Raw genomic sequence first — 126,244 nt, 5'->3', positions numbered from 1 at the left:
AAAAACCTCAAACTGCAATGTTATCCAATTTCAAAAAGTATTATGTTTTAACGACACAGTATGGTTAAATCCCACATCCAATAACAAGAAATCAGATATCCACCATCAAGCTCTAAGAAAAATTAAACCTATTTTGCTTTGTTATTGATGGTGTCCAATAGGAAGGAAGCCATAAAATCTAGGATAATCACTTTAAGACACATGAGAGTCATATATTAAGGGAAAAGATCAGCAGTTACATGTCTTCTCCTTAAACCACAAAATCCAGAAAAGTATGTCATGTACTTTTATGTAGAGAAAATATAATAAAGTAAAAAAAGTCATATATGTAAAGGGAAAAGATTGCAGTTACACTTCTTCCTCTTGAACCACAAAACCCAGAAAAGTATTACATGTATTTTATGAGAGAAAAGGAGCAGAAAACATAGTTTAAAGCTGAGAGCACTCAGACATATGTCAGACTCAAGCAACTATAAATATTTTGGTAGCATTTATACAAAAGTTCAATGTTCATCTGCACACTAGTTCAAGTAAACAGAATGTCATTCAAGTTCAGCACACTACTAAAGGTCAATTAAGAAGCCATGATACCTGAGTAAGATCTTGGAGAATTTCCTGATGACGAGTTAGGGTGTGAGAAACCATTTCAGATCCTCCAGACGAAACCCAATCTTGCATTTGAATGTTGACTTGTTGTAGCTGTTTTAGTAGTCTGTCTATCCCAGATTCAAGATCGTTCTCTCCTGTGTCAACTTTAGTAGAGACCTTAGTGGAAACAAGCTTTCGGTACGAATTCATCTGCTCATCCAACTGTGCTTCCAATTTTCTTGCCTGCAATTATAGATAAATCAATCATTTGCATAAAAGAAAAATAATAATGAGATTACTTTGGCAACAATCACTAAAGTATAAGTACATTAAAATGAGCAGACAATTAAAGTGAAGTTGTCCACCAATTCAAAACTAAGAGATGGGAACTAGGGCAGTCAAACAGGTTTAGAAACAACAGTTTTCACAAGAAATCTGCAAAGTTCTAATGATATACCTCTTCTCTAAGATTTGTGTTGTTGCATCCCCAAAGATAAACCAGCATCGCTTATTATTTTAACCAATCCAAGTTTGAAATATGCATCAGGAGGTATTTTAGATGAAATTAGGATAATAATTTCTCAAAATAAATTTTAAAGCAAGTTTAATGAATTACCCTTTTTCTAAGATTTGAGAGGTTTGTGCCTCTAAATTTAACAATGATATTATTTTCTGTTTCGAAGGTTATGACCACTGGAATAAGACAACTAATGTGCCTCTGTTATTTTTTCATAAGAAACTTTAGACAGACAATAAGCCTAAAAGTTAAATAAATTCTCATTTTCTATATTTGGTCAAGTAAGGGTCTTAGTCACTGGAATCAAACAACCAATGAAGGCCATTAAACTCCAGTTTTTCAACTATGGTTTTCAACTTTATAATAGTATTCATGCCATTCAACAAGCAGAAAACTCAAATTTCAGGAACTAAGGCAACATAGGCTAGGTATATGAATAAATCACAAGACAATTGTCATCAACAGACTCCCAAATGAAGTTCTTTAAGAATGACCCAACCCAAGGGTCTTCAAAATTGCAATTGAACCAGCAAGGGGATAAAGTATAGGTAAAACATGTGTATTCCATCAACAACCATTCAAGAACTGCACTCTTAATCAAGTTATGGAAGTTTCAGAATGACGTGGCAGCTAATAAACATCGTTTTAATTCTTCACATTGGGTTTATGTCCTCAAAAAGAATCAAGCTTGCCACCTAACAGATCAAAAAATAAATTCCGTTGATCTGAGTCCAGGGTACAAACCTACTAATGTTTACCTGGTCATTATCAATTTAAAAAGTAGAGTTTGAAAACCAAATTAACATTAATTACGTACACATCAATAATTTTTTCCCTATTCCAAGGAGCCGGTTAACTAATGTTTAATCATTTTATGCTCATCTGAGACAGTAAACGAAAATAGAATTCATGATTTGCTCAATGATAAGATTAATTAATCTCATTAAATGCAATACTTGTCTCTAGTTCCTATTGTTAGCAAATGCTATAACACACTCACACTGTATCATCAAATATAGCTTTTGATAATGACAATTAGTAAACAGCTCTAAGTGAAATGACCAAAAGGAGCATGGTCCTTTTACAGAGCAGCAAACTAGGAGATTGGTCCTCAGCACCTTTAGCCATGGGTAAGGGATTAAATTTCAAACTGTTTGTCAAATTATCCGGGGAAACCAAAATCAGAATTCACAATTAATGGGGACCAGAGAAGTCTTGTAATCCATTAGTGTTATGCCCAACTTCTCTCACATTCAATTCATACGAAAGGGTGATCGAAAGAAAGGATTACAGATGGAGTCTGTCTCCTTCTGGGCGTTTAATGTGTAGAAGTGAAGAGACTTTTGATCATGTACTCCTTAATTGTTCTTGTACCATCCTCAAAATGAGGAAAAACAAATACTGTCCTCATTCCATTTTCTTGTGAAGCACCATACAAGGAGAACAAGTGAAAAACCTTATTAGTAGAATAAGGTTCCATCCATCTTTTATCAACCACAGTGCTACATTAACAAATGCAATTTTGAGGAGACTCTTCCTGGTGGACAGGAGGCTGATTGCAACAAAGTAAATCACATAAAATCCCCCAAGGCAGACAGTTAAACATTTCAAATTAGTTGCTATCCAGAAAACAAGAAACATCTCCAATCAAAAGCCAATATATAATTGCAACAAGTTACATCAGCAACTTAGTACAATCCTTTTCATGACCAGGAAGGAGGGCTCTCCTTCATATACAACGGTAAGTTAATATACAAGAACTATCTGATTTTTAAACAACCTGGGAGCACATATGGTAACCAGAAACAGAAAAGATGGATAATCCAAAGAGTTGAGATTTGTGGTCCAAATCCCCTTGTGGCCCATGCTTAGGATATTCAATCCCAGAAGTTTCTGGCCACTAATGTTGTAGGGCCCAAAAGGTAGTCCCAATTTAGAACTCAAAGATGTGCTACAAATCCCCTCGCGGCCACCTGCTAGGATATTCATATCCCAGAAGTTTTCTGGCCACTAGTGTTTTAGGGCCCAAAAATAGTCCCAATTTAGACTGGAGAGCATGTAAAGAGGATTGTGGAATTTGGATATTAGGAAAAAGAAAAAAGAGATGTGTCTGATATTCTTTAATTCCTCACCCTTTACAGACAAACACCAATTATCATAATTAGTTAGCAATGTCACGGCAATCTAAATCATCCTTTCATTCTAAGGACAAAAAAATTATATTGGCACTTATTTACCAAAAAAAGAAGAATTATCTGTGTACATACTGTCCTGTATTTCGGCCAATGGATGCATGCTCTTTAAGGAGAGCTTGTTCTGCAGAACCAACACTCTTCGAAATCTAATCTAGTCCGATCAAACTCTCTAAAATCCTCAAGGAGTGAAGCATGTTCTTGCTTAGCTTTAAGGCTGGAGCGGAGACGATAAAATTCCTGCACTTCAATCATGTCTAACAGAAGTTGGTGCCCATTCGTGCAATCTAATGGTTCATAGCAAACAAAAGCAAAATTGACAAACCAAAAAACCAAAAACTAAGGCATTCATACATGCTGGCTTCAACTAGCTTTAAGTCCAAAAACTCTCCAGTAACAAATGAAGCGCTTAAAATGAACCTTAAAGGTATTTTTCATAATATCCCACATCTCAAGACTCAAAAATCTGAACTCTTGTCTATAAAGGGCATAAATACAACAATTACAACAACACCAAACCTGGAGAACTAGTTAATGGAAAGATTGTGCTAATTACCAAACTACAAGATGCATAGATGATATGAAATTCCAGAAACAAATGTGTGTGACAAGAGAGAGAGAGTAAGAAGACAACAATGAGTAATTCGAAAAACCTCAAACTGCAATGTTATCCAATTTCAAAAAGTATTATGTTTTAACGCACACAGTATGGTTAAATCCCACATCCAATAACAAGAAATCGATATCACCATCAAGCTCTAAGAAAAATTAAACCTATTTTGCTTTGTTATTGATGGTGTCCAATAGGAAGGAAGCCATAAAATCTAGGATAATCACTTTAAGAACATGAGAGTCATATATAAGGGAAAAGATCAGCAGTTACATGTCTTCTCCTTAAACCACAAAATCCAGAAAAGTATGTCCTGTACTTTTATGTGAGAGAAAATAATAAAGTAAAAAAAGTCATATATGTAAAGGGAAAGATTGCAGTTACATTTCCTCTTGAACCACAAAACCAGAAAAGTATTACATGTATTTTATGAGTAAAAAAAAAAAAATTCAAAATTTGAGAGTATAAATAAATAGTACAAAAGTTGCATTCAAGTTTAAACTTTAAAGTAGTCTATAAAATTCTCCCGTAAAAAAATTTCAAGAATAGATAACAACTTTCATCATTTTATCACTTAATAAAAATGGAATAACATTAATTATAAGTAAGAATATATATGAGTTTTAAGATAACCCAGTTAAAACGAGGAGAAAGTGGCATGAATGACAAATGAATATGAAAGTCCTCCACACCTTTGTACAAGAGAGTCCCAAAACCACTTACCAAAAAGAGTCCAAAACCAAAACATTATCATCAAAAATGGGCTGGGGTAGACATATCACTATGACGAAGAAACAATAAACTTTTGATCATGGCTATGACTGCTCACTTTTTTTACAACATTACAAAATTATTCAAGAGCATTGCCCCCGATTCAATCTGATGAGACATTACTTGGGAGCCTTTCAGTTGAAGAGGACCCCCCACATTCTTCGTCCTTCAATCTCTTTGCATCTTCTACACTGTTTTGCGTTGACTTATACTATTCTTGATAATTTATTTCCCCAGAAACATGGAACTAATATAATCTTTGCCGAAAACATTGGATTAGATATTATGATCTTTCATTGTGCAAGAATATAAAAAGATGCTTAATTGAACGAATCTCGATTTCCCAAGAATCAAATGAGAATTAAAATTGCGGCGATGGCTTTGAAAAGTAACATTTGTGTCTTACATTGAGCCTTTCACTTTCCTATGATACGTATGTCTATACATCTGTTGTTCTGAGCTTTGGTGTTACAGAGATGAAGAAAACACAATGGACTACCAACTGGAAACAATTTCACAATAGTATAACAAAAGAAAAGCAGCCTCCGTTAACCCACTATTAGAAAGCATCAAGATAAGGTATCATCACATTCTCACTTGGTCAACCAATAGATAAAAATCAGAAATGTGCATACGGATGCGACAAGGGAGAGAATGATTGTATCCATTGACTTTTTTCTCCTTATCGCTGAAAGAATGTTATTTACCTGCAATGGTTTGTCAAAGCAGTGCATCGATCAATACAAGGATACAAACAGTTCAATATTGCCAAAAACAAGTACAAACAAAAATCTATGCTAAGAGCAGCTTCGTGTTATGTGATCACTCCATTATGTTTTGTCTCTCCTTTAAATGATGTCAACTTGATTCACTGAACCATTCACAATTTCTTTCTTTCTTTCAGCATCATACAATGCACTTAAGTGTTAAAACGTCCTTTACTGTAGATTTTGTAATCTAGATTATATTTCTGTGTGACTAATCCTTTTCTCAAGCACCTTAACTCTTTCTAAGAGTCCACACATCATGGAAAGCAATAAGATTCAAATTCCAGTTCATGCATATGCTAAACGAGCTCTGAAAAAAATAATAAATTACTATTTGAGAAATGTATTAAACATGAATAACCACATTAAGAGATGTTCATACCGAGGGAAGGCGGCTGCTAACATTACTGAGCTTTGAGTTGATGCCCCCGAATGTTGAACGTTGAAGGACCAGCGTACCAAGTGTTGCTTGAGCTTGTGAAATCACAGAATCCATCTGCAGCACCAGAAAATAACAGGCAACTGCGATGAAATGCTATAGTTGAAATAAATATCAGTTCACTTTAGCAGTTTGATCTCCTTTCTTTTAATTATATTCCATATAATGTGCCTCTAGAGATTCTACAACTTTCCATCTTAATACATTAAAAAACAAATTCAATCAATAGTTTTATTTTTATTATTTCTATATCTTATTCATGTGCCCAGGCAATTGGCTTGGAGATGGAGATCAACCAACATGACAAAATGGAATTCTAAAAAATTGATGCATGAATCTGCTCTAAGTTCTCTTTGAATTTCTAGTTAAGGATTAAAAAAAATTGTTTATCTACAAAAGAAAGACCTCAATACCACAGACATTTTTTTTAATGAATGCAATAGAGATAAGAATTGTGAAGAAGCTAAATAAAAGCTTCATTGAGCCCGCTTCAAAATTATTAATTCTACAACTTATCTGTGAAATATGCTACTCTTTCAACCCATGACGTAATTCTCCACAGTCCACATTAAACCAAGCTTACCAGTAATTACACACATGTCAATGTTTAAAAAGCAGACTCAATATTACAGTATATTAGAATTTGACATTAATTCCGTCCACAAAAAGTTAACACTAAGAACCATTATCATATATTACCTTTCCAAACAAATTACCACATTTGCAGATTGGCAGCTACCTTTCTTTAAGTATATTATGTTTCAATGGAGGATAATGAATATACAGAAAATGAATATACATAATTTATTTAGCAACCCAAAATACAGTAAGATAATCCCAATTGGATGCAAAATACCCAAATCCACCTTATTTGGATCTAGAAATTCTGTTACAACTGGTTAGTGCACCTGCATATTAATCAAGACAGCTGAACAGAAACATACTATAGCTTAAGACAACCTGGGAGCACATATGGTAACCAGAAACAGAAAAGATGGATAATCCAAAGAGTTGAGATTTGTGGTCCAAATCCCCTTGTGGCCACCTGCTTAGGATATTCATATCCCAGAAGTTTTCTGGCCACTAATGTTGTAGGGCCCAAAAGTAGTCCCAATTTAGAACTCAAAGATTTGTAGTACAAATCCCCTTGCGGCCACCTGCTTAGGATATTCATATCCCAGAAGTTTTCTGGCCACTAATGTTTTAGGGCCCAAAAATAGTCCCAATTTAGAACTTGGAGAGCATGTAAAGAGGATTGTGGAATTTGGATATTAGGAAAAAAGAAAAAAGAGATTGTCTGATATTCTTTAATTCCTCACTCTTTACAGACAAACTAACCAATTATCATAATTAAGTTAGCAATGTCACGGCAATCTAAATCATCATTTCATTCTAAGGACAAAAAAATTATATTGGCACTTAATTTACCCAAAAAAAGAAGAATTATCTGTGTACATACCTGTCCTGTACTTCGGCCAATGGATACATGCTCTTTAAGGAGAGCTTGTTCTGCAGAACCAACACCTTCTTCCAAATCTAACCTAGTCCGATCAAACTCTCTAAAATCCTCAAGGAGTGAAGCATGTTCTTGCTTAGCTTTAAGGCTGGAGCGGAGACGATAAAATTCCTGCACTTCAATCATGTCTAACAAGAAGTTGGTGCCCATTCGTGCAATCTAATGGTTCATAGCAAACAAAAGCAAAATTGACAAACCAAAAAACCAAAAACTAAGGCATTCATACATGCTGGCTTCAACTAGCTTTAAGTCCAAAAACTCTCCAGTAACAAATGAAGCGCTTAAAATGAACCTTAAAGGTATATTTTTCATAATATCCCACATCTCAAGACTCAAAAATCTGAACTCTTGTCTTNTGTAGGGCCCAAAAATAGTCCCAATTTAGAACTTGGAGAGCATGTAAAGAGGATTGTGGAATTTGGATATTAGGAAAAAAGAAAAAAGAGATTGTCTGATATTCTTTAATTCCTCACTCTTTACAGACAAACTAACCAATTATCATAATTAAGTTAGCAATGTCACGGCAATCTAAATCATCATTTCATTCGAAGGACAAAAAAATTATATTGGCACTTAATTTACCCAAAAAAAGAAGAATTATCTGTGTACATACCTGTCCTGTATTTCGGCCAATGGATGCATGCTCTTTAAGGAGAGCTTGTTCTGCAGAACCAACACCTTCTTCGAAATCTAATCTAGTCCGATCAAACTCTCTAAAATCCTCAAGGAGTGAAGCATGTTCTTGCTTAGCTTTAAGGCTGGAGCGGAGACGATAAAATTCCTGCACTTCAATCATGTCTAACAAGAAGTTGGTGCCCATTCGTGCAATCTAATGGTTCATAGCAAACAAAAGCAAAATTGACAAACCAAATAACCAAAAACTAAGGTGTTCATACATGCTGGCTTCAACTAGCTTTAAGTCCAAAAACTCTCCAGTAACAAATGAAGAGCTTAAAATGAACCTTAAAGGTGTATTTTTCATAATATCCCACATCTCAAGACTCAAAAATCTGAACTCTTGTCTTTAAAGGGCATAAATACAACAATTAACAACACCAAACCTGGAGAACTTAGTTAATGGAAAGAATGTGCTAATTACCAAACTACAAGATGCATAGATGATATGAAATTCCAGAAACAAATGTGCGTGACAAAGAGAGAGAGAGAGAGAGAGAGAGAGAGAGAGAGAGGTAAGACATATAATGAGTAATTTGAAAAACCTCAAACTGCAATGTTATCCAATTTCAAAAAGTATTATGTTTTAACGACACAGTATGGTTAAATCCCACATCCAATAACAAGAAATCAGATATCCACCATCAAGCTCTAAGAAAAATTAAACCTATTTTGCTTTGTTATTGATGGTGTCCAATAGGAAGGAAGCCATAAAATCTAGTATAATCACTTTAAGATGCATGAGAGTCATATATTAAGGGAAAAGATCAGCAGTTACATGTCTTCTCCTTAAGCCACAAAATCCAGAAAAGTATGTCATGTACTTTTATGAAGAGAAAATATAATAAAGTAAAAAAAGTCATATATGTAAAGGGAAAAGATTGCAGTTACACTTCTTCCTCTTGAACCACAAAACCCAGAAAAGTATTACATGTATTTTATGAGAGAAAAGGAGCAGAAAACATAGTTTAAAGCTGAGAGCACTCAGACATATGTCAGACTCAAGCAACTATAAATATTTTGGTAGCATTTATACAAAAGTTCAATGTTCATCTGCACACTAGTTCAAGTAAACAGAATGTCATTCAAGTTCAGCACACTACTAAAGGTCAATTAAGAAGCCATGATACCTGAGTAAGATCTTGGAGAATTTCCTGATGACGAGTTAGGGTGTGAGAAACCATTTCAGATCCTCCAGACGAAACCCAATCTTGCATTTGAATGTTGACTTGTTGTAGCTGTTTTAGTAGTCTGTCTATCCCAGATTCAAGATCGTTCTCTCCTGTGTCAACTTTAGTAGAGACCTTAGTGGAAACAAGCTTTCGGTACGAATTCATCTGCTCATCCAACTGTGCTTCCAATTTTCTTGCCTGCAATTATAGATAAATCAATCATTTGCATAAAAGAAAAATAATAATGAGATTACTTTGGCAACAATCACTAAAGTATAAGTACATTAAAATGAGCAGACAATTAAAGTGAAGTTGTCCACCAATTCAAAACTAAGAGATGGGAACTAGGGCAGTCAAACAGGTTTAGAAACAACAGTTTTCACAAGAAATCTGCAAAGTTCTAATGATATACCTCTTCTCTAAGATTTGTGTTGTTGCATCCCCAAAGATAAACCAGCATCGCTTATTATTTTAACCAATCCAAGTTTGAAATATGCATCAGGAGGTATTTTAGATGAAATTAGGATAATAATTTCTCAAAATAAATTTTAAAGCAAGTTTAATGAATTACCCTTTTTCTAAGATTTGAGAGGTTTGTGCCTCTAAATTTAACAATGATATTATTTTCTGTTTCGAAGGTTATGACCACTGGAATAAGACAACTAATGTGCCTCTGTTATTTTTTCATAACAAACTTTAGACAGACAATAAGCCTAAAAGTTAAATAAATTCTCATTTTCTATATTTGGTCAAGTAAGGGTCTTAGTCACTGGAATCAAACAACCAATGAAGGCCATTAAACTCCAGTTTTTCAACTATGGTTTTCAACTTTATAACAGTATTCATGCCATTAGACAAGCAGAAAACTCAAATTTCAGGAACTAAGGCAACATACGCTAGGTATATGAATAAATCACAAGACAATTGTCATCAACAGACTCCAAAATGAAGTTCTTTAAGAATGACCAACCCAAGGGTCTTCAAAATTGCAATTGAACCAGCAAGGGGATAAAGTATAGGTAAAACATGTATATTCCATCAACAACCATTCAAGAACTGCACTCTTAATCAAGCTATGGAAGTTTCAGAATGATGTGGCAGCTAACAAACATTGTTTTAATTCTTCACGTTGGGTTTATGTCCTCAAAAAGAATCAAGCTTGCCACCTAAAAGATCAAAAAATAAATTCCGTTGATCTGAATCCAGGGTACGAACCTACTAATGTTTACCTGGTCATTATCAATTTAAAAAGTAGAGTTTGAAAACAAAATTAACATTAATTACGTACACATCAATAATTTTTTCCCTATTCCAAGGAGCCGGTTAACTAATGTTTAATCATTTTATGCTCATCTGAGACAGTAAACGAAAATAGAATTCATGATTTGCTCAATGATAAGATTAATTAATCTCATTAAATGCAATACTTGTCTCTAGTTCCTATTGTTAGCAAATGCTATAACACACTCACACTGTATCATCAAATATAGCTTTTGATAATGACAATTAGTAAACAGCTCTAAGTGAAATGACCAAAAGGAGCATGGTCCTTTTACTGAGCAGCAAACTAGGAGATTGGTCCTCAGCACCTTTAGCCATGGGTAAGGGATTAAATTTCAAACTGTTTGTCAAATTATCCGGGGAAACCAAAATCAGAATTCACAATTAATGGGGACCAGAGAAGTCTTGTAATCCATTAGTGTTATGCCCAACTTCTCTCACATTCAATTCATACGAAAGGGTGATCGAAAGAAAGGATTACAGATGGAGTCTGTCTCCTTCTGGGCGTTTAATGTGTAGAAGTGAAGAGACTTTTGATCATGTACTCCTTAATTGTTCTTGTACCATCCTCAAAATGAGGAAAAACAAATACTGTCCTCATTCCATTTTCTTGTGAAGCACCATACAAGGAGAACAAGTGAAAAACCTTATTAGTAGAATAAGGTTCCATCCATCTTTTATCAACCACAGTGCTACATTAACAAATGCAATTTTGAGGAGACTCTTCCTGGTGGACAGGAGGCTGATTGCAACAAAGTAAATCACATAAAATCCCCCAAGGCAGACAGTTAAACATTTCAAATTAGTTGCTATCCAGAAAACAAGAAACATCTCCAATCAAAAGCCAATATATAATTGCAACAAGTTACATCAGCAACTTAGTACAATCCTTTTCATGACCAGGAAGGAGGGCTCTCCTTCATATACAACGGTAAGTTAATATACAAGAACTATCTGATTTTTAAACCAAAAAAAAAAAAAAAATAGAAGCACTGACCAAACTATAGCCACAAGAAATTCCTAAGCGTTTGTCAGAAGAAAGCACAGTGCACATCAAGGAGGCAGAATACTAATTTCACTTCACACGAAACAAACTTCTAACCTTTTACTATCTGTTTGGATCTAATAAGTTAACAATCATCTGATTTTCCTTCCTGTCCTTCATTCTCTTCAGAATCAAACAGAGCTTTAAGGCACGCAACCTCCATAATTATGCATAATTCGAGGTCAATTCAATATTGAATTGTCAATGCCTTCAAAATAATCTCACCAATAACATCAGATCCATATAATTCTCATTCATAATCCCTAAACCTTTAATTCCTAAATCAGACACGCCTTCTAGAAAGCTTAAAGACTAGATTGATTCAGTACCAAACTATAACACAGATTAATCGAGTCAAATTATTAGCTATCCAATCCAATCCAATCAAAGAATCGTATGTAATTCCTCTAACATTAATCGCAATTCTCGACTTCATACCTCGTATCTTAAACAATTCCACAATTCAGTTCCGAAATTCTTTGCAACCAAATAGAACTCAACAAGAAATCTTAAAAAAAAAAAAAAATCAAAATCAAAAGAAAAGAAACTGAACCTGTTTGCGTAACGCGTCCCATGAGCTCGGTACTTCCATGGTTGAACAGCAATTCGATCTCTCAAAAATTCAAACTCCTCTGTTTGATTATTTAAAAAATAGATTTATTGCTTCTTGTTTGAATAAGAGAAATAGAAAGAAAGGTTTTGATTAAGGGGTTGTTTGGAGACGGAGACAGATTGTCTACTCAACGGCAGTATGGCCGATTGCGTAATCACTAATTCATTAACCGGCCCGGGATGAATAAGATCCTGTGTTATTGATTTTGGTGAAAAGGTCATAACCTATACTTTCTTTCCGAAAATGCCCCGTTGTTTTAAAGAGAGATTGTTTATATCGATTGAGGTACAATGCCGTTTGTAGGAAATGAAATTTGGTATTGCCGCGTATTCTAAACTCGTCAAGTTGGGTCGGCGGGTATTGTATTAAAGAATAAAGAATTCACGCTACAGTTAAAATTATTTTATCAAGAAATTAAGGATTAAATTATATTCCGATTGTTTCGAGTTGGACATTATCGTTAATATCTTTCAAATCATTTTAAACAAAGAAATAAAATAAAAATTTGTGAAATAATATAATTTTAATAAAGTACAGTATTTTGGTTTAGAAAACGACCAACCATATTAAATTAATTTTATTTTACTTTATTCGCCCATTTTGAGACGTTTCATTGCAGTTGCTTTTATTAATCTTCGTGAAAGGAAGACGTTTGATTCAAGGGATGTTATTAAACTGCCCAGTGCCCACCGTTTGGGCAACAATAAATTAGCGTTAATCATTTCAACGAGTACGCACTGATACGCCTGAAATGACCCGCCTGATGGGAGAGCGACTTAGACATAACTAAGTTTCCGTAATGAGAAGTTGAAGTTGGTACTCAAAAAGTTTGAGAAAGATAAAAGATATTTTCCGTCCTGTACCGTTATAAATTTTCGTTTTATAATAGTAAAAAAACTGAAATACCTTTTCAAGTTTGACATCTTAGTCTTTAATTAATTTATCACTAGTCTACTTATTCATAGTAACGGATCTAGGAATTTCTTTTAAGGTGGGCTAAAATAAAAATTTATTATACATTATTTTTTTTTATCCATTAATATTTTTGTTAGGGTGGACCAAAATATATAAATTATATATATTAATATTAAAAAAAAAATTCAAAAAGTGGCTGGATCTGCCACTGCTTATTCAATTACATAAATACCCACATCATTATGGTGAATTACATTATACCCTCATGTTATTATGAGTTAGTAAAATGACCATTTTATCCCTATGAGTTTATAAAAAGTGAGACACAGCAAGTGACCAATTTATCCTTGTTTTGGTAGAAGCAGTATCAATATACTCATTTGTGGCTGAAAATTGAAATTTTTCATAATTTAAAAGAAACCATTCATACAAAAGAATTGAGCAGTTTAAACAGAAACCATGAAAATTGAAATTTTTCGTAATTTAAAAGAAAGTATTCATAATTAACATCAATTCAGTACATGATATTCAATATCAATTAAGTCTTCATGGTTTAAATAGAAACCATGAATTCAGTACATGAAAATGTGATATACAACTGAAACTTCAAACTTCAAATCAGGTTTGAAAAACTGAGCAGTTTCAAGATGCACACCCATAGCTGCAAAAATAGGCACAAAATTGTCCTCGTCTCCATCCTCCAAATCCACAAATGCACACCCATAGCTGCAAAAACAAGCACAAAATTGTCAAAAGACACATTTTGAGGGGCGGACTAAGAACAATGATATTATTTATGACACCATTACCAAATATACTTTTCCAATGTAATAAACTGTAGATACATACTCTTGTCTGGTACAGACATCATCATTGCAAATCCACTACAATGGGAATGCATCGTGCAAACTGGATTCCTTAAAAAGAGACATGAGAACATTGAAAATTTTGTAAAGATAAAATCATGTTTCAGCATTCTACTATAGTTAAACCAGCGACAAGGGTCTGAATAAAGAGACTAATCCTTCCTTAGTTCCATGTATGCATGGAGAAGACCTTCTTGATTTAGGACAACAATTTCCAACAATTTATATTTTTTGAAAGAAATAGAAACTGAAAAAAAAATTCAGATGTGATACTCTTCTAATACTCAACCCCAAACAATGAAATAGTAGTAACCCTTTTAGACAAGAACCCACACAATAATAGCAATCAACAACCAATAAACCAGAGCAATCAGCCAAGAAACCCAGAAAAATATAGCAACCAACAACCAATAAATCACCCGACCAGCAAGCCAATACAAGGATAATAAATAACAAAATGCAACCCAACGACACAGATAAAGAGTAGCAAAGCTAAACTAAGACAAAAAGAGATAAAAACAATGCAAGACTTCGAATATCCTCCCCTATTTTCCACTCTTCACTTTTCTGAAAATCCTCCCCAATTCTCCCTGACTCCTTTTTATCCCATTCAGAATCTCTCCATGACAGAATTCCCACCTATCCCACATAATTCTTCCTTAACATTCACACGCCTAGGAACACTTTTGCCCAACTACAAATAATCATCTACTACCCATTCCAACACATTAGGTGTTTCATTAGATTCCCATAATTCAACTGCTAATAATCTTGCACATGAACATATCACATTATAGCTAAGTAATAATACACACCTATTCTTCTTAGTTGTTGTGTTAGAGCTCTAGGTGGCAAAAAAACATTTAGTTGACTAAGCAACATGTTCGAAACACTGAACAAAGTATAGAAACAATGGGTGGGTTAGAATAGGATAATCAAAGTACAAATAAAAAAAAAAAAAAATGTGATAGAAACAAAAACAACCTACTGCTACAGCAAACAAAAGAACTTCCCCATTGCATGATTGACTTGGTTGACCTATTAAGAAAAGTAAGAATAACATTAGCGAAGGTAAAAAGTAATTGACATAAATATTATATGGTTTAAAATAGTTGTAAGTACCCCTTGAACTTGAAGCTTGGGACAAGTTTGCTGCAACTCGAACTCCTAAAGAGGGTGCAGTCATTGTTGGCACAAAGGTTCGCTGCAAATAAAAAAATAGAAATCAGTATTATAGAAAAAATATGATGAAATTGACATTTTTTTTCTATTACCTTCCGCTTCTTCCTTTTATCGACATTTGTTGGATTTTTTTTTGCAGGACCTTTTGTTATGCCCCAAGATACTGTAGACACTACACCTAAGTGTAGAGATCCTTTTAGATTTTGGCTATTCATTTGGATCTCTCCTTCTTGATTTCAAAGGTCTGCCAACCTTAGGCTGCCTGTATGGTGGCCAAATATATTCATCACTGACCTCTGGCCAACTAGTCTTGTCGGGAATAGGGTGGACCATGTATGCATAAGTTTGCAGGTACATCGAAATTCTAAGATTCGGATCAACATAATGTTCATAGTTGGAAATGTTCTTGTGTAACAAACAGGCAATAGCATGAACACAAGGAATTCCCGATAGTTGCCATATCCCACAATTACACAGTTGCTTACCCAAAACTAGAACATGAGTTTTACATGGGTTTACATTCTCATCATCTACTTCAAACTCATCAGATCTAGGGTACCAGACTTTGACATTTCTAGCTGCCTCAATCATCTTGTCTATCTTTCTGTGAACTATTGGTGGAAGAGGTGTAATCCACTTTGTACTAGCTTTCAATCTACATTGTAACCGCTTCATTACCCTACTTCGTTAAAGTTCCAATAGACTTAGTATAGGAAGTTCCCTGTCTTCACCAAGCCATGAGTTGAAGCACTCACTCATGTTGTTAGTTATGTGATCTGACTTTGCTGTTCATGTCTGGACCATTGGTCTGGTTCATTTTCAAGCAACTATTTGTACGCACCCTTATCTACATCCTTGACACTTCCCATGGCCTTAACAAAATCTGGTCTGTTTGCAGCTTTACTCAGTGCCCAAAACAATTTCCTCATGTGAACCCTAGGAAATTTTTTTTTTGAAGTTTGCATACACATGCTGAGCACAAAATCGACTCTTTGCATTTGGCCAGTTTGCTTCTAGTGCATTTAGAATACCCTTTTACCTATCACTCATGACTGTAACATGCTCTAAATCACCCAAAAAATCATACAACAGTCCAAGGAAGAAGCCCTATGAGTCATTATTCTCCGCCTCATAAACACATATTGCCAAAGGGAATATCCCACTGTTTGCATCCATAGAGACTACCGATAGAAGTACCCCACCATAGTGACCTTTCAAATGATACCCATCAATTCCTATGAAATGCCTACACCCCTCCAAAAATCCTCTTTTTTGAACAGCAAAACTTACAAAAAATCTCTTGAATCTAGGACTTTGTGGGACTATTTCTCTAATTGTAAAATTGTCTGGGTCTTCTTCTCTAGCCAACCTAAGTTCTATCATGGATCCAAGGTTAGTGACCTGAAGAATGTGGTTGTAATTGAACAACCAGGCAAAAGACTCAACATGTTGTTTTTGGGTCATTCCGGTGGCCAACCTTCTAGCCCTATACAACTTCCTTTTATGTATCTCCAAAAAATGCACATTTCCTAATTCAGCATTTGGGCTTAACATAACTCCCCTGTGTGACTGAATGAATCCCTTCATCTTCTTAGCAATCCATGAGGCAGAGGCATCTGGGTTGTTATATATTCTAAGGCATGTGTGGTTGGTTTAATATTTCCTAATCTCCCACGATTGTTTGTCAACCATTAAGGTTGCAAATAGAAAGAATGGGCAGCCTTCTTCTTTACACACTGCTTTGATCCTCTGCTTGTCATTATGCACCCTCTCACTGCGAACCCTTTTTGAATTATGTAGTCCTCGAAAATTTCACTAAAATGGATTTTATTTCTAAAAACCTACCCCACCTCAAATTTAATTTTCCCATCTGCCCCATACTGAAACTCACTTGCCTTCATATGCCTACTCATCCTACTTACTGCATCCTCATCCTTACTAGTCCCCCCCATGAAATCGTCATTGTTTTTCTCGTAATCAAACAGATGCCCCCCAGTTTCAATCCCTATCTCTCCCTCATTATCACTAGTTTCAGCCCTTTCCTCTCTCCCATCATCTCCATCATTATCACCAGTCTCACCATCAACATTCCCAGCTACACCAGCAAATCCATTATTGCTTTCATCATCATTGGAGGCATCACTCTAATGGAAGTCATCCTCACAATATTCTTCGGGGGGAATTTCTATTTGAGTGTCATTAGGTTTAGTATGGTTGGGTTTTGGCAAAGGCTGCAATGGTTCCACACACTGTATAGGTAAAGCTTCGACATACAACCTAATGTCCTTTAACCCCTCGGACCTATATTGCTAGAAAAGGGATGCCACATCCTCATCACTATCGATTAAACATTTCTCCTCCGACAATGGTAAAGTAGATTCCACCCTAAACTTCTCATTAAGATTAAGTTGAACTGCCTCATTCTCTTATGCAACACATTTTTTCATATCCTTTATCAATACTATGTAGTTAAATTCATTAGGGTCCACATTCCGCATCTTACAATCAATACCGAACAACTGAAATTTTAAATTAAATAGTTGTGGCTCCATCCTGCAACCCAAAAATATATAAGACAGGCTATTCACACTCCCAATAATCAATTCAAGCAAACCAGCCCCACAGTTTGGCTGGATTTTATTCATTACACACTCCATCATATAATCAACTTTTTTAAGAATAAACCCTAAACCAAACAAATAAACAACAAACCTTAAAAACAACCATACATGTAAAACCAAGAACATTCATTACACACTGCTACATACAATGAGATTGGTACGTGGCGTTGTTAACCGGGTGGTCAACCCGTAAACTTACAGGCCTCTGCACATACAAAGTACTCTTTCCCGCCAATAGCAGTGTACACCCAGTTTTCCAGCCGATATACCATACCTCATTAACAAAATGTAGTATCAAACATCACAAATGAAGGACATCATATAATCAACTCTGTTAAAAAAAAAAAAAAAAATCTAGTTGTGGCTTCATCCTGCAACTCAAAAATATATAAGACAGGCTATTCACACTCGCAATAATCAATTCAAGCAAACCAGCCCCACCGTTTGGCTGGATTTTATTCATTACACATTCTAGCATATAATCAACTCTTTTAAGAACAAACCCTAAACCAAATAAACAAACAAAAAACCTTAAAAACAACCAAACATGCAAAACCAAGAACATTCATTACAATTTACACATTGTCGTCGACCTTAGTTCAGTCATCCTCCATCGTCATCATTACCCCACGACCCTAAACCAAACAAACAAACAAAAAACTTTAAAAACAACCAAACATGCAAGTAAGAAAAACCAAGAACAAATAAGAAAAAACCGAAGAACAAACAAGAAAACCAAGAAGAAACTTTTGGTTAACCCTTCAATTTTCGTTGTTCAGTCGTCGTCGATGATTTATACTGTTAATAACGCCGACCTTAGTTCAGTCGTCCTCCACCGTCGTCGTTACCACATGATTCTCTCCCTTAGACGTCGTGTATCATCTTCGTTTAGGATTTGTTACCGTTCAGTGAACTTACTCTGCCACTATCGTCGGTTTTAGCTCCTCTATTGTCGATGGTTTCCGTTTCACTGTCGTTGATGATGGTCTCCAAACAATGGTAGCAGTTTCGTTCAAAAGCTTCTTTCAGAGAGTTAGAGACAAATGAGAAGGAAACGAAGAGGCAAAAGTTTTGCTTTATTTGATTTTTTGCAAAGTTAATTTAACGTGACACGTGTCAATCTCTAAAGTGAATCTTCCAAAAGAAGTTTCGCTCTAGATATCGAGGTGATAATTTGAAAGTTAAAAGTTTGATGGCTGTACAAAATTATTGTATTACCCTTTATGAAATAGAAATCACTAGCAGTACAAAATGGAAAGTACTTATTTGTCGTTACTAAACCTTTTGGGTACCCATTTGTCTTTACGGCAAACCTTGGCTACTTGTAAGTGTTCGACCGCCATAATATTAACTTTTATAACTAATCTTCCTTAGCTTTTATTTTTTTTATTTTATCATGTGTTCAGACTAGTTTGTACGCACCTCAACTAATTCTTTGAGACCCTAAAGTTAACAATCGGATAAATCCTCTCAGTGGCCACCCCTATTAGTTACTCAGGTGGATCAAACTTAAGACATCTTGAGTAATTTATACAAGAGTCTTAGTTGACCGTTAGACCACTCAATGATAGTTCATTTTCTTTAGCTTTTCAAATTCACTGTTGCAGAATTTTTTTATTTTTTATTTTAAATAAGTATGCATAGATAGAAAGAGAGTCTACAAGAAGATCAGAATGAAAATGATCATCCTACCTCAGGACAAACTTTGGGTTAAGATCAATAGAATCAATTAGCTTACATACAAAGACTAAAGAAGGCAAAAAAACAAGAGAAGACAAACACTTGCCTCTCCTAACTTAGGATGCCCTTTCGAGTTAGGACGCAAAAATCAACAAGCCTATACCGGACTGAAAGAAAACAATAAAAGATCTATTCCTTAGGGGTGTGCAAAAATACCTACTATCCAAATCGATCATGCTAATCGAATTGAATCCAACCAAATTTTTGTGTACCCAAAAATCCATGTTGGGTTCAGATAATAGTAGCTCATGATGTATCCGAATTTTCGGTTTGGATACCAGATAATATCAAAAAATTAAACCGGGTACTCGAAACCCGGTTTAATTAAAAAAAAAAATTTTAATTTAAAACAGTCAAATAAAACTATTACACTAAAACACGATTCTTTTCTTCCTTATTTCTTTTCTTTGACTCATAACAAAAGCGCCAAAATCACTTTGACCTAAATCGTTAATTTCTCCTGTTCTCCACTCCATTCCAGTTCGCATTCCGTCGTTCTCGTTCCAGCCGGCAGCCGATCGTCGCCAGTCCTCTATCCTCAAGCTCTCACAACAGCCGGCAGCCACACGTGGACGTCTTCAGTCCTCTGTCCTTAAGGTATGTCAGTCTTATTCTCTGTTCTATTCTCTGTTTATTCTCGGTTAGACAGCTGCTTATTGCTTGATTGAGTTCCTCTTTAATCTTTATTAACTAATTTGAAGCTCATTTTGATTAAGCAGTTCAAAAGGTTTTTGTGCCTTGTCTGACTCCTATTTGGAAGCTTATAGATAGTGTGGTAGTAAGAAGCTAGGTACGGTTTTGGTTTATGAATGTTGAATGTGCTTACTGCTTACAGGCTGAATTTTATTTGGACTCAGTTTGGTTTATTAATTTTTTGCAATGGGAAATCTAGTGTTTATCAATTAATTAATGATGAAGCACTTTTAATTTGGTTTACAACTTACCTTACCCAGAATTGAATTTGTGTGAGTTTATCAATTTGGTTTACACAAATCTAGTTTGGTTTACAGACTGGTGAAGCACTTTTAATTTAGTTTATGCCTTACCCAGAATTGAATTTATGCGAGTTTTTAAGTTACTTTTAGGAATTACTTTCATTCATAAGCACTTATTATGCTATTTGACTAATAAATTGCCTCAGAAAATGTTATTTAGTAACATATAATATATAATTAGTATGATAATATCATTAATTGTGGCTATTTGTGCATTGAATTATTTGTAATGGATTGATTTGTTTTGGGGGTCCAAATTCAAATTGTTAATGTGTTAATTTTGAGTTTAAACCATAATTATCAAACTAACTTTATGGTTATTCTTTATATTATCTCATCCTTTCAGAACAACTATTTAATAAGAGGTAGAAGACGATATCTCAAGTTTTGAGAATCATCAAGGCGTTCATCATGCCGAAGAATCCCCTTCCACTCCAGACACTTTCTCACTACATCTCTGCAGAGTTCCTTTCCAGCGAAGAAAGTCAGATTAAGCGCTCAGTTTGTATTCTGTGCCTTTGTTTCCTGTTTATTTTGGCTCTACTCATACGACGTCAAGGTGATTGCTAAGTAATAAACACCTTTGAGGGGTTTAATGTCTTTGTGGTTTGCATCATGTTATCAATCACTGGAGTATATTGTGTGTTGCTGATCAGAAACCAGCCTGAGCTTGCAGTTCTTCGGAGATGTTATTTCATGCTGTCCGTTGTTTCAATGGCATCAGCTTTATCAATATTGGGATATGCCTTGTTTCTGGAAAGTTTCAGGTGGGTTTATGGAGGACTAGATTTTGGCAAGATGAATATCTCAGCTTTTCAGATTTGATGAAAAAAGTAAGCAAAAAAGAAATTTATCAGCCAAAGATTTCTCTTATGTTCCTTTTTTAATGTTGAATTTGATAAACATAAAACTCTGCTATTTTCCTTGTGTTTTAGAATAGAGTAACTCTAAATTAGATCCAAAATATGTTATTTATATGGGTTGCGAGTTTGTTTCTAGATTGTTTATATGTTATTTGCTGATTATGACCAGAGTTCTTTTATTTGTGTGCTTCATTGAAATATATAAGATTCATGCATATTTGGGGATTTGGTTTCAATGCCTTTCACCAGAGCACAATGTTTATTTGAAGAATTTGGGGGTATGAAGGTCTTTATGATTAAAGCTTCATTGTTAGTCTGGTTCTTGGATTTGGAAGAAACCTCAACAGTTTGAAGAAGAGACTATGTTTAAATTCATTTTGAATTATTATCAAGTAAACAAGCCTCAGATTTATTGTCATTTGGTGGAGGTTTAATTGATTGAATTTCCCAATCTTCAGTATCTCCTTCTGATTCTTTGAAATGACCAATTCAAGTTCTAATCAATATTGAGTTAGAAATGTTTTGATTCGCAACCGGTAAAGATTATTTTCTTGACATTGCTAGCATGAATTGAAACATAAATTTGCATCTCCTTACTACAACAGGAACAGAAATACAGTGGTTAACTTTTGTATTGAGAAATTCAGGCCTCTGCATGTCTCCTAATCTTCTTCTTTAGTTTATTTCTTCAAGTTCTTTTCTCTTCTCCTCTGCTTTAACCTTTCGTTTCTTCACCTGCAAAAGCACATCCCCCTGATCGAATAGGTAATATTAGAAAATCAATGCTTGAAAATAATAGCTTTCCAGATTTGATGTAAAATTAGGAAAAAAGAATTATCAGTCATGTTTTTGAAGATTGCTCTTGTGTTTCTTGAATCCATGTTTGTTATTGCACTTTCCTGTAAAATTATTAATCTTCTGAACTCCATTTTGAATGTTGAATTTGACAAACATATAACTATGACATTTGCCTTCCCTTTTGGAATAGAGTAACTCTAAATTAAATCCAAAATATGTTATTTATATGGGTTGCGAGTTTGTTTCTAGATTGTTTAAATGTTATTACTGATTATGACCAGAGTTCTTGTATTTGTGTGCTTCATTGAAATATATAACATTCATGCATATTTGGGGATTTGGTTTTAATGCCTTTCACCAGAGCACAATGTTTATTTGGAGAATTTGTCTATATGCAGGTCTTTATGATTACAAGCTTCATTGTTTTGCCGGTCTGGTTCTTGGATTCGGAGAAAATCTGCATAGTTTGAAGAGACTCTACATCTCAGATTTGTGGTAATTTGTCGGAGATTTAAAGAATGTTCTTTTTGAGCTTTTGCATTTCCTAATCATCTGTATTAGCTAGCTGTTTTAATCTACAATTGATCACATATGTGAAGCTAGTTAAATGATTGCCTTTTGAAACACCCAATTCAAATTGACATGTTTTGATTCACCAGTATAGAAAACTCTTTTGGTATCATTATCGAAACTGAAATATGAAAGAAATTCTTTTATGGGTATTCAACACCTGAAAATTTTCATGAAACACTAATTATAGCAAATAGTAAAGGATATATGGGAAAAGAAATAAATATCTCAAAACTAATGGAGGAGAGGTCTGTTTTCATCAGAATCAAAGGAAGTTCTATCTTTATTCTTCAAAGTTGGGAAGCTCCAATCATTGTTTTAAAAGCCGGACTGGACCGGCCGATCCAATCGGTTGGACCGTGAACTGGCCATGTGTCCGGTTCGGTTCAATATTAAAACTGTTATAATATAATAGACCGTTTTAAACCGTTTGAAAATCGGATATTTGTAGCGAACCGCCAGTCCAACCGGACCGACGGATAAACTGGCCCAAATCTAAAAATCCCTGATACGCGAAAACCCTTTTCATCGCGTTTAGTTCTTCTCTTTCACTCCTTCTCAGCTTCTTAAGAAAATGTTCTCAAGTTTCTTATGAAAATTTTCTCAGTTTCTTACGAAATTTTCTCAGCTTCTTCTCTCTTCTCTGCGAAAATTTATCAGCTTCGTCTGTGTGTGTTGTCTGTTCTCTGCAAAAATTTATCTCTGAAATCCCACCCAAATCGCATCTGAGCTCTCTGAAATCGACGACGACGTCTTCCTCCCTCGCCGGAAATCGATGACGCTTTCCTCTCTCGTCGGAAATCGACGACGTCTTCCTCCCTCGCCAGAATCGGCGACGAAAACTCTGTTCCTCGCTGGAAATCGACAGCGACAGCTCCATTCGTTGACGACAGCTTCGTTCCTCGATCCAGGTAGCCATTCTTCGATCACATAGTTGACTTTTTTGAGAGGGTTTTAATGGTTTTAGAAGAGGATAGAATCACAGAAATGGGGAAGGAGATGAAGAGAGTGAGGCCATTGTTGTGAGTGGTTCTTGGTTGTGTCTGTGTATGGATAATTTCGTGATTCATAGCTTGTGGTTTTTGGATAAGCATTTGGTAAATGCAGTAAAACCTTTTGATAATGATGCAAACTTAAGCTGGAGCAATAATCAATGCGGCATGGCTTTAGTCATTTGTTCTTCATAAAACTTTTGACTGTAATTGTAGTATTCTGTGTAGGCTTGGCTGTGGCTGGATATGGAACTTTTGACTGTAATCGTAGTATTCTATGTAGGCTTGGCTGTGGCTAGATATGGAACTTTTGAATTTTGATTGTAATCGCAAAATCTTTGATTATTTCTACTAATTAATTGATGTCTAAATGGTGATTAGTTGGGTTGAAGATGACATGTGCCGAATAGGAAATAGATCCTTTATGAACAATTAATTGTTAGGAGATTGATCTCTTTTCTTAAGATAGCAAAGCAGTTGGTTTACATGAGCACCCAACCACTTTTCATTGCTTAGTGCATGTTTAGTACGTGTTTTTCAAGTTTCAGATAGATGGCGTAATTTTTTTAGATTGAAAGTCCTGGAAACCTAATCATATTGTAAACGTTTCATTTGTTCGATTATAACTTAGCGATCTTATAAACCTTTTTAAGTTAGCTATAGTATTTATAATGTTAGTACTTAGTACTGTATTATAATTTATATATATAGTTATATACTAAATGAATGAGAGGAAAAAAATGGAAATTATATACATACTATACATATCAGTCCTATATTTTAGGTGGGATTTACTTCTTAAAATATTTTTGAAGAGAGAAATACTATAATATACAACAAAAGAAGAGAAAAACTTGCAGATACTAGGAGCTAGCTTTGTTGTTTAATGTATATATCATAATGTGTGATGACATCATCGGTCTAACCGAGCGGGTTGTCCTCCGGTCCAGTTTTTAAAACAATGGCTCCAATAGCTTTATTAGAAAGGGGTTCTAGATTTCTAGGCTAAGGTTTTGTTTGTTATTGTATTAGATAATTCTTTAAGATTATATTTAATATTAATTATTATTATGCTTAAGATTATAATTATATATGTATCGAGAAAAATCAATTCAATACAAAATAATTTCAAATAAATAGAACATTTTCCTTGGATAAACATTTTTGTAGTCCTGTCCTGACTGGACAAAGAACTGATCCCAATCATGAAATTGTTGGTATTATCGTGTGTTGGACCTATATGGTTACAAACAACACCACAAAATTGTACAACTCCTGAGAATTGCTGGAGACTGGAGTACATTATAAACGTTATTGAAGGGGGCAGGGAGGCTTATCATTTACGAACAAAACAAAACAAAAACAATAAAAATGGTAAACTCAATTTTTTTTTTTTTTTTTTAATCATATCAATCACAATAAGAAAAAAGAGAAGTGTTAATGAAACAATATGAGAAGTGCCTTTTTAATATTGACAGTAAGGAATATTGATTCGTCATTTACATTTAATTTAAGCTTGAAAGAAATAATATGGGGAGATTGATAGATTTGAATGGAGAAGGATGAAACATGTTAAATTAAAGCACGATTAATTGTGTTTTCAAGTTAAAATGTATTAATTTAAGGTCGGTACCCTGTTTAATCAATTAATTTTCTTAATTACAAAAATAGTTAAATAAAAACGGATAAGATCCGATTTGGGCCCAACACAAACCCGGTCCATACCCGTTGCACGCATGCTATCAAAAACTCCAAACAAAACCCTAACTTTGTGTTTTAATCGTGGTGAAGGTGCTTTGAAATTGAATTATTTTTATAGTTTGATAGTGAAACCACTTGTATAATGTGAATTTTCGTTTGAAGGTTTGATTTTTAAGGCTTATATACTGAATCTCTGGCGTTTTCAGCTTAAAGTTTTGTCATTTGAGTTGGCATATTGCGTTTTAAATTGATTATATGGCACATTGCGTTGGTTGTGTGAGAGAAATTAATGGAAAAAGCCCGTTGTTGCGGTCTCATAGTAGCTCTTCTCTGAGAATTTGATAAGTATTTATCAGGATTGAAGAATTCTGAGTGTCTCACAATATTACCTTTTTATTTTATTTTATTTTATTTGCAATTAATGACTTGCTTATTTTTTTTGTTTGCCCATTTTCCTTAATGTTTGTGGTTTAGTGTAAACATGGTCTGATATTAACAATTACTAACCTGTGTCTCTATATAGGAACTGGACCTTATCCGAATGAAACAGAGAGGGAAAAGGGCGAAATCAGCTCTTGTGAAGCCAGAATCTAAGCTGCTTTTTATCATACGCATACAAGGGTTGGTTGCATTCTTTGGTGATTTGCCTGAAGTTTTTTGCTTTATATTGTTTTGGGTTCTGATATCTCACTATCATTTTATTCAGGCAAAATGACATGCACCCAAAAACTAGGAAGATCTTGTACAAACTAAGATTGATAAAAATCTTTAGCGGTGTCTTTGCCATGGCTAGTGAAGGCATATTAGAACAGCTGCAAAAGGTGGAGCCATATGTCACGTATGGGTAAGAGACAAACATTACTTTCATTATTTTGTGATATGATCTGCTTGATGTTTAGCGTGAGGATCAAACTCTAAACATTTGGTGCATCCCATGAAACTGCATGATTTTTGTATGATATGCACGTGGCTGGATGATGAATGCTGTAATCTAGAATAATCTAGAATTGTAACTTCTCCGAGGATGCATCATTTTCACTTCATATATTCGATTATCCCTTAATTAAGTAATAAGAAGATAAGTGTTTTCTGTTGAAGGATACAACTATGGTCAAGTTCTACAGATATAATTATTTCTTAAGCATCTTGGTTTATGTTCTTGATGTGGGAGTCCTGCTGGTGTTGATGAATCTGTAGCTTTTATTCCTTCAACCAAACTGCTTATTCAGAAAATCATTTTATTAGTTTATCATCTTTAGTTTCCCAATGCAAATAATTTGTAAGATGTTGCCCTGGTGTGGAGTAATGATTAACCCTTAGGTACCAAATACTCTTACCTTTAAGTCAATGGAGATAGTTATAATTTTGGTTTTTCTTTGGTATTTCACTCAGTATTGACTAGTTCGAACCTCCATGGGCTCACTTTTAACATCCAATAGCTACTTTGTATTACCTTACATTTCCACTTTCTTTTAAGAATGTCCATCACTTTATGCTTTCCCAAATTTTTTTAATGCTATAAACATTGTTCATATTGTATTGATGATATTTTTCCCTTTTCTTGTTTTTGTTTTTGTTTTTGCAGATATCCGAATCTTACAAATGTGAAGGAGCTAATATACAAGAAGGGTTATGCAAAGATAGAGAAAAAAAGTATTCCTCTGACAGATAATAACATTATTGAACAGGTATTGAATATATCTTGCTTAGATTTTCATTTCCTTCATATGCATAATATCAATCTTCGCATGGTTCTCACTACCTTTGTGTTTCCTAGATTTCTTTAATTGTTTAGTGTCTTATTGCATATCTGGCAGACATTGGGGAAATATGGGATGGTATGCATTGAAGATTTAGTACATGAAATTGCCAATGTTGGTCCACATTTCAAGGAGGTGATCAAGTTTTTGGGGCCTTTTCTACTAAGCAAGCCAGGAGGATTTCTGGGGAAGAAACAACGATTCAAGGATGGTGGAGAGTCTGGAGATCGTGAGGATCAAATCAATGATTTAATCAGTAAGATGAACTAGTATTAAGAATAGATGGAAACACATGTGAGGATCAAATCAACGATATAATCATGAAATTGTATTACAGGTTGTACCTTTGATCTGCAGTCCCCTGTATCCCAATTTTGATGTTATTTTTTTTTTTAATTTAATTTTTCTTGCCGGTATAAGTAATATCAGTTTATTTGCTGACTCAGCATATCCCTGCTATCTTCTCTGCAGCTATAAAAAGCTCACTGATTTTGTTAGGGTTGTCATTGGTTGACCATTATTTTTAACTTTTATTTACCATAGCTGTTCAATTTTGCACTTTCTGGTTTGATGAACATGTCAACATGAAAGGTTTATTGTTCTGTGACCCTGAGAACAAAATACGAGTTTGTCATTTGATTTTATTTTACATGTTATATTATAAGTTCGATGTTGTGTTAACATAAGTCGCGTTCCGGAAATGTTATCAAGTTGTATGTATCCTCTTGTTAATCTATCCACATGTTAATCTTTTTACACCTCCATGGCTGACTCAATGGAACTCTAATCTTTACACCATGGTTGACGTAATCGAGCTCTAAATTATCATGTTTTAATGGCTTAAAACTAGGATAATTAATAAGGGTTTGGGAACATTGCCAACAACAACGAAGTTACATAATCCTTGTTAAAGTAACATAAAAGTCATAATCAATATATATATATATATATATAGGGTCTTGATTGCGGCTTGAGATTGGATGTTTTTGGGACTCCAAGTCTCTAACCTGTTGCAAGGGGGATGAGTGTCTTGTAAATATTTGTTTTGCCTCGTATATAACATTATCACGTGTTGACTTGGACATATTGGTCGAATTATGTAAATAATTGTCTCTATTGTTTAATTTTTATGTTGATGATTGGCTTTATATTTTTGTTTGATTGTAACTTTTAATTTCAACATGTTAGTTCGTACTTGAAATTCTGAATTATATTTCACAAGGCAATTATTTAGTGATGTCATTGATCTACATAGTATCAAAATTAGTGTGTAATGAGTCTTATTTGTCCTCCACTACAAGAAAAAATGTCTTATACAACGGTATTAAAATCTTGTCATAAAAATATATTTTATGATGTCTTATACGACAATACTATTTTTTCGACATAAAAGAATATTTATATAAGACGAGAGGCACAGTTGCCGCAAACTAGAAACCATATTCAACTAAGTAGCATATTCGTATATTGCACGAGTAAAAAATATTTAATTAAAAAGGTCAATTTTGAAGAGTAAATGTAAGAGGTCCAACTTGAGAGGGTTAAAATATTTTAACGGTTGTAAAAAACTTTGGAAACTATAAGGGGCAAAATGATGTTTGACAAGTTAATAATGTTAAAGTAACGCAATGACATGCTTCAAGTCACCGTAGCTGACCAAAACAACATCCAAATGTACCTGAAAATTTAGAAACTATAAGGGGCAAAATGATCATTTTCCTCTTAAATTTTTGAAATCAGAACTAAAAAAAGAACCCTAAGATTTAGTGATGAAATTGGACCTGAAACAGATTTGAAAATTGCAAAAATAGAAAGTCTCCCAAATGTACACTGAATCTTTACTTCTTAATAAGACCAATTATGTACACCCATTTGAACTAAAGAGATTTAGTGACAGTCGGAATCAATCTTCACAACCACCTGGCTACCAAAACAGAAGCTGTTACTTCAAATGATACAACATTTTTCTGGCTTATTAGTAGATGATCTTGGAGTCACCATAAATAAAATGGAAACAAAGTGAGAATCAAACACCAAATAAAACAATTAATCTGAAATCACAAGACATTAAAATCAGATTATGTCTCTCAAAATACACTGAAACTGAATGTTAAAAATTGATTCAAAATATAAAAATACTAAAATGAAAATCGCTCTACCAAAATGGAAACTGTAACATCATTCAGTCTTTCAAAGACCAATTGGTAGAACTTTTTGGGTTGGATGATCTTGGAATATCTTTCACTCCATGTGAAAAAGCAGGTTGATTTGGAGGAAGCAATGGTACATTTTCATTGTTAAGCATCGAAAAGACATCATTCATGGTCAAGTACAACCTTTACAAATAGATCATGGAAATTAAATCGCTCTTTAATTGAAATCACCTTGCTACTAAAATTGAAAGTGTTACTTCATTGGCAGAACATTTTTCTGGGTTGGATGATCTTGGAATATCATTCAGTAGTACTCTACTTCGCACATGGGAAAAAGCTGGTTGATTTGGGGGACGTAATGGTAAACTTTCATTGGTAAGCATTGAAACCACATCGTTCATGGTGGGTCTATCTTCTGCATTTTCTTCCACACAAAGGAGTGCTATATTAACAAATCTTATCAACGTTTCCCTGGAGGGCGCTTCATCTAAAACTGGATCAACCAACTCTAATACCCTGTCGCTTGTCCACAAATCCCATACCTTAACATCCACACACACAAAATTAATCATCAAGTTAGAAGTATTTCACTGTAAAACATATGCTAGCTTAATTAAACCATGAATTGGACGAAGAACTTTTGTTTTACTACGCCATTGCTGTGTCGGGGTAGCGTACCTTGTTGATCCAGGACCGGTAATATATAGAACAAATCTTAAAACCATATAACGAAATTGAAAGAATTTTTTGCTACTCACGTAACCAAGGAGAGTGAGAAAGGGCGTGTGATGAAACTCAGTGTTCTTCTTGCCGCTCACAATTTCCAGAAACAATACCCCAAAGCTGAAGACATCAGATTTGACAGAGATTACTCCTTCATGGGCATATTCTGGGGAGATATTTCCACTGCAATTCGACAACCAATCTAGGATAATTAGTAAATCCATGATTATAGGTGAATTCATGCATAACTTATAAGCATGCTTTATCTACTTACTAAGTCCCAGCGATCCTCTGGGTGTTAACTTGTAACTCGCTTTGTCCAAAAATTCTTGCCATACCAAAATCTGATATTTTAGGATTCATGTTTTTATCTAACAAAATATTACCCGCCTTAAGATCTCTGTGAATAATTCGAACTCTTGAATATTGATGTAGATAAAGAAGTCCTTGAGCAATCCCTTCAATGATCCGAACACGTATTCCCCAATCTAATAATCTACTCTTAGTTGAATCTGATTTATAACAAATAAAGAAGATATTGGTAATTTAAAAAAAAAAAAAAAAGACAACCAATTAATAATGTAAATTAAAAACCAATTGATACTTAGAGAAAATATACAAACCAAAGAGGCACAGGTCTAAGCTTTTATTAGGCATGTATTCGTAGATCAAAATCTTCTCATCTTTATGGATGCAGCAGCCCAAAAGTGTAACAAGATTCTTGTGTTGAATCTTGGCTATGACAAGTGCTTCATTTTTTAACTCTTCCAATCCTTGCCCAGATCCTCTTGAAAGCCTTTTCACAGCTATCTCATCTCTTTTTAGTAATACTCCCTGAACAGATAATGCTTGTTAAATTTTTATCAGCAATATCATACTTAGCTAAAGCCTGAATTTATGCATAATTAAATAAAGTCTGACCTTGTAGACAGGTCCAAAACCACCCCTCCCAAGCAAATTTGAGTCTGAGAAATTATTTGTTGCTGCAGAAACACTTGCGAAACTGAATAATGGCAGTTCAACTTCCTTTTTACTATTTTTCTCAAGCTTATTTACTTCATTACTGAAATCAAATAGCATCAAATCCTTTCCTGTGTTGGGCAAATTAAGAAAAATGAAAATATTAGTTCAAGGAGTGTTATCACTGCTTCAATCATGCTCAAGAAAGTTTACCTTTGTTTTTGAGCTTTCTCCTAAAGTAATAAATAAGACCCAAAGTGGTGATTATCAGAAATAACATGATTATGAGAAATATAACACCATCTACACCATCTGACACGAATAGTAGAAAGATGAAAACTACGAAGAGTACCACTCCACCAACGAGAGCTAGCTTTGAATTTCGCTCCATTGAAATCAAATACTTTTGTACAAATGAGTCCGCAAGTTTTAGGAGAGGCGTTTATGACTAATTGTTGAAGGTTATTTCTCTTTTATATGACTTTTCCTAAGTCAACACGTCTTGCATTATGGTCAACACGTCTTATTGTTATAATTAATATGTATATAATATATTTTGCTCAATCGTTGTCAAATTTTTATTTGAAAAATATTATTTAACTTTGTACTCTAATAGATAATTTTCTTGATTAATCTGAAGCTCCATTGATAATTAATATTGATTTATTGAGATCAAATAATTAATTAGGTCTTAATACATACAAATTTGTATACAAAAGTAATGGGTCTGTCTATTAACAAAGAAACTGATAACAAATCTCAGTTTTCCAAGTAAAAATTAAACAAAGTGAATTAAGTAGAACTGTCAAGCACAATCATATGTATGTATAGGCTTTTCAAGTGTTCTTATACCATATATGTTGAGGATGAAATATTAATGTTAAACCGTTCATAAAGTTAAGTCTTTTTCAAATGATTCTACGTCTCTACCAATCCCATGACAAACGCTACCAAACAATCCTGAAACTAGAGGCATGAATGGAACCGAACTCCACCAAGAACCAGCTGCACACTTTCCTCTTCAAACAAATTACTCCATCTACTTAATATGCATCCTTCAATTTCATGGCCCGTTCAAACCCATAGGTGGCTCGGCCTGTGGAATAATTCTTAAGTATAACAAATGTGTGTACAACTATCCAAATCATATCAGTATGCACATTTGACACACTTCCTCACTTCAGTATAATAAGTCCCAGCGATTCTCTACGTGTTGCTCACTTTGTCCAAAATTTGATAAATTAGGATTCATATTTTTATATAACTAAACCAGTTGATGTTGAAGCTACAAGGATGATAACTATCAGACCTACAACGAGAACGAATAATGTAGTGCTTCATTGAGATCAAATGCTTTATGCTTGGTACAAATGAGATCATATTTCCATATTCTAGTTATATCTGTCTTTGAGAAACCGGTCAAGAAGTCTTGTTTTTACGAATGTTGGATCTTTAATTGGACGCGTTTTATCAGTCAAAACATGGAATGAAATACAATAATATGAGAAGGAGAAAGGATTTGCAAATTCTTAATGCAAAGTTCATTATATATGTTTTTATTATTGTACTGTTGTATTTTGTAATATACCAAAGAATTCTCTCTTGTTATAAAGGTAAGTAATTATTATTTGAAAACGTTAGATATATTATTAATTTCTTTTATGTGAAGCATAATTTAATTATGTTTACTATAACTCTTTGATATAATTTTGTTTCCCAAATAACTGCCTAGTCTTCATGCCTTTTGTTTGCTATGGTAGGCCTTCTTCAAATACTTACACATATTCATTCAAGCTCTCGTGTGAAAGCTGAAAAAGTCGCAGATCAATTATCCATTGACCATACTTTTTCAAAAGTTAAAAAAATAAAAATAATGAAATAAAGGAAAGCAGATTCCACTCAGGTCTTTAAGAAATTGTGAGGACGTTTCTGTCCAAGAAGTCATCACCTTCCATTGGAGAATTTCTTAGAAAACAGAGAGATTGAAAAATGTGCATTCCATAGAATTTTCTCGATGGCAAAAATATAATTTCTCTAGAAGATATTACTTGCATTTAAGTAGATAATCAAGAGATATTCCTAAAAGAAGAAGTAAAATTATTATTAAACGAGGAATTAGGAGAATAAGTAAGTTTATTCAAATTAAGAGGTTGTTTGTCTAAGCTTATAAGTTGGTCAAATTATTTTATAAGCTCTAAAATTAAGTTAACCTGTTTGTTTATAAATTTTTTAAGTTTATAAGCCAAAAAAATAAGTTGGGAGAGGTATTTTTTTTTTTACTTATAAGCACTATACTTATAAGCTCAAATATATTATCACATTATCCTTGTTTAATTTTAAAATTTTATAGTATACGCTTATTTAATGTAGTATATTTTTTAGTCATTTTATAATAAAATGTACTTATAACCCATATTTTACCAAACACGTTAACTACTTATTAGTTACTTATAAGTATTTTAATCAAACATGTTATTGCTTAAAATTTCAAATGTTTATAAGCTAAAATAAGTACTTATTGTTTATAAGCTAATTTTTATAAACTCATCCAAACACCTCCTAAGAAGTAAATGTGGACAAAAAATGATATCCAGAGAAGATCTCACATTATCCTAAAACTCCTACAATCCCTTTCCTATTCAAAGTCCTACTACGATAAGGAAGATATTTTCCTCCGACTCTCTCTACTCCATTATATAAAGGGAGACTAATGGCATAGAATGATCATTACAATTCATATGGAAAAGTCTCATATTAGAATATTTTAATTAAAACCTGACCCTAACCTAAATTATTCTCCTTACAATCACAATCCTGCAGGAACTTTATTAACCTCCAGGTTGGATCAGATCATAACTTCTGGTTATATCTGCTTATTTTTATTTCAACGTTGAATAAACAAACTCAGTTTGAGAAGGAGAAGAATCTGTATGTCAATGCCGTGTAGCATATTTTTATAATTTTATCCACACCTAGAACTAAATATGATGAGACAGTTCATAAAATTAGTAGGACTCAAATCACAAATAGAATTAGAACTCAAAACACTTAATTAGAGTAAGATTATGTCTCTCAAATACGCTGATCAATGTCAAAAAATATTATTCACAAAATAAATGTACTCATGAGATCAAGTACAACCTTTACAAATAGATCATGGAAATCGCTTTTTAATTAAAATTACCTTGCTGCTACAGTTGAAAGTGTTACTTCATTAGCAGAACATTTGTCTGGGTTTGATGATCTTGGAATATCATTCAGTACTCTACTTCGTACATGTACAAAAGCAGGTTGATTTGGGGGACGTAGTGGTAAACTTTCATTGGTAAGCATTGAAATGGCATCGTTCATGGGGGGCCTATCTTCTGCATTTTCTTCCACACAAAGGAGTGCTATGTTAACATATCTTATCAACATTTCCTTGGAGTGTAAACCTTCTAATACTGGATCAATCAATTCTAATACTCTGTCGCTTGTCCACATTTCCCATACCTTAATTACATCCGTAAACACAAAATTAATTATTAAGTTATAAGTAACCTCGATTATGTAACCAAATTGAAAGTGATTTAATTTGTGTTACTCACATAACCAAGAAGAGTGAGAAAAGTTGTGTGATGGAATTTGGTGTTCTCCTTGTCACTCACAATCTCAAGAAACAATACCCCAAAACTAAAGACATCAGATTTTATAGAGATGACTTCTTTATGGCATATTCCGGAGACATATATCCATTATAATAATCTATAAACAGTCTAGGCTAATTAGTAAATCTATGCATATAGATTATAATAAAAGTTGCTTTTATGTTAGATGCTTCATTTACTTACTATGTTCCAGTAATACTGTCAGTGTTAGCTTGTAACTCGCTCTCTTCAAAAATTATTGCCATTCCAAAATCTAGTATTTTAAGATTCATATTTTGATCTAGCAAGATATTACTTGCCTTCAAATCTCTATGAATAACTCGTTTTAAGGAATAATGATGAAGATAAAAAAGTCTATGAGCAATCCTTTCAATAATTCGAACATGTGTTCTCCAATCTAAATACTTACCCTTCACTTAATCTGATTTACAGCTAATAAAAAAGCTATGGTAATTAAGAAAAGAGAACCAACACTTGAATTTAAAAATTAACCAAATAAATAATTTGATATAGTTTGAGAATGTTTACAAACCAAAGAGCTAGGAAAAAGTCCAAGCTTTTATTAGACATGTACTCATAGATCAAAGTCTTCTCATCTTTTTCGATGCAGCAACCCAAAAGTCTAACAAGATTTTTGTGCTGTACTTTGGCAATGACCAGTGCTTCATTTTTAAGCTCTTTTAAACCTTGCCCAGACCTTCCTGATGAAAGCCTTTTCACAGCTATCTCATCTCTGTTCATTTATACTCCCTTGAAATTATCAAACTAGTTCTTGTTAAAAATTTATCTAAACCTACAATAATATTGTAATTAACAAGCACAGGAATGAAAACTTGCCTTATAAACAGGTCCAAAACCACCCTCCCCTAGCTTGTCTGTGGCGAAACTAAATAATGGCTATTTAACTTCATTTTCTCTACTTTTTACTTCGAAAAGCTCCAAATAATCAGCTTTTAGGCTCATACCCTCTTCTAATTGCATCAAATCCTTCCCTGATTAATGGTGATGAAGAGAAAAATGAAAAATAAGGCTCAAAGGATTTTATCATTCATGATATCTGTTTGTATAAATTAATACATGAGATTTTTTAAGTACCTTTGCTTTCGAGCTGTAATCTCTTCGAGTGGAAAAAAAGACAACACGAACTGCCGACGATCAATGCAATTAAAATGGCCACAACGATCATTACTCCCAATAAGCTACCATCAGTAATTGCAATTACTGAAATGGTGGCTATAAAACTAACTAAGAAACCACAAAACATCAAAATGCCCACCATTGAATATCAATTTTTAAGGGAAACTCTCTCCTGGCTATTAATGCTAAAAAATAAATTACAAAACATCATATATGAATATTACTTTTTAAATTTATTTATGATAAAATCGGATACAAGTCAATGTTTAATGATAGACAAATCAAATGCATCAAAATTTAAAGGTGGCAAAAAGCCCAGGCCCAGGGAAGGGATGACTGGGCCCATGCCGGTCATGGACCTGGTTAATTTTAAAAGATCCCTAATAAATAACCGAAACTCCCTATAATATATAAATACATAATAAATCTAATGGTTAAAATGAAATTTTTTATCAAGCCAGGACTAGTCCGATACAGGCTAGACCCGGGCCTGAGACTGATTCAGGCCCTCACAAAAATGACAGACCCAAGATCGGTTCCAACCAATTTGGGCCTGATCCTTGAGGGCCCGAGCCACCTAGGACTGGCCCGGGCCTGTTTGCCCACCTCTACATCAAATTCTCATTTGATTGTGAAGAGCCTTCAAAGTATTATATATTATTCAACAATCTAATCATGCAATAAGAAAATTAAAATAGATATATAGTAAACCCAAGAGAGATTATTAATGCCCAAAAGCGCTCCATTGATGAGATAAATTAAATAATTAATTAGGTCTTAATATTATATTCCTTTCTAATCAGAGTCACTTGAAGATATAATTATTAAGTATTATTGAATATGTTGACCACTACTTCTATTACCATAATAGTCAATATCGTATTGTAGATGTTAAGAGCATCTCCAACCCACGCCAAATTGGCGTAAAAAACACCAATTTGGCTTGGGTTGGCACTCCAACCCACACCAAACACTACAGTGCCGCGCCAAATTTGGCGCGGCACTGTAGCACTGCGCCAAAATGGCGCAGTACTGTAGCACAATAAAAAAATATATTTTTTTTTAATTTTGATTTTTTTGTTTTTTTTTTATTTTGTTAAGTTAATTTGAGTATTAAATTTTACACCAAAAATCATACCAAATTTGAGTATTTGTATTTGTATTTAATTTAATTTGATTATTATTTATAATAATGATATAATTTAAAAAATGATGACAAATTAAAAATAGAACTTTATTCAATGCAAATATTAAACTACAATAACTAAAAATAAAAATTAACACTAATTTAAAAGCACTAAAATTAAAAGAAAATACAACATAAACTAAAATAACAATTTAGTATTCCGGTAGATTAGTTTCGGATCCAGTAAAGATCATCAAATATTGAAAAGAACTTAGTTATTTTGAGATCCTTGACCTTGTTATTGAACTCTTTTTTGCATAATTCTTAATTCTCATTTGAAAAAACTCACGTAGGCTTGATGGACAACCATCTTTTTGAATAAGCCACAAATCTCAAAAGCTTGAATGGACAATACATCTTTTTGAATAAGCCACAAAGCTCAAAACTGAATGGACAACACATATTTTTGAATAAGCCATAAATCTCAAAGCTTGAATGGACAACACACTTTTTGAATAAGCCACAAATCTCTTTGATGCATTAATTGATCATTGTGGGAAGAACATACTAATTTGGAAAATTAAATTACTATCAATATGGAATTTTACCTTTGTGTTGTTGTTTTTTTTTTTTTTTTTTTGTATCATTTTATATTAGATGTAATGTTTTTCTATATTAATGTAATGTTTATTTGATTAAATAAATGCTTAATTCTATTAATTAGTATAATTTCAAAATTTATTATTTAATAAAAATATCATTCTCAATATTTAATTAATATATACAAAAATAATGAGTGAATAGATTAATTGTTGATTATTACAATAAAAAAAAAAAGAATATTCTAAATAATATTCTTTTTAATATAATATTGGTGTTGTGGGTTGGAATGGAATAGTGTTTTGCACCAATTTGGTGCAATGGGTTGGAGATGGTCTAATACTCTTTCTATTTAATGTTATTATCTATTAAAAGTCATTATTTTTTCAAATGTAAAAATTGATTTAGATATAATAAAATCCATTTTCAATATTTTTTTTCCCCAAAACTTATTAATCTATTTTTATTTATTTTGGTAAACTCACACGTCACAACAAGTGAATGAGTAAGTTAATCAATTTTTGAATCCAGTGATTCATAAATATTCTTAAATGTATTCCATTACTAACAAAAGCGTTATTGTAACGCTACAGTCTACACTCCCCAGTTCCTTAACCTACACCACCAAGCATTTCCTCTCCCTAAGTACCCCTCCGCTTTCCATCACTTTCCCTCTTCTTTCAATACAACACCACATCCTCTTTACTCACCCACTCTTTCTGTAAATCCTTCACTCGTTCTCCTTCTCCGTCTCAAACATCACTATCTTACTGATAACCATTAACGCAACTCTTTCCTTCAATGGCTACTTCGGTGCTGCCGCTGCTGCTACCAATCAACCCTAACAAATCCTTCGAGGTTTTTATTTCTTTATTTATTTTGTATTTTCAGCTTATTTTTCAGAGCTTGTTTGTGTAAATCTTCTTTAAGATCCTTACATGTGTAATGAATTTTTTATTATTGTTGCTTGCTTGTTTATAATTTTGCTATTAATTGTGTTAATATATATGCGATTAATTTTTCTTTGGTTAGGTTAACCAAATATTAACTGTTACTAGTTATGTGGTTAAAACTTGGTGTAATTGCTTCTCCTAATTCTTACTGCTTAATTGTGACCGAAACATTCTTATTTATACTTCCTAGTTTGTTTTTATATTATCCCAAGCATGTGTCAGCTGATTTGGGGCTATCATGAAGGCAATATGTTAGCGGCATTACTTACAGCTCCGGAAGTGTAATAATGCTTGTGCTGAAATAGGTTATGATACGATCTTTGAGCAAATACAAGACTTTTGTGGCTAATGCTATTGGTCAGAGGCGCATTGTCGAAAAAGCTAATTCTAGGGGAGAATTACATCCTGTATGATTTGTTAAAACAATTATTTAAATCCCCAAGTACGTAAAAGCGATATGAAGAAATTTTGTCATTTGTCCACAAATGTTAAACATATTTTAGCTAACGTGTGATGGTACATTCACTAAATTTAATAGAAGTATTGTGAAAAACTTAGGGTTTAACTTATATATCACCTGTCTGTATTAGTATGAAGTTTATTGTATGTGCAGTTTGGTTCCTTGATTGAAGCTGCATTTTTTTTTTCACATTTCTAGTGGATTCTTGATGAGCTCCTGATGATTTTATTATATTGTTTCTGTGAAGAGAAAAGGATTTATGTGAAACATTTGAATGGAGGTGGCCCAACCTCCCAGTGATTCTGTTTCGAGCCTTTTTCTTCCCAGGCCAATATCTTGGTTGCGACTTCATGGGATAATCAGGTTTGTGGATTTGTCTCTCTTTTGTACAGTCATGTCTTCCTATTTGTTGGTTAACAATGCTGTTTTCACATTTATCCCAATTGAAGATTGGCAGGTACGTTGTTGGGAAATTTCACGCAGTGGAGCTAATGTGGCTAGTGTTCCCAAGGCATCAATTTCACATGACCAACCGTAATTTTTAAATTAATTTATTGTTGTTACAAATCCATGTTTCTGTTGTGAAATTCATAATTGCAATTTATAACTTATTCTGTCTTTCCATTTCAAAGGTTTTGTGCTCAGCATGGAAGGATGATGGAACTACTGTCTTTTCTGAGGATGTGACAAGCAGGTGAAGATGTGGCCTCTGCTGTCTGGTGGTCAACCAGTAACTGTGGCCATGCATGATGCGCCAATTAAAGAGGTTGCCTGGGTTCCAGAGATGATCTACTTGTCCCTGGAAGCTGGGACAAGACTTTGAAGTAATATTTTCTCTCCTTCTCTTCGTTTGTCAGTCCTGTGCTGTTGTTTGTTTGGAATTTGTTGGACATCTATTTAGATTTATAACCAAGATTGCATTTTTTTCCACCAAGAATGCAAATTTTTTCTCATACTTAGTTTAGGGCTTGCATATGTTATAGTCCACATTCTACATGAAAGTAGCCTCACCTACTTGCTAAATCTAGTTCACACGACCTTAAAAGAAGTATGATCATATATAGTTGTATGATCGTTTTACATGGTGGGATCAAATAATTGAATTCCTATGTGTGAAGGCTGGTGGTTCCACTTGATCATGTTTTGTTCTGCTATTTTAAACCGTACGAATACTTTTGGCAGTGAAAGAGGTGGGGATGGCAGGGCTTGGACCCCAAACTGTTGGCACACTTTTCCACTGCTTATAGAATTACTAGTTAATAAAAGAAAAAGGCCTAGAATAAGAGTTCACATTGTAGGAAGCGTGTCTCTCTTGCTCTCTTTCTGTCTCTGTGATTTCTGGTTTATTTTTTTAATTTTTTTGTGATAAATGTTAAGATTTGTTATGCAATTTATAGCTTCTCCTTGTGACAGCCATTGTTTTCGGTGCGTGCTGTTTATGGTTTTACATGCTCTGTTTCTTGTATCCATAACTCTTGCATATTTGAGTTCCTTGGGTGTCAGTTGTTGATGAGTGTTTTTGATGGTGTCCAATCTAAATTAGGTACTGGGATACAAGACAGTCAAATCTGTTGCACATCAACAGCTACCTGATCGCTGCTATGCCCTCACAGTGAGGCATCCCCTGATGGTTGTTGGACATGCAGTAGAAATCTAATTGTCTTTAACTTGCAGAACCCACAGGTAATATTTTCTTATTCTGTAATTGCATTGTTTTATAAGGAAATTCAAACAGGAAAAAATCATTGAGGGCGGTTTAAGCATTTGGTATTTTCAATGGTAACAACTGCTTCAGTATTAGTTGCTTGCTTAGTGTAATTTCAAATTTTATATTTTAGGCATCTTATTTAATGTGGCATTGGAACATGTAATTCTAGTTGATTTCTTCAACCAAAAGTTATCCTTTTGGGTAATCCATTTTTTGTCCTATATAAAACCTTATGGAGGTCCTTAAATTGTTAGGTTTTTTTGTTCTGCAAGAGTTTGGCTGAAAAAGAGTGATTTCCTGTTATCATTGTGGTTGTCATTCTCTTTTCTTGTTTACAATTTAAAATAAAGTCTTTTATAATATGGTTGCTTAGAAGAGTTTGATTGTTGTAATTTCTAAGTTAATCTTGATGAATGCCTGCAATTATGTGTTCTTCTTCATTCTTTCTTTTCTTTTTTTTTTTTTTTTTTTCCCCTTTGATAAGAATGTTCATCTTTTCAATTACCCTTGTCTACCTAAATGTTTTTAAGGTTAATTAGTTCTCTGTTTAACTTGATATTATTAGCCACACAATTTATTCCTGCATTTATATAAAATGAGAAACATATTGAAAGCTGCGATTCATTTACCCAGTTTAGATGCATTTTATGGAAGGGTGGGGTAGATATCTCTTCATAAATGCCAAGAAGTAAGAGGATGTGACTTTTGCTTGCATTACAATGTGCTGTATAGATACATGTTTAATATGAAAATGTTTTGAGTGGTGACGATTTCTTAATTTTTGTTGAGATGCCAATTGTCTGAGTTGGAGATTACTTATGACCATCTGTTTGAATTGGTCTAATATTCTTATATGCTAACAGGTGAATTTAAAAGAATTCCTTCACCCCTGAAGTATCAGACAAGATGTGTAGCTGCCTTTCCGTCAGCAAGGTTTTTTGGTATGTATTCAGTTACTTTTGGTTGCAGTCATTCCCCCCTTTGCCCCTCCTTTTTGTGACCTTTATTCTACAAGAAGTGGTTAGGATCATGGGCAATCTAGTTACCTGATTTTTAAATTTTTTTTTTTTTGGGTGCCAATTATCTGAGCTATCTCCTGTTCCACTTTATATTTCTTTCTTTTTTGTTTTTCCAGTTTCATCTTGACTCTTACTACTTCCTATTTAGCTTACTGCCTTGCTTCCATTTTTTTTTGTCCATGTATATATGATGGTCCGTTAGTCTGATCATTGAAAATGGTTTTTGATCTTTCTAGGTTGGTTCAATTGAGGGAAGGGTTGGTGTACACCATCTAGATGATTCACAGCAAAGTAAGAATTTCACATTCAAATGCCACAGAATGGCTGATATATACTCAGTCAACTCTTTGAACTTCCATCCTGTAAGTTACCTTTGTGTTTCTGATTTTATATGAAGTTTTAAGTATTGGTTGACAGATGGCATTGTTACTGGTTTATAAATTTTTTTTTATCATTTGAGATAGTTAGGATGGACAATAGTTTTCTATGGAGAAATAGATTTTTTTTTATCTATCTAGAGAATTGACATTTGGAGTTATTTTTTTTATTACTATCACCTTTTTTGTTGGAACTAAACATATCATTTGTGATCTATTTTGCTGGAAACTGTAATGCTGGAGCAGCAGTTTATAATTGCTCCCTGTTGGTTGATAAGACAACCTTTCTTTTTTTTTACCAATCATCTGAAATGGAAATCTTTTGTGAATCATAGAAAAATTGGAAAACCATGTGAGGCACTGTACTTTTTACATAACATTTCCATCTTTTTACTTCCTAAAGTTCTTAATTTATTATCTGAAATTTGTTACTGAATCCTTATGTTCTCCACACATTTTTGATGATAAACAAATCCCATTAAAAAAACAATGGAAAGGGGGATATAAAAATTGTGAACCAGCTGTTCGCTGGACCTGGAATGGACAGTCAAAGGGCAGACTATCTCCAAAAATTCTAACCCATGGAGAAAAACTGTTGTAATAGACTCTCCACACACACTTGAAATCATAACCACTGATATTAAACCTTGAGCAATGGATCAATCTGTTTAATATCAGTTTATCAGTCTTATAACAAGAATAGCGTCTACTGAATCTAGGAAATACAATTAACAGGGTTCTATCAACCCCTGTTGTATGAATTTGCTTCTGTTATCTCTAGTTCCTTCAGTCGGAGGGCTTTCTAGTGCAAAATATTGGGTCTCTTTTCTCATGTCTTTCCTCTTTGAAAATTTCAGTGATCATGTGGATGTTGTTTTTGCTTTATCATATGTTATTGTTTCAGATTTGCAAAGTAGGAGATAAATATGAATATGTGTTATATTATCAACTTTGGACCCTGGGGTGAATCATTGTCTTCTGTTCCTGAGGATCTCATGTAGCTGCCTTTTGTTTGCAGATACATCACACTTTTGCAACTGCTGGGTCTGATGGTGCATTCAATTTCTGGGACAAGGATAGTAAGCAGAGGCTCAAGGTCTTTTCAAATTTCTTTTCTTTATCACTTTAACTTTTTTCTTCTTTCGGCAAGGTTGAATCTTGTTTTGTCCATATCATGCTAGCACATTGTGCATTTCATACTAACTGAATCGTCCATTGATATAATAATTTCTTTTTGATGATTTCAGGCCATGGCAAGGTGTGGGCAGCCTATACCTTGCAGTACATTCAACAATGACGGCTCAATATTTGCGTACTCAGTATGTTTTGTTTTCATGTTCCTAAAGTCATATCATTCTCTTTTTCTCAGACTTGGCTCCTTCTATCTTCTTTTCCCACTGTGACACTTACTTACACATGTATAGAGAGATGCAATATCTGAAGTTATAAACAACGGCAATATCGTAAAGTTCACTCCGCTCTCTTCACATCTGGCACACACGCCTTTTATGTGCCAACCTCATGTCAGCGGAATGTATTTTTATTTCTGCTGATGGGTCTTTCTATTTGTTAATCACAATTGAGACTACTATTTGGATATAGAAAAAATGTCATCTACTCTTTTTTGAGTGATTAAACTGCAACAAATATCTGGTTATTCCTGTAGCACCCCAATACCGAAATGTTGAATTGATTTTGCAGAGATCACTACACAGAATATGAGTAATTACATCCCTCGCCCTTCTCAGGGGAGGGCATAATACTCCAGTGACAATTTAATATTTGTTGTATTTGTTTCTATTGAAGGCATCATTTGGGCTTCTAGGCTGGATGCTTTTTGTGGCCCTCTCTATTATCAATTTTTAAGTGCAAGAACTACTTTAGCATGTGATAATTCTTATTTTGAAATTTTCTGCAGGTGTGTTATGACTGGAGTAAGGGTGCAGAAAATCACAACCCAGCAACAGCAAAGACATATATTTATCTGCACTTACCACAGGTACATATATTTTAATCATAAATTCCCCGGAATAAATTGTAAGAAGAATAATATCTATCCCTGCAACTGACCATGTTTCTTATAATGCAGGAGAATGAGGTTAAAGGCAAGCCACGAGTCGGAACAAGTGGGAGAAAGTGAAGCACTCGTAAGTGGGCGCATAAGTCATACGAAGCCTGGAGGAAAACTATTTCTCATCTGTTTTGTTATGGTTCATATCATGCATAGCTTTTCATTTTTTATTTTTGTTTTCTTCCGAGAATCCGGATATCTCTTGTTCTTTTTGTCAATACAGAAGTCTATATTAGGAGTTAGGTACTTTTGGAGACGGGAGTCACAGTTCTTAAAAATCCCCATCTGCTGAGATGAAATTGGTTTTGGTTAGCTTTAATTGTAATAGTTTGAATTCGTTGTTGTTCTTGACAGAAATGGAGAGAATTAGATGGATATAGTGCCTTGCTTACGTATACAATCCTGTCAATTTGTTGAAAATGCTTACTGTTTGATAATAGTTTCCGTTAAAAAGTTTATTCTTGGTAACTTTACCCTATTATCAGCATAATTACAACACAAACTGGAATTGAACTTTATATATACACGGCTTTATTGTAAGTTTGCAACCTCTGTTCAGATTACAGATTTACAGGTGCTTTAGTTTCCATTCTTCAAAAAGTTATTCGGTATCCTAAATCTTTACTTTTTCTAAGCGTTTTTTACGTGGTTATTACTTGTAAACAACTAGAAACCATTTTTCTTTCCCATTTTTTTCTGAGTTGTATGGGACGAAAAGTGTATTTGCTGAAAAACATTACCCTATTTTATGGTGTGTGAACGAAAAGGCTGTATGGTTGGAACACGTTGAAGAACATACAAAAACTTGTAAAAAGTTANCTCTTAACAGGTTGATGGCTACAGAAATAGTTGATCTTCTTCCCTGGGATAATTTGGCAATTACACGGAAGAACAAAAAATCAATTGAGTCACAGAATCAAAAAGTTGTAATTGATTTTGACTGTTTCTACATGGCATTGATAGCCCATCTTGCTCTTGGATTCTCAAGCAAACAAATGGAATGGGTAATTCTTGTATGCAGATTTGCTACTAGGATGTACTGCTCTGTGTTTGTGTGCATGCGATTGTGTCGTGAGTAAGTTTTTTGATGATTGTTTTATGTTATTTATTTCTGATACTATTTTGTTACCTAATTTTTTCTGCAGATTAACAAGGCAAAAACTATATGCGAGTGTTTGATTGCATCAGAAGGTATTGATCTAAAATTTGAGGGAGCTTTTTGTATGTTTCTTCTTGGACAGGTATACTTTTCATTCTCTTCTTTTTTTTTTTTTTTTTTTTTCATTTTTATATGTATAATCTAAAATTTTTTCAAAAATAGAGTATGGTTGTAATACTTCAATCCATTGTTAAGATATTGTCGATTTATTTTACCTATATCAAATAGTGGAGCTCAAAGTGCATCTCAATTGATACTCTTCATTCGAAGACGCACTCTTAATCTCACTATTTGAGGAGGGTAAGTGATAAATTCACAATATCTTAATAATAGACCAGGATGTTATAATAGTATATTAACTCGAAAATTACGGCAGAGATTCGAATACTTTAATTTTAGGAAGAAAAACTGACCCCCCTGATATAATTACAAATGATGAAATTTGAGGTAGTAGTCTCAATCACAAGGTTATACATTAACTGTAATCCACACAAATGGAGGGCAAAGATTGAGGGATGGGTCCATAATTGTGCAACTTTTTTTAAGGTTTTTGCATGCATGGAATGAAATGAAAGAAAAAAAATTAAGTGCAATACAGAAGTCTCCATTCTTTGAGTAAATGTCAAGAAAAGGAAGACATAATGCAACAAAATGGATGCTTTTTGGTTATGTGTTTGGAGTTGTATATGATTATCTTCTCAGCATGCGTAATCTTTTACCTTTATCTTTTGCTCTATAAGTCTTAAATGGAAACCCTTTTAGGTTTTTGTAGCCTTCTGAAAATCTTCAAGCTTTTGGAATATATCAAGTTTCAATTTCAAGATTTTTATTAATAAATTAGATGAGATGTTGTTAGATTGTTGTTTGATTTTGTTCCTTGAACATACAACAAAGTATGCTCAACACATCCTGATTATTTTTGACTTGTTTGATGATGTTTTGTTTGTGCTTACACTGATTCGGTTTTCTCGACTTCACTTGTTTTCTATTAATATAAACAAGGGTCGGGATACTTTGTCTTATCTTTTGACTTAAAATTTAATAACTCTCCTCGACCAAAGGTGGAAAAATGAAAGTTAAAATGTATTTATTTCAAATCCAATTCAGCAATTCTTTACACCATCAGATTGCATTAAATAAAAAAATTATTAAATTGTATCAAAAATTTAAGTGAAAATTTTAAACAATTTTAAAATTTATATGTATAGACCACTACATTTCAGTCAAAATTTCATCCATATTCTATATTACTTTTTAATTGATTAATTATTAAATTAAATGGGAATTAGCCAAAGTTTTAAATTAAAAAGAACCCTAAACCCTTAAATTTTGCTCATAAAACTATTAAATAGCCTTGAATGCTTAAATTGCCCTTTTATTTCTTGTAGGCACTCCATGATGCATAGATGGAGTAGGGGAAACATGATAAGGCAAAGACAATTATTATGTATGCATTTTAATTAGAAATATGCATGTGAGGTTGAGGCACAAAATAATTTGAGAGATTGGCAATAATGGCTTCAAAATGTTAGTGATATTCTTCTATACTCCCATTATCCTTCAATTTGGGGGTAAAGATTTCCATATGCTTTTTTAAAGTAGCTTATTCATAAATAAAGAGAAGGAAAAAAAAAAACATAATCATCTATCATTTAGAATTCGAGAATCACTATAATACCGTTCTAAATTAAGTTGAGTTGTTCATAATGTTTGCGTAGATCATATTATAAGATATAAAAGCAATAAATCATCATAAGTGATAAATTCTCTCGTACTTAATTTTCATATGTTAAAAGTAGTAGTAAAAGGTCAATCACTTTTATTTCTCAATAATTAAGTTTAAAATGAANAGACAATTATTATGTATGCATTTTAATTAGAAATATGCATGTGAGGTTGAGGCACAAAATAATTTGAGAGATTGGCAATAATGGCTTCAAAATGTTAGTGATATTCTTCTATACTCCCATTATCCTTCAATTTGGGGGTAAAGATTTCCATATGCTTTTTTAAAGTAGCTTATTCATAAATAAAGAGAAGGAAAAAAAAAACATAATCATCTATCATTTAGAATTCGAGAATCACTATAACACCGTTCCAAATTAAGTTTAGTTGTTCATAATGTTTGCGTAGATCATATTATAAGATATAAAAGCAATAAATCATCATAAGTGATAAATTCTCTCGTACTTAATTTTCATATGTTAAAAGTAGTAGTAAAAGGTCAATCACTTTTATTTCTCAATAATTAAGTTTAAAATGAAAGGGGAAAAATTTAAAAAAAAAAAAAGAAAAAAAGAACCCTTATAAATTACAAGGATTTTTTGTATCATTCTTGGAAGTATTAGACTTTTTTTGTTTTTTTTGAAAAATTCAGAGATGTCTTTATAATTATTTATTATCAATTTGTCTATGATTCTACTGGTGGCTAGTTATGAAAACTGGATTTTTCTGTCAAATTGAATTAAATTAGACTATTAAAATTAACTTAAATCCCATTATTATGCTTATTTTATCCCGTATTAAGAAATGTTTAAGTCTTAAATTGCCCCATAACTTTCAAAAACTATTAAAATTTTCCTAAAATTACTAAAAACCTTTTAAAATATGAAAAAACTTATCTTTTTGTCTATCTTCTATTTAATTACCAGATTTTATATCATATTTGATGATCTTCACATGAACGTTCAGCATTTAAATTAATTGGTACATGAAGTAAACCCAAATGTATCCTTGAATATCTGATCTTTTTGAAATAAATTTGATGTGTTTTTCTTGGAAAGGATGGATGATCTCATCCTCTAAGTTGGGAAATAAACAAAGTTAAATATGTGAACAAAATGCAAAGTGTTTGTTAAAAATCAGAATTGATGAAAGCATTGGATGACAAAGGAGTATGAATTGCAAGGTCATTCGCTAACACTTTGCTACCACTCAAGGGCACCAATTGATCCTTGTCTAAAGCCCTAGTTTGCGCAAAGTCAGTCATCCCACAAGACCCCCTAAGAGACACTATGATGTGTTATTTGGGGTGTAAAAAGAGTTAAAAAAGAGCAAATATTATATGAAGTAAAAAGTTTTTTACCTCACGTTCATTCACTCTGACATGCATCATTAATTTTAAGATGGAACAATCACCATTCGACATAAAAACAAACACCAAAAAATTACAATATGTGTTGGGACAGACTTTTCTTGATGTGAAATTTGGAGTCAGTGATTCAATGGACTATCATTGTTAGGAACAAGATGCCATAACTCCAATATCAATTTGATAATATTATTGGATTGTTACAATCTTTAAACATCGAATAATGTTATCGTCTAATATTCTGAAAGGGTAAATAAACCTTTCGGGAGTGGACAAGTTGAAGTGGTAGTTACAAATTGCAGAAGCAAAGTAGAGTAAGAAGCCATGTGAGAAAGGGAGTGAAAGATGAAACGAAGAAGACAAATAAGTTAAAAGTTGATGTCAACATCTATTTTTGTAACTTAGTTTTGTCTGGTGCAGAACATCAATGGAATAAGTGGTCAAATATAGCAGCTACAACCCTACAACAATCCCCAAGAAAGAGAGAGAGCAAATGGCATGGCATGGCATGGGCTTGAAAATTACATCAATCATGTAGTATTTCTTGTCTTCACTTCACATTGTGTCATATGGGTAGGTTTCCTATGTATGGTAAATGTGATGTGAGCCACGTACCCACGTACCCATGTCCACTAACTAGTACTACAACAAAATTAAATCACACCCCAATTCAATTTTACAAAATATATATATCATTTTCAATCTGGGTTCTATCTGGGTTTCTGAGGCAAGACTTTATTATGAAGAAAGGTATATTTACTTCTTGTAGACCGTAGAGTCATCTGAATTTGGACAAGATTTTATATGTATGAGTCTGAAATGGATAAACTCTATCTGACTAATATGCTTGCAAACAAAGAAAATATGGGTATGTATCGTAATTTTTTCTAACTTTTCAATGAAATTGATATTACCCATGTGAAAAGGAAGGCCAAAAATTTACTATTTAACCCATAAGTAAAGAGATTAAAGAAAGCAAAGACCAAAGACTAAAATCCCCTTGTGGGCTCCAATCATATACAGATTTTTATTGATTGAAACAAAAAACAAGAAGGCCGCAAAATAATGCCTATATAAATCCCTTCAACTCATTCACTCAAATCCCCCTTATCTCATTCTCCTTTAACCTCATTCATTCCTTCAAGCATTTCTGCAAACACATTTCGACATTTAAACAGCCGTTTGAAACTTTTCGTTTTGCTCCACCATGGCTCGACCACAACAACGATTCCGCGGCGTCCGCCAAAGGCATTGGGGCTCCTGGGTCTCCGAAATCCGCCACCCTCTACTGTAATTCTCTCTCTTTTTCCAAACTTGTTTCGAAACGTTTCGTTACATTACAATTTGCTATAAAGGAAGCAAAAGAACGTGACATTTTTATCCAAAGAAAACGTTTTTTTTTTCTTTGCACAATTTAATGCTGTTCATGTTGCTAGATAGACTCTGTAATAAGAGAAACGTTTCGTGTTTTTTTGTTTTTAACTACAGGAAGACTAGAATATGGCTAGGCACATTCGAAACGGCGGAAGATGCGGCAAAAGCATATGATGAAGCGGCAAGACTGATGTGTGGGCCAAAAGCACGAACAAATTTTCCATACAATCCAAACGAGTCACAATCTTCATCATCAAAACTTCTTTCAGCAACTTTGGCTGCTAAATTACATAAATGTCATATGGCATCTCTCCAAGTTAACAAAAAAAATATGAAAAAAGAGCCACAAGATCAGCCACAATGTGCACCATTCGCCGGGAAAACCATCGAAACAAGCCCCGAATGGCCGGAGACCAAATGGGTTGGCGCCGGAGAATCCCACATGGATCAAAGTGGTCAACAACAGTTTAAGTCACTTGAAGATGATCACATAGAACAAATGATACAAGAATTGCTTGACTATGGATCAATTGAGCTGTGCGGCAATGAAAATTCAACATAAAAATAAAAAAGCTGTACCAGTATTAAATAGCTAATGCAAGTTTTTCATGTTTTAGTTTGAAGTGGGGAAGAAAAGTAGCCATGGATAGAAAGTGATAAAGGTTAATGTAAATGAGGTAATTTAGCTTTTGCATAAAGTTTGAGTTCGATAGTATGAATGCATTAATGTGAATGACTCAAAAGCAAATTAATCTGATGCGTATGCTGACATTGAAGATCAAAACTTTATGCTGAGAGAGATCGTTTCTGGCTTTGATGTGAACAAGTTTTGCTTCAATTCCCTTCTTCTTCTTTTTGTCTGTCATGTACATGAATTTAAAGGGGGGAAAGGAATCCAAATCTTGGAGTTGTGCAGAAAAGTGAAGAATCAGAGGTTTGAAGACCCTTTTTAGGCGTCCATTACTTATAAATAAATAATATTAAAGAAGTTTTTTATTCTAAATTTTCTTCGACTTTTAAAAGTCTTATAACATCTTTGAGGAATAATAATGTATAATTACAATTTATTTCTTTTAATATTTTCTTTTAGGATAATATTACATTTACAATTCAATTTCACAAACTTTCTCTCATCATTCTAACGTGACAATTCGTAATTTTTCATTTCGTAAATGAGTCTTTTCTTTTCGCTATGGATCTCGCCTATTAATTTACGAACTGTTATATCTTGATTGTGAGATAAATTTTATAAGATTGGGTTCTAAACCCATCTTTATCCTTTCTTTTATCAATCATCAATCGTATTCAAGTAATTTGTTTAGGTGAAAATCTGATCAGGAGAGGGTTTTGATCTGTTTTACGGATTCTTTATAAAAACTTAGTATCATAACTAGTTTTTTAAAAAATATGTTTATTTTTTTAATTAAAAGTTAATCACAGTCAATTCATTGTAATGTCAAATAAATATAAGTTTAATTTTGGGTGCATTTGGCTTGTTTTTTAGACCAATATTTATATAAGGCTAGATTGATTAAAATATAAGCTATAGAGAATCAATCATTTTGTAGGGTCCAAAGCTGGGGAAGGAAGACAAAAAATTGAATTTCCTTACATATAGTGAAAAATTAATTAATTATTATGATATATGAAAAATGAAAGAAAAATAATTTCAGTTTCCATATAGTATAGAATGGGTGACAACTGTTAAATTGACTTAAAATACAATAATGATAAGGTACCAAATTTCTAAATGAGTCCAACTAGTGTTATGTGAAAAACCTTTTGATTTATAAGAAGAAAACAATTATAGGGTTATTTTCATGAGCAGGCAAGAAAACATGGTATATTAAAAGAAATATTTGTTTATCATGAGGCTGCTGTCTGTGTTTCTATTAATTGATTGTAAGAAGATTTTACAAGTAATGTGAACAAGAATTTGAAGGAGGATTGGATTTCCATTTCGTATTAAAATAAAAACATTCTCATTCGCTTTATAAAGTTGAATGAGAAGTGAAAAAGCTTCAGGATTGGGATCCGATCCATACATAGGTTCATTTGATTTCTTTGGAGTTTGGAAACATCACTTTTAAACCCCCACTTTTTGACCCACCTAAAATTCCTATTTATTGCTTATTTAGTCAATTAACTCATTTGAAAATTGAAATTCTACTAAAGTTTTTGTAAGAATTTGTTTTTTTTTTAAATTTCTTATAACATCTTTTGCAAATAATTTTTATATTTCTCTTATTATAGTTTTTACGATTAATTATGCAATAGTTTTTACGATTATTACAAATCGTCACAGAAAGTAAGTTTTTATGGCAAAAATATATCTTTATTTTGTTAAAGATAATTGTGGTATAAATATTTATAAGATTAATTATGTGATATTAAATGGTTTTATATGTGTAAAAGAGAAGTATAATTGATGAAGAAGCAAAGCAGGATCCTTTGAAATAGTGTACTGATCTTGACAATAGGAAAAGTTTTTCCACCTATGAAAGCGATTTTCACTAAACTTTATTAGTTTTGCATGGGAATTGGGTCGGTTATGATAAATTAAATTATATTTTACGCTTACAATTTCCAAGACCGAGAGACCCACATGTGATTTTGGGAGCTTGCCTAAATTTTTTTTAAATGATAGGCAATGTTGGAGTGAATTTATGTATATTTTAATTAATTTTTAATATTCAGAAATTATTAGTCTGGTAAGAGTTGTAGTGGCTACCTTTATTAACAATCGAGGATGAACTCAAATTTAAAATCTCTTAAATAATATATTCAAAAGTATCACTCGATTATCCAAAAATAGTTAAATTACAATTTAATTTGCTTGCATCAGTATGATTTAATTAAATCTTATTAAATGTTTAATGCCCTTAAGTATCAAATCCCGTGACATATATGTTATGACGGTAATTAATACATAATAATTAGCATTTAATTGAATATTAGAGTTTAAAATACAAATTTTAATACATAATTAACTCATGTTCTTTGCTTTCTCTTCCCGTTATAGAAATTAATTTTGTATGAAAAATAAGCATGGGTTAAATGAAATGATACATGTTTGACATGCTATATATGCTAGTTGCTGCCGTTCCTTCAATTCCACCCTCTAAAATTGATTGATTGATTTATGGTTTTGAAAGTATATATTGGTGGACCAACATCTTTAATCTTACAATTATATTCATGCTTCATCATTAAAATTATTTGTACTATAGTTGATTTTGTCCCCCACGATTATTCATATTTAATTATAAGGTAGATCAGTGGTACCACATAATTACTCTCTTACAAGATTATCACAAAAATTGTAAGGGAGAACGACATTTTCCCACCCAAGGTTTGGTGAAACGACACTTTCCCACCCTTCAAGTTTCAAAATGACACTTTCCCACATTTCGCTATATTCTGTTATGTTTTCCATTAATATTTTACTAAAAAGACAAAAATATCCTTAAATATTTGACTTTATAAAAATTTTATTATTTTTAATTAACCAAAAAGTCAACTATTAAAAAGTGAAAAAAAAAAAAAAAGTTAACCCCACTTAAAAAGTTACAAGTAATGCTATAAAATTGTTTAAAATTAAATGACCTTAATATTTATTTATTTATAATGTCATCAGTACTATTATTCAATAATCTACTAAATTTATAATGTTTTTCATAATATAATGATTTTCATTTTTACTAATTAATATAGAAAATCAATATTCCTAATTAATTAAATAAACAAAAGAAAAAATATATCTTTATACTTGAACTAATAAATAATCGAGTAAAGATTTTAACTTAACTAAATTTTAATTTATAATAAACTAATTAAGAAATAAACTGTTTAAGGGTATTCTCATCATTTCAGTCAAATATTAACATAAAACACTAACAGAACCTAATGAAATATGGAAAAGTGTCATTTTGAAACTTGACGGGTGGGAAAGTGTCATTTCGCCAAATCTTGGGTGGGAAAATGTCGTTCTCCCAATTGTAAATCCTTGAATAAAATTATATTCAAATTTGCGGTCACATCTAGAATAATGTATCATTCCTAAAATATATTAATTAATCATATGTGGTAGATCTAATTTTATGTAATCATAAATTATAATTTGATTTATGAATTATCTTATGGAGTAAACGACTTTTTCCCACCCAAGCTTTGTCTTAATGACACTTTCCCATCCAAAAAGTTTCAAAATACCACTTTCCTATCCAACGTTTTATATTTTAGTAATATTCAAAATATACTTCAATTTCTCAGTCAGCTTTCGACAAGTTACCAAGAGCCAGGATAAGAGCGTTTTTGTAGAGTGAAGGTCGGGGGATCAAATGGTAGTGAACGATTGACTATTCACCGTCGAAAATCAGTTAAGAATGGGAAACTCTAACTTTGCGATGACCAGCGATCGATAAGAAATCAGGTGTTAGAGTGAAATGAGTCTTATAGAGAAAAGACCAGAGGTTTAAACGGTGGTAATGGAGAGAATTTTCGTCACTGTAATCAACTTAAGGTAGTAACTAAATATTAATTTTGGGTGAAAAAATGGTATTTTAAAACTTTTTAGGTGGAAAAGTGTCATTAAGGCAAACCTTGGGTAGAAATATGGTCCCTACTAACTTTACATACGCAATATAATAATAATCGTATATGTATTGTTTTTATATGTTGATTATGATAGGAATATGATGATCAAATTGATCCTCAAATAAAACCAAATGATGAAGTTACTCTCCATAATACAAAATCACATTTCTAATCATTATTTTTTTATATAATTTTATGGTTAAAAGGCAAGAAAGCAGTCAAAATTAATGATAGTACTTGGAATGTGATATGTCTAAATTCTAAAAAATATCTTATTGAAGAAGACAATCATCATGAAGCATTCAGCAATCAGCTGATAAACTCTTCATCATATTTATCTATTTTCTTCCCTTATTCAACTTTGGATCTCTTTATCATCATTGTTTTAGATCCTTGGAATAACATCTAATTAATTAGACCTAATATAATTTATTATTTTAAATATAATTAAATACAAAATTTCTATTTAAAAAGTTTATTTCAACGAAGAGAGAGTGTTACATTAAGACTTAAACTACTATGGGTGGTCTATGATAAAAAAAAAGAGTTTATGAGCTTCTGATTTTAATTCCTGACTACGTTAATAGGGATGACCACTGAGAGTTAATTAGTCGTCAATTTTATGAGTCGAAAGATTATTGAAGTACGCGTAAGCTAGTCTAAACACCTCTGATCACAAAAAAAAAAAAAAAAAAAAAAAAAAAAAAAAAAAAACTAAGACTCATCACTGAACAATTTTCCAACGCAAACTTGGCGTTCAGATAGGTTCATAATCCAAACTTAGATTCTTGTTTATATATTATAATTTTGTGTTTTCATGATGAACTCATTTATAAACCCACCAAGAATGGCTTAATTTCAGGGTGCATGCAGATGCAGGATGTTGGGCAGCCACCAAAAACGCCAAAACAATCTCTATCTCAAAATCTACTGAAATTTTTTTGAATATAAACGATAGCAAAAGTGACATAGATGTAGCATTTATGTCCTGACATTAGGGTTTCAAGACGACTCTCCCTTCTCTTTGTTATTTCTTTCCTCCTCCCCATCCCTTCACATGCAAAGCCACATGTTATTCAAATATTTTGCCCCCATTGACATGTAAGCATGCACATGGACATGGTTTTAGAATTTAGCTGCTGTAGCTACGTCTTTCTTTATGATGTAGGTTAAAGAGACAAGCTAATCTTTTGCTTCAATCTCTACCTTCATTAACTCATTTTTGCAAGTAGAATTTTGTTTTTTTTTTTTTTTTCTCGTCTTCTTTCGCTTTCTTTCCATCCTTATAGTTTTCTCTATCTGACTAATAATTCTTATGCCATATGTGTACCATTTCTATTTTCATTGTCTTTCCTAAATTCTCACATGGGCAGCCATGTTATTTTCAGTAGTATTCCTTTCATATACATGAAAATATTTGCATTTGCACATGGTCTTGGCTAACAGGTGGTACCATGTGTTGCTTTCTTTATCATCATTTCAGTCTTAGATTGAAAATAGGTCTTACGATTATCACTACGTAAAAATCTTTTGATTCAATGGATTCAGTTTTCGTTGGCCTAATAATAGTGTTGTTGGAACAATAATTTGATATTATAAATCTTCAAACTGAAAGTATTATTATATAAGTTACCTTCAATAATCATTAGATTAATGCTATTTGTCACAACCCACGTTGCTAACAAATGAGTCTGAGATTTAATTTGCAAGGTATGGGTCCTCTTAAATTAAAACGTCGGAAGTTTAAAAAGACACATTTCTGTTGGGCATGAATGATGAACCTAAAGCCAATAATATCTATTTCGTTGGACTCAAAATTCACCACATGATTCTATTATTAATCAAATTATTATAAGAGTTAGAAAATTAATAGCACCATTATATTTTGTCAAATTTGATATTGGGAAGCATATGCATGAGAGGCATTTTAAAGTTAGGGACAATACTACACTTATAATCTCATCTTACAAACTCTCTCTCACAATGTCTAGGTTGCAGCTCCCAGTTTTTTACTGATGAATTTTCGAAAGTTTAAAATTTATCAGTAAAAAACTGAGAGTTGCCAAGTAGAGATTATGAGAGAGTTTAATTCTAAAGGTATATACATAAATTTGATTGATTTTTACGATGACTTATGTGGCATTAATTATTGAATGATGAAATCAAAATAATTGAGCTAAATATACAAAAATATATAGGTGGTTCTTGAATCTCCACATGTTAATTAGGCAAATTTTTTTTGACAAAAGTTGTACTTGCTATTGCCAACTTCAGATTTTATAATCTCGATCTTCTCGAATAAAAGTATAATTAATTTCTTAATTCTTGTTCGTCTTACCTCCCATAATGATTTATTGACCAATTTTCATTTTATAAATTTTATCATTAATTATTCTCCTAGTTCCATAACCTTTTCAAAGTATAGATAAATTAAATACAAAAAATAACCAAGAAATTAATTTTAAAAAATATTAAAGTTACATGGGAAAAGCCAGAAGTAGGTCTAGAATTTAATTAATTTCCATGAAAGTTTGAAGTAGTACTTGGAAGGTAATTATCACTAATTAATTAATTTGGGTTTTGATAAGTTGATACTAGAGAATGGTAAGTTATGATTGCAACACCAAGTTGATAATAATTATTCAACTTATCATAATTTAAGCCCTACCCATCATTTTTGACTTCACTACACAAAACCACTCTGCATGTGTCTTTGTCAATACTTATAAAACTTCAAATACCAATTTTCTCCTTCAATTTTGCTCCAACTTAATCATTTTTACTGCAAGCAGGGGGGTAATCATTTAAACTAAAGTGTACAAATTTACTGCAAGCAGGAAAATTTAGGTAACAAATATGTGTACAAATTGTAGAATTTTTTTTTTTTTTTCATTGACGGGAGTGTTCAAGTCAATTTGCATGCTCTCAACTAATCTTCTGATACTCTAGAATTAGGAGTTGGATAAGAGTTTTAGTGATAATTTCTATTAGTGTCTAGAGAGACTCAAACTCAAGAGTTTATAAAATATCATTTTGCTCTTTTATTATCATGTCACCCAGTGATGATTAGGTAAAACATATGCTAACTATATGTGATGGTATATCACAGTTTTGTCATTTTACTGAAAATTAAAAATCAGATTTTGTTTAATATTTCAAATTTTAAAAACACACTTTATTTTAAAGTTAAAAAAAAAAAAACAAAGGAAAATTGGTTTTAATTTTGATGTCAATGAGCATGCCACACCATGACGTCACATCATAAAGTAACACATGTTATGTTTTCTATAGTAGAATTTTTCCATTACACAAATAAAATTAATAAATAGGAAAATAAAAAATCCTCACAAATCATACTTGAATTAATAAAATTAAAATCGAATCAATTTTTGAGGATTAAATTGGTAATCGATAATTATCATGAATAGTAAAAGCAAAAAATAAAATAAAATAAAGTGAAAAAAAAAAAGGACCAACATTGTAGATTGGGTAAGGGTTACCATACAATCTATATCCGAACTCAACTATACCAATATAAAGTTACAAAGAAAACATTAAATATAAAATAAAATGAAATAAATAAACAAAAATAATTCGAAAGTAGTTCACTAGTTTGGGCTTTTGAGGTTTTGGGATTTGAGCCTTATGTTCTATAGTGCGATCCGGATTCCGGACCCATTGATTATTTTATAAGTTATGTTTTATATCAGTCCTAGGATGTTTTAAATTTGTTTTTAGGTCTTTCATATATCCAATCATATATTAGAGTTTATCTAATTTTCAAGATCATGAAACACCTTACAAGTCTAATGAATTAAAATAATTACACAAATATGGTAAATACTTTTCCTATAACTTGAACTTAAGACCACTCAGATATAGCTAATCTCAGTAATTAAAGGGTTTATCATCCGACCAGAAGAAAAGAGATAGAATTTGCCATAATAGAAGTCACAGTTTGACAATTGGAGTCTAATATATAACCAATAATAGTAATTAAACCAATAAAATTTATATTAAATTGTTTCATATAAGACGTAGGGTGTTTTATTTACGAAATTTGACTTCTACTATTATTGGTTTAATATTTTTTAGAAGAGTGTTACTATTCGGCACAAGTTCGACAATTGTCAATTTTCTTGTATCAAGTGTTTAAATAATTTAATAAATATTTTATTTGATTAAAATATATACATAATATAAGGAGTGACAAAAACTATTGCATTCACAATTGTCGTTAACACTCCTTTTTAATTTAATTATAAATTAAATGAATTAAGAATATTAAAATAACTATTATATTATCCATAAGTTTATCAAATAACACTATTGTTTATATTTATAAAATTAAATTAAAAATTAAGTTGTTTTTAAAATGAATAAATGTATGCTCCGAATATTATTAGATGGGCATACGTGTACTATAAGCTAGCTAACCACTCTAATTGTAATCATAAATAAACAAGTCCAAAATATTGAAATGAGTGGCCCAAAATCTAATCTGCTTTCTGATCCGGTTGTGTAACTGGACTTGTTTGGATTAGTCCAAGACAGAGCCCTAAGTAACACTTTAATTTTGTAAAATATTCCATAACTTGAACAAATAATGAATTTTATCTTAAATTATTTCATGGCTCCATTTGGTTCACATATTGGGAAAACTAGAATAGTTTTCCTGAAAAAGTTAACACAAAATTTGTGTTTGTTTCACCTATTTTCAAAATAGTTTTCTAACTTATTCATTTTCCTTTAATCCCCCTCAATTTGTTAATTTAATTAAACAACCCTCAAATTTTTTTTTAAAAGTTGACAAAAACACCCTAACAACCCAAATTTACTAGATTCTAACCACCACTGCCGGAAGCTAGCTGAAATCTAGTGTAATGGCTCACTACCAGCTAAATCTGGCCGGTAGTACGCCGATCTAGCCTTTTCCGACCATATCCAAGTTGATTTGGCCGTAGACAGTTGTCAACGACAGCCAAGATATGATCATTATTGACCATCAACGACAGCCGTATTTTTGGCCGTCAATGCGGCCAGATCTGGCCATCAATGCGACCAGATCTGGCCGTCAATGGCCAGATCTAGCCACGGATTTGGCCCACGATAGGCAAGATCAAGCCGGTCATACGCCGATACGGCAACTCCGGCCACCTTCCGGCAATGGTGGCCGGCTATCTGTATTTAATGGTGTGTTGAGGGTGTTTTTGTTAACTTTTAATATTTTATTATAGGGGTGTTTAGTAAATAAACAAATATAGGGGGTATTTTTGTTAATTTTCAAATTCTACATCGTAATACCAGCCCAATTTAACTTTTTTCAAAATATTATTCTAAAAACTACCCAATAATGAACCAAACGGAGCCTAATATTTATAAAACCTAATGTTAATATTTTTACTCTAAATACTATTTTACCCTTAATTAAATAGAAAATGAGGGCTAAATATAATTTCCCTGAAAATGTTAATATTGGAAAAAGGGGCCCCAATCTATCTATTTTAACTACATTTTTATGCTTATTTAAATTAAAAAACTAGTGGCTATTTAGATTAAAAAAAAAGTGGGAGATAAACCACCACTAGGTGACCTGATGATTAAAGAGCAAAAGAAGCTTCCATAAGCTCTTGAGTTTGAGTTACCCTAGACACTAATAAGGGTGGTCATTAGAACTCTTACCTGATCGACAGTTTCAAAGTTTCGGGAGATTACTTGAGGTACGTGTAAATTGGTCTGGATACTCCTGATAATTAAAAAAAAAAAGTGTTCAATATAACATCACTTAAAATAACTCTTTTTTTCTTCAAACCAGAATATGATAATTGATAATTTAATTTTGGTATTATATTATCTGATCAATATTTTATTTAAGAAAAACAATATTTGCTTGGTTATTACAAGTAACCAAAATTCATATGAAAAAAAAAAAAAAAAAAAACCTCTTCACTTAACTGTAAAATTTCCTACATATTGACAAAATCAAGATCTCACATCCTCTAACACCGCCACGGTCGAATCCCTTCACTCCCCATGGAAGTGTGTCGATGAGTGATAATCACAGCCCAACACTGCCAAGCAAAGAGGCAAAGACCAAAACGAGAGCGTGTGATTGGTCAGTGACGAGAGGCACAGTGAGAATAGAGAAATAAAGCGCGAAAGCGAATGACCGGGGCTCAGGTCCAAGTCCTTCGCTCTTGTGAGGTTTATAACTAAGCAACCATTTCCATATAAACACCGAAATTATGTCCAAAACACGCTCTACTATTAGATTTTATTATCAGTAAACTAAAAAAAAAAAAAAAAAAAAACAACAGAAAACAGAAAACAAGAAACAAAGAGAAAAAAGAAACAGAAAATATATATTTAAACCTGTAGCTACTTGCAGAGTTTTTGAGCAAAATTTTTATGTTCATTTTTTGTTTGAGGAAAGTGAGTGAGGGAGAAGGTTGAAAGAAACCGACCAATGGCGTCTAAGGCGATTAGCTTGGAGGAAATAAAGAAAGAGAACATCGACCTTGTAAGTTTCCTTTGTTTTTGTAAAATGTTTTCTTCTTTTTGCTTCATGTCTTGCTCGTGATGTACATTGTTCTCTATGTTTGTTTTGGTTATGACACAGACTCAGGAATTAATTTTAAGAGGGCAAAGTTTAAAATATAATGATATATCATTGAATATTGGAATTAAATTTAGAAACACTAGTCAGAACTGTTGAAAACCGAAAGATAAACTACATTCAACATTTAAATAGATAATTTTATTAGGTATAAGAACTTGACGCAGTTATAAAGGCAACTTACTCTTACTCTCTATTCTTTTCACATATTAATTTTTTCACTATTACAGAGAATACATAATAGAATCCTAACCCTATTTGGACTTACTCGAATCTAACCCAACCCATACTCAAATATTAGTAAACTAATTTCAGGGGCGGATCCAGCCCATTTTTGGGTGAGCCCTCAAATTTTTTTCTTTTTAATATTAATATATATAATTTTTAGATTTTGGCCCACCTTAACAAAAATATTAATATGTAATTAGTTTTTATTCTGGTTCACCCTAAAAAAATTTTCTGGATCCGCCACTGACTAACTTTAAACCCACCTGAATGAGTCGTTGTAGGCAAACAATCTGTCAAAGGCTAAGAGAAGTATACACCATATCCAACAAAAACAAAAAACCAAAGCAAACCAATGAAATTTTAGTGGGGACACCAGCCCTCACTCACTACTATGGAGGTCCGCCCTTGCATACATCTATATCATACATAATACATTGTTCTGATTTGTTTTCGCAAAAAGTATCCTGTAAAACTTACGTTATTTTTGGTTGTTTAAATTCTAGTTGATACTTAGATGAAGTTGATGTGCATGCATGGCTTCAAACATTTATGAAACAAATAATTTGGCGTAATGACGTCAAGTAAAATTTTCAGAGTCGAATTTGCAGTACCTCATAGAACTTCATCAATGTGATCATATTAACATTCATATTAACTTATGATTTGTTTTGTATATAAAGGAGCGCATACCAGTTGATGAAGTATTTGAACAACTGAAATGTTCAAGGGAAGGTTTGTCAAGCGAGGAAGGACAAAAGAGGCTCCAAATCTTTGGTCCAAATAAACTAGAAGAGAAAAAGGCATTTCCTCTGCACTTTCTTCTTCTCTTCTTCTTCTTCTTCTTATTTTCTAGAGAGAAACTTTATTGAGTGAGTAATTTAGGATATAACTGATGTGTACACAGGATAACAAGGTTCTGAAATTTCTGGGCTTTATGTGGAATCCTCTCTCATGGGTCATGGAGATTGCTGCTATCATGGCCATTGTACTGGCTAATGGAGGGGTAATATTAACCTCTGTGAATGTGTTTGTCAATATGCCATTTCAAATAAATTAACATTCTCTCAGTTTACGAATTTTGTGAACAAATGCAGGGAAGGCCCCCGGACTGGCAGGATTTCGTTGGTATTGTGGTATTGCTTTTGATCAATTCAACTATAAGCTTCATAGAAGAAAACAGTGCTGGGAATGCTGCAGCTGCACTTATGGCCGGTCTTGCTCCCAAAACCAAGGTACATTTTTCTTTGGATACATGATTATTGGACCAATATAATGTTAAACACTTATTTATTAGCTTAAGCTTTTAGGTGGAATAACAATTTAACATAATATCAAAGTTAAAGGTTTAAAGTTTGAATCCCTACATTTAATTGAATAAAGGAAAATCAAAATTTCATTTGTGGAAGGTTTTCTGAGTTTTTGGTTTCTGCCTGAAACACTAAGGTCTTGAGAGATGGAACATGGTCTGAGCAAGAGGCTTCAATCTTAGTCCCTGGAGATGTGATCAGCATCAAGTTGGGAGATATTGTTCCAGCAGACGCTCGTCTATTGGAGGGCGACCCGCTCAAGATTGATCAGGCTGCACTGACCGGCGAGTCTTTGCCGGTGAGTAAGAGTCCTGGTGATGAAGTCTTCTCCGGGTCTACTTGCAAGCAGGGTGAGATTGAGGCTGTTGTCATCGCCACCGGCGTCCACACTTTCTTTGGTAAAGCTGCTCATCTCGTGAACAGCACCAATCAAGAAGGGCACTTCCAAAAGGTACATAAACCATGAAGATATTATACTTGTTTTATCAACTTCTTTCTGATATGAATCTATCTGATTCAAAAGAGAAGAACTGGCATGACTATCTCAATTGAAAAAACGGGGTCTTGATTTGCATTAAACTGTGATGATGTATCAGGTGTTGACAGCCATTGGAAACTTCTGCATATGCTCCATTGCAATAGGGATGGTTATAGAGATAGTGGTGATATACCCAATTCAGAACCGGCCATACAGGAGTGGAATTGATAATCTTTTGGTGCTTCTCATTGGAGGGATTCCAATTGCCATGCCGACAGTGTTGTCTGTGACAATGGCCATTGGCTCACACCGCCTTTCACAGCAAGGTGCTATCACCAAGAGGATGACAGCCATTGAAGAAATGGCAGGAATGGATGTCCTTTGCAGTGACAAGACTGGAACTCTTACTCTCAACAAGCTTACAGTAGACAAGAGCATGATTGAGGTAATAATAAAAGAAGGAACTAGAGCATAATTTAATTGACTTTGAGGCAATTTCAGTTATGATATTAAGTTATCTATGAATTTCAGGTATTCGTGAAGGACATCGACAAGGACACCATAATTTTGTATGGGGCTAGGGCCTCCAGGTTTGAAAATCAGGATGCCATTGATACTTGTATTGTTGGAATGTTGGGAGACCCCAAAGAGGTGCATTATATTGGAGACATTAACCATTTTGCTATGCAATTGTAGTTCAAATTGTTGAATCTAATTCATCAAACATTTTTTTTTCCTAATATGATTTTTCGTTTTCTTTTTCCTTTTCAAACTCTGCAGGCCAGAGCAGGAATCACAGAGGTGCATTTCTTGCCCTTTAACCCAGTGGAAAAGCGTACAGCCATAACATACATCGACGCGGAGGGAAATTGGCACAGAATCAGCAAAGGTGCACCAGACCAGGTAATATATCAGTTGGCACAAATTACTTGTTCTTTTTGAATCTTCAGTTTGCCTATTTTTTACTGCTAATTAACATGTCAAATATTTTTTAGATCATTGAGCTCTGCAATCTTCGTGAAGATGTAAGTAAGAAAGCTCATGCCATCATTGGTAAGTTTGCCGATCGTGGACTTCGATCGCTTGCTGTTGCTAGACAGGTAAGTTTGTATTCTTTTTGTAACTAAAGAACTGCATCAAAGTAATGAGGCAAATAAAGGGGATAGAACAAAATCTCACCAGGAAAAAATATGCCTTGTTTCAGTCAGTTCCAGAGAGAACCAAGGAGAGCCCGGGAGGACCCTGGCAATTTTTGGGTCTCTTGCCTCTCTTTGATCCTCCAAGGCACGACAGTGCAGAGACCATTCGTCGTGCCCTTGATCTTGGTGTCAATGTCAAGATGATCACTGGTGACCAGCTAGCCATCGGCAAGGAGACTGGTCGCAGGCTTGGTATGGGAACCAACATGTATCCCTCTTCAGCCCTCCTCGGCGAGCACAAGGATGAGTCTATTGCTGGACTCCCTGTTGACGAGCTTATAGAGAAGGCAGATGGCTTTGCCGGAGTGTTCCCAGGTAATTAGGCAAAATAAAATAGCATATGCTAGTTAGGTTAATTTGACAGCTAGTAATGAATTCATAGGTTGAGCAAGTAACTATTAGACTTCGAGTGAACCAAATCTGTGTTATAATTTTGTTTTGCTGCTACTTTAATTAAACTACATTTTGTTATATGAATATTGTTACACTGCTAGTATCTAACGGTGTAAGTATTTAGAGCACAAATATGAGATTGTGAAGAAGCTACAAGAAAGGAAGCATATCTGTGGAATGACTGGAGATGGTGTGAACGATGCTCCGGCCTTAAAAAGAGCAGACATTGGAATAGCAGTTGCTGATGCTACTGATGCTGCACGCAGTGCATCAGATATAGTGCTAACAGAGCCAGGATTGAGCGTAATTGTGCATGCTGTCTTAACAAGCAGAGCCATTTTCCAGAGAATGAAAAATTACACCATATATGCAGTTTCTTTAACCATCCGTATTGTGCTGGGTTTTTTGCTCCTTGCTCTTATCTGGAAGTTCGATTTCTCACCTTTTATGGTTCTGGTCATTGCCATACTCAACGATGGAACGATCATGACCATTTCTAAAGACAGAGTGAAGCCATCTCCTCTCCCAGACTCATGGAAGCTCAAGGAGATCTTTACTACTGGCATATTCCTTGGCAGCTACCTCGCTGTCATGACTGTTATTTTCTTCTGGGCTGCTTACAAATCAACCTTCTTCACAGTAAAAATCCCGGACCTTGCTAAATTAGCACCTTTGACTTCATCTCTGCAAAATTAACTAAACTTTGTTAAACATTTTCAGGATAAGTTTGGTGTAAGACCTATAAATAATAACGAGCATGAGCTCACAGCAGCAGTCTACCTCCAAGTAAGTATTGTAAGTCAGGCACTGATCTTTGTCACTCGCTCCCGGAGCTGGTCTTTCATCGAACGCCCTGGTCTTCTGCTTATCACTGCCTTTTTAATTGCACAACTGGTGAGTTTATGAAATTTCAGGTCAGGTTCCTTCTATCATTCACTTGCATATAATACCAGATTTGACCTGATGATATTTTCTTGTTTGACTGATAGTTGGCAACAATCATAGCTGTGTATGCCAATTTTGGCTATGCAAAAGTTAGTGGAATTGGATGGGGATGGGCTGGAGTTATATGGCTCTACAGCCTTGTCACCTATTTTCCATTGGATGTTATCAAATTCATGGTCCGATTTTTTATGACCGGCAGGCCCTGGGATACCCTTCTCCAGAAGAAGGTATCTATCTATTTTCTTCAAGTCTTTGAAACCTAAGGAATTATGATTCTGGATTTGCCCTCACGATGCACTTCATTATGCAGACTGCTTTCACAACAAAGAAGGATTACGGTAGGGGAGAACGAGAGGCACAATGGGCTCTGGCACAACGAACTCTCCATGGACTGCAGCCTCCAGACAATGAAAGGAACTACAGGGAGTTGTCTGAGATTGCTGAACAGGCGAAGAGGCGTGCTGAAGTTGCAAGGTGATGATCGTTTCAAGCTAATATCATTATTTATATATAGACGTTATGTTAACAACTAGTTTTGTTTCCATTTGTTTAATCTCCAGGCTAAGGGAGCTTCACACACTCAAAGGGCATGTTGAGTCTGTGGTGAAATTGAAAGGACTTGACATTGATACCATTCAACAACACTACACTGTTTAAGTGAAAGGATACAAGAGTTTTAAGAGACAAGACACAAGACAAGATAATTACAAGTCCACCCATGATTTTAAAGGAAGGTAGAAAGTTTTTGGGAATAATCCAACACAAGAGATTGTTTCTCTGACAATCCTAGGTTGAGAAAAATGATTATGAAATTGACAAAATGCTCTACTATTTTAGTATATATGTATTCTTTCTTACCTTCTTTTTCAATCAAAATTCCCATTCTTTTGCATTCCTCATCTTCTTCTTGAATTGAAAACAACCCATTTGTGGATGTGTTTCTAACTTTATGTGATTTGAGTTGCCTAATTTGAAGTCACAAATCAAAGTGGTGACATAAAACTGTCACAGCAGACTTTATAGCTCATTAAACTGCAGACTAATTTAAACTTCTGCTCATTTAGCATTGTGATGACGACAAATTATCTATCAAGAATTGTTGATTATTAACTATTATCTGAGCTAATAGTTGATTGTAACTTTTGCAATTTTCTTCCAGGATTCTCAGCATCCGCTGCCAAATAGCCACAGAAACAGCCACGAAAATAAAAAAATAAAAAAGAGACAAGAAAATAAAATATAGACAGAATTTAGAATCTATCTATCCATGGTTTAAGTTTTTGATTTCTATGTCGTATATGTAAAACTGGATTCTGAAAACTCTCAAACTCTTAATTATGCTTAGAACATACAAAATTTATCATAAACAGCATGATCAACTGTGATTTCTTTTAGCACTCAAAAATTGTTCTTAAGGCTGCTTTATTATTAACAATAATCTCTAAGGTGAACCATCCTATGACGACAAAAAAGCTGAATGAGAAATGAAGTAAACTTGGATTAGTCACTAGTGTAAAAGCCAGATATTGGAGCATGCCTTTATTCAATTCTGAATTTCAGTTAAAAATTTACATCAAAGTTGTTTTAAAAAAGACTACTACTAATAAAACAGAAGTCACTGCTAATGCCAACACAGAGGCTACTGCAAATAACATAGGACAATGTACATTTTATTTCCTCTATAAGTGGTAAGCTGAACAAAGATTTACAATTTTGAATATGCGTGTTGCTTGAACAAATTATACCAAAGGTTCAACCAAACAACAAATCCGCTACAATTTCTTGCTACTAGCCTATATTCGTGTAAGAGGAAAGAGAAGATCTAATCTAAGTGTGTGCTTGAAATTTGTTAGTTGAATTTCGTTTCTCAATTGGAAAATAACCCAAATGGTTCAAGTACCACAATGCCCCTTCAGCTGCATGCTCTGCTGCTATTTTTTTCTTGGGCTGAGGAGCACCGAAGCTCTCCAAGAAGGTTTTTGAGGATTCTATAACAAATGTCACCTTGTAGGTGAACCTGTTAACGTTATTTCGGATTAGACACGGACCTAATGTAATAAGTTTAGCAAAAGTTGCAATCCTTCAGTCATTACATACAGTAAGCCACATGTTTCTTTTTTCTTTTTTTTACCATAGCAATAACTACAATTATAAACACAACAAGATTGAAACTTATATAGTTTTACAGCAGATTTTACTTACAATTTCAAGTGGTCAGGTCCTTCCTCTTTGCAGCATTCAAACAAAGGAGGCTTCCAATTGTTTACAGCACAGACCTCGTGCAATTGTGACTTTGCCGAGACCTTAACTGGAAACAAAGGAGGCTTCCAATTGTCTGCAGCACAGACCTCGTGCAATTGTGACTTTGCCGAGACCTTAACTGGAAACAAAGGAGGCTTCCAATTGTCTGCAGCGCAGACCTCGTGCAATTGTGACTTTGCTGAGACCTTAACTGGAGCATCTACAGATGCAAAGTAGAATATAATGGATTGTCAATTCAACAGATTCTGAAGGTTCTTTTGAAAGATAATGAATGAATGACTGGTCCAATGACTGATTGAATCAGTAATCAATCAACTTTAAGACCATAATAAATATTATTAGACAATTCGGTAGCTCCAGACAGTTTAGAAATTATCATCCACTTGGGTATCTTTCAGATGCAATTTCCTTATGCGAAACACCACTCTTATTGAACTTTCTTCTTCATCTAGTATTTAGATTGCACAAGATGTTTCTGTAAAAATACTTACTAATAATGCTACTGTGGAAAGGCTTATAGGCCTCTCTGATCGAATATTGAGAGAGAACTAATTTCTGAACACTAACTCTCAATTAAAACTGAGCCTAAATACAAGGTTACACAAAACAATCAATTGTTACAGCTATCAAGTCTGGTTCACAAAAGGCAACCTTGTCAATCCAAAAGAAAAACAGAACTTTCATTCACTGACAATCCACATGCACCCTGGAAGCTACTAGAAATAACAAGTGAAGAGAACCCACAAAACAGATGACTAAAACAACATCAAAACGTTGAAAAAGTCAAGATTTGTACCTTCATTTTTGGATTCACTGTAACAAACTTCATTCACCGTGCTGCTTTCAATATTCTTTGCGGTGATATTGCTAGTGCTATTGGGGTCTATGTACTTGGTAGAACAAAAACTTCCATCTCCAACGTTCAAAATTTGTGGAATTTTTGGGGCATCATCAAAATCTGCCACTTCTGTTTCCTCTTTAGGCCAAGCCTTCACCATTCGAGGTGCAAAAGCTCTTGAATTTGGTTTGTGTTTCTCATACTTAACCTGCAAAAACATTGTCAAAGCCATAAAAACAAAATTGACAAAATAAACAACAAAAGATTCATCAAAACATAAAGAAGAACATGCCTTGGATGATGGGGAGATGGTAGAAGGGTCTAAAGGAGGAAGATTTTTGAGATTGACCTTGAATTTTTTTGGGTTGTAATTTCTCTTCTCCATGAATGAACAATAAAGTGAATTAAAAGAAATAGCGTGCCCAACTTATAAAGATGACAAGTTTTACAGAGATGGATAACTGGTGGTACACGAAAAGGGTAACCAACTACCTAAACCCAACGCCTATTTTTGTCCATCAAGAGATCCGTATTGTCAGTTTGTCACATGTAAGAATCAAGCAGTGGTGAGTCTCAATAATCTTTCTAGAATATTGTATTTAGATAAAAATCAATAAAGTAGTTTTTTCCATTTTAAGTTATCTTTATCTATTACTTTTAATGCATATTCGAAAATACTTTTTCGTAATATCAAAATATTTCATTAAATCTCCATAAATTTTATATTGAAATTCATTGTTAATAAATAATAACTAATAATTTTTAATTGACTGATAGAGAATGAAATGTATCAAATAAAATGATTTTTTTTTTTGACTATTTAATACTTAAAATTGTTTCTCTTTTTTTGTTTTTTTTGTTTTGTATTTTAATATAAAATTTATTTATTATAATTTATCTAAGACTTGGGTTTTATTTAGTAAAAGATAAAGATTAATTCTATGAGGAGAATTATCTTTATTCAATAAAGTATATAATGATTATTAATTTTATGTCATAATATACCAATAAAAATATGATCTTTTCTAAAATGCCCTCATAAGAACATGGGCTGTGTGTCTTTTTTATTTAAAACGGGCTTCCAACTGCCGATGAAGTTTGACTTTGTCTAATATGGGCTCATGGGCTTTTGGTCACATGCTTTATTACAAATAATGGGCCAATCATTTAACTCTAAGTAATGGAAAATGATTTTTAGCCCTCATCTAATTGAACAATATACGTTGACAAACGAGTCTTATAAATCCAACATACACTCATCTCACTTCCTAAGTAACATCAACAGGCAGAAAAATTCATCATAAAACAAAATTCAGCTGCCACTAGAGTTGTGAGAGAAATTTTGTGAGATTCGTTTGTCAGTCTATCCTTATTACATCTAATTTCATTGTTAAGTACATTTTTTTCTATAATTAAAAAAATAAATTATATATATATATATATATATATTATTATATATATATATATCCCATTCAATACTTATCTAAGCTTAATTGGTTTATTTTTCCCAATTTAAAACTTAATTAGGTTTTATGTTTTACACCATTTCCCCAAATCAAACTTAAATAGATTTTTCCTTTACACCATTTTTTCCCCCAATTTTCTAATTTCAACTTATATTTGCATAGTGTTAGTATTATATTTTCATCAAATAAACAAATATTTAAAATAAAACAAAATGTTTCAATGATTATGAAAATTTAGAGTTAGATTAATAAAATTTAGTATAGGGTTTATGAAAGATTCAATATTAAAAATTTGAAAAAAATAATATATATAAATTAAAGTATGAGCATATTGAGAAATTATAATGTTATTTCTAATCATTTAAATTTGTCAAAACAAAAAATGAATTTTAAAGTGGGCGGTGAAGATCAATTAGGCATGGCAACGGGACGGGGCGGGGATCTCATTGACCGTACCCATCCCCGCCCCGCCCCATCCCCGTTACAGGGGTGATAGGAATTCCCCTAGCCCGCCCCACAGGGGAAGGGGAATGCCCATCCTCCCCTCATTAATTACATAAACATAAATTAATTTGAGTATTACCAAACACAATAGTTAGTTCTCGTCTCTACATGACAAACAATTAAATTAATCGTTTAAACATAGTTAATTTTACCCTAGTTAGTTAATACGGGTACGGCAAAAAAAGGGTACGGGAATTATACGGGTATAATACGGTAAATGGTGAAAAATACGTTTATAAAAATTCGGCCATAAAATTCGTATACGGAAAAAATACGGTACGGATATATACGGGTTTAATACGGTGCATTGTCAATAATACGTTTTGAAAAATACAGCAATATCAATCTTAGTTTTAACACTTTTATGGACTACCTGGTTAAAATCAACATAACATTTCAAATACAAAAGTATTCAATTTGACTGTATTTACAAGAACATAAAAGAGAAGTAGAGAACATCATCAAATACTTGGTCAAATGCAAAGTATTTAATTAACCAATAACACAAATACACAATATATAACTGATATTCAAATTATAGTCTCCAGACTCACAAAATTCCCAAATTCTCCCATACTTGCTTGCCTCACTTGTACAGGCTCGTGAAGAGGGCTGGACGAGTGGAATTATGGAGAAGACTCTATTTACTTGGTATCAATTTTAATTTTTTGTTTTTTCAAGTTCTTATTTTTTAATTAAACGGATATTTGTAATCAAATATTAATTGAATATTCCCACCAAATTGAAATACTAAATAGACTAAACTTTGTCCTAAAAATAGTTCATCACCCCTTTAACACAATCAAATAATATTATAATTTATAACAACATGAATTCTTCCTTNATATATATATATATATATATATATATATATCCAATACTTATCTAAGCTTAATTGGTTTATCTTTCCCAATTTAAAACTTAATTAGGTTTTATGTTTTACACCATTTCCCCAAATCAAACTTAATTAGATTTTTCCTTTACACCCTTTTTTTCCCTCAATTTTCTAATTTCAACTCATTTTTCCATAGTCTTAGTATTATATTTTCATCAAATAAAGAAATATTTAAAATAAAACAAAAGGTTTCAGTGATTATGAAAATTTAGATTTAGGTTAAAAAAAATTAGTATAGGGTTTATGAAAGATTCAATATTAAAAATTTGAAAAAAAAATATATATATAAATTAAAGTATGAGCATATTGAGAAATTATAATGTTATTTCTAATCATTTAAATTAAGTTTAAATTTGTCAAAACAAAAAATGAATTTAAAAGTGGGGGGTGAAGATCAATTAGGCATGGCAACGGGACGGGGCGGGGATCTCATTCACCGTACCCATCCCCGTTACAGGGGTGATAGGAAAATCCCCTTCCCCACCCCACAGGGGAAGGGGAATGCCCGTCCTCCCCTCATTAATTTTACATAAACATAAATTAATTTGAGTATTACCAAACACAATAGTTAGTTCTCTTCTACGTGACAAACAGTTAAATTAATTGTTTAAACATAGTTAATTTTACATAAATATTGACCCATATTTATGTAATTTTTAATTTTATATAATATATACAGGGCGGGGTGGGGCGGGGGAAAGGCATCACCCACCCTCGACCCATCCCTGGGGACGGGGATTAAAACACCCACACCCCTTATCCCTGAAAAAACCGGGGCTTCCTCGCCCATATGGGGCGGAGCAGGACAGGATGGGTCCCCAGAATTTCGGGGAACATTGTCATGCCTAAGATCAATTAGGTGGGGCTAAAAATCACTTCCCTAATGTAATTAAAACTATCGATTATATTAGTTTGTAATGATAAAAAAAAAAAAAAAAATTCACCTAAGATGTAATAAAAAATTTAAATTATGGTATAGTTGTTGTATTTCCTTTGTAATATTTTTGTTTGTGATTGATCTGATCCCATCTAAAATTAATACTTCTAACTTAAAGAAAAATGATCAAACTTTGTTCCCAATCTCCGAAATCCATCTCAATAGAGTTTGAATTCTAAGCTATTTGAGGTCTAATTATATAGAAAACCAAATTTATAATATTATTCTATTTTTAGCAGGATTTTAAAATAGAGTAAATGGCATGTACCCACCAAAGGTTTTACGAATCTACAAGTTCCCACCCATGGTTCTATAAATTTCAGATTCCCACTCTTAAATTAACACTGTTAATGAATTTTGACTTTTGACACAGTTGTAAACAATGCTATTACCATATTGCCCCTGACTTTTGATTACATTGTCACCCAGCCACCATCACCACCACCATCCACCCACCACCACCTTTCAACACCATCATGACCGAAACCCCAAAGTCACCACCACCCACCACCATTCCACCCATCCACCACCATTGCAATCCCTCTAAACCCCAAAGTCAGCCTCGCTGCCACCAAACAACCACCACCAAATCACTCACAAATTCAGCCACAAACTTAGCCACGAACCCACCCAAAAACCTCCACAAACCCATCCAAAAACAACCACAAATTGAGCCCACCACCATTCCACCCATCCACCACCATCGCAATCCCTCTAAACCCCAAAGCCCTGCTGCCACCAAACAACCACCACAAAGCACCACCAAATTACTCACAAATACAACCACAAACCACCACCCACTCACAAATTTGGAAAATGAATGACAATCGCGAGTAGGAAATGGCAACTGGTGTGACCTGAGATGGCAATCGGTGTGTCAAGGGAGAAGAGAGGAACTTGATGTTGGCGGCAGACGGCAGACTCAGTACATATGCAGCAAACTTAGGCACACGTCACGATGGATAGATGCAGCTAAGAAAGGTGGAAACGACAATTGTCGGTGGCAGTGCTTGTGGGGGTTTTGAAGAGGATGGTGAGAGGAAGATGATGATGGAGTTAGGGTGCCGTCCAGATCGAGCCTGAGAATAGTCAATCGAGCAAGGTCGGGGTTCACACAAACATTGTAAAAATGGTGCAAGATCAGTCTAAAAATGAACCAATCAGGCTTGGGAAAGGTGCAATCGGTGATGAGGAGATGATTTCTGCCTATTTTGGTGCAAAATCCAGTCAAAATCCGAGAGAGAAAGGAAGGAGTGAAAGGAGGGAGAGAGAGGGGTGGGACGGTTGTGTGCTAACCATTTTTTCCTTTAACCATTAAATTAAATAATTTTCTTTTAATTTAAATTTTAATGGTGAGAATCTATAATTTATGAAACCATCGGTGGGAACTTGTAGATTTGTCGAATGCTGGGTGGGTAAATGGCGTTTACTCTTTAAAATATGTGGCTTGGCTCATACTGGGATTTCTTTAGTGGTGGCTATGGTTATTTTTTAGCTGCACCCTATTTATTATTCTAACATTACTTTACTTGTAAATTCAAACCTTTTAAATTTAATTTATGTGAATTAAAAATTAATTTATATGTGTTACCTAACAGTAGTTGTAGATATATATTTAGTAGTGTAAATATCCAAAGGTAAACTTTGATTTCTTAATCCTTTCTTTCAGCTTAAATAAGCCTTCATATGTTAAGAAATAAAACTCCATCGTATTAATATTTCAAGTTTTTTCTGGTAATTTTTACTAATTTCATTTATGAAATTGTTATCTTGTTAATTCGTTTGATCCTTTTCACTCCATCAGAACTTTGGATTGTCGAATAGCAATTAGCAACACAAATTATTAGAAGCTGCTATTAAGTTAAGGTTAGGGGTGAGCACGGGTAGTGGGTAGAATCAGAACTCGAACCGAAACCTATCCGAAACTGACACTGTGTGGATGGGTTTTGGTTATATTTTATTGAAACCGTCACTGTATGGTTCCGGTTCCTACAGGTTTCGAAATCAGAATCGGAACCTTAGAAAAGAACCTGAAGCGAGTACCCGGCTTGGAACCTACTTGGAACCTGTTTCTGTTTTGGTTTTGATTGAGAAATTTTATGTGAATTATGATGAATTGATTGAATTCAAGTGTTGCCTAGAGATTAGAGGATTTATGAGTCACATTAGACATAAATGAATGAGTAATCAAAAGTTAAAAACTACTAAATATAGGTTTTCTTAATTGTTAGGGGTGTATTTGTAAACTTTTAAGGTATTTTTATCATTTTTAAGCTAATAGGGGGTAATTTATTTTTAGGTTCTGATTTCAATTCATTTTTTTGGGAACTTGCACTATGCGGTTTTGGTTCTAGTTCACCCTGAAAAATACAGGGTACTCGAAACTGCCCACCCCTAGTTAAGGTAACCATTTTCTCCAACATCGACAAAACAACATACAACACAATGCTTTATAAACGATTTGGCAAAATAGTTGTATCGCCGAGCTTAGTAATGAGGGCCTGTAACCGAGTGGGGCATCAAGGTGGTTTGATGTTGGTTGGTCTTCTCAGGTTGGGCTTGTTGGGGCCTATACTGGCTTGCCCAATCAAAGTAGAGAGTTAAGCGTTGTGGGCTGGGTGAAGGCCTGGACCATGTGGTTCCGAAAGTGGAAGGCACAACGTGAGGCTAGTCACAGAGCAGCGACAACCTCTCGCTCTTGTTAGTGGATGGATAACAGGTCGGTTCCCATCAAGTCCATCAATGCCTGGAAAGCCCATCTCAATTGGACAACCAATTTTTTTTTTTTTTTTGACTATTTTTTTTAATCATTAGAAATTAAATATAAAAGACTACCATTCTTTAATGTAATATCAATGTCTTGAATAGTGTGATGCTAATTGTGGTTTTGGAAAAATTATTTAATAAAAGGAGAACAAATAAAACTGCTTCAATCAAATTTGGTATTTGAGTGACAAATAATGAAGTTTTTTAAAGGGAGGAAATAAAATATCAATAGAATTTATCATCCTTTGGTATATTTAAATAAAAAATCCCTTATAATTACATAAATACTAAAAATTAATATTATGACAAACTGCTTCAATCACTGCTTATGATAAAATGATCAATAACACAATCTACATTTCAGTTGTAACTCAACTTACATGATCCCATGAGACATGAAAATAAAATGAAAACATTTACAATATCTTATGTACAATTCTTTTAAAACATTTTTTTTTTTAAATGAATAACATATTTACAACGCAAAAGATAAAAGCATTAATTTGATAAAACAATGAAAAATTAATTATCACTCAACCACCCAAAGGAAAGAAAATGAAAAATTTTAGAGGAAAAATGTTAATGTAAAATTAGGAATATAAAATTAATGATCAAAGAAATGCCATGTGAAATTCACCCAATGCTTCGGTTCAGAATTTTGCTTGAACCAAAATCTGGTTCGGCTCAGAAAAAGACCGAATCGGTTCGGTTAACCGGATTTTTTCACCCATTGTGAATAACGAATTTTCTGATGGTTTTACATCTTTGCAAAACTATTCACAAGCTCATATGTGTACTCTATTCTTCTTCATCTAATTGTTTATATAAATACATTTGTATGAATATTTCAAACACATTTGTGTATTCATAAGGTATCAAATAATAATAATAATAATAATTGTAACATGAGATACATGAATTTTATTTTATTTGTTGAGTGAAGCTTCAAACGATGTCATATTGGAGTAATCCATACGCTGTCGTTTTGAAACTTTGTTAAGTGACAAATCTTAGCCTTTGGTTCTAGTCTAATCCAACGGTGCAAATGAAGCTTTGAGGTCAACCTATTTAAAGTTAAAGTTACACAGAAACAGCAATAGTGGAATACACCCTTTCTCTTGCATTTTTCATTTCTGCTAGGGTTTATTCTTAGTGTGGTTAATCTTCAGTTTTGTAACCTGTTGCAATTTATCAGTTAAATTGTGGGTAGAAGAAGTATTAGGTTCTTCTGGTTGAGACGCTTGTATTAGTTGTCTTTGTGAGGAGATTACGGGTGATTTGAAGGTTGGGTGATTGTGAGATTTGAGTGGCTGTTCTTCATTGAGTTGTAATCTGTAATTGGATTGATCCTTATAGTGTAGTGAGCCTCCATTTTACTTGGAGCTCAACGTGAATGTAGTTTATTCCTTTGGGATAAACGAACCATGGTAAAAATTGGCTGTGTTCTTGTTTTCGATTCTTTATTGTTTGTGTTGTTTCTTAAGTTGTTGCTGGTTGTGTTTGATAGAGTAACATGTTAGGTTGAGTTTGATTGATTCTTAACAGTGGTTTCAAAGTGAGATTAGGGTTTTTCGGTCTAATTTGAGTGATTCTTGAAACCTAGGGTTTATACAAATTGGGGGTTTCTTTATAATCAGTCGAATTAGTGTCTTAGGGCTTGGAAAACCTTAGATTATCCGGTCAATTTCTTGAAATCAGTTCTAATTCGATCTTAAAAAAATTAGGGTTTCTTTTGTGTCAACCCTAAATTCAAACACCAACCCTAAATCCAAACACTATGACTACTACACGAGTTGAAATCACCCAATTCGATGGGAAAATTGATTTCAACAGTTGGAAGAAAAAAAATGAAAGCCTTATTATCACATAATAAGGTAGCCATCGCATTGGAAAAAGATGTAACCAAATGGTCAGAGGAGAAATTGAAAAAGAAAGTAGAGCTAGAGGAGGAGGCGTACAACCTGATCATTATGAACCTCTCCGATGGGGTCCTGCAAAAAGTATACGGTTTTGAAACTCTGACAGCGGTATGGGTAAACTCGAATCTCTTTATGCTTTACAGCCTGCTCCAAATCTATCTTACTTTAAAAGTGTTTTATTTGCATATAAAATGGATAGCTCTAGGACCATTGATGAAAATCTTGATGAGTTCTTGAAACTGACCCAAGTGTTGAAAGGTACAGATCAAGAACTCGGGGATTCTAGTTTTGCTATGATTCTGTTGAACTCATTAACTAAAGATTACCAGGTTGTAAAAAATGTCCTACAATACACTGGTACTGTCCCAAGCGTGGACCTAATAGTTTCAGGATTAAAAGCTAAAGACTTAGAGATTAAGGTACAAAGAAAAACTGGTAGTAATCTGTTTGTTAAGGGAAAGGGTGGACTAAACCAGTTAGGCAACACTGTTTAGTCTGATAGTGGCCCTAGGAATAAGAAAAAGGGTAAACAAAACCGTAAGGCCAAAGGAGAAACCCGAAAGTGTTTCTTCTGTAATAAGGCTGGCCATTTGAAAAAGAACTGTTATGCCTGGCTTAAGAAATAGAAACAAGGGAACACTGAAAGCAACCTAGCAACCTATAAGTCCATTTTAGAAGAATCTGAAGTTCTAAATGTTTCCAAAACAGAAAAAATAAATGATTAGGTGATAGATTTTGGGTGCTCATTTCATATGAGTCCCAATAAAGATTGGTTTCAAGATTATGAGGAGAATAGGTTAGAAACTATATATATGGGGAATAATAATGCTTGTAAAGTTGAAGGGATAGGCAGCATAGCCTTAAAACTAAACAATGGCAAAACTGTCAAGTTGACTAAAGTGAGGTATATTCCAGAATTAAAAAGAAACCTAATTTCATTAGGTATTTTAGATGAATCTGGTTTTAGTTATAAAGCTGAAAATGGTTGCCTTTGTGTTTGTAAAAACAATAGTGTTTTGCTTAAAGGGATAAAAAGGAACAGTTTGTATATTCTGTGTGGTTCCTACTATTCTGATTGTTTTAATTCTACTTTGTTTTCTATTAACTTGAATGCTACTGAAAAATGGCACTTAAGACTAGGCCACATGAGTCAAAAGGGCTTGGACATCCTCTATAAGCAGGGCCTATTTGATAAGGACCCTATTTAACCCCTTGAATTTTGCGAGACCTGTATTATGGGCAAGCAACATAGGCTGAGTTTCCAAAAGGGAACTCACCTGGCTGCCAAGTGCTTAGAATATTTGCATGCTGACTTGTGGGGACCTGAAACGGTCAAATCACATGGGGTAGTAGTTATTTTCTATCCATAGTAGATGATTACAGTAAGAAGGTGTGAGTTTTCTTACTTAGGACTAAGGATGAAGCTTTGGGTAGGTTTAAGAGTTAGAAGGTTCTTGTAGAGAACCAAACTGACAAAAGGGTTAAAACCCTTATAATAGACAATGGCTTAGAGTTATGTGACCTGGAATTTGACTCTTATTGCACTGAACATGGCATCCAAAAACATAAAACTGTTAGGAGAACACCTCAGCAGAATGGGGTTGCTGAAAGAATGAACAGGACCCTTTTAGAGAAGGTGAGATGCATTCTCTTCACATCCAGCCTTCCTAAGTCCTTTTAGGGAGAAGCCCTTAACACAGCTGCCTACCTTATTAACAGAAGTCCCTCAAGTGCCACCAGCTTTATGTGTCCTGGGGAAAAATGGAGTAATAGGAAACCTAATCTAGGACATTTGAGGACCTTTGGATGTACTACATACATCCATAACAGTGAAGGGAAGTTAGAGCCTAGGTCACTTAGGTGTGTCTTCCTAGGTTATCAAGAGGGAACCAAAGGGTACAGGCTTTGGGAGAGAAGTGCCTCGGGAGTTAGAATAATAATCAGTATGGATGTAATTTTCAATGAAAATATATTTCCTTGCAAAGTTGCTAACCCTGATGCAGGATCAACAAGCAGCAAACCTATGAACCAGGATCAGCCTGAGAGAGTCCAAATTGAGGTGAAGCCTACTGAAATTCAATCTAATTTGGAACATCAGGAAGCTGAAGTCAATGAACCAGATCTGGACCCTGACTTGGAAGAGGAAAATACAATAGAACCTGCTGAAGCCCATTCTAATCCCTTAGCCCAGTACCAGCTAGCCAGGGATAGAAGTAGGAGAGAAATTAGGCCACCAACAAGATACTCCTATGCTGATTTGATTTACACAGCCTTGGTGGCAGGGGCTCAAGTTTAGAGGATAGAACCAGACTGCTATAAAGAAGCATTCAGATCCAAAGACAAAGAAAAATGGCAAGCTGCAATGGAGGAAGATATGCTGTCCCTAAAGGTAAATGCAACCTGGTAAGACATTGTAATTTGTAAAGCATACTATAACGTACCAGTTATATATGGGAAATGGGACAAAATGTTGTATGCATTTATCAAAGAAAAATATAAGACATTCGAAGAAGGTATAAAGACTGCACAAAATCATTCTAAGAGTATAAGAAGTATTACTTCTTTTATTTCTTTGGAATAACATCCACTGTGTAAATTAAAACAATAGTTTACAATTCGATAATTTCTTCAATATTGCCTCCTCTTCGATGGTGAAGAAGAATCATATTTCCTTGATCTTTTCGAAGAAACCATCACGAATCTATTGTAGGCTTTTCTTTTTCTTGCATCGAAAAGATGCTCCCAAGCTTCATTGATAAGCTTGGTGGTTCACTCTGCGGCTACTGACGAGCACTTGTCTGGATGAATCATCACTGCCAAGCCCTTATATCTCTTCTTGATTTCACAGGCTCTAACGCCATGATCTTTGATTCCTAGAACTGCATACCATTCGTCTTTAATCGTTGACTCGATCTTGTGCGCCATATAAGCGTCTAAATAGTTGTTGAGACCATGAAGTTGTGGGTTCTTCAACTTTGTAGAAACGATGGAAAAGATTGCTAAATCGTACTGTTGCTGCATGAATTTTTCTGCCATATCTTTGCAGAACTCGGCTTCCTTGTCTACAAGGAAGGAGTAGATTGATTATATGGCTTCTGGGTTATTGAACAAAGACAACATTCTGAATGAATGCTTGAGAGAAAGTTGGAGAGAATGAAAGTGTGGAAAACTCATATTTGTCAAACTTATGAATTGTGTGTATGCACATAAGTTCTGTGTACACACTGGTTGCCAGACTTGAGTCTTAGCTTGTTTCGTTTATAGTGTGTGTGTACAACAGTCTGTGCTTTCACTCTTGCTTCAGATATTTGCAACCCGCACGAGTTAAATGTCTGATAAAGTGAAAAAAATATTGTTTATCTTTGTCTCTCACTTTGTAGGACCTTTTTACATGTATCATAATATCTTTAAGTAGTCATAGGGAATAAAGTTATTTTCTTGATTTTTTTTGTGGTCCAAACCAAAAGAATGAATATTTTCTTTATTTGGACAAACATGCGTTAGGCCCTTGTTGTCTGACTTAACACTATATTGTTGAGCAAGAAATCCTTCATTATATAATACTCTTTTTTGCGTGTATGAATCTAACTTTTTGACATTTTGTTTCATTGTAGTCTGAATTTCTTATAGTATTTTATTCTCTTAAGGTTCAAGGTTCATTTCCATAATTGTGCCAAAACCTTACCATATCAAACACGTTATTGATAGCTCTTGGAACGTGGTTCCTTTGTTGATGCTGGTGCGTACCATTGGTGCTTGAAGCTTGGTGGTTCACTAGCTATTCACGGGTGCATTCTCGGGGTGAAGAAGATCCAAGGAGTTGCTACACATTAAGGATTTAAAGTGTGGTGCTAAGTGTAAAGTTGAACAGAGAGTTCTTTTTACTGTAACTTAGATCAGCTTTGAACTATATCTTGTAACGTGTTTTTAACTTAGTGGATTGCTTCGATTTGGACAAGGTCCCATGGATGTTGGCTAAAAGTGGATTTAGCCAAACCATGTATATGGCTGTGTTCTTTAATTTCCGCACTTGTGTTTGATGCATTTAAATTGGAAATGTTTAATCTACTTTGTAATTATTCCACTGCACTTAAAATGGGTAACCACACTCTAAAATGAATTAAATCTACAACTCTCTCCCTAACAGAAAGTTTTTAAATTCTGATTTTAGATGTTCCACACATTATATATTCAATGAGACAGCAACATGAAGATTTGTTCTGTTGATATTTTTGTCAAACTTATGTTATGGTAGACAATGAATTGTTGAGCAAATATGTGCACATCGTTCTTCTGCGCCAGCATCTGTTGTTTGACACATTTTTCCATGTGGCGTTTTCTCTTTGTTGTCTTGTTTATCAAGCTTATTTGGATTCATGATATCCTTGTGTGAGCTAACTTTACAAGTGTCACAATTTCTTTATGTGGTCCTAAAAGGTTGTAAGACTTTGTCTGTGATCTTGCAAGAAAGAGAAAAGTTATTTTTGTGGTCCAACAAAAAGTTGGAATTTTTTTTGTCCTCCACATGTTCAGCTCTGTCAGGCTAGCTTATGCCTTTTGCTTTTTCATTTCATGTGTGTGCACACTTTTCTACGGTGCTAACATCGCTGTCTGACTCATTTTTCACGAGTTGCGTTTTTATCTTTATCAGTTGAGATATTTTTGTCCATCTATTGTGTTGTCATGAGGACCACCTACAGGTGTCCCAATATCCTCTTGTGGTATAGGGAAATAAGTTTTTTCCCTTTTTGGTTGTGGTCCCAAAAGATAGATGAAATCTTTTCTATTTTTGGACCAACATATGTCAGCCCTTGTTTGCTGACTTGGCAAGAATTGAGGAGCACAAAATTGGTCTACATCATCTTCATTCTTACTCATTTGTAAAGCGAACCTTTGATATTTTATTTGCTTGTGCTCTGAAATTTTTAGAGAGTATTTTGCTTAAAGGTTCATTCTCTATGTTATTGTGCCAAACCTTCACCATATCTTATCCTTGTTGAATGTCTATTGGAACTTGGTTCCATTGTTGATGTTGTAGCATGGCTTTGGTGTGTGAAGCTTGAGTGGAGCTCAAGTGTTCTTCAGGTGTGTTCTCGACGTGAAGAGATCCTAGGAGCGACAAGACATTAAAGATTCAGAGGGTAGTGTTTAGTGTAACTAGAACAGAGAGTTCTCTTTGCTGTAGCTAAAATCAACTTTGAACTATATCTTGTAATATTTGTTGTTTAGTGGATTTGCTTTGATCTGGATGAAGTCCTATGGATGTAGGCTAAGAGTGGTTTTAGCCAAACTATGTATATGCTGGTGTGCTTTACATTTATTGTTGATGGATGTTGATTCATGCTTAACCTGATAACCATTAATCAACTTGATAAAAACTTTTGCTATACTTTAAAAATGGGTAACCGGGCACCAAATAGAGTTAACCAACTCTTCACAAGTAAAGAGTTTGGTAATTGTTCATGATTGATCCCAAAGTAAAAAGTTACCTAATTGTGGCAGGATCTTTTACTTTCCATATAAAATAAAGTCTTCTACTTGAAAGACAACCGAAGATTAGCCTACAAGAAAAACGTTTACTAATTATACTGAATTACTACTACTATATATCCTAATATATCTGTTTTTTTTAAACTATATATATCTATTTTTTATTTTATTTTATTATGGTTGATCTTGATTTATAGAGAAGAATAAAGAGAAAAGTAAGTTGATGGACAGTGGCATTCTATCCTTTATTTTCTATATAATATCAAAATTTTACAATTAAATAGGATATATATCAGCTTGCAAAAAACAAGGATATATATTGGTAATTTAAGGATAAGTTGTTATTATTATTTTAAACATAAAACAGCAATATATATCCGAATCTATTACCTATCTACGAGTCTTGTATCTTCGAGAGTTAATCAATTTGAAACTAAAGTTTTTGACAAAGTTAAAGAACTGTAAATTTATTAATTGTTTATGTTAAATCAGTCAATAAACGACCTGAGATAAATTGATTTAGTTAAAAATCAAACTGGTAAAAATATATGGAAAAGTCTTGTAACTTTATTCATATTATCACTTGTACAATGATTTAGTTAAAACGACTTAAGTTTGCTGCTGCAAACACAGCTGTTTTGGTCTTTTGTATACCCAGCAGTTAACTTCTTCTTCTTCCTCTTATTTACTTACAGTACATTTATATACTGAAATGTGTCCAGAAGTCAATAATAAAGATAAAAAAAAGTTGCAATTCCCCCTCAATTTCTTTCTAATTTTCGATTGTTCTCTAAAAGTTCACAGAAATATTGCAAATTTTAGATTGCTTTCGAGTCTGAAATTTTGTGTTTATCTTCGATGGTATCCAAATTTTTGTGTGTTTATCTTGGATGGTTTTTATGATTTATTAATTACAATTGAATTACAGTAAACATAAAAGGTAGTATGAACTTATCAAAGAAAAATATGATAATCAGAGAAGTAATCAAACTGTGCACAAAATCATTCCAAAATTATACGAAGTACTACTTCTTTTATTTCTTTGAATCACATCATCAAATGTTTAAAATTACAATATAAATCTCAGTATTTCTTCAATATCGCCTCCTCATTGATGATGACGAAGAATCATATTTCCTCGATCTTTTCGAAGAACTCAAAAATCTGTCATAGGCTTCTCTTTTTCTTGCATCAGAAAGATGCTCCCAGGCTTCATTGATAAGCTTAGTGGCTCCCTCTGCGGCTACCGACGAACACTTGTCTGGATGAATCATCACCGCCAAGCCCTTATATCTCTTCTTGATTTCACCCGCTCCAACGCCATGATCTTTGATTCCCAGAACTGCATACCAGTCGTCTTTCATGATGGACTCCACCTTGTGCACCATATAAGCGTTCAAGTAATTGTTGAGACCAGGAAGTTGTGGTTTCTTGAACTTTGCAGAAACGAATTTCTAGAATGGCCACCATATGTGATCATAGGGTTCTCACTATCAAGATTTAAAACACTTGATACCCTCGTCACAGTTCTACCATCCTAAGGACATATATCATTACATAACACGATATAGAAGAATATGCCTTTTATTGATAAATAAACATTTATTACAGAGTCAATTTTACAATAATTGATTGGTTCTAGGGCACCTACTCTAACATTACTTACAAAGAATTTTTCAAAGTTTTTAAAGAAAAACATGAAAAAGCCTCATAATAGTGGTTATGGCTGAAAATCTTTTGTGAAAAAGCCTTATGACCATCAAAATCCTGGTACCTTTACAAAGAAATTTTCAAAAGATAAAGAAAAGAAAAATAAAGGTATCAAGTGTTTTGAATGCAAGGGCTTTAGGCACATACAATCCGAGTGTGCTAACACACTAAAAAAAAAGAAGGATAAAGCCATGGCTGCCACTTTGAGTAAGAGTGAGCATGATGAGAGTGATGCTGATGATTCGGGTGATGATGAGAATGTTTTAGCCTTCATTGTGAATCAAGAAGATGGTAAGAGTGAAGTTTCGGATGACACTGAAGACATCTATGCTGAGCAGCAAGAAGCATATGATAAGATGTATAACCAATGGCTAAAGGCTATGAAAAAGTTGCAATCTCTTGGTATTGAGAATGCTTCCTTGTTGAAACAAAAGAAAGCCTTGTCCGAAAAAATTGTTGCTCTTACTACTGAACTAACTAAGGCTAAGGCCATCATTGATAAGTTGAATGTAGGTCCTCTAAAGCTTGGTGAAGTGCTTGGTCAAGAAAAATCCTTTGGAGATCGGTGTGGTTTGGGCTTTAGTCCTGGTGCTAACACATCAAAAGCTGGTGCTAACATGTTTGTGAAAGCCATCAGAAGCCCTGCTGAAGGAACTGTTGTGAGACAGGTTACAAAGGTATCAAAATTCATTCCTATATGCCATTTTTATAACAAGAAAGGTCACATCAGACCCAAATGCTTCAGATTCATTGCTTATTTGAAGAAAGTTTTTAAAAACCATAGTTTTGTTGCTAGTATAAATCACAATGCTGACAATGGTCTTTCTTCTAAGAAAGTTTGGAAACCTAAGGCTAAAGTGAGCTGTTTTGTGTCTCATACTTCTTTGGTTGCATTTCAAAATGATCTTTGGTATCTAGACAGTGGTTGTTCAAGGCATATGACAAGTAATAAATCTCTCTTGATTGAACTTGAATCGGTTGATAGTAGACATGTCACTTATGGAGATGGGAAGAAAGGTAAAATTCTTGGCAAAAGATCAATTGTGTTTCCTAATTTTCCAGTTTTGAAAGATGTTTTACTTGTTGATGGTTTGAAAGCTAATTTGATTAGTATTAGTCAAATTTGTGATAAAGATTTTGTGGTTCATTTCTCAAAGAACAAGTGTCAAATCTTGAATGGTCAAGGTGTTTCTCTCCTTGAGGGAAAAAGGTCAAATGACAATTGTTACTTGCTTTCTAACCATGTGTCATGTTTTAGTTCAAAAACATATTCTACTAACTTGTGGCATGAGAAGCTTGGTCACATGAACTTTAAGGACTTGGTAAGACTCTCAAAGAAGGAAATGTTAGAGTAGGTGCCCTAGAACCAATCAATTATGTTAGAATTGACTCTTTGTAATAATGTTCATTGATCAATAAAAAGACATTTTATTTTATATCGTGTAAATCATTATTGTATGTATTGATATATGTCCTTAGAATGGTAGAACTGTGACGAGGGTATAAAGTGTTTCAAATCTTGATAGTGAGAACCCTATGAGCACATATGGTGGCCATTCTAGAAATGTTCGCAGCCCTAATATTATTCTGAAGTGAGGGCACAGATAATATGGTAAGGCTATCATAGTGTTGAACGACCCTGTCGAAAGGCAGTGACTGATCTCACTTGTCAAGGTTGTTTGGTAACAACCTGGTGCAACACATGGGTGCTTGCTGTAGGCAAGTTCACTTGACTGACCCACCAGAGAATTCCGTATAAATGGTAACCCCAGTGCCTATGGAACAAATCCTCTAACAAATGGTGGTGCATGTGATCCTTAGACTTGAGATCACCGAAGCGCATTGTGCACCAATTGGTGTAGTTTGACACTAGCCCAATGCTGTTCTATTCAAAGCTATCAATACGGTAGCAATTGGCTGCATCAAAGAGTGTATCAAGACTATGATGGATCGATAAAGGATTCATCGCTCCCGGGTACAGGGGAAGTTAGCTCACGGCGCAATTCAGTAAATGGCAATGACACTAAAACTGTGGCCATAGTGGGATTGAGTTGTTGCTCTATCCAGTTTATAATTCTGGTCATTGGTCTAGTAACTGAATACATACATATTGAGAGTAACTCAGGTTGACACTATTTTTATGTCTCGGTCTCAATGAGATAACAAATGATGAAAGGATTAGATTGTACGGTAACCATGTCGTTGACAGGTAGCTGCTTCGCTGAATCTGAATCTATCGGGTGGCCATGATGCCTTGCTGGGGGCCAATCTTGGTCTGTGTGTAGTGAGATGATTAATTGGTGTTAATTGCGATACTACACACTGCCGGTATGATAAGGAGCCTATGGGTCATACACATAGAAGATATTTTAAGAATCAGTTTATGAGAAGGACATTCTCTCTTTTTCAGGCGAAAGGGTATTTTGGTAGTCTCACAGTGCAATTAAATTTGCTTAGGTTGTTGCCTTTATTTAATTTAATATTAAAATTAAATAAGTGAGATTATATTTAAATATTTGTACGCATATATTTAAATGAATTATTGTTATTGTTAAATGTTAATATATTTTATATATATTAATTGAATTTAATTGAAATAATAAAAATAATAAAAATAAAAATAAAAATATCTAAATGGGGTTGTTTGGATATAGGGGTTGTTTGGGTTGGTGCCTAAGCCTATTCCTGAGTGGAATAGGGTTTGACATGCACTATATAAGTGCATGTGTTCCATGAATTAAAAAGAATTTTTGATTAAGTCTTATTATATTCATTGGAAAAAAACCTCCAGCCCATTTTTCTCTCTACCCATGCCACTTCACATTTGATTGAATCAAAATTTTCATTTGATTCTTGTTCTTGGTTCTTAAGGCTAAAAAGGATCTAGCAAATCCCTCTTTAGTTCTTTGGGTTATCTTCATGTGGACAACCATTGGTTCGATCCTATTCTTGGATCGGTAGCGAAACCCATTAAGAGACAAGTTTGAAGGAGCCTCCAAACATGCGTATGAATTCTTAACTCTAATCTGATTTTACTGCAGATTTGATTTAACTTATAATCTATAAAATTTGTGCCTTGATCTTGGTTCTAAGGGAACGATCTATTGTTATATATTTTTGTTTTTCGCTACCATGACTTGATCGTTTCCTAACAGGAAGTAATTAAAAGACTACCAAAACTTGAACTTCCAAAAGGTAATGTGTGTGGTCCATGTCAACATGGTAAGGAAACTAAGATATCTCATAAAACTTTGTCAAATCTCAATACCTCATGTGTTTTGGAATTGCTCCATATGGATCTAATGGGTCCTATGCAAGTTGAAAGTTTGAGAGGTAAGAAGTATGTGTTTGTTTGTGTTGATGATTTTTCAAGGTATGTTTGTGTTGATTTTTTGTGTGAGAAATCAGATTCATTCAATGCTTTTTAGAAATTGGCTAAAAGGTTGCTTGTTGAGAAGAGTTCTAAAGCTACAAAGATTGTAAGAATTAGGAGTGGTCATGGAAAGGAATTTAGAATGCCGATTTTGCTAATTTTTGTGACTTACAGGGCATATTTCATGAATTTTCAGCACCAAAAACACCTTAACAAAATGGTGTTGTGGAAAGGAAAAACAAACTGCTTCAAGAGATGGCTAGGGTAATGCTCAATGCCAAAAACTCCCTACAAGACCTTGGGCAGAAGCTATTAGTACGACATGTCATATTTCCAACAAAGTTTACCTCAGAAAATGTACTGTACAAACTCCCTATGAGCTATGGAAAGGTAAGAAATCTAATCTCTCATTATTTCATGTGTTTGGATGCAAATGTTACATCTTGAATGATAGAGAGAATCTAGGTAAGTTTGATTCTAGGAGTGATGAAGGAATTTTTATTGGACATTCTCCCAATAGCCGTGTATTTAGGATCTATAATATGCGTTTTGAAAAAGTCTTAGAATCCATTAATGTTGTGTTTAGTGATGCAGAAGATTTTTTAGAATATTCTCAAGAATGTGAATTTCAAGACATATATGTTACTTTTGTGCCCACACAAGATGGTGTGAACCTTGTTGAATCTCCTAAACCTAAACCTTCGGCAAATGTGTTGTCACCTACCATTGGTGCTACAACCACGAGATCTGCTTCATGCAAAGAATCATCTGCTGATTCATCATTGCAAAATGAGGGGATAAAGTTGGTTGTTGATCTTTCTGATGAAAACCTTCAAAGGAGAAATCAAAGAAGAAAAGATCCACCAACATGAGTCCAAAAAGCTCCTCCACCTTCAACTGTGATTGGAGATCCAAATGAGGTAATGGTTACAAGAAGGAGAAGACAAAATGAAATTAACCATCTGTGTTATGTTTCTCTTGCAGAACCGAAGAATGTCAAACAAGCTTTGGAAGATGAAAATTGGATTGTAGCGATGCAAGAAGAACCAAAACAATTTGAAAGAAATGATGTGTGGATGTTGGCACCAAAACCAAAGGGAATCAACATAATAGGTACAAAATGGGTTTTCAAAAATAAAACTGATGAGTTTGGTAATGTTGTTAGGAACAAAGCTAGGCTTGTAGCTCAAGGATATACACAAGTTGAAGGAATCGACTTTGATGAGACCTTTGGCCCTGTTGCTCGACTTGAATCAATCCGGTTGCTGTTATTTGTTGCCTGTTGCCTCAAGATCAAATTATTTCAAATGGATGTCAAAAGCACCTTCCTGAATGGAATGCTCACTGAAGAAGTATATGTTGAACAACCGATTGGCTTTCAAGATCCCCACAAACTTGATCATGTATTCAAATTGAAGAAAGCTTTTTATGGTTTGAAACAAGCCCCACGAGCCTGGTATGAAAGGTTGACAATTTTCCTTCTTGAGCATAACTATAAAAGAGGTAATGTCGATAAAACCCTTTTCATTAAGCATGCTAACAATGAAATCATATGTGCATAGATTTACGTTGATAATATTGTGTTTGGTTCTACATCTCATTAATTCACATGCCCTTGAATTCATTAGTCTGATGAAAATTGAGTTTGAGATGAGTATGGTAGGGGAATTGAATATGTTTCTTGGCCTTCCAATTAAACAAATGAACAATGACATATTTGTTTCCCAGTCAAAGTATGCTAGAAACATGTTGAAACGATTTTGTCTTGAGAATGCAAAGCATGCTAGAACCCCTATAAGTGCTACCATTAAGCTGTGCAAAGATGAACATGGTAAAAAGGTAGACAATAAGACGTACCGAAGCATGATTGGAAGTCTTCTTTACTTAGCTGCAAGCCAGCCTAATATTTGTTTTAGTGTTGGTGTTTGTGCCAGGTTTCAAAGTAATCCATCTGAGTTGCACTTGAACGCAATGAAAAGAATCATGAAATATATTTCAGGTACATATGAAATTGGCCTTTGGTACTCATTTGATTCTAACAATTGTTTGGTTGGATATAGTGATGCGGATTGGGCAGGAAGTTTAGATGATAGGAAGAGTACTTCGGGTGGATGTTTCTATCTGGGAAACAATCTTGTCACATGGTACAGCAAGAAGCAAAATGCAATCTCCTTATCCACTGCGGAGGCTGAGTACATTGCCACAGGGAGTTGTTGCCCTCAAATTTTATGGTTAAAGCAAATGTTGTATGATTATGGTTATTATGCCTAAAAACTCAGGGCTGATGTGGACTCTTGTCAGCAAGAGCTAATCAGAATTCAGGGAGGCTTTATGCCATCTAGATGGTTCCACGTCCCGCAATGACGGAAAAGGTATGGTTCTTGTCAGTGTAGCAGGTGAATGCCAGACTTGCAAGTGGCTAGGAATCGTCCACCTGCCCAAGCCCTATGCAATTTAAGGATATCTCTCATGCAGACAACCAATGAGAAGCTGGGTAGAAATTGTACCCCATCTATCAGACTGCAAGCTTATGATTATTACCTTGAATCCTCCCACTATAAATAGAGGGCTCCTCTCTCATTTACGGGATTGGCTTATCTTTAGTCTTAAACAACATACTCTCTCTCTCTCTCTCTCTCTCTCTCTCTCTCTCTCTCTCTCTCTCTCTCTCTCTCTATTCTCTTTAGATTATAACTCAGCTAGCTACATGCCACTTGATTGTAACCACCTATTAATACAACTACAGTGGATGTGGGAATCGCTTTTGAGCATCCGAACCACTTTAAAAACCGTCTTCTATTTACTCTCTTGCTACATATTTTCATATCACGTGTAACTTCTAAGCCCGCTTAGCATTTTGCACGTGTGAGTCGTTAGTGTCAAAATCAAGCATCAACAGTTTGACACTAGAAAGAGGGTCTGATTTAGTATCTGCTCTTCATTAGAAAGCTCTAACCAATTGGTCCTACCGATCAACAATTGGCTTGCAGTTTTGAAACTAAGCAAACTGACCTTGACAATGAGAAAATCCCCCGAGTACGGGATGACACTTCTCCCGAAGTGTCGCTAGTCCAACAGAGTATCATGACGGATATTCCTTCAAGCTCACAGCTCGACCCAGCCGTGATGAGTTACCTGGAGAGGTTCAATAATACTCTCCAAATGATTAGCCAAAGGCTGGACCGTTTGAATTGGGTCGTGCCACCAGAGTCCAATGAAGCGGTGCCACCGCCAAAGACGCTTATAGGTTGCGAAAAAGGGCAAAAGCCTATACCACGCACACTACAGTGAGCAAAAATAAAGGAAAGCAAGTGGCGAGCAGTGGATCGAAGGGCTCCGAGGGACTAGTAGACACCGGTAGTGCAACGGATAGAATACACATGGCATTGTGACTCAGCGACATGTCGCAGCATGAGCCATCCCATGCCATGTCGCATGGGCGCTCCCACAAAAGTGCAAGGCAGGGAGATTCCCAATATCATCGAAATGATGACCTCGACTGTCATCATGCAGGAAACCCCCATCGTCTGCGGGTCGGTTCGAACCATCATGGAGATCAAGAAAACTTCCCAAGCCATTCAATGCCTTCACACAGCCCCAACCAACGTATGTTAAGGTTCGCTGGAGCTTCCAGCCGAGTTAAGGAAGAGCTCAATTTTTGGTCTTTCCTCAATCGCAACCATAAAGGTCGAACCCACATTGCAGAAAGTGATCCCCAGGCAGCTCCACTACCTCAAATTGAGGAACTACAGTGAGCTTTGGATCAGCTTAAGGCTCAGTAGAATAAGCATGGTAAGGTCACAAAGGCGTCTCCCTCTTCTCTAGCAGTTTTTGTTGCTTCTCTCCCATCGAGATTCAGAATGCCCGACATATGGGCATTCGATGGAAATTCATATCCGCAGGATCACCTTTACGAGTTCAACGACCTCATGGAACTCCATCAAGTCTTCGACTTGGCCAAATGTCGCTACTTAGCAGTAACCCTAACTGCCCATGCCAAGCTATGGTTCAGGTCGCTTCCCGCGGGATCAATCAGCTCATGGCATCAAATCAGCTCATCATTCCTGAGACAATTCTAGGCGAACAAGAAGTTCTCGATACTGTTAAGCTACATGAGCAACATATGGCAAGAGAATGATGAATCCCTCTAGTCTTACATAGACAGATTCCACAAGAAACTCCACAAAGTGGCTTATACTCTCGAGGACTCTGTTCAGACTCTTATTATTGCGGGGGTTCGCCTGCAGACTAACTTGTGGAAGGAACTGCAACCTGAGGACGATGTTTCCCTCACTCACTTTTACAACCTCACTGAGAAATACCTCCGAATTGAAAATTTCATGGCGGCTCTCAATTGCCACGACCCTAGTCCTTTGAGTAGTGCTCCCAACTTGGGGGAGAATAGTAGAAGGGTTGATAGTAGATGGGCTAATGACGATCATTGAAAAGGAAAGAAGCAGCGATTTGAGCCCAAAAAATTTTATGCCCTAGTTCCTCATCGCGATCGCGATAAAAGTCAATACACTCCTTTGAATGCCTTAGTGTTGGCTATTCTGGATAAGTTAGAGGAGGCTAGCCTACCCGAAGAGCCAGAGCCCATGAAGAATCCCCCCTTGACCAGAAACAGCAAAAAATACTACCATTATCATTGGGATAATAGGCATCACACCGATGAGTGTCGGGCTCTCAAGCAAGCAATCAAAGACCTCATCAAGTAGGGGCAATTAAAAGAGTATGTCGATGGTCCGACTCCCGTTCAGGAAAAGGATCAAGAGGAACAAGGGAAGAAGCATCATGGTCGCAAGGGTCTCTACTGTGTAGGGATCATTTTTGGAGGACCGCACCTCGCAGGAATTCTCGAGTTGCCTAGGAGAGGTATGCTCAGGAAGCTCGTCATGACCCCGTAAGTGTAATGAGCACAGCGCCACTACCCGCTAAGGTTCATGGGGAAAAGAAAATCACCTTCTTTGAGAAAGACGTGGTGTGATTGCATCACCCTCATAAGGATGCACTTGTCATCATGCTTGAAATAGGTCGGTGCGAAGTCCACAGAATGTTGGTGGACAATGGAAGTGCTTTGAATATCCTATTTCAGCTAGCTTTCGAGAAAATGCAATTGGACGAGGTAGACCTAAAGCTTGTCTCTATCCCTCTCTATGGTTTTACTAGGGATCATCTGATTCTTAGAGGAACGGTCTCACTCCCAATCATGTTGGGTGAAACCAACGAAATGACCAAAATGACAGAGTTTTTGGTGGTGGACTGTCCGTTCGCCTTCAATAGCATTCTGGGATTACCTCTACTGCAAAATTTCAAGGCAGTTACCTCCATCTACCATTTGAAAATGAAGTTCCCCTCCCCCCCGACGGGGATTGGGGAAGTAAAAGGATCTTAATGCGAATCTCGTGACTACTATATAAGAGCAATGCAGATGGCGTGCAAAGGAAAAGGAAGGCCAATGGGCATCCCTGAGCAGGTTGTGGCGATCAGCAAGATCGAGCCACAGCTCGGCCCAGTAGAGGACAACATGGATCCTCGCATCCAAGAGTGGCCTCTGTTAGGAAACGATCAAGTCATGGCAGCGGAAACAAAAATTATTTACGACATTGATCGTTCCTTAGAACCAAGATCAGCGCACAAATATACAGTTTATACATTAAATAAGAATCTGTAGAAAATTCAATCTAGAGTTAAGAAATCATACGCACATTTTGAGGCTCCTCTAACTTGTCTCTGAATGGATTTCACTAACGACCCAAGAGTAGGATTGAACCAATGTAGTCCACATGAAGACAACCCTAAGAAACTAAAGAGGGATTTGCTAGATCCTCTTTAGCCTTAAGAACCAAGATGAAATCAAAAGCTATTTGATTCAAGCAAAAAGGCAATCTGGTGTGGGAAAGAAAAGGGGCTGGAGTTTTTGCTTTGTGAATGAAAATGAATTATAATTAATTATTTCACAAAGTGTTGCACTTATATAGTGTACACTATGCCCTATTCCATCATGGAATGGGCTTGGGCACCAACCCAAACAACTCATATGTCCAAACAGCCCCATTTATATATTTTAATAATTATTATTGTTATTTCAATTAAATTAAATTAATATATATATCTAATATCTATTAACATTTAATAATAACAATAATTCATTTAAATATATGCAAACACATATTTAAATATAATTTCACTTATTTAATTTTATTAACAAATTAAATAAAGGCCACGACCTCAGCAAATTTAATTGCACTGTGAAATTACCAAAATACCCTTTCGCCTAAAAAGATGAAAACGCCCTTCTTATAAATGGGCTCTTAAATTATCTTCTATGTGTGTGACCCATAGGCTCCTCATCATACCGGTAGTGTATAGTATCGCGATTAACACTAATTAATCGTCTCACTACACACAGACCAAGATTGGCCCCTAGCAAGGCATCATGGCCACCCGATAGATTCGGATTCAGCGAAGCAACTACCTGTCAACGATATGGTTGCCGTACAATCCAATCCTTTCATCATCCGTTATCTCAACGAGACCGAGGCATAGAAATAGTGTCAACCTCAGTTACTCTCGATATGTATGTATTCAGTTACTAGACCAATAATCGGAATTATAAACTGGATAGAGTAACAACTCAATCCCACTGTGGCCACAGTTTTAGTGTCATTGCCATTTACTGAATTGGGCCATGAGATAACTTCCCCTGTACTCGGGAGCGATGAATCCTCTTTCAATCCACCATAGTCTTGATACACTCCTTGATGCAGCCAATCACTACCGTATTGACATCTCTGAATAGAACTGTGTTGGGCTAGTGTCAAACTACACCAATCGGTGCACAAGGCGCTTCAGTGATCTCAAGTCTAAGGATCACATGCACCACCATTCGTTAGAGGATTTGTTCCATAAACACTAGGGTTACCATCCATATGGAATCCTCTAGTGGGTCAGTCCAGTGAACTTGCCTACAGCAAGCGCCCATGTGTTGCACCAGGTTGTCACCAAACAACCTTGACAAGTGAGATCAGTAACTGCCTTTTGACAGGATCGTTCAACGCTATGATAGCCTTACCGTATTATCTGTGCCCTTACTTCAAAATAATACTGGGGCTACAGACGTTTCTAGAATGACCACCATATGTGCTCATAGGGTTCTCACTATCAAAATTTGAAACACTTGATACCCTCATCACGGTTCTATCATTCTAAGGACATATATCAATACATACAATGATGATTTATGCGATATAGAATAAAATGCCTTTTATTGATCAATGAACATTATTACAAAGAGTCAATTCTACAATAATTGATTGGCTCTAGGGCACCTACTCTAACAATCACAGTGGGCCACTTGAGGACTTATCTGAGGTGTCAGTCGATCAAAATGAGCCGATCCGAGTGTTGAGAATCGGGAGTAATCTCAACCCCCAGCTCGCCAAAAACCTGACAAGCTTCCTTAGAGAGAATGTCGATGTTTTTGCGTGGACTCATGCTGACATGATCAGGATCAACCCGAATGTCATATGTCATGCGCTCAACATTGACAGTGCAGTCAAGCCAGTTCGCCAGAAGAGAATAGCCGTGGACCCCGAGCGCTATGCTGCCTTGAAAACTGAGATAAATAAGCTCTTTTTGAATGGGTCCATCTGAGAAGTGTTTTACCCAAGCTGGGTTGCCAATCCGATCTTGGTAAAGAAGCCCAATGGCAAGTGGAAAACCTGTGTTGACTTCACCGACCTCAATTAAGCTTGTCTGAAAGACAGTTTTCCCTTGCCAAGGATCGACTAACTCGTTGATGCCATCTCCGGGCACGAGCTGCTAAGCTTTATAGATGCCTACTTAAGATATAATCAAATCCCGATGCACGCATCGAACGAAGAGTATACCTCGTTCGTTACAGATTGGGGACTATATTATTACAAGGTCATGCCCTTCGACCTAAAAAATGCTGGGGCAACTTACTAGCGGTTGGTTAACCGTATGTTTTTTGAGCATATCAGAAAGTTGATGGAAGTCTATGTTGATGACATGCTGGTCAAGTCGCATGTCGCTTCATATCACATAGCGTATCTCGCTGAGATGTTCGACGTACTCCAAAGGTACAGGATAAAGCTCAATCCTCTTAAATACTCATTCGGAGTATCCTCAGAAAAGTTCCTATGGTATATGGTTAACCAAAGCGGAATAGAAATCAACCTTAAGAAAATCCAAGCTCTCCTTGATATGAAAAACCCGACCAACAAAAAAATAGGTTTAGAGCCTAAATGGGAGAAAAGTGGCTCTCAGTCGCTTTATATCGAGAGCAATAGATTGTTGCTTGCCATTTTTTAATATACTTAGGGCCAACAAGAAGTTCGAGTGGATTTTAGAGTGTAAGCAGGCTTTTCAGAGCATAAAAGAACACCTTAGAAAGCGACCTTTCCTGTCCAAGCCTCTTCCCAAGGAAATTCTACTCTTGTACCTGTTTCGCATGCGGTCAGCACAGCTCTCATTCGAGAAGAGGACAAAGTTCAATAGCCAATGTATTACGTGAGCAAGCGATTGTTGGATGCCAAGATGAGATATATAGAAATAGAGTGATTAGCTTATGGCCTACTAATCGCCTCTAGGAAGCTGCGACCCTATTTCCATGCCCACACAATCTATGTTCTGACCAACTACCCACTCAGGCAAGTTCTTCAGAAGTCAGAAGTTTTAGGTAAGTTAATCAAATGGGCAATGGAACTAAATCAGTTCGATCTGCATTATAGATTGAAAGCAACCATTAAAGGGCAAGCTGTTATCGATTTCACTTTGGAATTCTTGTACCAACCAAATCGAGAATCCGAGCAGCAAGCCAGCGAAGTCATCCAGGAAACCGTTCAGAACTTATTGACTTGGACCTCTATGTCAATGGTTCCTCAAACAGGAAAAGAGTCGGGCCAGGTCTTCTCCTCCTCAGTCCCAAGGGAACTCGCATCTATGGAATTCTTCGATTTAGGTTCCAAGCTACGAACAATGAGGTCAAATATGAAGCGTTGCTCGTTGGTTTGCAATTAGTGAGAGAAATGGGATCAAGCGCAATCAGTATTCACAACGATTCCTATCAAGCCAAGAAAGAGAACATTATCAGTTGTTAATCAAATCTTGGGAGAATATCAAGCCAAGAAAGAGAACATTATCAGCTATCTGAACAAAGCTAAGGCCGTACTCGAGCCTTTCAAACACTTCACGATCAAGCAAATTCCAAGAGATAGTAACTCTATTGCGAACACCTTGGCAAGAATAGCCTCATCGCTAGACTCAGATGTGCCAAAAAGTATTCCAGTTTGGTACATAGAGATTCCTAGTATCAGCTCACCCAAACAGACCGTAGCTGCAACAGATTCAATTTCCTAGATGACTCCAATCATTCAGTATCTCCAAGATGGGACTCTGCCCAGTGAAAATGCTGAGGCAAAAATCCTATGCACCAGAGTTGCTCACTACACACTCGTTAGAGATCAGTTATATAACCGACGAAGACGCAGACTATATTATGAGGGAGATACATGAAGGGATCTGTGATAATCATACTACCGCACAATCCCTTGCCAATAAAATTGTCCGCCAGGGGTACTATCGGCTTCTACTTCAAGAAGACCCTTTCAATTTTGTGAAAAAGTGTGACAAGTGTTAGCGGTTCGTGAACATCCCGCGAGCTTCTTCCCACCAGCTGATGACAATGACCAATCCTTGGCCATTCTCCATGTAAGGAATTGATCTTATTGGGACCATGCTGTCCGGAAAGGGGGGCATCAAGTATGTTGTGGTCGTGGTAGATTACTTTACCAAGTGGACTGAGGCTAAACCCTTGGCCGCGATCATTACCAAGAAGCTCAAAGACTTCGTCTTCAAGAATATAGTGTGCCGCTACGGGATTCCTCATGCACTCATCTCTAATAATGGGAAGCAGTTCGACAATGAGGAATTCAAGCAGTTTTATGATAAGCTGGGGATCCATAAAAAGTTCACCTCTATCGCAAGACTGCAAGCCAATGGTCAGATTGAAGCTGTCAACAAAACCATCAAGCACACTCTGAAGGCCAAGCTTGGTGCTACCAAGGGTAATTGGGTCGATGACCTCCTAAAAGTTCTATAGGCATATAGAACAACTCCAAGAACCTCTACTTCATAAATGCCCTTCTCGCTAGCATATGGCTGCAAGGCTATGATCCCAGTGGAAGTAGGGACTGGTTCGCTCCGGAGAGACCTATTCAATGAAACAGATAATGAAGCACTTCTACGTGCAAGTTTTGACCTAGTTAAAGAACACCACAACAAGGCTCAGTTAAGGATAGCATCTTACTAGTAGCGTGTGAAAAGGTTCTTCGACTCTAAGGTCAGGAGAAAAGACTTTCAGATCGGCGACCTAGTTCTAAAAGAAATCCTTCTCGGTACAAGGGAACCGAGTACGTGGGTATTCGGACCTAACTGGGAAGGCCCATACCTCATCGCCAAGGTGATACGACCTGGAACGTATCACCTCAAGAGGCTTAACGGTTATGAAGTACCGCGAGCTTGGAATGCTGAGCATCTTCGCCCCTATTACCAGTAATTCCGAACTCACTCTTAATTTTCCATTTCTTTTAATTGTAAAGTTTTCCTTGTAACCTTTATGAATAAGATTGTTCTTCTTTGTCTTGAACATATATGTCTTGTATGATCTTGTTCATTATGATGTTTTACAAGTTTCTTGTTCGGATATGTAACATTAGTCTTGTGAAGTGCTCAAATTATAGAAGCGCTATCACGAATGGCTAAAAATACTTCTTTTATATATATGTAATTTGAATAAGTACAGTGAGCAACCAAAAAAGAGATAAGTAATAAAAAGAAAGAGTCAAAAGAAAAGTTGTGCAGAAGCAGAAGAAGTGGTCACTGGTCTCCATGTAATGACTTCTTTCTACTAGTTTACTTTAGAACATATACAATAAAATCATACATACTTAGCATATGAAAATAGTTGGGCCCAAATTTTTCTTTACTTATAAAATATAATTCTTTACATATACTAAAATAAAAAGTACAAAAAAACTTAGTAATGGTGGACAGTAATGACAATTCTCTCCGCTTGACGACTCCCTTCCGACCGCTGCTCACCTATTTCCTACAAAAACATGGAAAAACAACGGGGTGAGCATAAAAATGCTCAGTAAGTAAATCCCTTAACTCTTCTCCTTTGATTCTTTCTTTACTTAATTCTCTTCTTCTTTCTTTCGTTCTTAGTTCTTTCTCCTTTCTTTCTCTGTTTCTAATTCTTACTGTTCTTTCTTTCTTCCTAATTCTCATTGTTCTTCCCTTCTCTTTGTTCTTTCTTTCTTCCTATTCTTTCTATTCTTTCTAACCATGAAGGAATACATGGTAATATGCATGAATGAAATGCATGTGCCATAATGCATAAAAATGCATTTTCTTTCTTCTTTCTATTTCTTATTCTATTTCTTTTCTTTTCTTTTCTTTTCTTTTCTTTCTTGTCTTGCTTGCTGAAGCTTCTCTTTTGTTTCTTGTTTTTCTTTTCTTTTCTTTGCTTGTTCAAGCTTTCTCATTCTTTCTTATTCTTGTTCTTTCTTATTCTTTCTTTTCTTGTTCTTATTCTTGCTTATTCTTTCTTTTCTTATTCTCATTCTTTCTTTTCTTATTCTTTGCCGATCCGACTCGGTTGATACATGGATTTGGAACCTTGGCCATGTGAGTGAGTACAATCCTCATCTACATGCACTCTTGCAGACCATACAAATTCTTTCTTTCTTCTTAGGCCACTCAATTAAGGTGGCGTGCATGTAAGAATTCTTCTTGGTACAACCTTCATCCACATACACTCTTACGGGTCGTACAATTCTTCTTCTTCTTATGCCACTCAATTAAAGTGGCGTGTATGTGGGAACTTCTTCTTAGCACTCACGGTTCCCCATCGCAACAACCTATTATTTTCTCTTCTTTAACACTTTTTCTTTCTTTAATTCTTTAGTGCTGTTTCTTTCTTTCTCTTTATTCTTAGAGTGTTTTAGTCTTAAAATTCTTTATTCTTTCTACTACACATATACAAATATATGCATATGGATGGCTCATGCTTAGAATTCTTACTTAAATGCACTCATGACATGCATTTATGCAATGTTTCATAAAATTAAAGTTTCTACTCCTACTCATACTTCTCTTAGGCATTTCATCAAACAATAAATGTGCATATACAAACTTTACTTTAACTATAATTCTATTTGTTTCTTTAACCATCCAAAATGAGAGCCAAACTCCTATGTATCCTCATAATCCCTACATGGCAAAACACTCCCAAAATTCTTCCAATTCCAACCGAATTTCAACCCATCATCATACAATCAAAAACACTTCTCATACTCAAATATATCTAACAACAAGCATAAATAATCATCAATCTCATCTCAATTTCTCAATAATCATAACATATACATGCTTAAAGAAATCTCTACTCAATTGATTTCTTAAACCTTAACTTGAGTTGGAGTTGAGTGGAATTTACTTACCTTATACTTGAGTAGTCTCCACTAAAGCTATCTACTCTTGTTGGATTCAAACCTTCTCTTAACACTAAGCATAAACTTAATAAGAATTCAACTTCTACACAAATAAATCATATATATAAAGCAAGAATTCTTACCCCTTGTTGCCTAGGATCAAAACCTTATTAAATTCCACTCCAAAGCCTTGGAAAATTGAGTGAAAATTTGAGTGAAAATTTGAGAGAAAATTGAGAAGGAAAGTGGCGGTGGAAGGAAAGAAATAAGGGTTTCAAACCCTTAATATCTTATTATATAAACATACTTTCCCATTTTACCCTTACACTTTCTTAGAAATTTCATCTATGTCCCTAGTCAATTACCATAATGCCCTCATTTTTATTGCATTTTACATGAAATTCTCTCTCTTTTCACTCCCCACTTTTTCAAATAATTTTGAGTGAAAAGACAATTTTACTAATGCAAGTTTTAAGGCATTTTCTTCATATTCTCTTAAAATAACTTTAACAAAAATCAACTAAAGGCTATAAAAACATAAATTAAATTACATACCTCCGTGTGGGCGTTACACTCCACCTCCTGGCTCTACGAGCGCGACCTTTGTATCCCCTGGATGGTCGCTGACCATCTGACCAGCTGCTAGGTCCTTGGGGACGTATGCCTCTGACTGGTCATCCTCTAGAAGAGGCTCTTGTCCTTCTTCCTCCTCGGCATCATCAGCTTGAGCCATGGAAGCAAGGATGTCTTGATATTCAATCGGGAGGTCGGAGAGGTCCATCCCCAAATTCCTTGGTCACAAGCTGTAGATGGTCTGTCTCGCCCAGTTAGCGGCCTTCCTCTCGAGTTCAAGGTTTTGCCACTTCATCTGATCAGTTAATGAAGCGACCCGTCCTTGGGACATCTCAAGATCCATTTCCAGAGCTCTCTTCTACTTCTCAGAATTTTTCCACAGTCGAGCCCTCTCTTCCTCCGCCTTCATGGCTCGCTTAAAGTTTACCTTTAGCTCTTGCTCTTTCTCGCCACACTCTTTGGTGAGTCTGGCCACTATCCTTTAGAGCTCTTTGTTCTCCTCACCTCTCTTCTTGAGCTCAGCCTTCTGGAATTCCACTATACGAAAGGCAGAATTTCTCTCTATCAAGTACTGATTCACTGGACATGAAACGTTTTTGCCTCTACGTCCAGAGCCGCGAAGTCCTATTTCAACTTGGCATTCTCTTCCCTCGGCTCGTGGAGCCCTTCAACAAAGTCCATATTGGTCTTCTATTGGACCATATGCAAGGTGAGCAAGGACTGCATGAGAAAAGAAACAAGAGTTAACCTCCATTTTCCCAAAAATCATAAAAGGTAAGAAAATCAATTGATATTAGGAAGTCCTCGACAAGAACGAGCTATTTTACCTGGCTTTGCAATTAAAGCGTTGTAGCCATTAGGTCCGCTCGGAAAGCCACGAACTCCTCAAAGGTCGCAGCCAGTTCACATTCCAGCATGGTATACACCACTGGCTACAGGTATTCCGGGAGTTGCCCCATGGAATCCAACACAAGTGTGTCTGCCCTCGCAGGAACTGGCATCTAGTCAACCCGTTATTTGCTCGCTCTCTTTTAGGCAACCACGACCTCCACCTCTCCTCTGCGTGAGCTCTCGAGGATCACCGAAATGCCAGGCATGTATCTCGGGGGCACCCACAAGCGGAAAGCCTAGTAAGGCTGTGATCCCCTAAGATGTACCCCTAAGCCCTCTGGCTCGGACTCCGATTCTTCCTCAACCTACAACTACTTTCTTTTCTTAGTTTTCTGGCTCATGGTTTTCTGCTTAGCAGCGTGAGTAGCCGCGGGCCGAGAAGCTTCCCCATGTCACTTTGTGGGTGTTTGTATTCCAATCTATATCCCTCCTACGGGGATATCACTAGGGATCGCCTCGGCTGGCTCAGTCGGGGCAACCCAGAGAAATACAAACCCCCTAATCCGTGTCGTCGGCCTCAAACCCTAAGTGGCATGGTCACTGCGCGCCGTGAAAGCATGTTAGCGAAAAGGTCACCACAGACAAAAGAAAAAGGTTTAAGTGTAAGGATACTTATGGACTAAGGGTTCTAGAGGTGCTCCAAGATTAAACAAACCGTATTTTCTTAAGTTGGTAATAGTCACGAGCAGTCTCGCGTCGTGACTTTGCTCGTGTAGATTATCGAATGCCACAACTCGATTGAAATCTGTCAGAGCCATCAATCTAGTCTTCTTATTTCTTGCAATGAGATGAAAATGTTCGTTAGAAACAAAAACTGAAGGAAAAGGAATAGTTCACAAATTGAAAGAAAGGAAAACCTACTCAGCTCCCTAAATTGGCAAATGCCATTATACTCAAAAAAGAAGAATTCGGTTTCATAAGGCCCGATGTTACTGGGGTAACCAAATATTCCTCCCTCGATCGTAGATTGTTTTGAAAGGTAAAAAGAATATTTATCCTTGCTCTTCTTCAGATAGTAAGCGCATGTGAGCTCTAACGCTGTCAGTTCACCAAGGCCATTATCGCCACATGCGATATACATAGCAACAGCTATCATATATGCATTAGGTGTCAATTGCAATGGCGTGACCTTGAAGTGGTAGAGGATCAATCTAACGAAGGGGTGAAAAGGTATCAATGCCCCATATTTAAATATCACATCCGAGATCACGTTCATTCCCTCTAAGAGATTCCGAGCTGTATATGTCCTATGCTGGTAGATATCCATGCTAAGCGCGTACTGGTCCACTACTTTTTGTATCACATCCCGGGTGGCCACTGGCAGGGTCTTTTACACGGGACCCGCTGGGGCGCCCAGCGCCTGCGAGCTCGTCCCCTCAATTGCTCTGGTCATTGAGGCATCCATTGCTTTTAAAGTTTGAAAAAGGGGCGACACGCAGAGATAACTCAGTCTCCGTATAGTGTTTCGTACGATGACATGGAAGAGTAAAAGAAACCTTAATGTGCCTTCTTTAACCCCTAGAAAAACCCTAAAAACCCTTGGGAATGAATCCCTAAGGATTCGTGCACTAAGTTCTCACTCTTTATGAAGGAAAAATCCTCCTTACCTCTTGGCTGCTAGGAATGAACTTCCCATCGTAATGGAGAGTGCGCATCAACTGGAAGAAGGACAGACTGATTTCGTGAGAGTTTTGTTTTTTCTCTGAAAATATGAGTTATGTGACAAAACTTGAAGCGAGCTTAGGGTTTTATAGGGGGAAAAACAACGATCGGTTTCCCTAGGCAAGCGATGCTTGCTCGGGATATATTTCTCGCTATTGATTACGACACGTGTCGTTAATCTATGAGAAGAAGTAACCTCTACACTTCATGAATGCCAATCGACATTTCCCTCCATTGGAGCACCCAAGCATCAATGCGGTTATCTCTACCACATTAAATGCACCCTCATATGCATTTAATGCTCTGAAAGGGAATGTCGTTTCAGCATGGCTTGCGTTTAATGCGCATGGCTGGCACTTATTGCACAATAGACACGTCTGTCAATATAAAGATTATTTTATTGACCAGACTAGCTGTCAAGTGTGACGGATAACATTTGAAGAAGTCGTTCAAGTAAAACACTCTTTGCCTTGTATCAGTTTCAAGATGATGTGATTTCTTGCTTTTGGTAAAAATGTGCCAAGTATTTTCAGGTCACGAGCTGTAGATGAGATTCAAAGTATGTCAGTATGGCATTGAGTAGGGTCTGACCCAGGTCGTTGACCTTCTGGGAGAAGGCCACCTCATGTCGCTTGTGCTATTCTTAGAGGTATATGTTGCGACCTCATTACAGCTCAATCAACTTGACCAAACGTCATTCGGGACAAGTCAAGTCATGGCATAATCATGAAGTTCTCAAGGTTCAATCCTTAAACCTTAAAAACTATGGGGTTTATGTTATGCCTAAAAATTCAGGGTTGCCGTGGACTCTTATCAGCAAGATCCAATCAGAATTCAAGGAGGCTTTGTGCCTTCTAGACGTTGCCACATCGCGCAATGACGGAAGAGGTATGGTTCTCGTCAGTGCAGCAAGTGAATGCAGGCTTACGAATGGCTAGGAATGATCCACCTGCCCAAGCCCTACGCAATTTAAGGATATCTCTCGTACAGACAACCAATGGGAAGCGAGTTAGGAATTGTACCCCACCTGCCAGGTTGCAGGCTCATGATTGTGATATAAATATCTTTTTCCTTGCATTGTATCATAGGTGTTGCTGTGTCTTGAGATGGGAAGTAAAAGGGTTTCACTACATCAAAATGACTATCAACTGTATAAAGTTTTAGGAAGAACTGTATTTTAATAATAATCTTGTTTGCTTTTTTATTTGAATGCTTGGTGAAATGACGTACTTATGATTCCAATGGGAGGTTAAGTCAAAAGCAGATACCGCGCCAATGATCAAACAAGAAGATTTCCATAAGAACTTCCACAGTTGAGATAAGAGTCTAGCCAGCTCTATATGACATGTGTGGATAATGAATGACTTGCATGGTATGCAATTTGAACGTCCACAGGGTACAAAAGGTAAGACCTAATAAGAGAAATGAGCTTAGCACAACACTATGGGATAGAAACCTAATTACCTTGAATCCTCCCACTATAAGTAGAGGGCTCCTCTCTCATTTACGAGATTGGCGTATCTTTAGTCTTAAACAACATACTCTCTCTCTCTCTCTCTCTCTCTCTCTCTCTCTCTCTATATATATATATATATATATATATGTATGTATGTATGTATGTATGTATATTCTCTCTAGATTGTAACTCAACTCGTTACTGCGACCTGACTGTAACCACCTATTAATACGACTACAGTGGACGTAGGAATCACTTTTGAGCATCTGAACCACTTTAAAAATTGTTTTTATGTACTCTCTTTCTACATATTTCCATATCATGTGTAACTTCTAAGGCCGCTTAGAATTTTGCACGTGTGAGTTATTGGTGTCGAAATCAAGCATCAACAATGGTATTGACCAAGATTGTGTGACAATATTTTGTGAAAACACGAGTGTCATTAACATCTCTAAGAATCTAGTCCAGCATTCTAGGACTAAGCACATTAACATAAAAAATCATTTTATTAGAGAGTTAGTTCATGAGAACATCATTGCACTTGCTCATATGAACACAAAATCCCAATTGGCTGATTTATTTACAAAAACACTAGACTATGATACTTTTGTTTTCTTGAGGAAGTCCATTGAACTACTTCAACTTGAATAGTTTTTCATTTCAGTTGATCACTTTTCTAGATTTTTTTTGGGTTGATTTTTTAAGGGAAAAGTCTGATGCATTTGAAGCCTTCAAGTTGAACAAAATTATGTGGTGAAGAAAGTTGTAAGGATAAGAAGTGATCATGGAAATGAGTTTGAGAACTCTAATTTTTCAATTTTTTGTGATTTGAAGGTATATGGCATGAGTTTTCTGCCCCTAAAACACCCCAACAGAATAGAGTAATAGAGAGGAAGAATAGAGTTCTTCAAGAAATGACAAGAGTCATGTTAAATGCTAAGAAATTGCCAACGAGACTATGGGAGCAATCAACACTGCATACCACATTGCTGATGAACAATTTTAATACCTCGCAAGCGCACAAATCGCTATCGTAGTCCAGTGTGCAAAAACAAGGGTCGATCCCACAAAGATTTGTAAGCACTCAGTTAATCCTAATATACTATGTCTTAATTAAACAAATAAAATAAACAAAAGAAATTAAACTAATTACTAAGGAAGCAAAATAAACTCTTAACCAACTCAATTAAAAAACAAAATTAGAAATTAACTAAAAACCAATGCAAAAATAACCTGGGTATCCAATTTCACCATAACAATCTGATTCTTTACTAATAACTAATTTACTGTCGTCTCAATCCAATTCCTAGGGTTTAGTCTATATTACCGTTTAATGTTTGGGTTTAACCAAGTATTCTTAACCATTAAACTCAATAGGATGTTTAGTAAAGCCTAACAAATACTCAAAATATCAACCAAATTGTATCTAGGCTGATGTTTGCCTCAACACAATCCAATCATTCAAAAGAGCTATTCAAGGTTTGCATATGATATTTAACTTACCTTGTCTCAAACAATCAATTGTTTTGTATTTCAAAGTTAGCATGTGATTTTTACCATACTTATTTCATACAAAACATCAAGATCGAATTATGTGCAATGAATGAAACTATAAATATATTGAATCAATAGAACAATAAAATTAATCAAAGCATAAAACCTTCAAGTTAGGTTACATCAGATCCCTGGAAAAGAAATTAGTTACACATAAACATAGAGAAATCAAATCTCAAAACCTTCAAAAACATGAAGTACAAGAGAAAAAGATGAAACCCGAGGTAGATCTCTTCTCTTTGCCTCCAATTCTTTCCAAGTTGAAGTCTCTTCTCCTTACCTCTCTCAAAGTTTTTAGTCTCTCCAAAAAATACCTAAAGACATCCTTTTATAGTGTTAGGGTTGTGGGAAAGTAATGGGAAAAATTCTAGACAAAATAGGAGAATAAAATTAGAATTAATCTTAAGTAGAGTCCTTGCAGAATTAGGATTCCTATGTTGACCCTTAGGTACTAAAACAAACATATCTTCCTCTAGAAATCTTAGAATGACAAACCATAAAATTCTAGGTAAATTGGACTTCCAAAGCTTTACAAATATATGTGAAAAAGCTCCCATTTCAGGCTGAGGAATTTATGGTAGCTTCATGAAGTTTCTGTTTTCTGTCTGTTTCTCTTTAATAGCTGCTGCTGGAAAACTATGCGCTGAAAGACTTCCACTTTTTAGCATGAAAAATTCTGAATATGATGAAGCCATAAACACATTAATTGTAGATATTTGAATCATATTTTAATGGTCCAAGAATCATCCAAATCTGAGGTCTTTAGCTCAAGTTATCGTAACAATATTGAGGCATGTTCCAGAACCTGCATCTGCTTGTCTTCTATGCACTGATGTAACATTAGCATCAATGTTTAACCATCTTCTAGGTTGAACTAGATCATACCAAAACATAAAATTTATATAAATATCTCTTAGCTTTCAAACTCCACTGGAATTAGGTCAATCGGAGTTGTGTAACTAAAGTTACACCCATTTTAGTGCAGCGTGTTCACTCACGCCGCGACACAAAAATCCTTTGCCATGAATAGTTTTCAAATATTCATAACTTCTTTGTTTGAGCTTCGATTCTCAAACCGTTTGTTCCTACACGATTTTAATTATTTTCTCTTTAATGTCCATGCTTGAAATCCTCATTTTTCAGTAGCTAAATACCTGAAAATTTACAAAACATACCATGATTCTAGAAAACAAAAGGGATATAGAAATTTAGTAAAATTAACCAATTAAACCTAGTTCCCAAAATACCCTTAAAATCACTAAGTATGAGTGCACTTTCAAGCACTTATCAATTGCCAACAGATTTTTTCTAAGGAAAGGTACCTCACAAACTCCATATGAGTTGTGGAAGGGTAAGAAGCCAGATTTGTCCTAGTTTCATGTCCTTGGTTGCAAGTGTTATGTGTCGAATGATAGAGATCTCCTAGGAAAATTTGACTCCAAGAGTGATGAAGGTGTCTTCCTCGAGTATTCCACAAATAGTAAAGCATATAGGATTTTTAATATGAGAACTCAACGTATTATTGAGTCATTTAATGTTTTTTTCTCTAATTTAGAAGATTTCTCACAGTTTTCTCATGAATATAATATTGATGATTTAATGTCTCCTACTAAGGTGACCACTGCCTAAGAGAATGTGCCCACTCTGAATCCATCTAAAGATGTGACCACTTCAGAACCTGATGTGAACACCTCTACAGCTCAACAAGGATTTGTTCTAGAGAGACAAGGACTCAAATTGATTGTTGATTTGTCCAATGAGATCACTCAACAAAAAAGTCCTAGAACCAAAGAACCACCCTATTGGATCAAAAAGGCTCATCCACTTTCCACAGTGATTGGAAATCCGAAAGAGGTAATGGTCACTAGAAGAAAAATGTTAAGTGAAATTAATAACCTTTGCTATGTTTCTCTTTCAAAACCTAAGAACGCTGAAGAAGCTTTTGAAGACGATTGTTGGGTTGATGCCATGCACGACGAACTGTGAAAGATTTACTAAAAGCAAGAAATAAACTCAGCAAAATACAAAGAAAAGATGCAAAGAAAGAGACAAGCAAATGAGTGAAAATTCTGGAATTTCTTTCTCTAACTGAATCTATTACAGATGGTCTGTTTTTATAGTTTTCAGTTATATAAAACGCACCATTTCTACAAACCTTTATATCTTTACCTCTAACATCTCATATATCCAATATCCCCTCTTAAACAAAGCATGTCTACACCTCTAAACTTTCTACTACAATTTCTCTGTTCCACTTTTGCTCTTTCTCTCTCCTGTACAACCTTATTCAGGCAATGCATTAGTAACATTCAATTTCTCCCTTAAGAAAGTAAACCTATTACTTGGAAGAGCTTTGGTCAAAATATCGGCAATTTGAAATTCAGATCCAACATATTGAACATTGACACTTTTCTAGGCAACTAAGTCACGAATATAATGCGCATATATTTCTATGTGCTTAGTTCATGCATGGAATATAGGGTTGGCAGACAAAGCCTCTACACTCATGTTATCACACCAAATAATAGGCATATTAGTAACATTTATTCCTAGTTCAATAAAAAATTATTTTATCCACATAATTTTAGTAGTAGTATGGCTGAGAGATCTGTACTCAACTTCTCTAGAAGACAAGGAAACTACCTTTTATTTCCTAGAGCTTCACTGAACTAAGTTTCCCCCAACAAACACATTATAGCCTATAGTTGATCTCTTATCAGTGATATCACTCACCCAATTAGCATCAGTAAAGGCTTCAAGGGAGAAATGATCTTTCTTTGTGAATAACAAACCATACTTAACAGTGCCCTTGACATACCTCAATATTCTTTTGCATGCTGTCCAGTGGTTGACAATGGGATGTTGGAGGAATTGACTTAATTTATTTATGGAAAATGCTAGATCAGGTCTAGACAAAATCAAGTAATGCAACCCCCATATAATGCTTCAATAGAGAGAAGGTTGTTCAAGTGGATCACTATTGTCCTTTCCTAGTCGAGTTCCTGTAGCCATAGGTGTAGAACAAGGCTTAGAGATCCCCATACCATCCTTAAGTAGCAACTCTTGAGTATATTTACTTTGAGTTAGTAGCAACCCTGTATCAGTTCTTTTAACTTCAAATCCCATAAGCAAATTGGTCATTAAGATCTTTCACAATTTGAGAAAGTAGTTGTGTGTTATTTCCTGTAAGCAATATATCATCTACATAGACTAGGGGATACATAATGTGAGAGTCCTTTTTGTAAAGAAAAAGACTTATATTGGAAGCAAAATTTGTAAAACCCTAAGCCAATAATGTAGCCCTTAACTTGTCAAACTAGGCTCTAGGAGCCTGCTTAAGGCCATATAATGCCTTATGTAGCCTACACACCTGCTTTGTTTGAGAGAAATCAGAGAACCCTTCAAGAGGCATCATGAATACTTGCTCTGTTAAATCACCATTTAAAAATACATTACTTACATCCAGTTGTTACACTTCCCGCCATTATAAACTGCTAAAGACAAAAAAAATTCGAATTATAGCTGCCTTAACTATCAGGAAAAAGTATCAAAATTATCAAGGCCAGGAGTTTGTTGGAATCCTTTGGCTACCAACCTGGCCTTGTACTTCTGAAGTGATCCATCAAAGTGTAATTTGGTTTTAAACACCCACTTACTTCCAACTACATTCATACCCTTTTCATATGGAACTAGTTCCCATGTTTTATTATTTAAGAGTGCTTGATATTCAGCATTCATAGCCTCCTTCCATTTTGGAGTATTTAGTGCTTCAGTGACAAATTTTGGTTCTGCTAATATACCATGAGTTGCTAGAAGAGCATATGCCTTGGACCTAGATCTAGTGATCATGGGATGGACATTTTTTGATGGAACATTAGAGGAAGAAATGGGTAGCACTACCTCCAAGTGAATGCCAGAAGGATTCTGATTTTGAATAAACCGAGTAGGCATACGATTAGGAGAAACTTCATGAGTATCAATTACAGGACCAGAATCAGAGACAGTAAATGCATGAGGATCAAAAGTCATGAGATGTTCTAAAACTATAGGAACATTAGCCATAGATTGAGGATTAGAACACCCTACAGTAGATGGACACACAACATTATATGTATGATCAGAAGATAATTCTACTACAACTGGTATTGGAGGATGAGAAGAAGATGAAGTAGATTGAAGATTGCAATCAGAAGTGCCTTTATGTATAAAGGCACCAGAATTGGAGTTTGACAATAGTTAAGCACTATACGGCAGAAACCATGCTTGAGAAGAACCAGATTTTTCAGTGGATTTTTCTTAATCAAATGCTGTATTTTGAAAACCAGACTTGAATGGAAAGTCAGTCTCATTGAACCTCACTTACTTTATGACATAAATTCTACCAGAAGCTGCCATACACCTATACCCTTTGTGTGCAAGGTTGTACCCAAGAAACACACATTTTTCTATGTGAAATGAAAATTTGTGTGGCTGATAAGGTCTGAGGTATGGAAAGCAGCTGCAACCAAACATTTTAAGCATGGAATAGTCTGGTTCTTGATTAAACAAACATTGAAAGGGTGAGACAAATCCAATGGCTATCGAGGGAAGTCTATTTAAAAGGTAAGCAACTGTGCTAAAGATTGTCCACCAAAATTTTAAGGGCATTCCAGCATGTGCTAATAGGGACAATCCAAATTCAGTGATCATTCTATGTCTTCTTTCCACACGCCTATTTTGGTGATGAATATAAAAGCAAGGATGAGTAAATAACACTCCATGCTTCTATAAATAGTTAGCAAATGGCTTGTATTCACCACCCCAAACTGTTTGCAAGCATTTAAGCTTGGTATTTAGTTGATTTTAAACAAAATAGTGGAATTGAGTAAAAACATCAAAGGCCTCAAACTTAAACTTTAAAGGGTAAATCCAAATATACCTACTAAAATCATCTACAAAGATGATATAATACTTATAACCTTCAGTAGAAGTCATAGGGGCTGGCCCCCCCAAATCAGAATATACTATTTGTAAAGGATGCTTTGCTCTAGACTGTGAACTTGGAAATCGACATTGCTGCAGTTTGCCAAACTGGCAGGCTTCACAAAACAGTTGATTATTATTATCAATAGAATGTCTTACATGCATTTTATTTAAAACAGCACTAAGCACTTTAGTATTTGGGTGTCCCAATCATGCATGGCATAGTATTGTTGGAAACAAATTTTAATTGATTACAAGCAATTGAATAAACTGGAGTACTAGCTGAAGAAGATTCAGAATTGAACTGATTGACCTCAGCAGTAGTTGAAGGAATACAACCAGAGGTAGTCCAAGTAGTAACACCACACACATTTGAAGAAATAACCGCAGTAGTATAGTGAATTGCTGAAAAAGATACTCCTTTTGGAAATGTCAATCAATAGAGGCCATCTTTGATAGTTCCATGCAGAAGAACTTCGTGGCTGAACTTATCCTATACCAAGCAATAATCAGCATGAAATGAAATTCAACTATTACATTATTCTCTTTAGTAATTTGAGAGATACTCAATTGATTTTTAGTGATACGTGGAACACATAGAATGTTATGTAGTTGTAAAGCTCTACAAGGTAAAGTTGAAGGCAGTGAAATCATACCTGTATGTGTGATAGGAATGGATTGGCCATTCCCAACTTGGACTTGAGATCCTCCTTAATAATCTGTCTTCATCACCATATTTGTTGAATTAGTAGTCATGTGATTTGAAGCTCCTAAATCCATGTACCAGGATTGGTCATTAAGAGTATGTGCTGTTACCATGGTTTATGCAGTAGGAGTTGACATCAAGGCTGAATGCTGATGAAGAGATCCACCAGTAGACTAATATAGATGATGGTTTTGAGGAGGAAGAGGGCCATTAAAATTCTAAGAAGGGGTTGGAGAACCATTCTTGGCTAAAAGATCATGAAATACTCCATATGAATTGTGAGAGGCTGTTGGTGATGCACAATTTGTAGCAAACAAAGCTTATACAGGTTCATGTGTTGATTTTGAAAATGAGGCTGCTGATTGTTGAACATTGGAGCTTGGTGAAGGACCTGGTGTGGGATAGTTTGGCATGGTATTGTGACTAGGAGCTGTAAAATCTTGATAGTTATGATCAAAACAGTGATAACATTGGATGGTCGAGTGCTCTGTTTTACCACAAACCTAACACACCAAATGTGGCTTTATATGTCCTTGCCCTCTACCTCTGCCTCTTATGCTATTATTAGGGAAAGACATCAGTCTAGAGGAAAAAAATTGAAAAGAGTCAGGGTAAGGATGCACAAGATTGAATGCAGTAACATTAATAGGGTACTGAACATATGAATTCTGATCTGGTAAGGGATCAATCCTGACTATATTGGTGACAACTGAGGATTAGTAAATAATATCCCTTGTGAACCAGAAGCTTGAAGCTGAAATACTCCAATATTTAACTCGACAGAGCCTTGCTTAGAAGTAAGTAGCGTTGAAGCCATATGCTCAGGGAAACTGGACAGAGCATTGTTTTGTTTTTCAAGTCTTATCTCATGTTTGTGTAATGATATCTGAGCTTCTTGAAGATTAGCTTGACTACTATTAGCTATCAGGTTAGTGACCATAGCATCAAATTCTGGTCCTAAACCATCTAGGATATACAATAGTAGTTCTTCCTCTCCAATTTGAACTCCACTCAAAATTTAATTCATCACCGAACTCTTTCATCTTCAAAATATACTCATTTACACTTAAAGATTCCTTCTTAGTACTCTGTAACAGATTACGCAAATGCAGCGTCCTAGCTTTTGAAAAGGATTGAAAATATAACTCTAAAGTATTCCAAATTTCGTAGGCACTAGTACATTTAGCTACGTGTCTAAACATAAATTCCGATATGGATGAAATCAACCAACTTACCAAAAATTGATCTGTTCTTTTCCAGCTAAAATACCTAGGGTTTGGTTTCTTAATCCCTAACTCACAATTTGATGATTTTTCAATTTGAAACATAGAAGGACAAAGATTCTCACCTATAACAAATCCATCAAGCTCATGAGAAGCTAGGGCGGCAAGAATTTGTGAACGCTAATAGTTGTAGTTTCTTTCCCCTGATTTCACAGAAAGATTCGGTAAAGAAGATTGAACAGCTGGATTTCCTACATTCTCAGTACTAGTCTGCTCAACTCCAGATTTTGAACTGAAATTCATGATCTCGGGTTTTGGATTAGCCATTGACATTTGTCTTTGGCTCTGATACCATGAAAGATTTACTAAAAGCAAGAAATAAACTCAACAAAATACAAAGAAAAGATGCAAAGAAAGAGACAAGCAAATGAGTAAAAATTCTGGAATTTCTTTCTCTAACTGAATCCATTACAGGTGGTCTGTTTTTATAGTTTTCAGTTATACAAAATGCACTGTTTCTACAAACCTTTAGATCTTTACATTTAGACCCCTAACATCTTATATATCCAATAAACTAGAGCAATCTGAAAGAAACGACATATGGAACTTGGTTCCTTGACCTGAATGGATAAATGTTATTGGAACAAAGTGGATTTTAAAAAATAAATCAGATGAGTTTGGGAACATTGTGTGAAAAAAAGCTAGGCTTGTTGCAGAAGGGTATACCCAAGTTGAAGGAGTTGATTTCGATGAGACTTTTGCACCAATGGCTAGGCTTGAATCCATAAGATTGATGTTGGGAGTTGTCTGTTGTATGAAACTGAAACTCTACCAAATGGATGTGAAGAGTGCATTCTTGAACAACATGCTCATGGAGGAAGTCTATGTTGAGCAACCAGTAGGATTCTAGGATCCTCACAAGCCAGATCACGTTTTTAAACTAAAGAAAGTACTCTGTGGATAAAAGCAAGCATTGAGAGCCTAGTATGATAGGCTAACCTCTTTCCTTCTTGATCACTGATAATCCTAGGATTATACTATTTTATCTAGGCTTTTTGGTCAGATTTTGGGTACTTCTTCTTTCGTTTGTGCCTGAATTGCAACTTAATTTCATATATTTTATGTTTCAGGCCAAAACATGCAGTTAGATCAAATACTGAGTGGAATTGAGTTTCTAGACCCAGAAGCAAGAGAATCTCAGGATTCGAGGAAGTTCTTATATGGATTCGAAGCACTATGAAGCTTGTTCCTATTGGAGATCACTAAAGATTGAAGATTCAAGCAAGGAAGCAAGCGGAGGGTAGTTTTGTAATTTCATAATAGTTCAAAAAAGTTCGCCGTGGCGAAGTTCTTTCTTCGCCACAACGATAAACTCTCGGGTTAGATAGTGAATTAGAAGCCAACTCTTCGCCGTGGCAAAGTTTGCAATTTTTCAGTTATTAAAACTGTGCGTTTTAATTGTATTGAGAGAGTCCTAGGGTTGAGGGATCGACTATATAAGTGGGACTTAGTCATTTTAGAAGGCGTTCGACTTTGTTTGGAAAAAGAAGGGAGAAATTTAAGATTGGAAGTCTTTGGGTTCATCAATTAGGGAAGATCTTACTCTCTTTTCGTTATTCCATCATGTTGAATTCTTTGTTTACAGTTTTTATTTTGATTTGCTTTAATTTTAGTATGAACTAACTCACTTTTGGGTTAGGGTTTTGACGTAATTGGGATTTTATTGTCTAATCAATAAATTGATGATGCTTTTACATTCTATTGCATGGATTGTGTAATTACTCTTGTTTTTATTGAAATTACTTGTTGAGCATTATGAGATTGAGAAGTGACTCATGTATTAGCTTCTTAGGGTAATTTCCATTGATTGATTGATTGAACACTAGAGATAGGTTTGAGAGTCAATGAAATCAATTTAGGATTCCATTTAGCTTAACGGACTTGGAACAATTAACCTTCAATTTGTTGGGTGCGGAAGCTTAATAGGGATAAGTAGGAAAACATAGCCTGAGAAGGTATGTTTTGCATGTTAGGGTATCCGATTTATAATCCTTGCATGTGAATGTAAAAGTAACAGAAATCGTAGATTAATTCATAAAATCCTAGTGAAGTCAAAACCCTAACCGCTTTGTTTTAATTGATATTTCTCTTGAATTGATATTGCTTTCATTAGTTAGATTTTAAACTACGTTATGAGTTTTATTTTAACTTTAGCTTGATTTTTCTCCCGCAAATCCAAACACCTTTTGTTTACTCCAACTTGATACAAAACTAGGAAAATCAGTGTTTAACACGCAATCCTCATGGGAACGATACTCTACTTATCACTTTATTACTTTTTGCGACTAGTGCACTTGCTACACATTGCATGTTTGTTAAAACAAAGCATCAAGTTTTTGATGCCGTTGCCGGGGATTAATTTTGTGTTAATATTGAATTTTTCTGGTTTTAGCTAGATTGGAGTTTAATTTTAGTTTTAATTGTTTTCTAGTTTAATTTTGCTGTTTCTTTTCTGATCGCTTGTGATCTCACGCTCTCTTTTTATCTGTGTAGTTTATGCGAAGAGCTAGACGTCATCCATTGGTTCCTATTGATCCAGAGATTGAAAGAACCGCAAGAAGACTTAATAGAAAGAGAAGAGAACGAGAAGCGATAGTTATTGAGATGGCTGAAACCAGAACTTTGAGGGAATTCTCAGTTCCCTCCGTTGATGGTAGTGGTCCAAGTATCACTAGACCACCTGTGCAGGCCAACAATTTTGAAATAAAGTTGGCAATCATCCAAATGATACAATAGTCAGTGCAATTTACGGGAGATCTGAAAGAAGACCCAAATTCACACATTGCAAACTTCTTAGAGATCTGCTAAACCTTCAAATCAAATGGAGTGTCAGACGACGCCATCAGATTAAGATTATTTCTTTTTTCATTAAGGGATAAAGCAAAGGGATGGTTAATGGCATTACTAGCAGGAACAATCACAACCTAGAATGAATTGGCTCAAAAGTTCCTGACTAAATACTTCCCTCCAGCGAAATCTGCAAAGATGAGAAATGATATCACATCATTTCTCCAGGAAGAAAATGAATCACCTTATGAAGCATGGGAGAGATATAAGGAACTATTGAAAAAGTGTCCACACCATGGGTTGCCTATTTGGATGCAAGTCCAAACTTTTTATAATGGGTTGCTAACAAATGTGTAAACAATGGTGCAACAAGTAAAGGAGCATTGGAAAACAAGACACCTAAAGAAGCATATGAGTTACTTGAAGTCCTGGCTAGTAATAACTATCAAAGACCCAATGAAAGAATTCATCCAAAGAAGTCTATAGGTATTCATGAAGTTGATGCTTACACGGCCATTTCAGCCCAACTGATAGCACTTCAGAAACAATTAGGAGGTATGCAAGTAAATTCAATTCAAACACCTCAAGTAACATGTGATTTTTGTGTAGGTAACCATGCGAGCATTGAATGCCAAGTGGGGAACACTTTTGCTTCAGCATCTTCATCATCAGAACAAGTCAATTATTTGGCTGGGAATTAGAGACAACAAAACAATCCTTTCTCCAACACGTACAATCCTGGTTGGAGAAATCATGCAAACTTGTCTTGGGGCAATCAAAACAATCAGAACAATTAGAATCATCAGAATAACCAATGGAATCAAAGAACAATGTCAAACAATCAAGTGGGGGTGAATAATCAACCAGGGGATCAAAGAGTTTCAAAGTTGGAAGATATGTTCGGAAAGTTCATGCAAGAAACCATAGGTTTTATGAATGAGACACAGGCAAATTTTAGAAACCAAGGGACTTCCATTCGAAACTTGGAACTACAGATGGGTCAAATAGCTGAAATGCTGAATAAGCGACCCCAAGGTTCCCTGCCAAGTAACATAGTGACAAATCCACGTGAGCAAGCAAATGCAATAACTTTACAGAGTGAACCATTTTGGAAGAGGTTGATTAAAGAGGAAAAGAAGAGAGCCCACCAAAAGAAAGGGAAGATTCTAATGAAGAAGTCAAAGAAGAAATCATTATTGAGGAAGAGCCGAAGAATCTCCGAGAAGAAGAACAGAAGATGCCAGAGATGCCAAAACAGAAGAAGGAAAAAGTACCATTTCCTGAGATACCACCAGAGTTGGCACATCACACGCCTCCTGTGCCTTTTCCTCAGAGGCTCAGAAAGAAAAATCAGGATAAGCAGTTCACGAAATTCCTTGAGGTATTTAAAAAACTGCATATTAACATTCCTTTTGCAGATGCCTTGCAACAGATGCCGAGCTACGCTAAGTTCCTCAAGGACATTCTAGCAAATAAGAGAAAGTTGGAAAAGGAGGAAACAGTAATGCTTACAGAGGAGTGCAATGCCATTCTACAGAAGAAGCTACCTCTAAAACTAAAGGATCCAAGGAGTTTTACTATCCCATGTGTTATAGGAAATATTGCATTTGATAAAGTTTTGTGTGATCTGGGTGCAAGTATTAATCTAATGCCTTTTTCTGTTTTTAGGAGATTAGGGATTGGTGAAGTGAATGTTAGTAAACGGTCCCGTATACGCAGCGGAAACAAAAATAATATAACTCAGGGATCGTTTACATGAGCCAAGATCAAGGGTATAATTTTACAATTTTATCATAATAAGAATCTGCAGAAATATTAAACATGAGTTAAGAGAAACAAACGCACGTTGGAGGCTCCTCCAAATTTGTCGACGAATGTTTTGGTTATCGATCCAAGTGTAGGATCGAACCTGTGTAGTCCACACGAAGACAATCTCAAAAGAACCAAGAGGGATTTGCTAGATCTCTTTGGCTTCAAGATTAAGAAGAAAACAAAATCATGATTTGTTTTAGGCACAAAAATGTTACTGCGTGGGGTGTATTATCAGAGGGGCTGCTGTGTTTTTCAAAGAAAATCCTATATCATTTAATTAACATTTTTCTTTTTTAGTTAATTAAGTTGCCCTAATCCATGGAATAGGTGGGCTCCAACCCAAACGCCCATGTTGCCAAACACTCCCATTTGATTTATTTATTTTCCATCATTATCTCCATTAAAATCAATAATATATATAAAATATTAACATTTAACAATAATGATAAATATATTAAATATGTGCGAACACACATTTAAACGTAATTTCACTTATTTAATTTTTCTAACAAATTAAATAAAGGCTACACCTCAACGAATTTGTTGCACTGTGAATTACCAAAATACCCTTTCGCCTTAAAAGACGAAAATGCCCTTCTTTCTTCTTGGATCAAATTGTCTTCTATGTGTGTGACCCATAGGCTCCTCATCATATCGGCAGTGATAGTATCACGAATAACACCAATTAATGTCTCACTAATACACGCAAGATTGGCCCCTAGCAAGGCATATGGCCACCCGATAGATTTGGATTCAGCAAAGTAGCTACCGTCAACGATATAGTTACCGTGCAATTCGATCCTTTATCATACGTTATCTCGATGAGATGAAGGCATAGAAATAGTGTCAACCTTCAGTTACTCTCGATATTATGTATTCAGTTTCTAGACCAATGACCCATATCATAAACTGGATAGAGCAACAACTCAATCCCACTGTAGCCACAGTTTTAGTGTCATTGCCATTACTAAATTGCGCCATGAGATAACTTTCTCCCATACCTAGGAGTGATGAATCCTCTGTCAATCCACCATAGTCTTGATACACTTCTTGATATAGCCAATCACACCATATTGACAGCTCTGAAAAGAACTGCATTAGGCTAGTGTCAAACTACACCAATCGGTGCACAAGGCGCTGGTGATCTCAAGTCTAAGGATCACATGCACCACCATTCGTTAGAGGATTTGTTCCATAGACACTGGGGTTACCATCCATATGGAATCCTCTGGTGGGTTTGTCCAGTGAACTTGCTGCGGTGTAATCGCCTACAGCAACCCATGTGTTGCACCAGGTTGTCACCAAACAACCTTGACAAGTGAGATCAGTCATTGCCTTTCGACAGGGTCGTTCAACACTATGATAGGTTTACCGTATTATTTGTGCCCTTACTTCAGAATAATATTGGGGCTACGGACGTTTCTAGAATGGCCACCATATGTGCTCATAGGGTTCTCACTATCAAGATTTGAAACACTTGATACCCTCGTCATGGTTCTACCATTCTAAGGACATATATCAATACATATTGCAATAATAATGATTTACGCGATATAGAATAAAATGCCTTTTTTTATTGATTAATGAACATTATTACAAAGAGTCAATTCCACAATAATTGGTTGGCTCTAGGGCACCTACTCCAACAGTGAAACCGACAACTGTATCATTGTAGCTTGAAAATCGATCCATTAAGCATCCATGGGGCATTGTTGAAGATGTGCTAGTTAAGGTTGACAAAGTCATTTTTCTGGCGGACTTTGTTGTGTTGGATATGGAAGAAGACAAGAAAATTCCTCTCATTTTGGGATGACCATTTCTTGCTACCGGGAGAGCCTTAATTGATGTACAAGGAGGAAAGTTGATCCTAAGGGTCCAACATTTAATGTATTCAAAGCAATGAAATTTCCATCAGATTCATGTTTTAGTGTGGATTTGGTGGATAGACTTGTAGCGGATACCATCAAAGAGAACACCCCTCATTTACCTTTAGAAGCTTGCATTGCCCAATCCAAAACAATTGATGTGGAAGTGCCGAAGAAGAATAAGTGTGCTAGGTCGTTGGAAGCACTCCAACTGATAGAAACAACCCAAGATCCAGAATTTGAAGAGTTTGACATAGAAAAAAAGAACGAAAAGGCAAAAACGGAGGAACCTCCTAAGCTTAAACTAAAGCCTTTACCATCTCACCTTAAATATGTGTATCTTGGTGAATCAGAAAGCTTTCCGGTGATCATCAGTGCAAAGCTGAATAAAGTGGAGGAAGAGAGATTGGTTCGATTATTACGAGAGCATAAATCAGCCATTGGATGGACCATTTCCAACATTAAAGGCATTTCTCCTTCTCTTTGTATGCACAAGATACTCATGGAAGATGATTTCAAGCCTAGAGTGTGACCACAACAGAGATTGAATCCTTCTATGAAGGAAGTGGTGAGAAAGGAAGTGGTAAAGCTCTTAGATGCGGATATCATCTACCCTATTTCAGATAGTCCTTGGGTGAGCCCGGTGCAAGTGGTTCCAAAGAAAGGAGGTGTCATGGTAATAAAGAACGAAAGCAATGAATTGATACCGACTAGGACAGCCATGGGTTGGAAAGTGTGTATCGACTACAGAAAGTTGAATGAAGCGACAAGAAATGATCACTTTCCACTTCCTTTCATCGATCAAATGTTGGAAAGACTGGCGAGACATGCTTATTATTGTTTCCTAGATGGCTTTTCAGGTTATAATCAAATTGCCATTGCTCAAGAGAAGATGACATTCACTTGTCCTTATGGTACCTTTGCTTACAGAAGGATGCCTTTTGGGTTGTGCAATGCATCGGCCACATTCCAGCGATGCATGATGTCAATTTTTGGTGACATGGTGGAGCGGTTCATAAAAGTCTTCATGGATGACTTCTCTGTTTTCGGTTCTTCTTTTGATAATTGCCTATCTAACCTTTTATTTATTTTGCAGCGATGTCGGGATACAAATTTGGTGCTCAATTGGGAGAAATGTCACTTCATGGTTCAAGAAGGAATAGTACTCGGTCACCGAATTTCAAAGGATGGCATTGAAGTGGATCGAGCAAAAACGGAAGTGATTGAGAAGTCGCCACCACCAGCAAATGTTAAAGCAGTCCGGAGTTTCCTGGGGCATGCGGGGTTCTATAGAAGATTTATAAAGGATTTCTCTAAAATCTCTAAACCTCTTTGCAATTTGTTGATAAAAGATGCTTCTTTTGATTTTAATGATAAATGCATGCGTGCTTTTCAAAGTCTTAAGAAATTATTAGTGTCTGCATCCATTATTATAGTTCCCAATTGGGAACTCCCATTTGAATTGATGTGTGATGCTAGTGATGTTGCATTAGGAGTAGTTTTAGGATAGCGACAGAATAAGATTTTGCATGTAATTCAGTATGCTAGCATGACACTAACCAATGCATAGTTGAATTACACTACTACTGAAAAAGAGCTTTTAGCTGTCATTTTTGCATTTGACAAATTTCGGTCTTATTTGCTAGGTATTAAGGTGATTGTCTACATAGACCATTCAGCACTCAAGCACCTACTGGCAAAACAAGAAGCAAAACCCAGGCTGATTAGATGGATCCTACTGTTGCAAGAGTTCGAATTAGAAATTCGAGACAAAAAAATGATCATAAAATGTGGTGGCAGATCATCTATCAAGGATTGAATGACCGAATCAGGGAAGTGAAAAGGAAACTCAAATCAAGGAGACATTCCTGGATGAGAAACTTATGAGAGTTGAAAAAGCACCTTGGTATGCAAATTTTGCAAATTACTTATCATCTAGAGTGCTCCCAAATGGCATGACTTTCCAACAGAAGAGTAAATTTTTCTCTGACTTAAAGTTCTATTTCTAGGAAGAACTATTTCTGTATAAACACTGTGCCGATCAGAAGATATGTAGATATGTCCCGGAAGAGGAGATAGAGAGTATTTTAAGGCATTGCCATGAGAAGGAAGTTGGTGGTCACTTTGGAGGGACTAGAACAACAGCCAAGGTCCTTCAATCTGAATTCTATTGGCCAACTCTATTCAAAGATGCTTTCCAGGTGGTTCAGGAATGTGACCAATGTCAACGGAGTGGAAATATTTCAAGGAGAGATGAGATGCCATTGAATAACATTCTAGTTGTTGAACTTTTTTATGTGTGGGGGATTGACTTCATGGGCCCTTTCCTGAATTCATATGGAAATGTGTACATCTTGGTGGCTGTGGACTATGTGTCGAAATGGGTGGAAGCAATTGCATTACCATCCAATAATGCCAAAGTGGTGGTTAACTTTGTGAGGAAGAACATTTTCTCAAGATTTGGAGTACCACGGGCAATCATCAGTGATGGGGGATCTCATTTTTGCAATAGGCAATTTGTTGCTCTCCTGGGAAAATATGAAGTGAAACATAGAGTGGCTACACCATACCATCCTCAGACCAATGGGCAAGTGGAACTGTCAAACAGAGAGCTGAAAAAATTTTTAGGGAAGACAGTTAATGTGTCCAGGAATGACTGGTCACAGAAGTTAGATGATGCATTATGGGCATACCGCACTGTATTAAAGACTCTAATTGGTATGTCTCCGTCCCAGTTGGTATATGGGAAGGCATGTCACTTGCTGGTGGAACTCGAGCATCAGGCATATTGGGCAGTCAAGTAGCTAAACACGGATTTACAAGCTAATGGGGAGGAAAGGATGCTGAAATTGAATGAACTTGACGAGTTTCATCATGAAGCTTATAAGAATGCCCATATTTACAAAGAAAAGACCAAGATGTGGCATTTCAAGCATATCACGAAGAAAAACTTTGAAGTGGGTCAAAAAGTTTTGTTGTACAATTCTAAACTTAGGCTCTTTCCTGGAAAACTTAAGTCTAGATGGTCCGGACCCTTCATAGTTACAGAAGTCTACCCATACAGGGCTGTGGAGATTTCACATGAAGAAAAGGGGACATTTAAGGTTAATTGGCAGCGATTGAAGCCATACATTGATGGGGCGTTGAGTTGCAAGTCACTACCCGTCAAACTCGACATTCCAGAATGAGGACTTGAAAAAGTCGAGCTTCCGACTATAAACAAACGCTTCTTGGTAGGCAACCCAAGTGTTCTCATATTTTTTAGTTGTTTTAAATTCGTTTATATGTTTTATGACTTAGGAAATAGTTTAATTTCGTTTGTTCTTGTTGTTTCAGGTGAATGATCAAAATGTGGCAAAAATTGGAATTCTGCCCAAAATTGGACTTAATGGAATTCCAGATTTCACCGCGGCGAAGTTTATTTTACATCGCAACGTTGTACTCACTGCCAAAGTTCATAGTGGCAAGAAATTTCCTTCGCCACAGTATCGAACGTATCAAACAAATGGTTCAAGAACTTCGTTGCGGCGAAGTTTATTCTTTGTCGCGGCAAAGTCTGCTTTCTATATAAACTAGCGATGACTCTTCATTTTTCGTGAAAACTTCCAAGAACCAAACATTTCCACCTTCAATCCAGAGTGTTTCCAGTGAATATTCTTCCCACTACTCCACTCCTTAATCCTCATAAACACTAAATCATCTCAATTTTTCAAGGATTGAGCAAAAATTCGCGAAAAACCCTAGGTTTACTAGAAATTGGGGATCTTTAAATTTGGGCAGAAATTGGCGAAATCAAGGGTGAATCTGAGGTGGACAAGGTACGACTTAGTATTTCTAGTGTTGATTTTAATCAAATTTTAGTTGTACTTGCTTTATGAATTGATTGAAGTTTTGAGCTTGATTTTGGTGCGACTTGTGAGTTGATTTTGGGTTGGAATTTGTGGAGTTTGATTTGTGTGTATTGAGGAAGAGTGGGTTTGTGATTTCGAAATTGTTTTGATTGAGTTTGGAAGAGTGGGAATTTTGGGGTGTAAGTGTAAGTTTTGAAACTTTAGGGTGAATTGAGGAAGTGATTGTGGGTTTTGAAAGTGTGCTTTAGTGTTGAATTTTGGGAGTTGAATTACTGAATTTTAGTGGTAGATTTGAGTGAACATAATTGAAAGCCGAAATGCCGCTCAAAACGGCTGCCAGGGGTAAAGGAAAACAAGTCGACAATAGATTTGTGAATGAGAAGGCTAGGCAGTGTTACGAAGGCGCAATTAAAAGAAAAGACAAAGGTTTTATTGCCAAGAGAGGATTGACACAGTCAATAGAAAAGCTTGGATTCAAGGGAGAGGATGGGATATCTTTCTGCGTGAACCAAAGCACTTAGCCATAGAGCTAATCATAAGAGAGTTTTATGCAAACTTCCCTGAGTGTGAGCCCGGGCATGTATATGTGAGGGATGTCCAGGTGGAAATTAGTGCAAAGATTATCAATGAATTTTACAAGATTGATCAAATTGACCGTGATCAGTATGTAGAATTCAAAAAGAAGGAGATTAACCAGGATGAGATTCTGAAGGTTATTGCAAAGCCAAGTACCTCTTGGGAAATTTCAAAGAAGGGAAGGAGAAGCATAAAAGGAACTAATTTGATTCCCATGGGTAGATTGTGGCAGTACTTTGTCTGTTCGAGGATGGTTCCGAAAATGCACTATAATAAAGTGGTTTTTGAGCAAGCAGTTTTACTTTTGCCATTGCCACTGGAAAGAAAATGGATATGGGGAATATAAAAATGGAGAGTATATGGCATGCAGCTAAACCAGGGCGAGGGAGCTTTGCCTTCCCACATCTCATCACTGAGATTTGCACTCGAGCGGGAGTAAAGAAGGCAGATGATGAACCACTTCTTCATCCTGCCCCAGCCCTCGATCAAAGCTATTATTTCAAGCTCCTAGAGCATCCTCCCAGCAAAGGAACCAGCTTCAACTCGAAAAGACCAAGAACCCCAACAACGGCCACAACATCCAGTTCAACATCCACGACAAGGGAGCTATTGCAACAAATTTTGGATAAGGTGAATAGGATGGAACGACGTCAAGATTGGATGGCAGGGCAGACCCGAATGATCTATGAGATGCAATACAACCGCTGCACCAATCTGGGCATTGATGTTTCAAACTTCCAATGGCAAGATTGGCAAAAGGAGGAAAAAGATGATGCCATGGAAGAAGATGATGGCGTCGAAGGAGAAGAGGAAAACGACGAATGAAGCCTAAAACACTTGTTTTTCTATTTTCTGTTTTCATTTGTTTTTGTTTTTGTTTTGTACATTGGAACCAATTTTCCTTTGTTAGATTGTTAAGGGTGAGATTAGGTTGTAATTTTTTCGTATTATTCAGTGGAGATTTCTAACACAATGGGCACCATAGATTTTCATTTGTTTTACAGATGATGATGATGAGGAAGCAAAGATGGGTGTGCATGATGTTGAAAGAAAATCAGCCTTCACGGATTAATGAGGGAACTATCTCGTACCCTTTAATTATGCTTTTCTATTCCTGGGATGTGCATGATGTGACATTGGGGACAATGTCATTTTAAGTTTGGGGGTAGGAAAATTTGAAATTTTGTTTTGTGTTTAGTTTGTTTTTATGTTTTGTATTGTTGTTGCCAATGATGAATTGCATAAGTCTATGATGAGGATAGGATTGTTGAGATTTTATTTATGGAAAATGTTAAGCATTGCTTCAAGTTTAGGTTGGTTGATTAGCTTTTCTTTTCTAGAGGTTTGTTGAGTGGTTCAACCACCATTTTCATTATTTCGACATGCTTAGAAACATTTTATGTGGTTAGGTGAAGTCTTGATAATGTTGGTGGACTCTAGAACCTAGATGAGAAGTGCTTGAGGCGAAATTCTAGGAATAGACATTATTGAGGAAATGATTTAGGCAATTTTTTGGAACGTTTGAGCCTTTCCAACCGACCATGAATAAATTTTTCCCTAGTCACCCATTTGAGCCTTATGAGATTATCATTACCTTATCTTCCTTGCAAACCAAAAATGGTCTAATCATTATACCCTAAACACGTTTCACACCCTTTAAGAGAATTTTGGACCTAATGTATGCCACAAAAGAGCTTGGGGAGTTGTGTGAGAATTTAACGAACCAAAACCTTAAGTTTGGGGGTCGCAAAAGGGGCGGGAAGAAGGGGTAATTGACCTCAATAAATTGATGTTGCCTTTAAAAAAAAAAATATACGAAATAAAGATAAAAAGAAATAGAGAATTGAGAGTTTCATTTCAGAATCAAAAATAAGAATTACACATGTTGAGGGTTATAAAATGGTTGACACCTTGATTGGTGGTTGAGAAAGAAAGCGGAGATTGATGTAGCTCTTAGTGTTTGCATGAAGAAAATCGAGTTCTCTTACTTTGTTTTTCTTATCCTTTTCTTTGGAGCCCACTAACCGAGCCTAACGTTACAAGCCTGTAAAGACCTTTTGATCCTTAGTGATGTCT

The 126,244-nt window shown here is 35.2% G+C and overlaps 6 protein-coding genes, 1 non-coding gene and 1 pseudogene across 10 annotated transcripts; 4 read left to right on the top strand and 4 right to left on the bottom strand.

Annotated features, from left to right (window-relative positions):
• Positions 1-5,021: 5,021 nt before the first annotated feature.
• LOC116124786 (Golgi SNAP receptor complex member 1-1-like) lies at positions 5,022-12,210 on the bottom strand. Its single transcript, XM_031410530.1, has 5 exons — positions 12,127-12,210; positions 9,206-9,445; positions 7,344-7,511; positions 5,828-5,941; positions 5,022-5,385 (listed from the first exon to the last, which is right to left on the bottom strand). Exons 1-5 carry the CDS (start codon positions 12,163-12,165, stop codon positions 5,272-5,274), a joined length of 675 nt encoding a protein of 224 aa, XP_031266390.1. The 5' UTR covers positions 12,166-12,210; the 3' UTR covers positions 5,022-5,271.
• An 8,846-nt stretch (positions 12,211-21,056) lies between these two features.
• On the top strand, positions 21,057-27,686 carry LOC116124792 (60S ribosomal protein L7-1). 2 transcript variants are annotated; one of them, XM_031410536.1, is made up of 6 exons: positions 21,057-21,272; positions 22,565-22,661; positions 25,953-26,050; positions 26,136-26,273; positions 27,015-27,117; positions 27,247-27,686. In XM_031410536.1, the coding sequence occupies exons 3-6, from the start codon at positions 25,971-25,973 to the stop codon at positions 27,457-27,459; spliced, it is 534 nt and encodes a 177-aa protein (XP_031266396.1). In that variant the 5' UTR covers positions 21,057-21,272; positions 22,565-22,661; positions 25,953-25,970; the 3' UTR covers positions 27,460-27,686. The 2 variants fall into 2 exon arrangements, with proteins under 2 accessions (XP_031266396.1, XP_031266395.1); XM_031410535.1 differs by having other exon boundaries at positions 21,057-21,338.
• A 1,685-nt stretch (positions 27,687-29,371) lies between these two features.
• On the bottom strand, positions 29,372-31,416 carry LOC116124791 (G-type lectin S-receptor-like serine/threonine-protein kinase CES101). The gene is made up of 7 exons (XM_031410534.1): positions 31,239-31,416; positions 30,987-31,156; positions 30,689-30,899; positions 30,340-30,577; positions 30,101-30,248; positions 29,574-29,884; positions 29,372-29,525 (listed from the first exon to the last, which is right to left on the bottom strand). The coding sequence occupies exons 1-7, from the start codon at positions 31,414-31,416 to the stop codon at positions 29,372-29,374; spliced, it is 1,410 nt and encodes a 469-aa protein (XP_031266394.1).
• A 6,781-nt stretch (positions 31,417-38,197) lies between these two features.
• Positions 38,198-44,498, top strand: LOC116124794 (annotated as a pseudogene).
• A 4,991-nt stretch (positions 44,499-49,489) lies between these two features.
• On the top strand, positions 49,490-50,721 carry LOC116124796 (ethylene-responsive transcription factor ERF003-like). The gene is made up of 2 exons (XM_031410538.1): positions 49,490-49,663; positions 49,862-50,721. The coding sequence occupies exons 1-2, from the start codon at positions 49,581-49,583 to the stop codon at positions 50,307-50,309; spliced, it is 531 nt and encodes a 176-aa protein (XP_031266398.1). The 5' UTR covers positions 49,490-49,580; the 3' UTR covers positions 50,310-50,721.
• Positions 50,722-60,809: 10,088 nt separating this feature from the next.
• On the top strand, positions 60,810-66,329 carry LOC116124790 (plasma membrane ATPase-like). The gene is given in 14 exon segments (XM_031410533.1): positions 60,810-60,863; positions 61,868-61,987; positions 62,092-62,190; positions 62,282-62,419; positions 62,631-62,945; positions 63,091-63,417; positions 63,504-63,623; positions 63,753-63,875; positions 63,968-64,072; positions 64,177-64,486; positions 64,689-65,458; positions 65,554-65,736; positions 65,820-65,983; positions 66,070-66,329. Coding segments are annotated over 14 exon segments (2,925 nt in total). The 3' UTR covers positions 66,167-66,329.
• Positions 66,330-66,689: 360 nt separating this feature from the next.
• Positions 66,690-69,070, bottom strand: LOC116124785 (ribonuclease 3-like protein 1). Of its 3 annotated transcripts, XM_031410528.1 has the most exons (5): positions 68,902-69,070; positions 68,568-68,817; positions 67,858-67,970; positions 67,712-67,785; positions 66,692-67,526 (listed from the first exon to the last, which is right to left on the bottom strand). In XM_031410528.1, the coding sequence occupies exons 1-5, from the start codon at positions 68,992-68,994 to the stop codon at positions 67,337-67,339; spliced, it is 720 nt and encodes a 239-aa protein (XP_031266388.1). In that variant the 5' UTR covers positions 68,995-69,070; the 3' UTR covers positions 66,692-67,336. The 3 variants fall into 3 exon arrangements, with proteins under 3 accessions (XP_031266387.1, XP_031266388.1, XP_031266386.1); XM_031410527.1 differs by having other exon boundaries at positions 66,690-67,526; positions 67,712-67,970; positions 68,959-69,070; XM_031410526.1 differs by having other exon boundaries at positions 67,712-67,970.
• Positions 69,071-116,259: 47,189 nt separating this feature from the next.
• Positions 116,260-116,366, bottom strand: LOC116124798. Its single transcript, XR_004127257.1, has one exon. It is a non-coding gene; the product is annotated as a small nucleolar RNA R71 (small nucleolar RNA).
• Positions 116,367-126,244: the final 9,878 nt, after the last annotated feature.

Source organism: Pistacia vera, unplaced genomic scaffold (assembly GCF_008641045.1).
Source record: "Pistacia vera cultivar Batoury unplaced genomic scaffold, PisVer_v2 Contig156, whole genome shotgun sequence".
In the NCBI taxonomy this organism is placed as follows: domain Eukaryota; kingdom Viridiplantae; phylum Streptophyta; class Magnoliopsida; order Sapindales; family Anacardiaceae; genus Pistacia; species Pistacia vera.
Note: the sequence above shows the minus strand (reverse complement) of the source record. Positions and strands in the feature narration are given on the sequence as shown.

Excerpts from the sequence above, each read along its gene's own strand:
- LOC116124786 (XM_031410530.1), bottom strand. The coding sequence starts at position 12,165 with ATGGAAGTACCGAGCTCATGGGACGCGTTACGCAAACAG. Across the intron at positions 9,446-12,126 it reads GGGACGCGTTACGCAAACAG|GCAAGAAAATTGGAAGCACA; the intron begins GTTCAGTTTCTT and ends CTATAATTGCAG. Across the intron at positions 5,386-5,827 it reads TTAGCAGCCGCCTTCCCTCG|GTAAATAACATTCTTTCAGC; the intron begins GTATGAACATCT and ends AAACCATTGCAG.
- LOC116124792 (XM_031410536.1), top strand. The coding sequence starts at position 25,971 with ATGAAACAGAGAGGGAAAAGGGCGAAATCAGCTCTTGTGAAGCCAGAA. Across the intron at positions 26,051-26,135 it reads TTTATCATACGCATACAAGG|GCAAAATGACATGCACCCAA; the intron begins GTTGGTTGCATT and ends CATTTTATTCAG. Across the intron at positions 27,118-27,246 it reads ATAATAACATTATTGAACAG|ACATTGGGGAAATATGGGAT; the intron begins GTATTGAATATA and ends CATATCTGGCAG.
- LOC116124791 (XM_031410534.1), bottom strand. The coding sequence starts at position 31,416 with ATGGAGCGAAATTCAAAGCTAGCTCTCGTTGGTGGAGTGGTACTCTTC. Across the intron at positions 30,578-30,688 it reads CTTAGACCTGTGCCTCTTTG|ATTCAACTAAGAGTAGATTA; the intron begins GTTTGTATATTT and ends GTTATAAATCAG. Across the intron at positions 29,526-29,573 it reads CTTTCAATTTTAGTAGCAAG|GTTGTACTTGACCATGAATG; the intron begins GTGATTTCAATT and ends CTATTTGTAAAG.
- LOC116124796 (XM_031410538.1), top strand. The coding sequence starts at position 49,581 with ATGGCTCGACCACAACAACGATTCCGCGGCGTCCGCCAAAGGCATTGG. Across the intron at positions 49,664-49,861 it reads GAAATCCGCCACCCTCTACT|GAAGACTAGAATATGGCTAG; the intron begins GTAATTCTCTCT and ends TTTTAACTACAG.
- LOC116124785 (XM_031410526.1), bottom strand. The coding sequence starts at position 68,994 with ATGGAGAAGAGAAATTACAACCCAAAAAAATTCAAGGTCAATCTCAAA. Across the intron at positions 68,818-68,901 it reads CCATCTCCCCATCATCCAAG|GTTAAGTATGAGAAACACAA; the intron begins GCATGTTCTTCT and ends ATGTTTTTGCAG. Across the intron at positions 67,527-67,711 it reads GGACCTGACCACTTGAAATT|GTTCACCTACAAGGTGACAT; the intron begins GTAAGTAAAATC and ends TAACGTTAACAG.